Below are 144,179 nucleotides of genomic sequence, written 5' to 3'. Positions count from 1 at the left end.
TTTTACACTGCAACATTTTGAAACTTATGTCCATTTCCATGGAAACAACAGAAGCGATGAAAACAATTTAGTTGCATTCCAGGCCATAGGTTGGCGCTGTTGTTTGTTTTTGTTATGAAACCACACACACATGCAGCAAAGAACAATACACTATAAACATTATCAATGGGACAACACGGACATTCGTGTGGACAGACGACCAAGTTGGATTGTTATTACGGTGACTGTCAAACTAAAACTACCAAATCCCAGGAGAATGTGGACAGGGAGTCATGACACCACGGAGGAAACATTGTTCTGATTGTCCAGCTACTGGGCATGTGCACAACAACTAGTTACTACGACCGCGGTGCGAAGGATTCCGCCATGGAGCCCGAGCATTTCCGGAAAGACTTGACATAACATGCATTTCGGACGATCCATTCACTTGTGGCAGACTGGTTACACTTGTTCGTATCATCCATTTGGAGCTAACCACTTGAGTTCGGGTTGTGTTACCGTCTCTCTGTCACTTCCACTACATGGCCCGGCTGCATTACGAGTCATCCAGCTCGCGCTCTCAGGCTCCATGTCTCTGCAGACCCCCCCCTGGCCACGGACGTCCATGTTCCGTTCCAGAGTTTCTTTGGGAAAGTTTTAAAGACTGTATAACTCAGAAAGGCACATTCTCTTAAATGAAAACACGGCATGCGCTGAAGACATTTACGCCTTACGTATTTTCCTGCGACACCACCGTCCCGGAACACATTCACAGTGCTTGCTGCTCACACGACAAACCACTTCCTCGGGAAGTGGTTTGTCGTGAAAGAGCTTTGGTGCCTGTTCACACTTTTCTTTAGGGTTCGTCACTTGTGATCTGGTCACCTGAAACACATGTTCACGCAAAGTCTCAAAAAGTTGTGTTTCCAGTGGCTTTGAGCACCATTGCCGTGTAAAACGAACAGCCAAAACACAATAAAATGTTACATTTTCATGGTGCCAGATAGTGTGACTTGGTAGTTTTACTCTGTTGTACCGAGGCAGGGTTGTATATTTGTCAAAACAGTGTCTGAAGAGGAAAAGCTTGAATATGTTCATGTGGAGGGAGAAAAGATTATTAATGTATTTGTCCATTGGATTCAGGGTCAGTTCCAGGTTAGAGTTTAAGAACCAGTGTTTTAAGGGGAAAAAGTCACTTAGAGACTTTGAACTCGAATTTTTTTTGAAACATTTTTTTTTTCTTCAGGCTGAAGCAGCAAAGAGACACTGAGGCCACGTTTACACGTACCGGGCTTTTTACAAAAACGGATATTTCTCCATTTACCTTAAAAAAAAACCTTCATTTAAATGGACCCGCATATACACCAGGTTCAGAGCTGCTATGAGCATGCCAACCTGTAGGGGGCAGTGTAGCGAGAAGCATGAAGCGAGGATAGCCAATCAGAATCCGGGAAAAAAACAGCCTGCTTTCACGCAGCCTTCAGGTTTTCATTCCCACAGCTGACTTCACTAATTAGAAGCTCCCGCCTTGATTGAGGATAATTAGTGAAGTCAGCCGCTGCAGTGTTTGGTTTTGACACAGTTCTGCAAACAGTTTTCACGGCAGAGGACAGCAATGGCTGACACACAAACACATTTAGCTCAAATCAGAGGCTGGGCCACACTCCTCACTGCCAACAAAGCTCCACTTCACTGAATTTCTCTTTAATAGGCACATTTGAGGAAAATATCCTGTGGTTCGATGCAAATTTCCACCAATTCTTGGGAAGTACGTCAAACTAAGTTTGGCAAAATTCAAACAAGATGAAAATAAGTCAAGATTAAACCCAAACTAATGCAGTCATCAACAAATAATCCAGGCATCTGACGAAGCAATCGATATTTCATACTTGTGGTGCTTTGTTACCTGGTTCAGACTGATGCCACGTTTATGCCACATTTCAAGTGAAAACGCATTATTTTTGCACTTTCGTTTCAGAAAAATACCACATTTTGAAAACGATGTCTGTTTATAGGGAAACAAAACACTGAAAACCTTGTAGTTAGCATTTTGGCCCACGAGTTGGTGCTGTTGTTTGTTTTTGTAATGAAACCACACACACGCATGCAGCAGGGAACAATCTACTCTAAAGATTAACAACGGGAGAACACTGACATTCTAGTGGACAGATGACCAAGTTGGATTGTTATTACGGTGACTGTCAAAATAAAACTGCCAAGTCCAAGAGAATGAGGACTGGGAGTCATGACACCACGGAGGAAACATTGTTCTGATTGTCCAGCTACTGAGCGTGTGCACAACATCTTATTACTGTGGAGCCTGAGTGTCTTCAAAAAGTTTACCCTGGCGAAGCCCTTTTCAAAAAGATGTGTTTGCAGTCACTCGGAGCGTGGTGTAAACGGACACCCAAAACACAATTAAAGTTTTGCGTTTTCTGTTTAAATAAATGTGTAAACGGGTTCCAAAACTGAAAAAAAATTAGTTTCTGACGGAATCAATTTTTTTTCACTGACATTCAAGGACTTTGTCAAATCCAGGTAATCTTTAGAAGAACATCTGTAAACGTGTGTCACTTTCATAAATTCCAGTATGTTGAAATTGCATGGAAGCGACTGAGGACAATGAAACAGAAACTCTCCTGAATTCAATCCTCAGCTTCGACGTCAGGGAGCGGTTAAAAAAGCCCCGCGAAAAAAAAAAAAAAACACACCAACAAAAATCACCTTTTTGTTTCCCAGATAAAACAAGAGATAACACATCGTCTTTCATCCTGCTGTCTATTTTTACTTCTTTACACTGCGAGACGCGGCTTCCAGCATGTTGGCAAGCTGGCGTGTAAATGACTTACGGGCGTGGGTGTGTGTTTTCACTTCGTAATGTGAAGTGATGGCTCTGCAAACAATGGTGGTTTGACTTATTTCTGAATATACAGGAGCTAGTCTTTTCATACACGTTTCACCAGCTTTAGGGTTGGTTTGCTTACTCATCAAACCAGAACGTGAAACCCACACACTCAAATGAAAACATTTCGCCCATCCGCTCACGTTCCCATCATCCATTCATTCATTCCATTCCTCTGCTGCTCCGTCCTTCAAAGCCACTCTCTCGTTCATCTAGCTCTTTATGCAACCATTGTTCCCGCACCCATCCATTCAATGCCATCGCTCTATGCACAGACACAGGAGGAGACCTAATATAAATATATGGAAGGTAAAGCTGATGTGGTTCCTCTAGTAGTAGGAGAACTCAGGGTGGAGACCCCCAAACTAGAAGGGTGGATGCAGGAGAACGCAGGAACGGAACAACATCTGAAGCCTCAGTCCACAAGAACCCAGTCCGAGGAAGATCTAAGGTACAGAACCCTCAATCTCTCAGACCTCTGGTGAGAGGACCTCAAACTCCCGGCCCACTGGTAGAGGACCTGAACTGGAGGATTATACAGAAACCACCAAATATATTTTTACCAGTTCTTTAAAAATGTATCTTTTCCTTACTTCCGTATTTAATCACTATTAGTGAAGAAAAGAAAACGCTGATGCCTGGTTGACACCTCTGACTGTTTGCTCTTTGTGGTGATTGACACACGAACACACAGGATGAAGAAGCAAAGTGACAATAAGCAGCAATGGAAGAGCAGTTGAACCCAGAGAGGAGAAAGTTCTCATCCTGTGACGGAGGGCTAAGTAAAAGGATGACAACGACTGCTACAAACTACAGAGTGTCTATTTTTTTGATGGCGGCTCCAGCAGGACGTGTGACACATTGTTTTGTGTCTCTGTGGGCCGAGCATGAACCGAATCCCCTCCGGCTGCCTCGGCAGTGAAGATGTGACTCAGCCCGACAGCGGCGCGCTCGAGAGGAGGTCAGGTGGATCTTCTCAGCCTCGCCGCTTCACAAACACATCAAGTAGCGCGGGACAGGACAAGTACTGCAAAACTGTGTGTGGATATTCTGTCAGGAGAGGCACTTCAATGGGAGTAAATAGTTTGACTGAGCGCTGCTGCTGCACACGTCTCCACCCGTCACCAGTCGCTGCTCTTCCTCTGCTGATTCCTGCTCCTGTCCTGCCCTGCTTGTTTACAGCTGATATAAGACTGCACACGTGCAAAAGGCAACGTTTTGATCTTCTGAGTGTGTCTTTGCTTCTGAACCTCCTCTTCCTTTTCCTCCCGCCTCTCCCCACCGACTCAGACAGCTTTCTCCTCTGTTGCTTTCAAGCTCCCATAAAAGAATCGTGACACTCTTAACCATGTTTGGCAAGTTTCTTCTTTATCTGTAAACCCACAGTAATGAGCCAACAACAATCAATAAATACATGATTGTATAGATGGGAAGGACTGAAAGAATCATAAACTGACATCTCACACTGAGATCAGTTAATTGGAGGAAGATGCTCTATAATCTGGATGTTACTGGGGGAAGATGCTCTATAATCGGGAGGTTAGTGGAGGAAGATGCTCTATAATCTGGATGTTACTGGGGGGATGCTCTACAATCTGGATGTTACTGGGGGAACATGCTCTATACTCTGGATGTTACTGGGGGAACATGCTCTATAATGCTCTGTTACTATTTAGTTTGAGTTAACCTGCTCATTCAGTTGTAAACAAACATGGCGGCCGCGTAGTGGTACGACCCGCGGTCCATATTCTAGTTTTATCGTCCAGATCAATAGTTGAGACTCACCCCTGATAGCATCCGATGCGTCATCAGTCCATGTGGATGTCGGCTGCTCTCCATTTTCTTCACGTTTATAGCATATTGTTCTCGGCACACACGTCTGTGTAGTTTCATTACAAAATCAAGCAACAGCGCCCTCCCGTGGCCCGGCATACTCACTACATCATTGTCTCTGTGTCTGCTGCTGCAGTGTAAACACACTCCTTTTTTTTTGCGGATTAGGTGTTGTCACATGAAACGTTGTCGTGTAAACAAGGCTTCAGTCATTCTTTTTTTCTCTCTCTTTTGATTTCTTTGGTTCCTCTCCTTTCATCCTCCCACCTCCCCTCCGCTCCCACTTTACCTGTAAAAAGGTACACATGAATAATTCAGTGGCGAGCTGTGATGAAGCACCAAAGCCATGACTCTTGCATGTGTGTGTGTGTGTGTGTGTGTGTGTGTGTGTGTGTGTGTGTGTGTGTGTGTGTGTGTGTGTGTGTGTGTGTGTGTGTGTGTGTGTGTGTGTGTGTGTGTGTGTGTGTGTGTGTGTGTGTGTGTGTGTGTGTGTGTGTGTGTGCGACCTGCACCATTGTCTCATCTCCCATGATGCCACTTGCTGCAACATGCATGCATTCGTCACAAACACCACAGAGCCGCTGCTGGAAGCTGTGCAAACAAAGAAACAGGAAGAAAGAGACGATTCCCCTGACAGATGGAGAAACACTTAAAAATACAAAGCTTTGAAACATTAAACTTACCCAGTGAATGTGACTTGATGTTTTACATTTAACAGAGTCCTGTTCCACATGATTGACAAAAGCCAAGGAAAATTTCCCTGCAGACTAAAAGAAATAAAAAAGGATCGACTGATCTTCGCCAGAGAGAACCTGGACACACCACAGCCCTGCCGGTTTTGTGGACAGGTGAAGCAAAAATAAAGCTTTTTGACATTGCTCACCAACAGGTTGTTCCCAGACAATGAAGCCGGCAAGGAAAAGTAAACCCGAACAAGAGTTAAGCATGGTGGAGGAACCATCATGCCGTGGGGCTGCTTTGCTGGTTACTGGAGGTCTTGACCGCATCACAGGAATCATGAAATCAGAGAATTAGATAATATATCAGAGCGACCTGTCTTAACGTTGAAGATCGTTGATCCTCCAGCAAGACAGAGACCCAAAGCAGAATCACAGCGAATCATCCAGGAATGGCTGAAAAAGACAAATGTACGGTTTTAACGTGGACAATGAGTCCTGATCTCAGTCGGACTGGAAATCTTTGGTTTGAGCTGATATACGGGAAAAGAACCCTGCAAACATTCTAGAGCTTGAACAAACTGCCGAAGAAGAATTGCAGAAACGGCCAGCTGAGAAGAGCAGGAAGCTTATTTACCGCTGTCTGGAGAACAAAGGATGAACGACCAGATTTTAAAGAGGGCTGCCATTATTGTTGCACTTTGTTTTTTTCTGTTTCTTCTGTGAAATTACAACATGTAAAGTCGAAAATAAAACTATTTCCTTTTGAAATTACTTTGGACCTCCATTTGAAACACCGTGATCATATAAATTTTGGTATATTGTTTCCATTTCTTTCTGAAGATATCATCAGGGCAAAAAAACCTGCAGGGTTGACAGTAAAGGTGATCTATTATTTTACCTGTGCAGCTTCACGTTCCTCCTTCTTGATTTGCCTAAATGCCGTAATGATTAAATTGTTGAATATTCGATGAGGGCGCCGGTGGATCGGAGTGGGCTCTTTCTTCCTCTCTGCTGCATCGTATGGAGTGAGTAATCTGTACATGATGCCTTTAATAGTTCATGAAGTTGTAACGGTGAAACGGTGCCCGCGAGATTCCCACTCGATTGCATCGGTGTTCCGAAGCCGGAACTCTACTAATATAGCTTCACGTCCCAGAACAACACTAACACCAAACTAGCTGACGTTCGTCACGAAGCACAGAGGACGGAAATGTGGAGAGGAATACACAAAGAGAGATGAAAGAAGAGCAAGGAGAATGGAGGAGAAACCGCTGGGAGGGAAGCAAAGGTAGGGACGAGTGGAGAAGCACTGACAGAAGACAAACAGAAGAAGAAAAACTGGAAAACGGAACACGAGTCAGAGCTCGTCGCGGGATCGTAAAGACGTGAGCGTTGCCAGTTTTCCGACGGCAGCAGAACTTTAGAGTGAGGATTATCCGACACAACGGAATCTGAATGCGTAGAGTCTCGGTCTGACAGATTTTATTCAAACTGCAGGAAGATCATATACAATTTTCACTTCTCATTGTGATCAGACAAAGCGACGCAGACACGAGCTGCGAGAAGAAGGCTGCTCAACAGGTCGTGAAGGACAGACCTCTTCTTCTTCAAACAAACCCTCTCCGCCAAAGATTGGACGAACACAATCAGATTGAGTCCAGAGATTAGAAAATGGGAATGTTTGGTTCGTCAAAATCAGGATTCTCAACCCATCCACCCATCCCTCCATCCGCTCTCCAACACTAATCCAGGTCTGCGTCATAGCGTCGACTAAACGGAGCAAACACCCAACATACTTCTCACTAATAATCTCCTCCGGCGACTCTGCATTAATGATACTTATCCTGAGTAATAAAGTCCAACCGCTGTCTCCACAATCTGCACAGGAGGACATTTTGTCCAACTTCCAGGTTCCGTTTACTCGACAACGATTCACACGACAATCCATAATTTTTGCGTTTTCGTAGGAACGGGTCCGTGATGTATGAGGAAGCAACGTAGAGCGTCACACGCGTCAGTAAATTCTCTAAATCTACCAGGACACATTGTCAGTATGTTGGTTCCGACTTTAAAAAAACACCACAATTTATTCTGCAGAAACAAAGAGTCACATCAATACCAAAGTATTTAAAGTCAAACGTTTTGGCGTTTTCGTCTCAGAAAAGTTTCCCGTTTTCCTCCAGCACGGCCTCATGCAGCCAAACCTTTCATTTCTGGACTTACCACATTTTGCGAATTATGAATTGTAACATTGCAATGTTCAACATTCAATGCTTTCAAGATTTGTTTTTAAAAAAATTGCCTCAATGAGTAAAAATAGATTTTTGAAACAGAAGCAGTGGAGAAAAAAAACCGTTCATTCGTGACATTTAGTCACCAATTAACCTCAAACACATGATTTTACACTATGAGACGACAAAATAGCATGCAAACTCAAGACAGATGCTCAATACAGAACATCACCTCCACGAACTGGAACTGGATCCAGAAATCTCCTCTTCACGGTCTCAAATCGATGGAAAAACTGTTTTTGTTTGTGAGCAACAACAAGTGAAACATTAATCAGAGTTTCTTGCTGCAGCTGGATTGTTATGATGTTTATAGTTTGCCTCCACAGACAGAACAACATCGACCTTTTCCACTCGGTTCACCACTATTATTATTGATCTACAACAATGACCACATCGATCTGGACATTTGCATGGCCGTTGCTCAATAATTCCTGATGCAGTGGAGACAGATTCAATAAAGCACAATGAAAAGTCTCCAACAAGAATGCATTTATTACCCAGACGTGTTGAGGATGCCGCATAAAGGTCAGGATCTATGATTTTCTTTGTGAAGGATTTCTGCAGATGGGTGAGCAGAGCTCAGGTTGAAAACTCTTACAAACACAAACACTGCAAGCATCTACGGACGATAACTGCACACCAGGCCCCTTTGAGGTTGGGGTACTCGTCACTTTAAACAGACAGACTTATTTTTCGTTGCATTTACACACTCACATGCCAAAGCCATGAACATTGTGGAGCTCAATGCCATGAACACTTAAATAGCCTATGTGGATAACAGGAGATGAGGAAATAAAAGCAGCAATGTTCAGAGTGGAAGATGAGCTGCTCTACGAACTGAGAAACAACCAGCCAGACACCACGGCACAGCACCACTGTGAGAAACTCGCAGCTTCCAATGACAGACAAGCACATTGAGCCTCTTGCCCATGGGCCCACCTGTCAGCTGTGGGATTTGAACTTCTGCACCGGCCTGCTACTCTACCCTCCACGCCACCACTGGTCATCTCCTCTGCCTCGTGTCATGCCCGCCACGACTGTGAGATTTCAGTGATCTCATAACATCGAGCCACACTCTGTATGGTGAACGTGAGTCGACGTGATTGTGCTCGATTAAAACGTCATGAACGTGTGTCGTCTATTCACGAAGAAAAAACTAGAGACACATGAACGGAGCCCTCGCCCTTGTGGTATTTATGTGTTTGGAGAGGAAACCAACATACTTTTTTGATGCTTTTTGCAATTGTTGCCACAAAGCATCAATTTGGGTTCAGCTGCATTTCATACTGCATTCCTATTGGCGAGTCAGTTGATGTAGGTCACAGCAGCGTCACCATCAACCCAAATTTATGACTGTCAGAATTTTATTGCAGGTTGTCTTTGGTGATAAGACCAAGACCACTGATTTAGAGCCATAACCAAAGATATCAGCACGATTCGCTCACAATTGTTATCTTTCGTCTGGGACGGCCACAAATCACCAACCATTTTCTCCTCCAACACATCCATCTTGTCATTTGAGGCCCGCACGTTCTGACTAACAGCCTGACCTCGTCTGAGTTTATCGACCATTTCCGATTTCTCGAGGGATCGCTGTTGGTTCCTCACTGAGCAATCAGAGCGTCTCTCTCTCCGGTGTTCAGCGGCGCTGCAGGAGAAAGCTTCCTCCACGGTGACAACACCAAGATTATTAAACCTGAGGTTATTAATATTACACAACGCAATCAGGAGCCCCACTTCACCCGGCTCGGAGGGCGTCTGTGTGTGTCCTCCCTGCTCACCTCAATTTAGATACGTGTTTGAGTTACGCACAGTTTTATGTTAATGCATGCATTGTGGCGAACGTGCGTCTTATTTATCGCAGGAGCTCTCACAACTGCTGATAAACAGAATCATGGCAAGGTACTATTGTGTGTGTGTGTGTGTGTGTGTGTGTGTGTGTGTGTGTGTGTGTGTGTGTGTGTGTGTGTGTGTGTGTGTGTGTGTGTGTGTGTGTGTGTGTGTGTGTGTGTGTGTGTGTGTGTGTAATCACAGTAATGACTTTTACCGCTCCCCGTGTACAGAGGGGAGAAGCGTTTGCTTCATTCCATGGGTGTGCAGATGTTTGGTGTGTGTCCTTCCTACAACAGAGATGATTTTCATGGCCCATGCTGAGCACAATAAAATGTCAACTTATCCATAAATCCTGCTCGCGTTGCCCGTGTGTCTGCTGAGATAGAAGCACAGCTCACATGGGTAAGACGTGCAGTAAACAAAGTGGAGAGCTTACGTTTGGATTAGCGGGCTGTCGTAGTCCGCAGAGCGTTTTTCTAGTATATTTAGAAAGAATGGAGCAACAGAGAAGAGGGACTCTGTAGTTCAGGTCTTTCTAGGAGACATATTGTTGAGAAGTAAAGCGCTACAGTCCTGATTTATCTACACACACTGGAAGTAAGCTCAGTCGGTAGATCAAGTCGACTTCAAATCCTACGACTGGTGGTTCAATCCCCATTTCAGAAGTGTCCTTTAGCAAGGCACTGAACCCCGAGTTCGTTCTATGACCACTCCACTCCACAATGTGGAAAAGTGTTGAACGTGTACTTCATAATAATCGGCAGGCTGTAACTGATGTGTGATCTGTCAAACTGATGCTGGACTAAGGAGAAAAAGCCGACCAATTAGTCTTATTTAAAAAATACGATTTGTATTGAACATTAAAATAAATCCAACAGAGAAGGCGCGGGCTATAAGATTCTGGGAATGTTAGGAAGGATAAAGCATAGAAATAAAAACTAAAAGTTTGGCATTGGTAAAGAGTATTTGGAATAGTTTGCATGGGCTCTACTCATACGAGGACGAGCTTCTGCAGCTCATCCCACAAATGCAGGATGACTGTAATCATTGTATTTGCAATTTGAATAATCAAGCTTTGTGACTGTTATACACTCTTGTTACAACAGAAGTAAACATCTACCAAACAGAGATTCTTGCACTCTATCTGCAGAGACAAAGGAAAGGACAGTATTGAGCAGCGAGACGCTGAGGAGGACACTGGGTGGATATGGACAAATAAACTGTGGTCTGTATCACTGTAATTTATAGTTATTGACCCCCTTGATGACACAGTGGGGTGAATGAAGCTCCCTGGAGCTTCAGTACATGAGTCAGCACATTGGATTGAAAGCTTCAAAGCTTCATGATGACTGAACTCTTGCAGGACAGAAGGACCAGGAGTTTCCACCATCAGGCTGAACAGTCCAAAACAGCCAAAGGGACATTTAAAGCAGGCAAAGGCTGCGACACAAAGCAATTTCCGGCCGTCCCGGATAAAAGATAAGAATTGTGAGAGAATCGTGGCAAAGTCTTTTGTTTTGGCTCTGAATCTGTGGTCCACCATCGCACTGTGAGACCGGTTCAAGTACGGCTGTTGTCATGGTGACCAAAGACAACCTGCGATAAAACGCTGACAGAGCCAGAAAGTTGGTGTGACTGCTGCTGCAACCTGCGTCAACTAACTAACCAATAGAAATGCAGAATGAAATGAGGTACTGATCAACTAGAGCTAAATAAAATAGATGCTTTGTGGCTACAATGGCAAAACACATTAAAAAAAGTATGAGGGGATGTAAACGAAAACCTGTTGGTATTTCTCGCCAAAAAGTCACAAGGGCCAGGGCACCAGTCATGCTTCACTAGTTTCTTTTTCGTGAATGGATGGCGCACGCTCATGATGTTTTATTCTTGGACATTCACGTCAACTCTTGTGTTTTCATCATGCAATCAACACAGCCTTGTCCAATCTGCACGCAGCAAACTTCACGTCGTGCCCAAAAGTTATTAGATTGTCGTCATACAGTGTGTCTAGCTGAGAACATAAGATTGTTAAAATCCCAGTTTGTAGCCGGCCTAATGGAGCACAAGAATTACATAAGAAGTACTGAGACAATCCGTCACATCTCTACATCCCTGATTAAGTCATTACTGGTTGAGGATCAGTCGGAATTAAATACCAAATATGATTGGAGGTTTTTGAAAGCATAGGCTCCTTGAGATGTAACATCGTATTTGTAAGGTACAAATATACGTAACACATAATGTCATATAAGGTGTAACAGTCACACAAACCTACGAGATACAGGACGTATCAGAAACAGAACCGAATAAAACAGGAAACCTGAGAAGGCAAACAAGAAGTTTGACTGTTAGACACAATTGGTGTTTACCACATAATCAGCAGATCTCTCCTAAAAGAAGCTTGTTTAAGAGTTTCAGCGTTGACAATATTGTTTAAAAGCCGTCAGGTCTCCTTCAGTGTCTACGTGCGGTCCACGTATCTTACTTCTTCGTCCACAGTGTCTGAGTGTCACGTTTCCTCTTGTGTCCGTCGCCTGATCGTCTTGGCACGTTCCTGTTGAAACTATCCCTGTGTTTTCCTTCGTGTTTTGACTTGTCATGTTTTTGCATCATCGCCTGTTTCCTGGACTTCTTGTGGATCACCCTTTTCGACACGTCTGCCTCTGAGTTTTTGGACAGAAAGTCTTTGATTGATTCTTGTGTCGAGTTTGCTTCTGGATTCTCTACTATCTTTGACAAAAACTATCCAAACGTAAGTGATTCAGGTCAAGACACGGATTTACCTCAACAACTGGTTACATTTATGAATTGACAGAGACGTTACTGGCCTTGTCTTGAAATTGTGTGATCTTGTGAATTGCTGGTCCAGTCCACTTGAACTCTGTGTGACATTACAAGCCATTTGGTCCGAATGTAGCCGAAGTGAGTGCTGTGTCATTTTCCGGAAAGTAAGCACAATCTGAGCCGGCGCTGCTCCTCGCAGACCGTGGCCGGTCACTGACGTTGTTTATGCCTGTTTAATTTCATGGATCATGACTTCAGGTAACAGCTCGGGCGCTTTGATTCCTGCTGAGTGCATCACACTCTGATCTTCAGTTTCCAGTCAAGACGAGTCAGCACTTTGAAAGCCAAGAGCTGCAACAAACTGGTTGATGGTAATGTGTGAAAAAAAACAACAAACAAGCAAAAACCTGTTAATGTGGTTGTATTGGATTAGAATGGGGAGTCATTTCTTCTTTATATGTATATGACATACTATCGGTTAAGAATGTGGTTGAGAGAAAAGTTTGTGCGCCTCGAGCTTTAAAAGTAGGGATATAAAACTGCTGACTGTGAAGTATTTAGTCTGAAAACAAAGTTTTCGGAATTTTGTGCCTGTGTTTTATCTACTTGAAGGAGAAAGTAATTAGTTGTACGTCTGTATAGTCAGTAGCAGCTTTGTGAACTCACAAGTCCTGAAGGTTTGAGGTGGTTAAATAAGATAATTCTGACTATTGGTGTTATATCACATGTTCTTTCAGGTCTTCATACTATCCCAGCAGAACTCGTCGCTCTCAGAAAGCATCTTACTGGAGGTTCCTCGGTCTTCTGAAAGTTTTACCCACCAAACTTCCATTCGACCAAACTAAAACAAGAAGTGTCGATTCCCCTCTGCAAGTCACTGAAAGATACTCTGATTACTGCAGCTGGTATTTGGACCCCTGAACTCCAAACTCAAGGCCACTTAACCCAGAATCAGGGCTGGAAAACTTGCTGCTGTTCCAGATTACAAACACAAAGTAAATACACACCATGGCTGAACCAGCAGGTGGTTTATATTTGGAGGGGCTGAGTGTTGGAATAGCTTTGTAGAGTAGAGACGGAGACGAGTTTGGTTAGAAGTGAGCTAAAGGTAAAACACTCTGATGGGAAGATTGCCCTTCATCCAAACGTGATGTTTAATGGCAGGTCTGCCTCAGACTCCAATCACCTATGTGAAATTACAGAGCTCCAACAACTTGTGTCTCGTTACTCAAAGTGCCCACTCTGTCTGCAACTGAACATTGAAAGCAGGAATTAGCCGCAGTGCGGAGTGAATTCATTAAACGGAGGCTGCTCGTTTAAAGTCTTCATAAAGAAATGCCTCCTTCTCTGAGCATGCACCACGCACACACGAAGTCCCACAAACATCGCCACGTCGAGCTCACCGGCGTGGAAGCGCAGGATAAACATGCAAGGAAGCCCATCACACACGGATCGAGGCTCTTTGTGGAGGTTCTGGCAGATCTGACGGCTCTCACCGCTGAGTGAGTGAACACTTAAGCAACTAAAGAGCTGCCTCCTTTCAGCAGATGTCAAGCACTCGGTGGAGGATAAACATGATCCAGTCACTGCAGATGTGTGAAATATGGCTTTGAATAGAAATAAAGGGGGTGCTACGTTGCTCTATGACACACATGCAACCGTTTTTAAACCCTGAATGAAGCAAAACCTGCTGTTCTGTTGTTATTTTGTTTAAGTTGGCATGTAAGATAAGTGTGAGCGGAAGATCTCCCATTATATACGACTGTAGGCCGTGTTGGTGTCAGTGGGGGCAAAGCAGCTGTAGGCAGTAATGAATGAAGATGTATTCAACTCTATAGCTCAAATTAAATAAGGCCATGGCATACTGCAAGAGAAAAAGCGAAGCTTTGAGGCAGCGAAAATAGCAAATCCATCAGGAAAATAGATTTTTTTTTTTTAATAGCCTTTATGTCCACATTGGAAGGGTGTAGAGAAAGTGTTTTTGTTGTGGCTGACAGAAGCATTCGCCACATCAGTGTGAGAAAAGCATTCATTCACGCAGACTGAGTGGGAGCTGATGGGAACGGAGAGCTATTCTCAGTAATCATTTCAAATTGGCATGTGTGAATAATAGCAGCGCGGCTGAATTGTGCGTTCAGAGAGACTTCCCGACACGCAAGCGAGCAAGTGGCTGTGGACGGCCGAGGAAACTGTCTTAAGGTGAACTCCGGTTGCGTTTTGGGGGTCCGTTTCCATGGCAACACAACTTTTTGAAAACAGCTCCCAAGGCAGAACAGCCTCTGACTCCGTCTCCATGGAAACGGCGGAAAATGCCACTTTTCCCTGGTAGGACCATAATTTGTGAACTGAATATAAGTAAAAAAAAGTACATATATAGGCTGCGCTTGTGTATAAGTTGCAGGTGTCCACGTTGTAACAGGATTGCAAAGGGTGTGAAAAAAGTTGCAGTTTATAATCCGGAAATTACGGCAAATAGTGGTTCTGCACATGGGTGAGTAGATGGACAACAACTGCAACTCGAAATGCAACTTTATGAAAATGCTGCAACTCTGTCTCCAACTTTTTAAAAGCGACCAACTCAGTCTCACAATTTAGGTCTCATTGACAAGACAATATTTTCAAGTGAAAAAAGAAAACTTTTGTAGTTTTTTGGGTGTCGGTTTACAAAGGTGCTCGGAGCAACTGAAAACGCAACTTTTTGAAATGCTGCTACGGCGTATGTCATGACTCCCCGTCCATATTCTCCTGGAAATTGATAGTTTGATTTTGACAGTCATCCTAATAACAATCCAACTTGGTCGTCTGTCCATACAAATGTCCATTGTTAATGTTTATGTGTGTGTGGTTTTATACAAAAAACAACCAACAACTACATCGTTTCCTGTGGAAATGGTCGTCGACTTCAGAATATTACAGTGTAACAATAAAAATACATTTTTATAAAAAAAATAAAAAAAAAATTATAATAATAATGATAATAGTAATAGATAGAAATAAAATTATAAAATACATTAGATTTAATCTTGATAATGACACAAATGACAGAAGACTTTTAGAATAGTAATTAATCACTTTCTGTTTCCAAGCAAAATCTGAATTTTAATTACTCATCCTAACAGTCCAAATACTAACCATATCAACGTGTGTGTGTGTGTGTGTGTGTGTGTGTGTGTGTGTGTGTGTGTGTGTGTGTGTGTGTGTGTGTGTGTGTGTGTGTCCTACAACATACGTACATCAGGAAAAACAGATAACCTGTGTAAGTGGACGACCTGACCTGAAGCCACTGGGACCTCTGAAACCCAGAGGAGCACGTAGAGAACCGTGTCAGGTCACACGAGAAGAAACAACTGAGCCAACGCTCTGGAACATGGCCTCCACACATAAAAGGTCACCTCAAGTACTACATACATGGAAAGAGACACACGATCCCGATCCGTCCATCGGCTGCAGCTGCTGCATCACAGTCTACGACCCGAGGAGCTGGATCCAGTCCTGGAGGACATGAGACAGCAGGTTCAGAAACCAAACAGGAACACCAATAAACAGAGAGACTGAGGGCTGGAACACAGTGAGGAGGTTGGAGGAGAAACGCCGCTGGTATATCTAGAAAACATTGTCATTTCTGAGCATTATCGGATGTCTATAAGATCTCCATCTCACAGTAGCTACTGAGCTCCTGTCAGTTTGTGGTGAACGCTAACCTGATCTTAACCACAATGACTTCAGCTGAAGGGTTTTGTGAAGGATGGAGTCACTATACGTGAAGAATCTCATTTCATTTATGGCTAATTTCATTCCTCCAAACACCACATCAATGATGTACAAAGATCACCTGCTGATGCAGCGGACATATAGACCCCATTTATACGACAACGTTAAGTGAAAACGAATCGATTTCGCGTTTTCATTTCAGAAAATGTTTTGCGTTTACACTGTTTTGAAAACAATGTCCATTTCTATGGCAACGGCAGAAACACTGAAAATATTACTTATTCTCAACTGATACTTATTATTACAACAGTTCAGTGAAAAAATGTTTTTTTCTGAAAAAAGCTGTGCAGCTGCTGAATCTGTCCTCGTTCTGGTTCCACTACAGCGAGTTTAGACATTTTACAAGGGGGCAGGCCCTGAATGTTTCCAAGAAGTTGCGTCTTCAATGGGCTCGAGCAAGTTTTGAGTTTTCATTTGAAATCATTCATCTCAATGTTTACTGGACTTCCAGGGTTGAGACTGTTGAGTCATCGTATCCGTGTGGAACACAGCATCATGCAAACAAACTGTACGCTACTTATCCTCCATTAATGTTATATCTTTTATTCTTTATATCATCCCAATCCTGAACTAATGGCCTCTGTCAACAATAAAATATAGAAAATGTAATATTTAAAAATGACAGTGCTTTTAGGTTTCGGATTTTGGGACCCAAAATATAACTTTTGTAAATTTGGCTAATCCCACTACCTCGTCAGCCTGTACACACACAACAAAAAGGCAGAAGTAATCTCATTACACATGTGTGAAGTAGTTTCTTTGGTTATATTCTGTAAAGATGAGTTCATTTTCTCTGAGGATAAACTCTGCTGCTGCTGCAGCTTGCACAATTTTAAACCTCCATTCTCCAGTTTTCAGTTCTAATTTGGGCCATTGCTTCAGTGGAGAAATATTCCATATAACACTTGTGATGCACTATTTTTAATTTTGTTTTCTCTCTTTGGACGATTCATCTGTTTCTTGACGCGCCATCATCTTTCCTGAACTTTGAATAGGGTTTTTTTAAATATATGTTTTGACATAAATGGGCTTCCACATGAATCTTTGGCGCCCCCCCCAGTGGGAGCCCTGCTTGTAAATCACTGGTTTAGGCTAAATCAAACTGTCTAAGTAACAATCCTTTTGTTATGAGGGTAACATGATCAACAATACCAGTTCAATTGATGGATTTTTCAGTCAGATTTTTTTGAAATTGTCAAAAAATAACACTTAATATTCCCTAATTCTCTGCATTTGATACGGTTTGTAAGCCTTTATTTTTGCAGCAACATGGGAACTACAGTCAAAAAATACATTAATTTCATACGTGAAAAATGTGAATTATTTGATGTAATGTTGGTGATTCATAGAGGCGCATTTTAAATATTCTTGCTATTACAACCTCCTGTCCTCTTCTTGTCAATAGTGAAATGTGAGCACCTGAAAGTACAGGTTTGTGTTTCCATCGGGGACAAGAGGGGAGAAGCTTCCCACTCTTCAAGTCGATCTGGATGGGAGTCACATTAATTGACACTTTAATTTCAGACTGACAGTCTAAAATTAAAGGGGTTTGCCATCATTAAGCTGTGACAGCAGTGTAATTAGAAAGTTAGTGCACTTCTGTGTGTGTGTGTGTGTGTGTGTGTGTGTGTGTGTGTGTGTGTGTGTGTGTGTGTGTGTGTGTGTGTGTGTGTGTGTGCGCACTTCAGGCATTATGAATTCATAAATGCAAAATAAAAATTGAATAACAATAAAAAATGAATGCTGCAAGCAGCCTTGCTCAGGACCTCGCACTCTAGACTCTGAGGTCGGCCTAATCATAGCCTCTGGCCCATTTAAATATTGATCAAATATAAATTTTGAAGGTTTTGACAAAAAAGGACTTTTATTTTGAAAAATAAGGAGGGGGCATTAAAATTGATAGCCGACTAAGCTCTAATCAAGCTAATTTTTGGTGTCATTTTTAAGAAAGGAGTTTTATTTTGAAAAAAATTGGGTCTTTTACTTTGAAAGCCAGCTCACCCATAGCCTAGCTAAACTCTTAATATCCAGTTTGAAGGTTTACATTGTCATCGTAAAAAACCAGGACTTTTATTTTGAAGGAGTTTGGGGCTTTGACATGTTAGCATTTTAGCTAGTCCACAACCACGTGTTAGCTAGTACACCAACCGCACATTAGTATATTAGCTTGTTTATGTTGCGCACACAATAGCATGTTAGCTCGTCCAGAAACCACAAATTAGCATGTTAGCGAGTTTGTGTATCACACATTCGAATTTTAGCTAGTCCACAAACCACACATTAGCATGTTAGCTTGTTTATGTTAGCTGGTCCATTAACCACACTTTAACATGTTAGCTAGTTTGTGTCTCACGCATTAGAAGGTTAGCTCATCTGCAAACCACACCTTAGCATGTTAGCTTGTTTATGTAGCACGATAGCAGGTTCGCTAGTCCACAAACCCTATTTTAGCATGTTGAGATGAACAAATGTGTTTTGGTTTGATCTCTACGACATTCCTAAGGGAGGTGGTGGCCAGTTCAGTGTTTCTAGGTGGCGCAAGAGAGCACATTTTGGCACTCTGGGGGTTAGTTTTTACATTTTCTCAAATTTGTCGCCAGTCCTGATGTGCATGGCAAATTTGGTGAGTTTTTGAGCGTGTTTAGGGGGTCAAATGTGGGTATAGTGATGCGACGGAATAATAAACAATAATAAACATTACAAAATAGGCCAATAGGGTTCTGGCCTTTCGGGCTCGGTCCCTAACAATAAAGGCAAACTGGGGTTCAAAAGGCCAAAATCCAAATTAAACATATGAAGCATGAGGAGGAAGAGAAATCCATGCAGAATACCATAATGAAAACTTAAATGCAATATGACAAGATAAAACTCTAAATTGTTCTATAATGTCTTTGCAGCTCATCAATTAGGTTCAAATTTACTTCATCTAACACAACAATTACTCACCTCCTGAATCAGATTGAGTCAGACACGTGTTGCAAGCTCTGGGACTCTTACTAAACGGTTCATGTGAACAATCAACCATCCATCCATCTTCTAGGGCCTATTTTCAAGAGAAAATGCAAAACTCCTGTTGTGTTTTGGGTGCTTGGAGCCACTGACACCTTACTTTTTGAAAACACTTCGGATATGTTTGGGTCTCCTTTTCCTTGAAGACGATGAAAACGCTGCTTCTGCAGATGCGCACCAAGGCTGTATTAAACAGTTTTTCTGCACATGCTCAGTAGTTGAAAATGCTCTGACTATACAAAAGAGTGAAAATGCAACTTGTCTGAGTCGTTGCTACAGCGCATGTCCACCACGGCCAGTAGAGCCAATCAGACTAATGTTTCCTCCGTGGTGTCATGACTCCCAGTCTATATTCTCCTGGACTTGCTAGTTTTATTTTGACAGTCACCGTAATAACAATCCAACTTGGTGGTCTGTCCACTAGAATGTCCGTGTTCTCCCGTTGTCAATGTTCAGAGTCGATATTTCTCTGCTGAATGTGTGTGTGGTTTCATTACAAAAACAATCAACAAAACCAACTAGTGGCCAAACCTGCAAACTACATCGTTTTCAGCGCTTCTGCGGTTTCCTTGCAAGCATGGTGAGTTTTCACTTGTAACGTTGTCGTGTAAACACAGCCTGAGATAAAAACCTGCCCGTCACAGTTTATTATTATTATTTGATCTGACACTTTATACCTCAAACTGCATTCCCGAAGCCGCTTTTCTCAGACGTTATCGCCGTCGTCAGCCACTGTTGGTTCAAGGGAACCATCCCGGAGAAAGTCCTCCTGCAGAGGAGTGCATCGCAGCTGGAGTGTTTTGAGTAACTGCTACGTTGCGTTTGTGGCTCTTCCCCGGGCTGTCAGCCTGAATTCTGCTTCCTGTGTGCTCCACTGAGCCCTGCTGTAGTTTAAAGCCCCATCTCTGAGCTCCTAATGCAAAACGGATGTTATAAACAGTCTAAAAGCTCCTGCGAGGGTTCCCTCCACACTGAAATCATCCCCAGATGCCCCTGCATTGTCAGGCTCAATATCTCAACTGTGCATATGTTATCAGAGCTCTGTGTGTTCATATTTGTCCTCCTTTAACATCATGCGAGTCATGCGAGGATGACGTTTTGTGGAGTTTTCCCCTTTTTTTCCAATAATAATTTGAACTCGTGCTGTGATCCTTCACTCATAGAGAGTCTTCTTGGGTGATTCATTGACAAACCGCTCCGCTCGGTCTGTGGCAGGAGCTAAAGCATCAGCGTTATGATTCCCGTGACTTTGCTCCGTGACTTTGTTCCTGCAGTTTCCTCCAGTTTTTGTTCCTCCAATAACAAATCACATGACGCATGAATCAGCGGCTGACTTTTTGTTTGGTGTCACTTTCCATCACAGCTTAAAGAGCAAAATCAACTTTCGATCGCTGTTCTCGTGGGCGTCTGCACGTTCGCCAGGTGGACAGGAGAGATAACCGGAGTGTCCTCCGGCTTAGCGCTCGGGTTTTTTAATCTGTTCGGATGTTACTTTCCCCCCGGGCGGAGAGTCCTGACCCCCTGGTGAGAGGTGTTGGTTCAACAGTGGAAATTACGGGTTGAAAGATGATGGCGTGTCTCCTGAAGGACGAGTCTGATTCTCAGGTGTTCGTTCGGCTCCGTCTTTTATTTTCTGAGGTCAGGGCACGACAGCATTTCTGCATTTCTTCTAGTTTCTTCATCTGTGTGATCAATTCGGTGGTGTAGGCCGTCGTATACACGGGTATACACGGGAATACAGCGTATACCTGTTCATTTTTCAGTCAGCATTGTATACACCTACTTCCAAATCTCCCATGATACACCACTCAGCAGTATCTACCAGCCACATTGCCTACTGTTTGCTAAAAGAAAAATGGATAAAGCTTGGATCTGTACCAACTGTGAGTGACTTTTCTCCAAAAGCAGGAAATGTGAGTAATTTGATTTTATGTTGCTTTACACCCGCTTTACTGCGTAGGCCTACTTCGTGTGATAGACTTCAACATTTCCTGCATTTACAGGCTGTGAAGGTCTTACAATGGTTTATTTCATATTATTAAGTGCAATTTCTGTTACTATTTTTGCATCCCTACAGCGGTTGTAACTAAGAGTTTGAGAAGATTTTATTATAAAGCTTGTTTTCTCTTTACAGGCCAGATCTTGAACTGAGTGCAGTCGTTTACCTGCATGGAGGGATGTTCCATGTAAACTGACCCACTAGAGACACGTACTGTATCCACACCGCCGTCCTTTACGACTCTTCAGCCCCACTTAACAAGTGCTGGTATGGACTATCCACCTTAAGTACAATTAGTTACCAAGGTAGTAATCATTTACCTGTTTAATCCTGATTAAGTAATATTTCTGCTGTCTTTGTGTGATTTTTGTAGACTTTCTTTCGGAAAATCACATTTGGTTCCAGGTGTCCAGGCTCCTGTGTCCTGCTAGAATGTTGGTGTTGGGACAACCACTGCAGACCCTTTATGTTTATCAACGCCCGTGGAAAGACGCTCAAAAAGATGTGGTCTGGACATTGAAGATGAGCCGGAGCAGGACGATTCATTCCAGGGCGGCTCTTCAATGGCGGCGGTGTTGTTAGATGTTGCAAAACTGAGCCGTCGCCACCAGGCTTCATCTTTAGAGTCTTTCCATAGCGTCACCCTTCGTTTATCCCCAAAGACGGTTGTTTTTCCATTTATTGGAATGGTGTGCAAGTTAGTCAAACTGGAGTTATTTATTTGGGAGAATTGCATCCTAAACGTTTTATCTTTATGAATATTTGTGATGTTATCTTTCTTGTACTTCCAGACTCGACCATGTCTTATAGTGAAACACTGAGAGACCATAAGCCAGGACACGGGGCGGTGCACCTCTCTTCAGGATCCACTTTCCTAAGACCTTGAAGGGAGAAAGCAGATCTAAGCCATAAGACTGAGCCGGCATTCAGTAAGTGGTAAATTATTTTAATTTCTGACCAGAACATGGTTTGAACTTGGTCTACACTAGATATGATGATCAAAAACCTTTAAAAACCAAAACAGTAAAACTAAACCTTAAAATAAAAATATATAGATTAGTGATAAGTACCAAGATGTATTTGGGGTACTTTTACTATTTTTTGAAACTGGTATGTTGCTCACATACTGGACTACATAATTGATAAAGTCTTTGTGGGACCAACGCCGTAGAAAATTGTCCTGCTGGTTCAGTCGAGGGCCAGTTTAAATCCCACACCTTTTTTTTTGTGAATTGTTTCGGCCCTGTGTTTCAATTTTGGACATTTATGTAAATAAAGGTTTGAAAGTATCTGCAGAAATGACTCCTGTGATTTCATGAAATATATGCAAAACATTTGTTTTTGAAAACTATACAATATATAAAACAGCAAATGCAATATCATAAATTGTTTCATAGTTGGATTTGTCGTGTGTTAACAGTAGCAGAATTCTGCCTACATTATGGGCAGCAGAGTAGCCTAGAGGACAGCAGAAGGCAGCATTGTAGTTTAGACGACAGTAGTGTAGCTTAGAGGACAGCAGAGTAGTTTAGTGGACAGCAGTGTAGCATAGAGGACAGCAGTGTAGCCTAGAGGACAGCAGAAGGCAGCATTGTAGTTTAGACGACAGCAGTGTAGCTTAGAGGACAGCAGAGTAGTTTAGTGGACAGCAGTGTAGCATAGAGGACAGCAGTGTAGCTTAGAGGACAGCAGTGTAGCTTAGAAGACAGCAGAGTAGTTTAGTGGACAGCAGTGTAGCATAGAGGACAGCAGAGTAGTTTAGAGGACAGCAGTGTAGCTTAGAGGACAGCAGAGTAGTTTAGAGGACAGCAGTGTAGCTTAGAGGACAGCAGAGTAGCTTAGAGGACAGCAGAGTAGTTTAGAGGACAGCAGTGTAGCTTAGAGGACAGCAGAGTAGTTTAGAGGACTGCACACTGCCTCAAGTTTTAAACACTTTATGATTTGCTGAATAAATTCAGTACAACATGTAAAACTGTAACAGTTACCCTCACAGTTAGCAGGATCTCTCGCGTTAGCTACTTGGTAGTAACTGTAACAACACGTATCACCAAACTAAGTAGCATATTTGGACATAATATTTTTACGTTCTGAAACGTCCAGCTGCAGCCACAGAGTCTGAACTTTTTTGGGAGTGTCTCCTTTTGTGTCCGATTCTGCTTCAAACTGGTCTGGTTGGCATGAGCCATAGCATGAATCCAAACATTAGCACATGAGAACTGCAAGTTCAAGCTGCCTCCTCTCTCCAGAGGGACGTGGACTCGATGTGCCCATGTACAGCTCATTAGTATTTAAATGTCCAGGCAAGAAAGCTTCTCAACACAGCTCACCAGATAGACTTTAAAATAGTTCAAATTCAGGACCAAGAATGAATTTGGACAATAAACTTTGAATACAACATTTTGAGATTGTTGAAAAACTGAATATGGGACCTTCAACCTTTATGAAATTACTGTAAAAATTGAAAGTTGTGTTTTATTGAAAATACACAAACACTTGTCTCTTTCTATGCTTTTAAAAAAATTCCAACATTTGTTTTTTAGACATTTCAACACTGTATAGACCTACAATGTTTAGTCCTGACAAAGAAACCAATGACATTCATTCCTGTGAGTCTCACACCTAAATGGGTCAAACATCTCCAGCAGGAGAAACATTGAGTCTCCACAATCCTTTAAAGATGCAGCACTGGCATTGTCATGCACTTTGTGCACTTTATTTTGTTTTCTGTGAGACAAACTGATATTTTATGCCCTGTTTACACGACAACGTTCCACGTGACAACACCTAATCCGCAAAAAAAAAGTGGGGGCGTCTACACTGCAGCAGCGGACACAGAGACATAGATGTAGTTAGTATGCCGGGCCACTGGAGGGCGCTGTTGCTTGATTTTGTTATGAAACTACAAAGACGTGTGTGCAGAGAACAATACACTATAAACGTGAAGAAAATGGAGAGAACCCGACATCTGCATGGACTGATGACGCATCGGATGCTATCAGGGAGAGTCTCAACTATTAAACTACTGATCTGGACAATAAAACTAGAATATAGACGTCGGGTCGTACCACTACGCCGCCGCCATGTTTGTTTACAACTGAATGAGCAGGAGGGAGGGGGAGAGATGTGCATGCGCAGTAACAGGCTCTGTAGCCTCCATCAGTCTCTGCAGGAGGGATTTGCGCCGTGAAAGAATCTTTCCACCTTGGGAGCCGGATTAAAAACTTTGCGGATACAGTGCATCAGCAAACTGGTGCCGTGTAAACAGACCCCCCAAAAGTGAAGAAAGTTTTGCGGATACACTCGAATTCGTTGTCGTGTAAACGGGGCCTTAGTCTCTGCATCCCTGAACACTTCAACGTTCATCACAACTCGGCCGCAGGAAAGTGTGCAAAGCACAAAAATGTATATTTGAAATTAATATCTTATATATTAAATAACAATTGGTACTTATCACATTGTCACATTATATAAATTCTGAGTAATTATATTATTATACTGCAAAGCTCATAAACGCCACCAAAATGTCATGTAAAAGTTTACATTTTACTTCATGAGTTTCTACAATTAATGTAAAATAACCCCAATAATGCTAAGATTTCATATCATGGCAATTCTAGGTTCGTTGGCCTTTGGGGGTCTTGAGTGGCCCCCACACCGCCGGCCGGGTCATCAATTAACCTCAAGAGTGCTTTAGGTCTGTCGGGGAGAATGAGAGTACCCTGTGATAACCCGTGCAAACACAGAAAGGCTCCCAGCTGGACTTGAGCAGGGAGATATTCTCACTACCGACAGAAATCAGAGGATCGTAATACTTTGAACAAGTTCCAGAGACCTAACAAGGACTAGTCAAGTCATCAAAAACCAGAGTTCAGCAAAACTTTTATCTGGCCCTTCAGTCAGCTCGTCAGAAGGAACGGCTCGGACTGCAGGGGTCGTGAGGAGTGTACGCCACAGTCAGTGCTCCGGTCCAACTATCCAGCGAGCAAATCTTTTGAAGAAATCTCTTCACTGAACTCATTTCAGTTATTTGGGACAGTGCGAAGAGCTCCTTCACACATCGGTACCTCTCATGGCCACAAACTGCTGACACAGCGCATCTTTGCAACTTTCCCTCCGAGTAATCAAACTGTCGGACGTGTGGATATTAATGGAAGTGGACACAAGAGCCATCAGAGGCGTCACAGCATTGCGATCTCTGCCTCCTAATGGATTTATTACCAGACGAAAACTGGACAAACACTTTAGTCAGAGAGCAGAAGGAAAAAATAAAGGCCGAGGCGCTTTCCGGAAAGGTTGCTGCATGATCAGAGCTTTATGAAAATATTATTTTTCATCTTCTGTGGGGGGAAATAACCGGTCATGACGAGGCTGAAAGACGGAGGCAGAGCGGGAGGAGTGGAGGTTTGAATTACCAACACCAGCTCAAAGAGCTGTTTGATGTTCAGAGGCTGTGATACATTATTGATGTGGAGCCTGTTAAATAAGGCCAGTGCTCATTTGATTACAAATCTCATTAGGGCTTTACAAAATATGCTTTAATAACCAAATCCATCAACATAATCACTGTGTAAAGAGACCGAACGCTGTCATTACACAAAGCATACAGTTGTGGGTTTGTGACTGTGCACACACACTTTGACTTTCACTGGTTTCAATAAACATACGCTTTTCTTTTTTTTCTTTCTTTTTGTACACACGGAAGAAGAAACATAAATTGTTTGTGGAAAGAATTAAAGAGAATTACTTGAGCAGATGTTGGAGCTCCATGATGGAAGAGAGTGTTGCTTTCTATTTAGATATGTGAGTAAAGAAATGGTGCGCAAACACTTTCAGCTATTGAAATGCGATCAGAGTCAAGTCGGAAAGCAATATAACACAGCATGCCGTGTGAAAAATACCTAAACGCGTTAAACACAGAACCAATTAGACAACGTGTGGTAGACGTGACGGATCGCTCCTGATGAGTTGACAGTGATTTGTCTCCAGCTGTGAGGCAGAGCGCGGCGTTTTAACCATTTATCACTCACAGGCTCGACTTCACGGCACGTTTACGGTCGAGGCTCAACTGCAAACAAAGTCACTGCAGACAAAGAGGCGAGAGGACTCGCACAAATTCAACTCAACTTTATTTATAGAGCACGTTAAAACAACTGCAGCTGAAACCAAAGTGCTTTACAAAGAGACTAATAAACAAGAATAAGCAATAAAAAAAGTGTTAAACAACAAAATAATAAGACAATATATTAGGCAATAATAAAACAGGCCTAGAGTCTCAAAACGTGGTTAAAAGTGGGTCTTAAGATTGGTTTTAAAAGTGGACGGTGAAGGTTCTTGTCTGACGAGCAGCAGAAGCTCATTCCACAACAGAAAAACCTCTGTCCCCTCTGAGACTGGCTGAGTCCAACACGAAGTGCATTCCAGTAATCCAGCCAAGATGTAATAAAAGCATGGAGTACTGTCTCAAAGTGCTGACGTGCGAGAATGGTCCTCACCTTCCCAAGTCTTCTGACGTGGAAGAAGGTTGACTGAACCACTGCCCTTATCTGCGAGTCGAGTTTAAAGCCACTGTCCATTGTAAAAACGATGGTTGGCTTCACATGTGGAGTCAAGGGACCCAAGTCAACAGAGCTGTGAGCAAAAATGATCAGGCGGTGAGCACCGTGTTAAAATTCAAAGAAGCAGATGTTCAATTAAAAGTGAAATGTGTTTTATTATAAAAAGGTTCTAAAAATGGATGAAAGTTTAAAAAAAAAAAAAAAAAGAGTCCTTGGATGTTATTTAGAAGGGGAAAAAAAAGACTCTGCTCGCCGGACTGGTTTCACCCGTTGGCCCGGGAGGCGGCGGGCCACCGCAGGCACGTCTTCAGGGAGAGGGATCCACCCGTTGGTCCACCAGGAGACACAAACACAGCATCAGTGGAGGGAACGAGACAACACAACACTCGATCATTCCCGTTGTGCCAGGTGCTACTACAGTTAGTGTTCACTCTGCCGATACCACTCGAGGTGTCGTAGCACTCTGGACTTCCTTGGCTCGGTGGTCAGCTCCCCGCACTCCTCTGATGTCACCCAGGCCCGGTGTCCCTCTCCTCTTGAATTGACATCCTCAAAATATGACTTCTCACTTTTTCAGTATTTCATTGAGTGCCCGATAAACGGATAATTTAAAATAAGTCCGTGTAAAATTGAAGGATGTAATGTGTGACGTATTTTCTATTTTAAGCTTGTTCATTTGGTTCAGGTGGCATTCAGCAGCACTTTTGAGACCGGATCAAACCGCCTAGAAAATGTCACACAAGTACAACAGCTGCTGGTTTGGGGGCGCTGTTGCCCAAAACAAACACTGACCAGAGAGGAAGTAAAGAAGAAACATGGCTCACTGATTGGTCCGAACCGAAACCGGAAGTCCAGACCCTTCAGTCATAGTGGCTAGGCTAGTTAGCTCATGGCTAATGGGTAGCCACAAACAACCGCGATATAGAGTCTTCAGACCAGATATCAGTCTTCCTCACTACTTCTTCCTCACTACTTCACGTCTGAACATGAGATATTTTCCAATTATTTCTTTCTGCATCTGCTTCTTCTGATTCACGCTTTGTTTGTTTACTACCCAGAATGCATTGCACACTACGTCATGTCCTCTCACCCCACCCATTGGAAAGATCATTTGCAAGTGAGACCCAGGTTTTTAAGGGGACCAGACATCGCTTGTGAGCTCCGGTTCAGATTTCATGGGAGTGTTCACATCGCCCAAACAAAGCGGTTTTTCCCTGGAGAGACTCTGGTCCAGATCAAACAGGGAAATGTGAACATGCCCTCAAAGACCAAGAAGAATAAAGCAGAGAACTGCTGGAGCTTGATGAGATTCTCCGTTTACCCGACAACAGAAAACTTTTGTAGCATTTTGGGGTGTCGTTTCCACAACCACAGGGCTCGGAGTGACTATAAACTGAACTTTTTCAAAACGCTCTTGACAGAAAACAGTTTTTCTGAAACGCTGCTACTGCACATGTGCACCATGGTCATATTGTAACTAGTAATTATGCACATGCTCAGTAGCTAGACAATCAGAATGTGTCACTACTCCCAGTTCATATTCTCCTGGGACTTGGTGGTTTTATAGTTGACAGGTTTCAGCTTGACTTTAATTACTTTTGTATTTATGTGTTGCTTGGATTTCTGCAAAATAAATTGAACCGACATGTTTCTAATGTCCCCTTGTCGATTTTGAGAATTTTTCTGATGCTTGTGACGTTCCAGGATGTACCTTCACATCCTCTGGCAGCTTGTTTAAATATACTTACTGTAGCTCTGTGACAGACTGGCGACCTGTCCAGGGTGTACCCTGCCCCCGCCCACAGTAGGCTGGGATTGGCTCCAGCACCCCGCCACCCTGAACTGAATAAACGGTATAGAAGATGGATGGATGGAGGGACTGATTTTAGCTCTGTTCCCTAAAAACTCCACAATTGACCACCACAGCTCGACATGTTGTTTGGTTTGAGAAACTTTCCTCTCTCCTCTGAGAGTTACCTGCGATTCTTTCTGTTTAGTCAGCGTTCAGTCGTGCCACGAGCACGCCGGCGACGTGGTGGATGAAAGAGGAAGACGACAGGAAGACCTGTTGAAATATTTAAGAGTTAGATGCGGGTGCCACGAGTCTTTGAGACGTGTAAATGCAGCCTGACAGTCACGGGGGCGTTCGAGGATGACTGTGGCAAGCAGGAAGCCCTGCACTAGCTTTTAGACTCACGACAGACTGTTTCCAGCATCCCCTCTGCATTAAGGGCTCTGCGATTGGGCTTTAAACCACAGCAGGGTTCAGAGGAGCACACGGGAACCAGAATTCAGCCTGACAGGCCTGGCAACACGCTGCCTCAAACCCTCCAGCTGTGAAGCTCTTTACTGCATCGCAACTTAAGTTTCCCTTCATGAGAACTATTCAAACTTCAGGTGCAAGCCTCCAGAGTCTTCACATCATGCCCGTGTCTTCAGATAACCCGTATCAACAATAACGCAACTGTATCAAATGGGTTAATCAGTTTCAATGCGTCTCTCAATAGTGTGAACAGTGTGGCCACAGTTATCTTGAAAATGTAATGTGGAGAAGGAGGCGGGTCAGGAGAGTGTGGTGACTGCATGCGTGCACGGCGTGTGCCTGTGTGCGTTTGGAGGAGAACTGAGGAGCGGCTGGCTTCTGTTTAATAATAAAGCGGCTTTGCAGACAAGAAACTTGTCCTGCGGGACACTAGAATAGAAACGCACAGTGACTTGGAGAAGTAACTTTAATCGGATTACTGGTTTGGATTAGTAACGCGTTAGATTACTCGCTACTGAAAAAAGTGGTGATATGACAGTAACGCCCACATTTCCACTCATCAATGTGATGTGCTGCTGATGTTTTGTGTTCTCTGCCATCAATCGTTCAACTATCAAAATCATATTCTTCTTTTGTTGTTGCTTCTTTGTTGTAATTTATGTTCCTGCTTAAAAATCATTTTAATGTCTAGTTAGAGCTGCTCAGGCTCATTTAATCTGACAGCAGTTGGAAAGTGTTTGGATCAGTGTAATAACTGTAAATAGTAAATAGAATAGAATATTATTTATATAGCACCTTTCCCAGATGAGTCAGAAGGTATTTAACAGCACTTAAAACAGAAAAAATTGAATTAAATAAATAAAAATGTAAATTAAATAAAACATTGATGACATTGCACAGTCTTTAAAACTACATGGCGAGTAACAAGGACTTCGAAATGGATAGCTAAATCACTTTATTCAAATCAGGGTCTATCACACCCTCACTACAACCTCCAAAAGTACGGAGGGCCAAAAAAGGGAGATTCGGAGAGGGTCCAAACAATACCTTGTAAAGGGTAAAGGCCCCTTCATACTCGGCAGTGACGTCATTTTGTTCGGCAGGACCCCGCACTACCGAAATTTCGCCTTATTCTTATGGAGCATGAATTGGCCTTAAGTCACAGTATGAATTTAATATAATATCTACTGTTCAATTGTTCTGATTCTTAAAGTAAAAAAACTATATATATATATATACACACACAAGCACACACCCCAATGATATGCCCCAAAAACTGCACGAGTGTGTTGAAGACACACAAACTCACCACTGTACAGTAGAAACCATTTTCACAGCCAGACACTGAACTCAAGTGTCCCATTTTACCCCCTTCCTTTTAGCTTTTCCTTCCAAGTAATACAAAAACTATTAGTTGTAGTTTTCACTGCATGCCACTGGATTTTCTGGAGTTTAATTTAGTCATAAAGTAATCAAGTAATAAATATAGGTGCAGAGTTCTAAATGAATATTGTGCTGTACCACTGTATCAGATCAGCGGCCAAGGAAAAACCCCTCCTGGTAGTTATGGATCTAAAGCAGGTGTGTGAGGTGCTGAGAGATTGTCACGACAATGGGGGACATCCTGGGAGACGAAGAACGATGGAAAAAGTATTGGCGTCCTACCACTGGAGAGCTCAGCGTGAAGATGTAAACAAATGGGATGAGAGCTTCTAAAGGAAACGTGGAATTGTTCATTGTCAATAAAATAGAATTTTAAAAAAAATACTCATACATTACTCAAATAGTACAGAATACTCTTACAATGTATCGGAGAAATTAAATCAAGAAATGACGTTGTTATATCCTACATTCTATATAATACCGTTTTTTTAAAAAGGTTGATGAGTGTCCCCAGTGTCAGCGGCATGACACGCTCAAAACTGTAGCACCTGTGCTGCATCCCATTGTTGTTTGGGAGGCATGGCGTGTCCTGGGGAGTGATCTGATTGGTCCTCTTCCTACCACTGTGAAGGGAAAACGGTAAATATTTTGTGTAGAAGCTATTCTCTAAAACTAAATATGAAATGACATTCAAAGATGCTATTCATTTAAAACAAATTGCATGTTATGTTGTAGACATATACTGACGGCCACAAATCTCTTCACCAAATGGGTTGTGGCCAAGTCGATGTACGCCAAAACAGCGGCAGAGCTGGCCAGAAAAATCTCTAATATTCTGCTCGACTTTGGGTTGGCTGAGCGGATTATTACAGACCAAGTCCGCAAATTTGTTAATGAGGTGCTGTTATGTGTATAAAATGTAGTTTTGTGTGACACATATTTGTACTTCACAATATTTGTAATTGTAAAGATCATTTGTTTACGTGATCATGTCTGCAGGTCAACTGCCGTTGGCTGCTCTGGGAGTCAAGCGCTGCGTCACATCGGCTTACCATCCCCAGGCCAATGGACAAGATTGACGCACGGACAGAACAATGAAGACTGCACTCTCCGAATACTGTGGGGAGCAGCAGAACGACTGGGATGTTCATTTAAAGGGTGCTGTGTCCAGCATCAATACGGCAAAACAGGTAATACTGTATAACAACTGCAGATGTCATCAACATTGGACAAAGGGAGGAGGATGGCATTTCTGTTGTTGTGAATGAGGTCACAGAACAACAGATTGAGGCTCAGACTGCAGAAGTCAGTGATCTACTTCAAAAGGTGATAATATAAGGTAATAAGGTAAAATAGTTATATATATCTGTAGTTCACCTTGAAATATATGAACAAGGATGTTCTGGGAAATAAACAGAACGTAACTGGACTTGATAATATCTCTGTAAGGAAGTTTTGGCTCTTGTCCAAGGGGCTTCATCAGTTCCTGCTCGTCTGATCAGGCGAGGCTAGTCCGACTGGCTGGAGTAGAAACACTGGTTTTTAAACCTCAGGACGTGTTTCCAAAGGCCAATGGTGTCTAACAATTGTTCGAAAAATTGCTAGAAAAACCATGACCTGGACACATTAGAATATTTGCAGACATAAAAGGGATGGATGGTTCAATTTCTGAGCATTTCAATTCTTTTTTTTTTTTTCTCTCTCAGATCTACCAGAACATACAGATTGCCCAGGGCAGACAGAAGAAGGACCATGAGAGAAGGAATGGCATTCCACTTTAAAGTTGGTGAGGAGGTCCTGAAGGCCAACAAGAGAAAGGAAGGCCGAGAAGGAGGGCGACTGGAGAGCAACTGGTCTGGGCCTTACGTCATAAGCTCCATATCAGAAAAGGGAGTGGCGACGTTATCGAGCATGACGGGGGCTCAGCTGAAACAGAGCGTCAATGTTTCACAGCTAAAGCCTTTCATCAGACCTCATTTCAGAGGTAATATAAAGTCACGATGTATGTGGATTATGTATGTGGTAGTTGCCAATACACCCTATTTGTCATCAGAGAGCAAAGAGCCAGATGTCTTAAATGAGAATTTTTAAGAAATTATTATTAATCAATTTTTTTTTTTTTGTTCATTAACAGTTGAACAGGAGTCCTTGTTCAAGGAATCACTGGATGACCGTGTGTACTTGTTCTGGGGCAAGTTATTTATAGGAGAGGCGTCCAACTCAAGACATGCTGGTAAATATATAAATATGATGACATTTTTACACAAACCTGAATATGCACTATTTTGACTTTACAGTTTCATTTGCATGTTTTCTTTTGGTTTTAAGTATGTTTTGTTATATGTTCTTCATAGCTCCGCTACGTACTGGCCACCGAAAGACCTGGTGCAGAGATTATTGTCAAGGATGGGAACGTCTGCCTGACAAGGGAGGACTTCAGGAGTTTGGGCCTTCCTCAGTGTATGGAATGTAATGTATGTATTCCAGAGCTTTGATGTCAATTATATCTGGTTTCAAAAGAATGTACAAGTTACTTGCTTCTCATTCTTTGTTGCAGGTTGGGAATGCATACTTCAAACGTGTTCAAGAAGCTGCCCAAAGTCATTTAACTTTTTTTTATATAAAAGCATACATTATGCTATTTTTTCCATTCTTAAATTTTTCTAAATACTGCTTCTTAGCAGTGAAAGTTAGCAGGAGCAGACAGTTTGCAATTAAATATTTGTTTTTCTATTAATATAGGGAAAGGATTTTCACATTGTGGACATGTACATTGTTCCAACATGGAAGTCTAAGGAAGTAGACCCAACGGCTGCTTTTCCAGTGACCTTTTGCTTTGCGTGAGTCTATTCCTAATCCTCACAACAGAATTAAGTCAAACGTGACTCAATTTCTGCTCTATCTGTTGTTTAAGGATTCATGTAAATTTTGCTGTTTTGGAAATGGTTGACAGGTCCTGAAACCAGCAAAGAAAGAGCTTATTTTGCTGGACCCGCTCGAAACCAGATGGTTTTGGCGACAGTTGCTACCGTAACATCTTCAGGTTTTGTAACATGAAATCAATCAGCCCTGTTCTGTGGCTTGTTCAGTGTGAAGATTCTACACAATTCATAGCTTCCCAGTACCAAGTTATTGGCCAGGTTTGTCAACATAATCATATAAAATTCCTAAGACAAATCTTTTGCAACCAGAGGTCAGCAACTTGGATACTATGAGTTGTGATGTTCACCTCGTTACAAGAATGAAAGTTGAGCCTCGTTCAAAGGCTATTTTAAAGTTCAGCCCTGTTCAGTGGCTGTGTGGTTTTGTTTTGTTTTTCCAATAGTTTTGTTCTTATCTTGTTCATTGGTATTGGGGACTGCCTTCTGTCTCAGGCATGCCATTGTATTTTATATTGTTAAAGTATGTAAAGAATAAATAAAAGTAGAGTATGAGTTTAATCATCTGTGTTTGTCATGATTGATTTTGGCAGTGACGGAGCTCGGTGTGTTGCCCCAGGACCATGGAACATTAAATATGGGAAAAACATTGAGGTATATTTCGCTAATATCGCATTCAATTGTATACATATCCTTAGTTTCCTTTTGACCTCAACACAGTTTTATAACCTCAAGCTTCACCCAATTCTTACAGGGTTTCCCTCAGCAAACCAGTGGAAATTCTTGTGGTGTCTTCATACTGATGGTAAATTGCTCCCTAATCTCCATTTTAAAGTGTTTCTGTATTTTTTGACAACAATGTAACTTCACAAACCTTTGCCTTTCACGGTATGCATTGAGCCTGAGCCCAGATGCTCCGCTTTTGTTTGCTGAGGTCAGTGCTTTTCTTCTCAGATGGAACAAAGGGAAATTGGGGAAGAAAAACACCCACCATTAATCATCGCAGCCCATTTCTGAAATGGATTTACATTTTTTGAATTGTACTCTGCAGTAACTGTCTTGAAATATTTTTTTTTTCCTGAAAATGACCATGACCATTCAACTTCAGTATTCTAACATTTCTTTTAGTGTCATGGCACGCATCAGAAAATGGTGGTGCTTTACTCTAATGGAACGGTTCCAGACTGACGGGTAAGACACATTTGTAAATGAAACTTCCTGAACAACATTTTAGTTTACTATTTTATTTTTTTCAATACAATATGCTTTATAGACAGTGTTGAGCAAACATGTTGCCAAAGTAGAAATTCATATATGCATAAAGTAAGAGTGAAGTATGAATACCATAAATGATTCTGTCACTAACATCTTTCTCTAAAGCCACGGACAGATGTTTGCCTACTGGACCAGTGAGGCTAAAGCTTTGCTACAAGGGTCAATGCAGCCAGTATACGGCGTCTCTACATCAAGAAAGACACAGCATCCAGGAAGCATAAAGCTGATGGCAGGAGGACATCCATCACTTCATATGTTGTCTTCCTTTGTACCAAGCTCTAATTCCACGACACTGAACAATCACGTTTCTCTTTAAAGGTTCACGTTGTCTGACTGATGCTTCATACTGCAAGTAACCTTATTTTTATTTGTGATTTTACTACAGTGAACTACTAGTTATAATCACAGACTGATTTCTTTCACTCTTCGGGAGATTAAAAACATCTGCAGGAGGCTGTACACCACAGTGAGACAACCAGTAAATAGTATGACAAAGATTCAAAGATTAATTTTTCTGCAACTTTATGTCCAAAAGTCTTTTTGTCATCGTGCTGTCAATAGGGAAGTCAGTGTATTGTTTGAAAAACGTGCTTGATTTTGCCTCACATATATTTTACAGTTGCCAAGATGTGTGCTCACGGACGTCCTTGAAGGAGAGGTACTGCAGGAAGGTGATGTAGCTTTCCTAACATTGGCTCTGGTGTGTACCACCTTCAGAGACGCTGTATCTGCTGAAAGTTTCAGAAGGCGTGCTCATTTTCACTGGCTTGACAGTAAGCACTTCAGTAAATGGCACAATGATATGCAATATTACTTTGAGCTGGTGAAAATATCTATAGCCAGCACAGCATCAAAGGAAATGTGCTCTTTTGGCTCACATTTGGTTTTACACAGGTATTTGCACATGGAGTAGGTTCTCTGTGAACTCCAGGGAAATGTTCTACACCATGTACACGATCGAAACCTGCCTTGGATGTGGTTGGCCTTATAAAAACTGCACCCCAGGTACATGCATGTCATACTAGAAAATCTTGTATCTGTGTCAATGCACAGACTTAGTGATGGCAGCTGTCCAAAGACTTCATGCAGACTGCAGTAGTAGTATACTATTTTTTCTGTCACTGTTTTACAAGATGTGTCGACACAGGGAGAAGGGGGCAAGTGACGGCATTCTATTCTGAAGCCAGTCATCCAGGCTACTGCAGCCACTTCTGCACCAAATGCATCAGGTAAATACAAGTTAGACGCACACAATTCCTAAAGTAGACCAATCAACATGTCTGTTACAATGGTAATTTCTTCACAAAAATATCTATGCATGTTGCAGGATATCCTTGCCAAGAGGAGCGGACACTGGACTCATCAGTCTCCGCTCATCCGCCGACCTTCTCCACTTGTCCTCAGCTCCAGCTCTCCAGTCTCCGTTCATCTTCTTGATTGCACTGTTCCAAAACCTTCTCAACACAAAAGTGTGTTTGGTTTTTTTGGGCGGGGTGTTTCAACTGTAAATGTCTTATTGTATATTCATATTTCTTTGTAAATTTGTTTAAATTGCTTTGTTCCAAAAAAAGGTCCAGATGTGTCACTCTTTTGAGCATATATGCCAATAAATCTTTCTTTACAAATATCTTTCTGGTATTGTATGTATACAATATTAATTTTAGCTACAGTCGGCGTATCTAATGGGTGAAAAGCAGTCACTGTGCTGTTTGGGGACACGGTGTGTACCACACTAAACCTGGACCAGAGGAAGCGAAGGAGAGAGTTGTCTGAGATTAAAAATAAAAAATGATAGACAAGCATGATGAAGGTAAAGGCTATAAGACCATCTCCAAGGAGCTTGATGCTCCTGTGACTACAGTTTCACATATTATTCAGAAATTTAAGATCCACGGGACTGTAGCTACCCTCCCTGGACATGGCCACAGGAGGAAAATGAATAACAAATTGAAGAGACGGATAATACGAATGGTAACAAAAGAGCCCAGAACAACATCCAATAAAATCAGTGTCAGATTGCACCATCAGCCATTGTTTGAGCCACAGCGGACTTCATGGGAGACAACCAAGGAGGACACCACTGTTGAAAATCATTCAATTTTTATTCATTATTACTTTTGTCAGATTCAAGGTCTTTCTCTGTTAATGAGGTGTTGTACTTTAAATGGCGGCGCGGACACTCGTAGCGGCTCCTCTCTCTCCCTGCAAACCTGCGTTTTTATGTTTTTTATGTTGCATATCCTTGTGCATTTGTCAGTCCTCGTCGCGTCTATTAATACCTAGACGCACATTCACCCGTGAGCTCCTGCTCGACATCGGAAGTAATACGAGTACGGAGTTTAACCCAGCGGATGCGGAAGAGCTGCGTGTCTGCGATCTGCTCCGGAGGCCTGCACGACCACTGACCCCCACTCCTGCACCCAGCCCACGGTGGAAGCGCCACCATCGGAATAGGAGGAAGCAGAAGAGGGGAAGCGCGGAGGTATCCGGGCTAGGCTAGCGGCTAGCCCTCACCAGCCGGCTATCCCGACCATCACTCTGGCCAACGTACGCTCGCTGGACAACAAACTGGACTACATCCGCTTACTCCGCACAACTTCCAGGATTGTGAGTGAGTGTTGCGTCTTTGTTTTTGTGGAAACATGGCTCCATGACGGCGTCCCGGACAATGCTATTCAGCTAGCCGGGCTAACATGCTACCGGGCGGACAGAGAGCTCGTCGAGGGAGGGAAGACCCGCGGCGGGGGACTCTGTGCTTACATCAGTGATGCCTGGTGCCGTGACGTCGTTGTGGAGTGTAAGCGCTGCTCACCAGTTGTGGAGTTTATGGTCATTAAATGCCGGCCATTCTACCTGCCGAGAGAATTTAGTGCCATATTGCTGGTAGCAACATACATCCCCCCTGGCTCCACCACCAGCAGGAGTGACACATCAGTGAGCAGCTGACAGCCCACCCTGACGCCTTTCTCATCCTGGCTGGGGATTTCAACCATGCAAACCCCAAAAGCGTGCTGCCACAACTCCATGGACACATCAAATTTCCCACTAGAGGTAACAATATACTGGACAATGTTTACTCTGTCAACAAAAGAGCCTACAAAGCTCTCCCCCTCCCCCACCTCGGAGCCTCAGACCATGACACTGTGATGCTAATAATGCCTGCATACAGGCCACTGGTTAAAGTCACCAAACCAGCTACAAAGCGAGTACGGATATGGCCTGAGGGGTCCACTGAAGCACTCCAGGACTGCTTCTCCACCACTGACTGGAGTGTGTTCAAACAAGCAGCCACCACCAACAACACCACCGACCTCCAGGAGTACACAGAGACCGTCACGTCCTACATCGGAAAATGTATGGACGATGTCACTGCCATCAAGAACATCACCATTCGGGCCAATCAGAAGCCATGGCTGACAGGTGAAGTCCACAGGCTCCTGAGGGCCAGGAACGCTGCCTTCAGAGCCGGGGATGCGGCGGGCCTAAAGACTGCCAGGGCCAACCTGTCACGAGGCATCAGATTGGCCAAAAGGAATTACTCCAGGAGGATCGCAGACCGTTTCACCGACAGCAGAGACACCAGGAACCCGTGGCGGGGGATCCAGACCATCACGGACTACAAGCCCCCCCCGCAGACCTGAGACAGCTCCACCTCCCTGCTGAACAACCTCAACGACTTCTTCGCGCGGTTTGAGGCAGACAACAACTCCCCAGCACAGAAGCTGCCACCTTCTCCTGGCGACCAGGTGCTGACGTTTTCCCGGGACAGCGTGAGGCGATCCCTCAAGAGTACAAATGCAAGGAAAGCGGCAGGTCCTGACAACATCCCAGGTCGTGTCCTGAGAGACTGTGCTGAGGAGCTCACAGAAGTCTTCACCGACATCTTTAACACCTCACTGAGCCAAGCTGTTGTCCCCATATGCCTCAAAGCCGCCACCACCATCATCCCGGTCCCGAAGAAGTCACCTCCATCCTGCTACAATGACTACCGCCCAGTCGCACTCACCCCCAGCATCATGAAGTGCTTCGAGCGGCTGGTCATGCAACACATCAAGTCCGCCCTCCCCTCCACCCTGGACCCCTACCAGTTTGCTTATCGGCCCAACAGATCAATCGACGACGCCATCTCCACCGCCCTCCACTCAGCCCTCACCCACCTGGAGACCAAGGACTCCCACGTCAGAATGCTGTTCATCGACTTCAGCTCAGCATTCAACACCATCATCCCACAGCAGCTCATCCACAAACTGGACCACCTGGGCCTTAACACCGCCCTGTACAACTGGCTGCTGGACTTCCTGACGGGGAGACCACAGACAGTTCGGGTCGGCAGAAACACCTCCAGCACCATCATGATGAACACGGGGGCCCCCCAAGGATGTGTGCTGAGCTCCCTCCTTTTCACTCTGCTGACCCATGACTGCACCCCATCTTCCAGCTCCAACCTCTTCGTAAAGTTTGCTGACGACACGACTGTGATGGGTCTCATCAATAACAACGACGAGACAAGCTACAGGAGTGAGGTCAGCAGGCTGGTCTTGTGGTGTAAGGACAACAATCTCCATCTGAATGTGGAAAAGACAAAGGAGATTGTTGTGGACTTCAGGAGAACGCACACCCAGCATGCTCCGCTGATCATCCACGGTGCTGCAGTGAAGAGGGTGAGCAGCACCAAGTTCCTGGGTGTGCACATCTCTGAAGACCTGACCTGGACCCACAACACCACATCACTGCATAAGAAATCCAATCAGCGCCTCTACTTCCTCCGCAAACTGCGAAGAGCAAGAGCCCCGCCCTCCATCATGCTCCCCTTCTACAGAGGCACCATTGAGAGCATCCTGTCCAGCTTCATCACCGTGTGGTACGGCGCCTGCACCGTGTCCTGCCGTAAGACTCTGCAGCGCATCGTGAGAGCCGCGGAGAAGATCATTGGTGTCTCTCTTCCCCCCCTTCTGGACATCTACAACTCCCGTCTCACCCGCAAATCCACCAGGATTGCAGGTGACCCCACCCACCCGTCTCACAGCCTCTTCAGCCTGCTGCCATCCGGGAGGAGACTGCAGAGTCTCCGTGCTCGAACCAGCAGGCTCAAGGACAGTTTTTTCCCCCAAGCAGTCAGGAGACTCAACTCACTCCCTGCTCTCCCCCCCATTCCCCCCTCTACCCTCCTCCCCCCCTCTGCCCCCATTCCCCCCTCTACCCTCCTCCCCCCCTCTGCCCTCCTCTCCCCTCTGCCTCCTGCCACAGTCCGCCCTCACATCACATGACATTACCCCCCCCCCCCCCAACTGACTATCTGCCCCCCCCCCCCCCCTGAACTCACGCACTCACAATCACCTCCACTCACTTGAACCCTCTGCCAACTTGAATCAGTTTTCGCACGTCAATGCACTACCTCACCTTCATAACTTTATTATTTACAATTGCTTAGATTGTTGTATATATTGTATAGTATTTCTATTCCTATTGTTATTTTTTATTTTATTTATTCTTGTTTGTTGTTGTTTGCACTGCAGTTTGCACTGATGGGAGGATTGTAATTTCATCTGTGCTGCATGGCAACATGCAGCATATCTGACAAATAAACTTTGAAATTGAAATTGACCATTGTGGGTTTTCAATTTCAATTCAAAGGTGTACCAAGAATATTGTCCATGTATGTAAGTTAATAATGAAAACTACAGAAAAATCTGTCAAACAAAATATAACAGTTATATTGTGTCTATATTTCCATCTATCTATTTATTTATTCATTGATCCATCCCATAATGTAGTTTGTCCATATGGAGTTGCCGTAGATCATATTGTGTGTGACGTCATTGACAGGCGCAGGCACGAACTCAGCGCCGGACAGATCTGGTACCTACACGGCTTTGAAAGTTACATATGTAGAACAGGAAGTCATTGACACAGAAAATGATCAATCACATCTTTTCTTTTGGTTTTACGTGAGGTTTTGTTAATGAATTTTACATTCCCCTCTTTCTTTCTGTTCAGCTTTTGAAATGCTAAATTGCTCTGGCATGCAAAAGATTTGCTTTTCTCTTCGTGGTTTTTTATTATCTCTGTTGTTCTCCCTCTTTGTGTTTTACTTCTCTGCATGAAAATGTAAATGTCCTCTGAATGTCAAAATCCCTTTTCTTGTTTTTTCTCCTTTTTCTCTTTCGTATTGTTTTTGAAACGTTGAGTGGTATTTTAATGTCAGACTCTCTTCCTCTCTCGCTTTCCTCCTCAGGTATGCAAATGTTTCTTCAGTGTTTGCTGCTCTCTCTTCGAAATGATGTTTTAAAGCTTTCCTGTTCCCTCGTTCTTTTTTCAGGACTCCTTAGCTTTTCCGTCCTCTCTTCTTCAACACTTTAATTCTTTAGTTCAGTTCTTCACCCCTCAGCATTCTGTCTCTTCTTTTGATTCTGTGTTCTTCTTGGAAAAGAGGGGTGAAACCATTGAAATCAGATTATTTTATAGCCCTGTATTAATCCCCAGAAGGGACATTTCTTCACCAGATTGACCTATCGGTAGCAGCCACGCAGAGCAGCGCTTGGGGGAGCTGGGGAGGGGCAAAGGTCTTGCTCAGGGACCAGGGAATGTTTTACTGGGATTGTAGGAGGGAAACCCACATGTACATGGGCAGAACATACAAACTCCACACAGAGCCCCGGGCCATATTTGAACTCACGACCTTCTTGCTGTGAGCACGAACCACCGCACCACTGTGTGGCCATTGTGTGTGTTTGAAAACTACTCTATATATGAAACTTTAGAAGCTGCATCAACCTAATTTTAAAGGTTCAACGTGTTTCGTGGCTCCAGTGAAAATTGATTCGGTTCAAAGTGACAAAAGCTTTTGGTCATGAATGATGTTGCAAACTGCTGATCCATGTCTTCTTCATCTCCTTTTTTCATGTCTTTTTCTCCAAACTCCACATAGAAAGGCTCCACGTCCAGACTTGAAGGTGGAATATCTTGACAGTGAGGGTCTTTTCTCCATTTCTGAAAACTAATCATCTTCCTTTGCTGGCGGTTCAAACTGGAGCAGTACAGTGGAGCTCGCAAAAGGTTCAGCTAATTACCGTCCCATTGTAGCGTCTCTACGCCGCTAACAAGAGCAGAGAGATAGACACCCCACTGAGTGCGTGCGTATGAAAATTACATTTCCTCATTACTGTGCGTTAAACTTGTGTGACTGCACATTTATGGTCACGTGGAAGGAAAAACAAGTGAGTGTAGAAGCAATAATCTTCATTCATCAGAAAAACCCTTCATAAATGTGAAAGAAAAATGTTTGCAAACACACACAGATACACAGTTGTAAGGCAGAGCCTGTGAGCCTGCGCTCAGGGCAGCAAAATCCAGGCTTTGAATCCTATCACTGCAGAACTGTAACAACAGTCACTGTAAGCCTTGGATCATCGATATGGCCCCAGACTGGCCGGAGACTGGTTTGAACAGTGAGTAATAAAGAGATGACGGAGTCAGCTTTTTAGGTGGTCCACTCTTTTTTTTTTTTTCAAAAGTGCATAATGCCAAAAAGTGCAAAAAGTGCATTGGAGGATTCAGGAGTGTGGCTTCTCCAGCAGCAGAACCATGAATGATGTTAAAAGGTGCCTTAAATACAGTTTACTCAATTGGATGAAACCATTTTTAAAACTCCATAGGTGATAAAAGTTAACATCAGTTTCCTAAAATGATTAAAATCTATTAAAATCCTCCCAGCAAAAACCATAACTATAAGTTAATGAAAGAAAACCCATACTAACAAATAAATCTAAGAACCAAACACCTAAATAATATACAAAATCTTAAACCCTGCTAAAACTATGTGCCATCCCCCACTTGCTCCTCCTCATGGTTCAGCCCGGAACCGTCAAGTGTAAAAAAAAAAAAAAAAACAGCCAATTGTGAAAACAACTTAATTCAAATACTGAAATACAAACAGACAAGTCTCCATTCTGTAACCCCCATTATATGATGTCATTTGGTGTGTAAATGTAATTTGAAAATTGAGGATTTAATGTGAAAATGTACATAGTCATTTAAAATGTTTAAATAGGTACTTGAAATGTGTAAAAGGTTAAAAGTGTGTGGGATTCATTGATTAAAAAGCATAATTTCCCCTTTTTTGAATAAGAACTAAGACTCGCCAACAAAAAAAATATGACGCTTCTCCTTTAAGAGCCTTAATGCCTGTAGCAAGAAGCTTGGAGTGCACAGAGCCGATAGCCGAGGAAGAAGCAGGATTTGAAGACAAAGGATGTTAAAATTACCAAATATATTGATAAAAGGATGCCTATAGAACGTTTGATTCATGGTCACTTATATTTGTGAGCCTCAGCGGTTTTTGGTGGGTTTTGACCCTTTTATTGAAACTTTTCCTCATGGTGCACGTTGCCGTCATGGCCACGTTGCAGTAGATAAATGCTATAAATGCTAATTAGTGTTAAAACACTCCAAATCGCCTAGCCTTTTATTTTTACCTTTTTATGTAAAATCCTGTGTCGATATGCTTTTTGTTATGTGGAGATATTAGTTTGACGATGTGAAGAGCGACAGTGGTGTTACTGCTGTAGCACTGTGCTAAGCCTCTGTTAGAACGTAGCAGCCACGTTACACCGCCATGACAGGCCTGAATCAACAGTGTACCTGAAGTGATGTCCCATCTCACTGTGAATGTGAAGTTATATTTAATGAATGTACGTGAACTAAGTGACTAATTTTCGTCATGAGCTGTTAGGCAGGTCAGGTCCCCCCACCCCCCTCCGGTTGTGTGAACCATTGAAAACCGAACTTGGATTGAGGGTTTGTCCACGGGCTGTCGTGTGGGACCGCACATACTGACAGGAGAAAAGACCGAGAAGAGAATCACTCATTGAGGAACTCTGTTTCATCGTGCCTGTGAAACCACTGCTGCACATTGCAGGATGGATTTATGGTAAACTCGCTGCCAGAGCGGTAGGGGTATTAAACCCTTTTCATTCCATCTGTTTCAGACTGATTTGGAAACAAAACTGAAATTGAGGACAAGACTGAATTAAACTGAATGATCTTTTTTGAACTGTGGAAACATTCATTTTCTTCTGATCTTTGGTCTCTTTCTGTACTGTGCACCCACTCCATAAGAACCCAGATCTGGTCCAGCAGTAGTTCTATTTTGTATTAATCTATACAAGGGCTACATACATTTTGGTGAGCCAGCCAGGAGTGGCTTAAACCAGATACAGACCAGATACCAGTACTGCCAACATGGACACTATCCACACCACAGGTGTTAAAATTCCAAACTCACTCTTAATTAGTGGTTTGACCGATACAGAGACTGATGAAGAGCTTTATCATTTTTTTGAAACAATACAGTTCTATTCAGAGCAGAATCCCAGTAGATCTGCCTCATTCTGAGTCAGACTAACAAATGATTGTAGGGCTGTACCATAGCTATGTATATTCAATCATTGTCACCCTTATTGCCTTACAAACTTGCCAGCAAATCCCAGACAGATGTCACCTACCATATTGAAGCACTTAGCAAGTGTGTATACACTTGCAATCAGCCAATCTGCTACACAAACCTACCTCAAAGAGCTGAAGGAGATTGCCAAGCATAGTGGCATTCTCGCATAGGTGAAGCTACTGACCTGGAAGATCCACAAAATCAAACAGAAAATCCAGAAACGAGTGTGGACAATGTTCAAAAACAGTCTTCTGGGGCTGTAGCCCAGATGAGTCCTTATCCCAGTGTTTTTACCCCAGAACATGTTCACACCTCGAAACACGATCCTGTGTCATCTCAACCACCCCAGAAAGAAAAGGCACAACCTAAAGATCTTTATCCACCTGGGCCCGGTTGTTCAAAACTCGGTTATTTTAACCACTAGTTAGGCCCTAACCGCCGGTTAAATTATTAACCCGCAGTTAGCTAACAGACCACTAAATATGTGTTGTTGAAAACATTGGATAGAAAAAAAAAAAGAAAAGAAAACATTGGTTAGTCATGCCGTCCGCTAACGGCACTGTCAAAATTAACAGTGTGGTTAACGTCATTGGTTAGCACCAATATATCCCACAATTCCACAATTTGTTTAGATCCGGTGTTGCAAAAAATGGAGAACCAATTGATGTCTTCCACTCCGAGGAAAAAGAGAAGCAGAAATGTCTCTGCAGATGAAGAAAATGTAATTCAATCAATGGTAGAAGCAAACAGGGCCGCATTGTCAGAGAAGCGTTAAAATGAAGTCACGAAGAAGCACAAAAATGTTATCTGGTGTGACATTGGGAAAGAGGTTAATGCGAAGGGGGTAGCTCAAAGAACATTAGCTGAGGTGAAAGAAAAGTGGAGAAACATGACTAGAAAAGCACAGAAACGATACACAGATTACAGAATTCAGTCTGGGAAGAACGGAGGAGGACCACCACCGCCGGAGCTGAGTCAGGCAACATCTGGACAACATCTGTGCATTCCTGGAGAAGCTGCTGAGAGATACTCTGGATATTGCCGAAGGCACAGAGCTTAAGATAGAACGAGCACACCGGACCCGGGCGGCAGAACCGGGGGAATTCTCGGGTGAGACCCCTCTCGCAAAGATTGCGTTCCACAGAATAAAGGAAGAAGTGATCCACGGAGCCTGGCAGAAGAAAGTGGTATACTACAATAACACATGCTACTTTGTCAACCATGACTATCCAATTACGGTTCTTAAGAAACGTTTTGAATATGCAGAGGTGAAGAAGGTATTGAGGGAGTGGCAAATTACATTTCAAACTCCATACCTGGCAAACTCCAGGTCCATTACGATGATGGCATCCAGACGTACCAAAATGATGACTGACAGATTAAATTGTTTAAATATGTGTAATAATTTCTGTATGTCACAAAAATGTTTGAGAATATACTATGAATGGAAATCATTTTTTATAAAGAGAAATTATTAGCCAATTCAACTTAAAATTGTTGGAGACTTGACTGGACAACTCAAAATAAACAAGTCAGTGGGGCGGAAGTTACGAAGTGACGTCATTTCCTAACGGCTCTCACTCACACTGGCCGGGCACAGCCCCTCATCGGACCCAGCTGACCTCACTGACCGTCACGAAAGGCTATGGTCACGACAACGCTAATTAAGTACATTTAAAGATATATTTTTAGATACACCTCAGTTACAGAAGCAACATTTGAGCACGGAATATTGATCGGCGAACATTGCAATCACACCGAAGCTCTTAGCACCCGAGGCTAAATTTCCCCGTCAGCAAAGTTGGCTCGTTGACTTCGAGGCTGCAGAGGTCTAACGTACAACTACACTATTTTATGTTACACATAGCCATCTCGGGTGTAATGTTCATGAGGCCCTTCTTTTTTATAGTTACAACTCTTTATTGCACCGTTTTGGCTTTGAAAATTACATCGTTACTCTGTCACGTAAATGCGGTGACAATCTAACCCCCCCCACCCGGCCGCTGTTGCATGCTCTGACAGAAACGGCTCAGCATGTGCCCACCGGTCAACGTAAAAAAGGATAATAAACGTAAATAAAAAATAAAAAAAAACATTAAAAAGAACTATAAAACTCGAGTAAAAATTAGGTGGGTTTAATTGAGGGGGGTTTATTAGTTGATCAGTGGGGATAAATATATTTTTGGGGGGTTGAAATTCAATAGGGACTGTGACCATGGTTAAATAAAAGGAAGGGAATTGTATTTCATTTAACTAAATTTAAAAATACAAGGAGGGTTTAAATACTTTAAATATGTTCCTGATTTAAAAAACTAAACAAAATCAACAAGCGGTTTATTTATTTTTTCTTTGTTTGGGCCTGATTTCAGTCATTTGGGTTTTATTTAATATCAATTGGGATTTCATTGGTCTTAAATAACACACACCGTTCCTTATTGTTACCTAGATAACTTGAGAAGTTATGACTGGATTATGATGAATTTTCTTTGGCAAATGTTGATAATGTGACAAGAAACAGATGATTGTACAGTGAACAGTTATTTATCTCCTACACTATCCCTCAGGAGAAAGCTATGAACACCAAGAGCAACTGCGGCTCCAAATTCTGCCTGAACTGAAGAAGAGGGAGAGCATGATGATCAAGGAGTTGATGTCCAAGACCTTTGTCCATAGAAGACATGATGTCGTCAGTCTTCAGTTGAGCATCACAGAGTCAAAGGAGAGGTGGCCTGCCTTGTTTTTTGACGAGTCCCAGGTTAGTAAGTCATATTTCTCCAACACAAATTTTAACACAAAGACATCTGGGGCGAAAACTGGATGCTTGTAATGCTTAAATTTAAGTTTGAAAATTGAACTGAAGAACTGAAGAGAGACATCGTGCAGAAATGAACACTCTACTCCAGGTATTTCAGTTGACCCCTGTCTTTAGCTGCTGCTGTTCTCCACCAATTTTAGCCTAATATGTGTTCATATATCTCAAGGAGGGAATGTGCAGGAGAGTGAGAAGTGTATGGTGTCTGCTGTAAAAATGTTTCTTCTCCTTAAGGGTGGAACCCGCACCCAGACAACCATAGAAGTTGTCACCGATGTAATGTTCATCACCTCGGTGAAGTTGTGAGTGCCTTAATGAAGGAGTTTGAGGTGAGTGCAATTACAGGCTTTTAGGGTTCTCCTTAGAACAAATCTGTAAAGTTGAATTTGGTGTCGTTTGAAAATATGTGTAACAAAACCTAAATACAGTACACTTACACATCAGACCTAAAAGTTTAAGGCACTGGCTTCACGCTACTGCTGCTTGCTTCGGTTGCCACTTTGCTGTTGTTAGGTCGAGTGCGGCCTTCATCCATACAATGCAAATCACGCGCACAGTGCAGCCACTGGCCAGGAGGTCAAATATTGCAATGCATCGATGAATCGATCTTTATATCCGCCCCTAGTTATTGGGATTTTTGAGTGAAAAAGATTGATAGGAACAAGAATCTCTTCAGTCTGAGAAACGATATCAAATAGGAAAAGTGTGTCCATTAAAGGTTTTTGTTTTTGCCACTGACAGGTTCAGATTCTTACAAACATTGTGAGTCGAGTTCCTTCAGAGATGGATTTTTTTGCTGTTGTTCAAGAGTAAACTTTTGAAATTACTTCTGTCAATGGAGTTTGGTGGCTTTGGACAGTGATTTAAAAGCTATTTGTTTGCATTGCAGCAGCTGTTTAGTAGTTACTAGTCACTGTTCTTTCTCTGCAGTTGACCATTTTCGATGGTACAAGATGAAAAAGCACAATTAATGCGTTATTGCATGTTTGATAGGCAGTTCTTTAAGAAAGTTGGCCAAATTCTGAGGTATTTACAAAAAAAAAAACGCTATACAAAAACCACAGTACAATAGTATTCTCTCTGTTATTTAATATTTTATAAAAGAATGCAGATGCTTTCAATTGGATAATTTCATATATCTCATCTGATGCAGCAAAAAGAAATTGTTTTTCATGTAGGAAAAAACCTGACATATTCTCTTTTGGGGAATAAACTTTCATGTTTTGTGAGATATCAAGTAAAATACTCAAATAGCAATAAGTGAATAAAGTTAAAAAAGACAAGTCAGTACAATAGATTTTTTTAAAAGGTAATTTTAAAGTTTTCAGTTACTTTCTTCAAATGTTTTCAATTATATCCACTCAGTTTTTTCTATGCTTTCTACACACATTTTCTATACAATTTACCCAGTATTTCAGTTACATTGTGAGGCGGCATAGCTCGGTTCGTAGAGCGGTCTTCTCCCAATGGAAAGGTTGCAGGTTTGATTCCCATCTCTGCCTGCCTACATGCCGAAGTGTCCTTGGGCAAGACACTGAACCCCAAACTGCCTCCATTGGAGTGACGGTGCCTTGCACGGCTGCAGCCTCCAATGGTGTGTGAATGTGTGAACGTGATGAGCTATGTAAAGTGCTTTAGGGCTGCTGTCAGCGAAAAGGTGCTATATAAGTTAGTCCATTTATCATTTACTGTACTTTTTTTAGTAAAATCTACTGAATCTGTTCATTCAGACATTTTTAAAAATATTACTTACTTCTGCTCATTGTTGAAGGTTTGTTTTACTTAATTTCAAAGCTTTAAATTCTACTTAATATTTTTAAATGTAAAAATATTTCACTAATTAAATAAAGTAATGGACAGCAATACTTTTTGAGTAAATAAAAAAAAGCAAAAACAAAAAAAAAATCAATTTTTACTGTATTTACGTCATCCAATTCTTAATTTAACCATTTTATATTATCCCAGAATAAAAATCGAATTATTTACTGAGTTTACCACTACTTAGATTAGCACTAAACCGTTTAACTACTCAGTTTCCAAACTTTTAGCACAATTTTCACCGATTGATTTGATAGAGTATGCAGTTGTTGTTTTTATTTTATTTTATTTTATTTACTCACACAAAAGATTTCTCCCCAACATACCAAACCTTTTGTTCTCCGACGGGGGAAGGTCAGACAACAAATTTTCACAAGTTGCCTCATGGCATTGTCTCCAAGTTACAGCCACCATTTTGCAACCACAATCCTTCTTTTTACCAGTACAGCCATCTTTAAGAAACAATTCCTGTTTCTACAACACTGATTCTCTCTCATCTAGCTGCAGCCCTGCAAAAACATTGAACATATAAATATAAATTAACGGTTTAAATTGTACCTGACAATAACAAACAGAACAATGACAAAAATTACTACACGAAGATACGGTTTACCAAAAACCTGTATGACCTATAGTCAGCGTTTCTGTCAAAAGAAAAGCAGAATCTTGTTTCCAAAAAAAACAGAGTTCCTTAGATTCTTTTTCCAAAACAAAGTTCATGGATCAAAAAAGAGAATGGAAAAGAGTCATAATCCAACAAAAAATTGTATCCGGTGGATGCAACCAAAAAAAGGAATAAAGGGGGTCCTACCGTATCGGCTTGCCACCTCTCGCAGAGGAATACTGGGGCAGGAGGAGGAGGGGGGTGGGGGGGGGGGGGGGGGTACCTGATCATCAAATCTTGTGAACTGTCCTGATGAAGTTTCAAAGTTATGGTACTTTTCTGAAGGTTTGTTTGGATCTCGAGTCAGTACGTTGTCGCAGCGGAAGCATTGACTTGCCGACCGGAAGTGCCGGCTGTCGCCCATTTTTATGCTAGCGCCACTTGTGGCGGAGGTCTGGAGTGCATCAGCCGTCTGTAGCAGACATGGGTTACACTAACCAACACAAAACCTTCACACTTACACAACAAAGTGATTTTAATCACTTGGTCACAATAACTTTGCAACACGCGTCCACAGAAAATCAAACGTGCAACAAATCAACACCGTCCAATCTGACTCCAAAACCACACGTGCATCACTAGTTATTACCAGTATTATAATCCATCTGTGAGTCTCACAAACATTATGGCTCCACTGCCCAATGCACAAACGTTAAAACTGTAATACTCTAACCACATCTATATAATTCTTGGAATTACATCACAGATTCCCCAACCTGTGGGCCCAGTATCCTGGATGCCTGGGTTCTTACGGGCAATCAATTCACGATAAACGCGGGTGGTGAATTTAATTTATATATTTGACTGCTCTAGATTCTTCATGTTCCACAACTGTGGTTGGCTTATGGAAGCAACAGATCAGAGAGAGTTAAGAATTAACAGAATTATTTATCAAACAAAGGCTGTGCGCCCCCACCCCCACGGGTAAGCATCTTGTGCGTTACCTGACACAACTTCTAATCTAAACTACTGCACAAACGTACAACAAATAAACACCGTTAACCTACAATCTGACTTCAAAACCACACGTTATTTATCTATGAGTCCAAAACTTTATGACTCCACTGCCCAGGCACAAAAGTTAAATCCTTAAAACTCTAACCACGTTTATGTAATTCTTGGAATTACATCCCAGAGTCCCCAATCTGTGGGCTCAGTGTCCCATCAAATCCCGATACACCCAGGTAAGCATCCTGCGCAATACCTGACGTAACTACTAATCGAACCTGCGTCTACTATATTTATGTGAAATACGTCACAGTTGCCCCAAACTGAGGACCTGGTATCCATGATGCCCAGATTCTTACAAGCAATTATCAAACTCACGTGCACAATACCAACCACCATGAGAACGCACTGCAGGGCTGTGTCTTTAACAATTGCATGGATAAAGCACCCCGTGCGTTGTCTGACGCTACTACTACTTCAGTACTTTGACTATACAAACCTGTACAAACTGCCATGTGGTTACAAAAAAAAACTCCTATAAAATTCAATATTAATTTCACTTAGGAGTAAGGAACATTCCAGAAACTTTCCACAACAGGTCAGAATAAGTGTCCTGACTACCTGTTTTGGTGGCGTCAAGCATGCTGGAATTTTCACCCACCTCCATTGTCCCAACAGCCAGCTAAAACTCACAGTTCAGCGTCGGACGTTCACCAATTGTTAGATATAATTTTATCTAGATTCTTCATGTTCCACAACAGATCTGACATAATTATGTGTTAATTCGTCACATATTATGTTCGTAATGTGACCACTTCCTGTTTTACTCTCTGTGCCAATCACAATGGACTCTGTTCTCTGAGGCCGGCTCTTGTTTGCAGTCACTTCCCGGTTTACACATCAACAGGCTATTGTCTGAGTATCAATGCAACCAACATGGAGGAAAATGGAGGTAAAAACACATGGGTCTCTAACAGTGATGCTAAAATGGCAGACTGCATAGAAGAACTCAAGTTAAAATAATTCAACAGTTGGAAGGAGGTTAGTAGAACGTTTGAATTTCGGACACCTGCGGTGTCTCGGTCGGTTCGACCAATGAGTGGCTGGAAGCGTGCATCTGACGTGAAGCACTGCATTTACTGCTGAGTTTCCACTGGTTCTCAACCTGGGCCCCCCCCCCCCCCAATCACAGTTTTATGACCTGTTGCTTCTCTTCTTAGTTTCTGTCTTGGGGGAGAGGAACTGCATGAAGGGGTTCAATGGATTCTTGTGCCCAACAGCTCTACTGAGGTTTCACCAGCTTTGCAGTGTGTCTTTCACCAAAAACTGTCATTCCAGCGTGTAGCGGCTGAGTGAAGGTAGTCCTGACTCTGTGGAGGAGAGTCATGGTTTCAGCGACACTGTAGAAAGACAGAACACCTGCTCGGGGATCCAGGTACACTCCGACTCTGGAGGACGGAGGAACTGAGATGGGAGTTTCTTCGTTGTTGTGAAGAAATGTGAAACGCTTCAAGTCACAAGCTAAACACCAGGATTTGTCATTAAATCCGAATAAACCTGCGCTGCCGTTTCCTGATCTGGGGATGTTTTTGTATGTAACTGCTATATCAACTGTTCCTCTGCGTTCCACCTCCCAGTAACAACGTTCAGTCAGACTCTCTTTGCTCAGAACCTGAAAACGTCCAGTGAATCTGTCTGGATGATATGGATAATGCTGATCTCTCCTTGTATAAGTTACTTCTCTGTCCCTGTCATATAAGAACAACCGATTGTGTGCAGTGTTTTGATCCAGGTGGATCTGCTGTGAATATTGCAAGAAGTCGTTTCTGGTCTTTGGCTGTGGAGGTAAAAGCTCCTCCTCTTCAGTGTCTCTCAGTAAGAGGTCTGTCCCCGTCTCTCTCAGGATGTCCTGTAGAGTCTCCCTGTTCTCTGACACAGCTGCTGCCACATCCTCTAAGTATCTGAGAGCAGCAGTCTCTACAGTGAAGGAGGGTGTGTGCTCACTGAGAGCTGACACTGAGGGGGCGCTGTTGAGAAACTGGCTCTGCTCCTCTCTGTGAGTCAGCTGCTCCAGCTGGTCATCTTTCCTCTTCAGCTGCTCGATCTCCTGCTCCAGTTTCTCCTGAAGCTCTTTGACTCCTCTCAATGCGGTTTGCTGCCGGAACCTGAGCTGCTGCTTCACCTCACGGCTTCTTTTCTGGAGGAGACGGATCATCTTGGCGAAGCACACCTCGGTGTGGTCCACTGCTTCATCAATAGAGGCATCTATGGCCTGCATCTCATGCTGAAGCTGCTTCACATCTTTCTCTCGCTCCTGGATTCTCTGCTGGATGGTCTGTCTACTCACCCCCACCTCCCTCTGCTTCTCGTTTTTTTCTGCAGCAGCTGGGACCGTTTCATGGCCGCTGTGTTGGTCCATGTTGCAGGGGTAAGAGATACGCTGCTGATCAGTGTGACAGAAACTGTTCTTCGCCTTATTGTGATCAGAGCAGATCTCCTGGAACTTCTTGGAGGGCTTCACCAGCTTGTGTATCTTAAAAGCAGAAGATCCGTAGTGATGTTGGAGGTGTTCCTCACAGTAAGATTCCAAACAGACCAGACAGGACTTGACGGCTTTCTTCTTCCACCAAGTACAAACGTCACAAGGGACATCTTCAGGTCCAGCATAGCAGAGATTAGCTGCAGCATCCTGGAGATCAAGCTTCTTCAGATCCCTCTCTACCTCTGCCAACGTGTGTTTCACAATGTTAGAGCTTGGCCTGAATCTCTTCCTACACTGAGGGCAACTGTAGATTCCCTTGTCGTTCTCTTCTTCCCAGTGGCTTTTAATACAGTTGCCGCAGAAGCTGTGTCCACAGCGAACCGTCATCGGATCCTTCAGGACCTCCTGACAGAGCCAACATAAGAACTTTCCTGAAAGCAGCGGAGCTTTTCTCTTTGGCATTTTGTTCTCTAAACAACAGCGAGTGTTTGCAGACTTTGAAGTTTGAGAGATACAAGGAAATTAAAAGGTTTAAATAACGTTTGAAAAGTTGAATGTCTTCAAAGTTGAATTGTTGAAATTGGTAAAGGTACAAGCTGAATAATTTATCCAACATGTCCAGCTGAAGTGTGAATCTGAATAAGCCTGTTTTAACATCAAAGACCTCTTTTTACATCAAAGTTTAGTTATGACATCATGTCACCAGCCTTTCATCTTGGGATCTTTGATGTTATATGGACGTGACGGCACACACTGTGATGTCATATGCAAATTGGACCACACCCCTCAGTACAGAATTAAAAAAGAAACTACTCGCCTCCTTTTCAGTCTCTGTACAGACATTTACACAGAATTGTGTGAATGTTTGAAGACATCGCACAATTACTTTCCAGTATGTTTTTCACTCACTTCTTTTCCTAAAGTTTTCATCCAATTTTGACCATTCTAATATGAAAATGTGCAACAGAGTGCATTTCTGTATAATTTCAAGCTGTGAAAATAAGATGATCCACAGTCATGTTTTATTTTACATTTACAATTGTAACGTGTCAGCTGACTGAAAGATGTACACCTCGGAGGGTTCATTATTGTCCAGTTTAAATCCTCTGCTATTCTGAGATATTTTTGTGCATCTTGATGCGCTTCATATCCCTACCATTCTCAAGGACGATATCACAAAGTTTAGAGCCGCGATACGTGAAAAGAAAACCTTTTTTTCTTAATTTTCCTCTTACCAACTAGGTGGAGCTATGGCTATGAATGAACATTAGCATATTGATGTGTTCAGGGCAGCACTGTGATGACAGACGTGAAGTTCCAGGCAGATCACAGCATGTAGAACAGAGTTAGACATCACTTCCTGTTTCATGGCGAACCATCAGATATTCATAGGAGCGCCATGGCCACACCCTTTGAGTTTCGATTCGTTTTCATGAGCAAGGCCTGTTGTATATACTGGCGAAATACTCTATACCGGATTGTAGGCCTCTAGGACAATTATGAACTAAACTCAGTTGAAATTCAAGGGAGAGCAGACACAAAATGGGTTCTTGCTTGGAGGCCAGGACCCTCTTGATTTTGTAATGTTTATTATTATAACCCAGGTATAACCCCCAGAGTGCCAACATGTGCTCGCTAGCGCCACCTAGAAACACTACAACAGCCACCGAGAAACACTAAAGCAGCCACCACAGCCCGTAGGAATGTCGTCAATAGATCAAATCAAAACTCAAATGTTTGTGTACACATATACCCACACACACACACACACAAAACTTTCTAATAAATTAAAATGCAAAAATTATGCGTTTTCACCTAAAACGCTGTTGTGTTAACTGAGTCAGAGTCAGCAAGGTGAGAAGAAGTTTCCGCAAGACTAAACTTTATGTGCGCCGTCATTTACGAGCACGATGCGTACCGGGAGAGTCGTGTGTCAGACTCTGTTGGGTCTTTATGCGTGTCGGAGTCACTGGTGATTTCCACCGGGACGTGCGGGTCCGGCCAGACGTTGACACGCCACTCGATGTGACACTCGCGCGTTCACACTCATCCGAGGGCTGTCAAAGTGAAGTGTCAGGTGGTCGTTCATCACGCCGGACTCTCTGCTGGCCTGCCGCCATGTAATCAGTAAACCAGTCAGTCTGTCGGTCGGAGCATTCAAACGGGTTCTGTGCAGCTGCTCGGCTGATCTTCAGAGACTGACACTCCATTTACATTTCCAACACCAACATGTGGAGAAATCATCCATTTTAACCACGTTTCTGTCACAAGTGGCTGATTGGACCATCAGGGGAAGAGGTGGGCTTCTCTGGGCTGTGGAGAAGTGGTTAGTGCTCTCATCTCTCATCAGTAACGAGCATGGAGTCTACAGGTACGTCCGAATTGCCCCTCCTATCTCCTTATCTATCGACTTTTCCTTAACTCCAGAAGCGTTTTGTGTGGCGGCTATGATAAGGACTGTCCGAATTCTCAGTAAGCAAAGGAAAGGAGACTCATTGTTTCCTTTAGCTTAGGAACCACTTATGCATCCTTTATCAAATGAGGCAAGCTCAAGTTGACCCACAATTCCTTGCGGCGGCGGTTAAAAGGACCTGCTCATTTGAGCGTTCAGGGAAACTCACGATGTTGGAAAAAGGGAGCAGATCATGCAAGTTACCAAAGCAATAATCTGGCTTGAACAACTTTAAATCATCTAAACCCCAAATATGAATGTTAGAAAACCAACACAGTAAAGTAACTTTCTGTGCAGCCTATTCTCATTTTGCATTGGTTTTCTATTCCTCATAGCCTGGTAGCCTCTTTTCCTTTGAGTTACAGTCAAACCTTGAGATATTTGAGTTTATATCAGCAGTTAGAGGCACAGGGGAAAGTGGTAGAAATGCACTTTTTGTAGTCCATTTTTGGAAACTTGCAGTTCCTTCACCACAGCTGATGTCACTAACTTGCGCCACCGTCTGATTATTATGACATCACTGGTGCGGTCCGACTGCCACACCACCTAGATCGCCTTTCGCCAACTCCTTTAGGAAGCGTTCACCTTCACCTTTCCTTCACCCCGTGACATCATCCACGGGGTGAAGCTAAAGTCCATAGATAAGGAGACAGGAGGGACAATTCAGATGTACCCTGCATCTTCTCCCTGCATGTGTTTTCTTTTCCATCCAGACCACAATCTGGTCTACACTTTCAGGCCATTCACCAATGCTCTCCACCCAATCCCAGTGTAACAGGTGAACCTGTTTGTGGAGGGTTCGGACACAGAGTTGGCTTCACCGTTTGTTTTTTTTCACAAAGGCCTGCCTCGTTGCTCATCTGCAGTGTGTCATGTGTCATGTGTCGCATGATCTGCAGCCTGCCCCCTTCTCCGCCCGTCACCACCGGGTCTCACAGGTTCCTCCCTTTTATTGGGAGGGAGATGATCAGCTTCTGACAAGACTCAGGTGTGCCTTATCACCTCTTGCCCACAGAGTCCCACAGACACTCTCTGACCAATCACAGGCTCACAGAGACTCTCCAGTAGAGTTTCATGTAGCATTAAAGTTTTGTTTCAGTACTGCTCTGTGTGTGTGTGTGTGTGTGTGTGTGTGTGTGTGTGTGTGTGTGTGTGTGTGTGTGTGTGTGTGTGTGTGTGTGTGTGTGTGTGTGTGTGTGTGTGTGTGTGTGTGTGTGTGTGTGTGTATAAGATGTAGGAGCACAAGGAGCAGTGTGTTGTCCTCGAATTAATGAAATTAGTGAGATTAGTCATTAACAAGGACTTATCACATATGATGACTCTGTTACACACAAAGCATGGAAACTGTGTCTCATGCCACAATAAAGATCTGGCATTATATACTGTGTGTGTGTGTGTGTGTGTGTGTGTGTGTGTGTGTGTGTGTGTGTGTGTGTGTGTGTGTGTGTGTGTGTGTGTGTGTGTGTGTGTGTGTTTTCAGTTATGAAGAACTTGAACGAGCCGTTAATTATTCTACTGCAGGAAAGAAAGGGAGACTCCTCCCCATACTCTTTTTATTCCTGCTCTTCCTCATCCTCATAATCCCCTTACTCCTTCATCCTCTTCCTCCTCCTTCTCTTCTTCCTCCTTTTCTTCATTCTCTCCCTCCTCTTCCTTCTTCTCTTCATTCTCCCTCCTCATACTCTGCCTCCTCCTCTTCTTTCCCCCTCCTCCTGCTCTACATCCTCCTCCTTCTCCTTTTGTCTTCTTCAAACCATTTCTCTTTCGAGTTTAGCGTTCTTGGAGCGTTTCTTAAATCTACCTCTAATTTCTCCTCCTTGTACAGTTGTCACTTCACATCACCAGTTTTCTTCCTCAAACAAGCTCCTCTTTTTTTGTACATCCATGCCTTCTTCTCCTCTTCCTTTTACCACCTCCTCATCATCCTTTCTTCGCTCCTTTCTGCAAACAACCACAAGTTTCATTATGTTTGTCCCCACTTCCACAGCTGCGAGGCGGCTGCATACCAATGAGGAAGCTGCAGTAATCTGAGGCGTCAGCCTGCAGACGGGGAAATGTTTTCTCCCGGACTTCCACAGACTGCGGGAGACGATTCCTGCGGATCGGATAATAAGAGAATGTCAGCGCGGCCTCGTCGGTGGAAAATAATGGGCTGTTTGGGAGTCTTTTTGGGCTCGGTTTGCTTTATCCAGGCGGTCGTCCGTGTCACACGTGAAGTCAGACAGAGGAGGGAAAGTAACACTGTTGGGGTTTTTTTCCACCGACAAACCAAATAAGACAGAAGTTGATGAGTGGTTTGTGACTGGAGCTGGTGTTTCTCTGCACATTATCCTCACCACTGATGCAGTGTGAGCACAGAAATACTGCATTTTCTTTCCAGTTTTAACCCATTTGGACCGGACAAGTGGTCCTCTATGGGTGATAACTTTCACCATGTTCACACCAGGCTGGATTAAGCCTAATATATTGTTTTCTAAAATGCATTTTAATTAAAAAAAAATATGGTTTTACAAAAACATTTTCATTTAGTAAACTTTGGTATTCAGTTATCTAATTTTAAGCTACACCTATAATTCTTATTACTGATGCTCTATCTCTATTTGGACCTGAGCCGCGAGGATAAAACAAACATTTAGACCTTAGAAACTTTTCAAAAGAAAAAGCATAATTTTTGTGTTTTGTTTCAGAAAACTTTGGTGTTTACGTGCAACATTTTGAAAATGATTGAAAACGTTTCCACGGAAATGGCAGAGGCATTTAAAACGATGTCGCTCACATGCCAAGCCACAAGGTTCAAAAATTACAATTACATAAACAAACCGCTCCAGAGAACAATCCACGCTAAACATTAATAAAAGGGAGAACACAGGCTTTCTGGTGGACAGACTACCAAGTTGGATTGTTATTACAGTGACTGTCAAAATAAAACTACTAGTTACTATGACCGTGGTGAGCAGGACCAGGAGCAGCATTTCAAAAGAGTAGAGTTTTCAGTGGCTCCGAGCACCGTTGTTGTGTAAACCAACCAAAGTTTTTCTTTTTCACTACGTTGATGTGTAAGCGAGGCCCGAACCATGCAGTAACTTGTTACTTGAAATGTTGTTGTTTTTTTATATGTCATTAGAATGTGTTAAAAAATCATATTTTCAGTTAAATGAGCAGCTTAAAAATCTATGTTTATAGTTCTTCAAACTCTGTTTATAGTTCTACAACTCTATGTTTATAGTGGTAAAACTCACGCACGAGCCAGTGGAAAGGTTGTTGTGGGCAGTCAAGCTTATTTCAGCGTGCAGGTCAACCTCAGTTCTCTTTACGCTCATTGGATGGCTGCAGCGAGCAGCCAACCAGAATAATCGCACCAGTTAGAGGGGAGGGGCTTGTGCTCACCTCCGCGTGTAGCGCCTGAAGCTAAATCGGAAGCACAGCAGAAGCCATCCTCTCAACACCCGAGCAGGATCGGAGAAGTACTCTGCGTAGGATCACTCCTCACCTCAGGGGTCGACAACGAGTTGTCCTGAATGAGGTGTGGGAACCTTGAGATCTACCAGAGGAGAGGAGGACCAGGGAGTCTGGACCACCTGGAGAGAGACTGTGGCTGCTGAACCTCATACTGCACCTGCCCTTTGACTGAGACTTGCCGCTTCACCCTGTTTTTCTTCATCCTTCCCCCTCATTGCCCCGCCACTGGACTCATGAGTAAAAAACCTACACTTTGCATGTGCTTTTGTCTATGCTGGGTCACCAGTGAAGTGGCCATTTTGTTTCTGGTCGTCTCCACGCTCACAAGCAACGAACTGGGCCTGCAACAAGGTTTGTTTTGTTTGTTTACTTTTATTTGTTAATTTAAAGCCCAGTGTGGGCAAAGGTAATCCTGGTTTAAGTCCAGGTTAAAACAGCTTTTGTGCCGCTCAGTGTATTTTTTTGTAGAAATAAACAGTGTTTTCTTTATTGTTGCCAATAATTTGAAAGGATTCTCCAGCCGTTATTGGAGTCAACTTACTTTATCTTTATCGTGACCTCCATATTGACTAGTTTATTTTTCTGTTTCTATTTATCAGTTCTTTTTAATTTGTAATAAATAAAAATTTTGTTGATAAAAGGTGGAGTGACTTTACATTATTTTGTAGTTATACTGAGGCCATTCCTGATTGAATCCAGGCCCCGCCCCAGCGTGCTATTACACCCCGTCCATTAGTATTATATTTTCTAGCTACCTGGGGCTGGGGTTACATATGTCTCTGCTTTTCTTCGGGCCGTCTTGGTTATCCTGCTCACTTGCTGCTCCTGTTGATTGCAGCTTTGTCTTCCTTGATTGTTGACGCCTGTGTCTCGTTATCTCCTTAACCTCACAGCCTGTACCCGTTGATCTGTTGTAAATGTCAAGAATAGAACTTATTTAAAGTTAGGGCGACCAGGACTCAATGCTTTCAGTGTTTTCAGTGGATCCGAGCACCGTTATCATGTAGTTTACAAGAAACTCAATGAAAGTCTTGCGTTTCACTTTTAAATGGGGCCTTCAAAAAAAACAATTCTCACAGACTAAAGTTTTCCTTCATTGATCTGTACTTTCACCCACATTTTAAAGACTGCTGTCTTTATAATGTCTTCTTATTGCTTTTGTGTGTATAAGTACTCTTCGCTCGCCTAAATGGAGCTGATAGAACATTTGTTTTTCCACCTCGTGTTGGGAGGCAGGCGATGCTCTGCTGTGTACTCCGAGAGCTGCAAACATTTTGACAGGAAAGCAGAAGGAGAGAGGTGGCAAAGGTTGGAGAGGTGCTGTTGGATCTTCAGTCAAACACAACAAGGACGATTTGATCCTCAACAAACGAGATGCAGGAGCTGGAGACTCTCGTCGGAAGCTAGCGGGCGGACCGAGAGATGTGGACAGACGACTGCATCCCGAACAGAATCACACCAATCAACTTCTTCCTGACGGAACGAGCCGACAGGGACAAACAAAAAACCGGAGGAGGAGGAGGAGGAGTACTCACTGTGCTCAATAATAATAGATGGTGCAACCCCGGACATGCTATGGTTCAGGAACATTTGTTTTCTATCCTTCCATCCATCCATCCATCCATCAGGGGATAATAAGGAATAATGCTCTGTCTCTGGCTGGATGTACAGCTGGACATAAGACCGGGCCATGGGAAGACTTTAATAGGTTCCAGCCCTCGTCTCCGCAGTCTGAATCAAGCCAATATAGACGATGAATGGATGGATGAGTAACAACAAATCTGAAGAGCAGCCTGATCCTGATAGACAGACCTCCAAGAATGAAAGGTTCCGACCTCTGAGGACTGTACTGGAGCTGAAATCAACAGCAGAGCCCTCTGACCGTTTCCACTCGAAAAGTATCGGTCGTCTTTACGGTTTATGAACCAGCCAAAACAACCACAATGACTTTAATTCAAACCTTTTTCTTTTTTATAGTGTCAGTTTTATAAGCTCTATTACAGTACATCACCTCTGCATTGGGAAATATGTCGAGGCCGTGGTAAACTTATTATTTCAGACACATTTCATCTGTTCACGTTATTGTTTTCTGGATTGATTGCTGCGGGAGAATCATAACGTTTAAATCACAGTTTTATGAGCAACTCCAGAGACTCAGGAGAACTCCATTTGTCTCCACAAATGACTTGCAGAGGACTCTACCAGGACGCTGATTTTGAAGGGAAGTGTCTCCGAATAGCCTTACTTATTTGCACTTTATTTATTCATAACTACATATTTCAATAATTAATTTGGCATCTTTCAGTTCTGGTGTTTGGCGAAGATGCTGCAGCATGCAGTTTGTCCGACAGTCGGTGTCCTCCGCAGTAAACAGACGAGGTCTACTTACATCCAGTGAGAACATAGTGAACAGATATGAATTAACGCTGTTGCAACCATTGGCTGTTTGAGGTCATCATTTGGAATTTTCCCAGCATGTTTTCATTCTTAATTTATTTTTTATTTTTTTTTAACAATTCATAATTCATCATGAAGTGTACTCCCATCCCCGACAATCCCCCGTCATAAAATCGTAATACACTAGTTCAGTGATTCCCAACCTTTCTTTTTCTTATGGGACTCACATTTTTACCACCGTGAACTTATGTGACTTCACCTCCACCCTCACCACACCCTTTACAATTACAAAAACAAAGTAGGAGATGTGAGACACAGGTTTTTTTGTTCAGTTCTGTAACAATGAGTTCTTTTCCTCTTTGGGTTTACGCTCTGTCTCAGGACGTTTCTCAGACTGGTGCCACTTCAGCTTGAAGTTTCAAACTTTGATTTGCCAGTTTTTCACTGGAAAAGATCAATTCTGGAATTTTCTCAATTTGTTAAGACAAAAAGTAATTTAGGGCCAAAGTAAGGGAAGGTTGTATTGCAGTAAAAGGGGTCCAGCTATGGAACAATAAGGACTGAAAAGATTCTGAAACACATGATAGATTTGAAAAAAAGCGTTTAGAACCAGGTTATTATCGAAATACAAAGAGATGATGAAGGAGAATAACTGTTTTTTTGTTTTTTTCTGAAATAAAACTCTGATTACAGCAAGAGCGACGATGTCTCTCGGACTTTATATTCATTTTGTTTATTTGCTCTTAATGCACAATGGAACATGACTATTTGAGATTAAGGGGCAGAGTAAATAAGTTTAATCTTCTTCCTGTTACCTTTCATTCAGGAATTTGAGAACTTGTGCTCTGTATTGTATTAACTTATTTTGTTTTATTTTTAGAATGAATGAAATGAACAAAAAATTAAGCCATATTCGAAACAACTCATTCTTTTTCACAGATTCTCTTTAGCCTGACCGTCCGCCAGTTTTTCACCCACATTTGACTTCATCGGCTGACCTCTGTGAATTTTACACTTTCAATAAGAATGTTTTTGAATTAATGATATTGATATAATTAATGGCACTTCTGATGTAGCTGCTGGGGAATCACAGCGCTGCTTTAAATTGAATCTGCTCACCTAATTATTTATTCACCTGTTTAACCAGATAACTCAGGCTACAGTTGCCTGGTTAATGTGAACTAAGATGCGATGTGGTAACACAACGGTGCTGTTAAAAAAGTGTGACTCTGTCTTTGATTTTTGTAGATTTTTCCTCATCAAACTTCATGTTTGGGGGGGACTCATGGACACCTGTATGCATTTTTGTAATGCATTAAAAGTGTGATAATTCAATTGTGAAAGGTTTATTCAGACAGGATCCGTGCCGGATAATCCTCTCCATCAGGTCTACTGTTCTCATCATAAAATGACTCTTCCTGTCAATATAAACTGCTGTTATATTTATCTTCCATTAGTAACCATCGGTGTCCATCAGTCTGTTTGAGCTGAGAAAAATGGTTGGCTGTCCATTAGCGACGTTGTCCTCTCCGTCCGTCTCTTCCATTACTGGTTCTCCTCCACTCTGCAGTATGAAGATGAGTGCTCGTGTAGTGAAAATGTGTCAGTCAGTAACATTTGGTCCATTTAAGACTTCAGAAACCTGCTCCCTCTGTTCTCTTTGCTCTCCTTCTGCCCTGTTAGAGACATGATTTGTCATAAGACATCAGACATAAAGTCTTCGATGAGCTGTAAATTCCTGCTTCTGAACTCGGATAAAACTGAAATTATTATATTTGGCCCAAATCATCTGAGAGAGAAATGATCTAAAGATATAGTAACACTAGATGGTATTACTTTGATCTCCAGTATCACTGTGAGGAAGCTGGGAGTTCTTTTTGACCAGGATTTATCCTTTAACTCCCACATTATACAAATCTGCAGGACTGCCTTTTTTCACCAACGTAATATTTCCAAAATTAGAAACATGCTGACTCAGAGTGATGCCGAAGGGTGTCCAAATAACTGCTTAAGAAGTATTCAATTCATTTAAAATGTTGCAGCGAGAGTCTGAGAGGAAGCATCAAAGATCACATCACCCCAATACTAACCTCACTTCATTGGCTCCCTATTAAATCTAAAATAGAATTTAAAATCCTTCTTCTAACTTATGAAGCTCTTAACAACCAGGCTCCATCATACCTTAAAGAACTGGTAGTCCCGTATCTCCCCGGAAGAACACTCGGTTCTCAGAGTGCTAGCTTACAGGAGAGCATTCAGCTTTCAGGCTGCTCTTATGTGGAACCAGATCCCAGTTTCAGTTATGGAAGCTGACACAGTTGCTACTTTTAAATCAGGCCTTGTTTACACGACAACGTATCACGTGACAACACCTAATCCGCTAAAAAAAAGGAGTGCGTTTACACTGCAGCAGCGGACACAGAGACAACGATGTAGTGAGTATGCCGGGCCACTGGAGGGCGCTGTTGCTTGATTTTGTTATGAAACTACACAGACGTGTGTGCCGAGAACAATACACTATAAACGTGAAGAAAATGGAGAGCAGCCGACATCATCATGGACTGATGACGCATCGGATGCTATCAGGGGAGAGTCTCAACTATTAAACTACTAATCTGGATGATAAAACTAGAATATGGACCGCGGGTCGTACCACTACGCCGCCGCCATGTTTGTATACAATTGAATGAGCAGGAGGGAGGGGGAGAGATGAGCATGCGCAGTAACAGGCTCTGTAGCCTCCATCAGTCTCTGCAGGAGGGATTAGCGCCGTGAAAGAATCTTTCCACCTTGGGAGCCGGATTAAAAACTTTGCGGATACAGTGCATCTGCAAACTGGTGCCGTGTAAACGGACCCCCCAAAAGTGAACAAAGTTTTGCGGATACACTCTAATTCGTTGTCGTGTAAATGGGGCCTCAGACTCGAGACTATTTACTAAAGCTTACAGTTAGGACTGTTTCAAAACACTGCCATAAGTTGAGTCCCAATAAGCCGCTGGATCTCCCTCTTTGTGTCTCACTTCCTCCTTCGCCTCTCAAAGTACAAATCTGTCTCAGCAGGGAGCCTCTTAATAAGGTGAGTTCAGAAAACCCTGCGGCTCAAGAGGAAGGAACTGGAACAAAGTCAGCCACAAAACGATGACGACGAATGCAATATGCATTTGCTCAGCTCACCAACTACACAAGCAACCAATGTTGTGAAGTAATACTAGTGATTAAACAGATTGGGTTTCTCAATCTATAGTGGTATAAGAAGTAACAACCATCCATGGCAGGGTCATAGATACAGGAAGGGAGTGAAGTTCACATCAGGAAATTTATGTTTAAAAGAATCAAAAAACACCAACAGAACTTCATTTTTGTCTGTGCGTATTCTCATCTACTGATCTGAAGTATGTCATGCCAAATTAAATCAGGTCGACCTTCTCTTCATGCCTCCGACAGAATCAAGGACTTTGACAGATTGTTGAACTTCAGCACATTCTACAACTTTTCTTTTTTTCTTTAATTTCGTTTTTATTAACTACAACAAATTCTAACATGACAGACTCTGAAACTCACACAGATTGTGGAACTTCAACAGATTCTACAACTAAGACACTGAGGTAGAGGCTTCAGGAATTCTGGCCTCTTTTCTCCAAAATATTCTGGAACTGTCATAGACTCACCGGGGCTATTTTGGAGGAATAAAGAAGAAAACTGGCAGTCATCAAATATCGTCACTGAACCAATTAAGGATCCAAATGCTCAATAAATTATTTGTCATCTTGGTTGGTTGGTTGGTTGGTTGGTTGGTTGGTTGGTTGGTTGGTTGGTTGGTTGGTTGGTTGGTTGGAAGGAGGGAGGGAGGGAGGGAGGGAGGGAGGGAGGGAGGGAGGACAACTCAAAAAGTTGTGGCCAGATTTTGATTGTCCCAGATACTCTTACAAGGAAGAAGTGAGTGAATTTTTGGCAAGCTCCAGATTATACTCTGATCCACAAAAAAATATTGGTCACTAAAACTGCAGGGAAGTTATGAATTGATTTCAATGAAATGTAGTAGATTGATTAATTATGTGCATATGAAAAAAAGGGGGATTCCATTTGATAAAGCAACCTGGATAACATTCTGGATAACAGATGTGTTCCAGACATATATACTTTTGGAATATTTCCAATCTGAAGCGGTCATACCTCTACGTTGACTGATCCTGCAGTCAAGCATTCTTGTGCCAGGATGAAGCATAGTAAGAGGAAAAAACGCTTGTGATACCCCTCTATCCACACATTAGATCGAATGTTGAGTTAAATTTCAGATGAACTGCTTTTTAACTTCCCTTCAGTTATTCTCTCAGCAGTTACCACATGAGGTGAGTGGCTCGGCTCAGATCAATACAAAGAAGTGAGGCGCACTTTCGAGAATCCTAACGCAGGATCACGGACTCCATCCATCTTTATCTGATTTCAGGGAGTTCAGCCTCGACTGGGAGCATCTTGTGTGTAAAAGGCCTGATGTGCTTCAAAGGCCGGAGGGAAATATTCAAAGGTGGGTCTGATGAAAAGTTGTGTGGTTTGTGCCATGAATTGATTTTCTTAAAGTTATCATGTCAAAAATGTGGGGGGAAAAAACCCCAAACATTTAGAAGCCTTTTATGACTCAGACTTGTTGAGAATTTTTAGGGATGCACCAATACCGATACCAGTAACGCGACCAAAACTCCAACCAAGTGAGTACTAGGTGACATTGTGCGCCTGCAACATCAGCAGCAGGTAGACAAGAGAGAATAAGCAATGTCAGCGCTTTGGAGGTTCTTTACTAGTAGTGGGAATTACACAAATAAGACACTGTAACTTAATTTCTGCTGACAGATTAAGAGGACATGAACGAGTTCGTATGACACACGCAACTTCATCGCCAGAAACATTTGGACCAGCGGAGTTACGCCGAGGCTGTGCGGAGGCAGTTCGTGGCAAATCCACAGCCTTCACACATCGTTTCCATATAAATTAGACTGTATGGCATTTAGTAAGTACTTGTATCGATACTTAATATCAGCTAGTAGCTAAAGGTTAGTATTCATACTTCTACTCATTCTTTAAAAAAAAGTGGTGCAAAGATGTTTTCTGTGAAATCGTCAAAAGGTGTCTAATGAGTTAAAGTTTCTGCTTCAATTCTGACAGAACTTGTGTTTTTGTCCCAGGGGGTGTTAGAAACATGTGACACGCTGCTAAATGTCTGTTATTGATCATACTTAGAATCACTGTAATGATTTTGGTACACAGAAATAGACACAACGCTGAATTTCTCTGCTCGTTTTTGATTCTTCATGACAGGCCGAATACTATCAGAGGTGGCAAAACAGGCTCGTCCGCCGGAATGTGTCAGACTCACTCATCAGTCGAGAGAAAAATGTAAAAGGAAACATGAGAATTTATTCCTCTGACAGGTCAGATGAGACTAATTGTTGGTGGCTTTTCTCTGTTCGGCCCCTCCATGATGCTGACATCCAGGCAAACAGAAAACAGTGAAGAGCGACAAGCATAAATAACACAATGACAAAATCAATTTCTCATTACATGGCAGAAAGCTTAGTGAGACACACACACACACACACACACACACACACACACACACACACACACACACACACACACACACACACACACACACACACACACACACACACACGCACACACACACACACAGCTGAAGTGAGGCGACATTAAGCTTCCCCTTGAAAAAGCCCCCGACACGGCTGCATGCAGGCTGCAGGCTTTGCTCAAATCCCTGGTTAAACCTCTGGTCTTGCTGGGAATTAGAAATGAATATGGTTTATTACTGAGCTGGTAAATAGAATCGGGATTCTTTGCCGACATCATTAGGCTTAAGCGGCGTTTCAATAAAGCACCAATTCACCTGCAATCCAGTGTCCGATTGGACTCGAGTTGGGGGGGCTAAACCTCATCGTATGGATGGACTTATGGACGTGACGCTTACCAGTTAAACACTGTACTTCTTGGTCTCCTGAAGTCTTGAAATCAACCGCCATCTCCTTGGTCTTGCTGGTATTGTAGACCAGGTCGCTGTCTTCAGACCAACTGTACCGTGATGGGTTTCATTGTTATTAATGAAAGAAAATCTGATATTTCATTTGAAATCTAACTCTAAACTTCCAGTATTTCATCCTTCTTCCTGCAGAGGACTGGAGCCAATCCAGCTGACTGCAGGTGAAGGAGTATTACTCCCCGGGGAGGTTTCCAGTACTGTACATCGCTGGGCAAAACATCAGTGTTTCACGCTGTGTCATGTTTTACTTCAACTCATCTGCTACAATCTGGTGACTTTTGCTGTGACAAAAAGTTGACGGTTCGGGTCTGGACTGGATGGTGACGCTGAGCCACAGTTTTCTCAGAGTGAAGAGGTGGAACAGAAACTCTGGAGATTGGCAGAGCTCGATGTATGAGAGCTAATTCTCACGCAGACAAATAAAGATCCCGATACAGGCTGCCGACCAGAATATTTGTCTGTCGGTCTGTACGTCTGTTTGCAAGTTTACGTCAAAACTACGGCACAGATTTCGTCGAAATTTTCACCACAGATAGATATTACGCCCCAGGAAGTTCCATAAATGTTTTGAGGTGATCCAGAATATTTGTTGTTTTTCTGAATCCAGGTCAACCTTCGGCAGACCTCAGAAATCTCCGATTGCTCTTATTATTCAATTCTGTTGAACCATTAAATGCATCCAACTAAGGATGGGAATTTTTACGATTCCAATTCCATTTTCGATTCCACATAACGATCCGGTTCTTTATCGATTCTCCTACTGGTGCTTATTTGGAAAGAAGGAGAACAAGCAGGTCGATTAGCATCAACTTTGTAAGCTCCGCACCAGCCCCACTGGTATCGATCCAAAAATGGGCAAAATTCCACGGAATTCAAACACTGGGTTCTCAACAAGTACTATATTTTTGTTTGCTTGTTTGTTAGTTTTTTTGTGCTTTGACAATACAATACACAAAACAAAGGTAGAAAAATTAACTAATGAATAAATGAATGAAAATAAGTAAAAAAACATTCTAGTAAAAACATTTAAAAAAAAAGGCACTGTGGGTTAATTGGCGGGGAATTCCACAGTAAATCTAGAGGAGTCAAATGTCTGACTTGTTGGGTACAATATCCAGTGTATCTAGGATGGAGAGCAAACAGTTCCAGGTCTTATAAAATGTCCCCAAGGAGCCTCTGAATGAAAATGTCAGCCTTTCCAAGAGACAAGTACTGATTTTCGATTCCCATCCCTACATACAGTACAAGATAGTCTCATCGTTTACAGAGAAATCATCTTCTAAACCCACGTCACCTTAGTTTTTCTGAGCCCATTAACTCTGGACCTGCAGTCATCACAGACTCATCTCTCTCTGCCAGTATTTACTGTTATTAACAATGAGAGTAGATTTTAAACCATTCCAACAAAGTAGAGCTTGCCTGAATGCTTTCATGAGCTCTGAGCAAAGTTATACGTTAAACCACCTCACTGTAAAGGATTTCAACTCCCACTGCAGTTGCATTTGTTTTTTTAAGGGCATGTAAGTCTACAAGGACATAAGAACATCCACAAGTTACACTACATTATTATGAATATTTTGACACCCTGAAGGATATCCAGAGTTAAAGACGACAGTAAAACAGAAAGAAAAAAAGAAAAGGTTCCTTTCTTCCTTCAGATCTGTGATGAATTTCCTCCCCTGGTATTCTGTACGAGGAAGGAAACCAAGTTGTCAAAGCTGTTGAGTCGAGTTGAGCTGTGGTAAATAAGTTGTTTTAGGCAAAAGAAAAAAAAATCAAACACATAATATGTTAAAATATTTAGAGGATTTGCTTCAATATTCACGTTGATGAAGAAAGTAGTTCAGTTTGAGCCAGTAGCATTGGTTCAATTGCAAAGATAAAAAAAAAAAAAAGTGCTGCTGCAGGATCGGAGTGTGTATCTTGGGTGTCAAACCTGAGGCTCCAATCGGGCCAAACCAACAAGAACATGGTCAAAATTCCACAGAAAACATTGATTTGTTTTTTGAAAGCGTACGGAACACAAGATGACACTGAGCCCCAAGCTGAGATATTGTGATTCTGTCATGAAAGCTTTATGTTGAGATTGGAGTAATTTTCAGTAGTAATTGTTTCGGTTTTGTGATAAAATAGACATTTTCTTCATGTATACTCTGTGCCACGACAAAGACAAACTTTAAAAAGTATACATTTGAAGGATATGGAGGCAGGTCCGGCCCACTCAGGGTGAAACTGTAGCATCTGAACTAACATGTGTTCGACACACCTGGTGTGTGTACTGGAACATGTTACTACAAACTTTCTCACACAAGTGCAAGTGAGACCTTTCCATGACTAGAACAATGTTCTATAGTAGGAGGTTTTATTCATCGGGCTCCCCCGACAGGATCTGTACTGTCTGAACTGAAGGTTTTTCATTATATTTGCTCTTCGGGAGCTCACAGCTGGAGCGTGGGCATCCGAGAACACAAACACATTTAAATATCATGACAAAGAGGCAACAGTTCAATCTGCAAGATTTCCTCCTGAAACAGTGAGAGATGATAATGAGATTTCCTACTTTGACCGTTCACCGTGTTGTCTGGTTGTACATGGATGGATCTTATCTGTGGCAGGGAAAAAGAGCAGGTGGGTTATGATCAGCAATGTGAAGAAAATATTGGCTTCAGTATTAACATAATTAAAATTAAACCAGGTGTCCGCAACCTGCGGGGGCTGCTGCTGTAACAGCTTAAATGACAAAGCTTTATTTTAAAAAAAGAAGCAAGTTTAAAAATGGGAGGGGGGGCATCTCGAACTGCTTAAAAGGAGTCATATTACGCAGCTTTTCAATCCTTTCACATGATCTTATTGGTCCCAAAATGTTGTATTCAAAGTTTATTGCACCAAATCCAGCTTTTCCTTGATTTTCATCCATTTGAATATTGGATCATAGGAGCTGCATGACGAATCTGCTGTGTCTGTGTGAGCTGGACTGGCTCCGCCCACACATGCCCATCTTGGGAAGAGGAGGAAATACTTCCTCGCGTGGTGCCATGTGCCAGAGCAGAGCTGCCTAATTGTGGGAGGGTGAAAGAGAGGTCCTACCTTGATTGGGATTAGCTAAACCCCCGATGACATTATATAGGGTTTGATTTCTGATTGGCTCGTTGGAGCAACTCACTTTATAAAAACTGAAATAAGCCAGGGAGAGAGAGGACAGAATTTCTTCACTTCTAGGGCGTCATTCCAGGTATGGGGACGAATATTACTGTTGGAAAACCATTAGAAAGTCAATTTTGCATAATATGACCCCTTTAAAAAAGAGCAAAATTTGTTAAAACAGTTCATACATCAAAGTTCTCTTATAAATGCTAAAAAAAGAAAGAAAGAAAAAAAGGGAGAAGGTCGAAACTATTAAAATCGGGTACAAAACACATGTAAATGTAATGAAATGTTGAAAATCCTGAACTGTAATTGAAACATCATAAGTGTAACATAAGATACAGTTTTTGCACGTGTTTGAAAACTACTGTATATATAAAACTTAGAAGCTGTTTAAAACTCATTGTTCTACGGCTTCAGTTAAGTTTGATTCGGTGGAAGGTGCTAAAAAAGGCTCTTTTGGTCATCCAGGTTCCAGACCCGACTTCAGCCCTCCTGTTGTCTTCCAGTCAAAACCATGACCTTTGACCAGCTGTTTGATTTATGTATTTTCCAACTGATTGGATCATCTGGGAAATAATCAAAGATTAAAAGTTGTTGATGTACAATCAAGGACATTCAATCATGAAATAGATTTCTGGAGAAAGTATTTATCTGCCTGTTAAAGGATTAATATATGCTGTAATTTCTTGATTCCAGCTGTATATCATCAGTGCACCTCTCCGGTCAAACAGTGTGGGAGATCTGTTTGCACGTCTTTTTGTTTACATTTTCTGGTGGGACGGCGAACAGATGAGTCTCATGTTAGGCGAAGCACGACATCAAGAAACATTTAGTTGCATTTGAGATTAGGAAAAGTCTCCACTGTAATTTCATACTCAAGAAGATGAAAGGTGCCAGAAATGGCCAACAGTTAAAGGAAGGAACGAGGATATGCGCGGGTGTTTCTGCAGAGGACGGTGAGAGAACGCAGCGCGAGGCCACGGGGAGTGGGGGGAACTCGCAGCACACCGCAGGGACCGGGGGACTTAGGGACAGACCACACAAGGAGTGACTGATGACGGTCCTAACGTAGCGGAGGAATGCATAAAGCCGCTCTCTTTGTCGGAGGAGGTTAAGGTGCGACACATCGTGAGGTGAGTGATTACCGCTGTGCTCTGCGGGGGATGAGAGCGCCGAGCTGCACAGTGGGGAGATTAGCCTTTAGTGAGGAAGCCCACAGCTCTTTTGATAAGTTCCTTTCCTCCGGTTTTTACATTTTTCCAGCTCCCCTGGAGGAATCGAGCATATCTGGTCCTCCGCAGGCCGACTGCCTCTTCTCACAGGAAGTTCAGGATTCTAAGTGTCACTTTAAAACACTGGCCGTAAACCTGGAGGCAAAGTGATGCTGGTGTCAGATCAGATTCACAACCAATGGATGTATTTGCCACAACTTAGACCCCGTTTACACGACAACGTTTTCAAGTGAAAATGAAAAAATTTGTTTTCGCTGCTCGAAGCCACTGAAAATGCAACTTTTTGTAAACGGCTCCTAAGAAGGAATTTTTTGAAAATGCTCCATCTCCTTGGAAATGGGGGAAAATTATACTTTTAAAAATGTTTTGACTGTGTCTCCATGGAAACAGAAGGAAACAAGTTTTTGAAAATGCTTGGTCTCTGTATAGACAGTGGAAACTGTTCTATTGTCATGCACACCACGGCCATAGTGACGAGTAGTTGTGCACATGCTCAGTAGATGGACAATAATAATACTGCTTCCTCTGTGGTGTCATGACTCCCAGTCTATATTCTCCTGGGACTTGGTCGTTTTATTTTGACAGTCACAGTAATAACAATCCAACTTAGTGGTCAGTCCACTAGAATGTCCGTGTACTTGGAGTAAATATCTTACCTCCCAGGAGCTGTTCGATCCCAAAATCTAATGGATTGGTCCTTGGATGATGACAAATCATCCCCGAACCGTTCAAGCAATTCGGGTTAATATATTTTGTGAAAAGTTGGTAAAATACATGCTACATGCTAACTACATCACAACAATTTCTGTCGTTTATGCTGTTTCCGAGGAAATGGACGTTTTCCAGACATGAAAGTTTTCGGACACAAAAACGATGCATTTTTCACTTGTCACGCAAAAACAAGGCTTTGGAAGTAAGTGATGGCAGTTGGGTTGTTTCGCCCCCTGCTGGTGGTTCTGGTAAGCTGATGGTGAATAATGAGAAAGTCCTGGTGAACTTTCTGGTGAACTTCTTGCATTTTCACGTGTATAAACCAGCACAAGCCGCCATGGAAACTCTCCTGCGCTGTGTTTGTTTCATTAGCGGGTATGAACCTATCAGCTCTGTCTATCTTAATTATAAAGCTTTAAATTCATGTAAGGCTGTGAGACCTCGGGGCCTTTTCACCAACACAAGTCCCTGATGCTCCCGCCACAACACGAGCCTGTATGTTTGAAACTATTAGCACCAAATCTATTTAAGACCGCTGTGTGATCCTGCTTATAAAACATTTTGCTCCCCAGGTTCCTCTGAGGCTCGCTGCTTTTCCACTGGCTTAAAGCCGCACGTCTGATCTTGCTCATTCACATATTTTTACCAGCTGTTAAACTGATTTTCACATCAAACAGTCACAGTCGGGTGAACTAATTGGACGGAGAGTCTTGCTGATAATGCCTTAGAAGCGCTCACAGCTCAGGTTATTGTTTTTTCTTTTTCAGTTAGATCTCATCATAAGTGACACATTAACTCACCTCTTGTTAATTATTCATGACTGCTGCAACATGGGAAGTCCTGTCCATCGCTCAGGGCGCCGGGCCGATCCCGGCTGATTGCGGGTGAAGGCGGGGTCACACCTTGGACAGGTCGCACAACGCAGGGTCAGGAACTGCTTATTAATGGCTGGAGAGTCAAACCCATGGAACCTTTAGGACTGCTAAAGTATTAATGCCTGTTTGTAATGCGGAGCCACACAGTGGTGCAGAGGACAGCACTCATAATGAGAAGGTCCCCAGTATGAGCGCCTGTTCGACTTGGGCTCATTTCTATGTGGGGGTTGCATGTCCTTCCTGTACGTGCTTAGAAATGTTCTTTTCCTGGGAACTCTAAATTTTCTTCCACAGTTCAGAATCATGTCTTTGAAGTTTTATATATATATATATATATATATATATATATATATATATATATATACACACAGCATGTAGACACATATACTCACACTCCTGAACTGACAGTGACATCTTCATACCGCTTTAAAACAATCTCACTATATCTCATTTTAAACTTTTATATTTAAGTTGTAATCTTGTTCAACATTGAGGTTAATTGTAGTTTTGACCTTCCTCCTCACGTCATCTCATGGGCCGCATTGAATCTAGACTGCTGCCGCACGTGGTTCATGGAGACGCATGATTTCAGCTGCAGGTTTAACTCGAAGCACAGATTTTCTATCTGCCACATATGAAGTGTAACTCCACAGTGTAATGTGCGATTATGTTAAAAATGGCAGGTTTGACATCTTGAGAGGAGCGGTGATGCATTTATTGAACACATTGCAAAAGATCAGATGAATTATCGCAGGAGAAATGGGTAACATGTAGGAAGTGTCTTCGGTGTCACTCCAACTAGAAATGTGGTATTTTTCCAGTCACTCCAGTTGGTGGAAGGCTTGTCATTTCAGGCTGCAGTAAGCGAGCCAAATGGATTCTTCTGGAGCAACAAACTACACACAATCACTGAGGAAATGTGTGCTTGGTATTGCTCTGTTGTAGCCCTGACACTGGGCGGTACAACTATGTATCATTGGAATTCCTGAGGATTTCTCTTTTTAATGGAATCTAATTCATGAGGAATATGCATTCCCAGTAACAGAACATTTTCACTCATGGTCATAAAACCAGGGGTCCTCAGTTATTTCCCCCCCCCCAAGGGCCAAAATCAGACAAGCATGCCAAACCAGTGGGTTTTTTGCACTATGTCAGTTGTTTTAATTGCAGATGTTTTAGCTGATGTTACCATTATTACTATTATCATTGCTATTACCATCATTATTATTATAGTAATTGTAGTCAAGGTGGTTGTAGAAATAATTTAATCTTTTCAAAACTCATGTTGAAGTTCACATAAAAAAAGCACTCTTGAAATAAGTAAGTGTACAACCAGCTATCTAATTATTTACACACTGAGAGAGACAGAGACAGAAATACAGGGAGAGATTTACAGTTTGTTACTTTTTAAATTCCATAATTGTTGTTTCAATTCTGCTTTTGTTTCTGTTCTCTCATTTCATCCAGTTATTGTTCTTAATTGTGGTCTGTTGCATATGAAGTATAAAAACTACTATATAAATTAACTTATTAGAACTATTGTGTTGTCATTTTTATTATAATACACCAGTTAGATGCCAAATAAACAAAATCGAGTGAATTCACTCACCAATCAGTGAGAGAAGGGACAGCGATGGGATGAGGAAATCCCTCTGATGTATCCTGTCGTCTCAATCCTGAGGCCAAGACGAGCATCAGAATCAGAGTTCATTCCTGCCCCATTCCTGACATTCCTAATGTGACGTAATGCATCTGAAGATAGTTTTCAACTGGGCCTGACATTCCAGATATTCCTGGAACATTATTTGGCTCCAATAAATCTTCCAAGAAAATCAAGCTTGGGCAGGTAATGTAAAACTAAACTCTTCAGTCCAGTCAGAGTTCAACTGAAGCTTTTCCTTCTCATCTTTGAGCTTTTTCACGCTTTTGGGATGAGGTCCAAACAAGGCAGAGCAGCACATTTTTACACACAAATTCCACATTATTTCACGTAGATGTGCAGCTAATGAGCCGGCGCGGGCCAGAGAGTGTGCTCCCGCCTATCGAGTTAGTGAAAATGAGTGAATCTGTATTTGTCATGAACTGCTGCCAACAATCAAAGTAGAGTTTTTTTCGGGGGGAAAGAGCCCGTGTGATTCAAATCCCTAAAGAGATGAACCAAAGGCGTCGTCACCATCAAAGAACAACGTGGATCTTCCCTGTGGCTGCAATCTGAGGTAGTTTTCAATGTTGGAAGGAACGACATAACATGTCCTTTCACTCGGTCAGTGGGTTTAATGGCAAGCAAGGGGTGGCTCAGAGAAAGTGAGAATTAAAAAGAGGAAAGTTCTGCAAACAGATGCAACAAAATGTGCTGAGATTGGCAACTTTTTCATTAAAACCAGCCTCACGGTTAGAAACAACAAATGACGATGGAACGGGGAAGATGTTTAAGATTGCCTCCAAACCACGGTTCAATTTAATTATCAAGTCAATAAATTCTGTGGCTTTGTGGCGTATAACATGAAATTACATAATTTGAATAATAGTATGATGCAACACAGGATTCAATTTCATAGTACGCACAGACCCCCCACCCACTCAATCCACCCCTCAATAACTTTTTTATGGCTACAAAAGCCAAGTTATCTTGCAGAAATGCAGTATTAAAAGCCTTTGCATCACCGATAGATACTTGTGTATCCAGAATAAACACCTTTACGAATGAAAAAAAATCAGAGTTCATGTCTCACCTTCTGTTGCAGCTGCATTAAGAAGCGGCTGCTATTACTGAAACTTCTGGGGGTCGAGGAGGGAGACTAACGTCAGTTTTTCGGGTCTTAAAAATATAATGGCAAATAAAATAATCCTGAATCCTGCCATGGAAGTTGTAGTGAACGCAGGTAAATTACACCTGACCTCCGTGCGCTTGGAGTGCTGCGGTGCGTTCAGTGACCTCTTGAAAATGGTTTTGACAATAAATCTGCAACCAAACCTCTTTATCTTCTCCTTTAGCCATTGTCGGTTGACAAATCCTCTATTAAATCAACACAACTATATTTTGTTTGTGCAGCTCGCTACAGATGCAGTCAGCTAGCGCTGGAGAGCAACCTCTCTGACGATCCAATCAGAGGGCAGGAATACGCTGATGTCACCCTAGGCCTGCAAGAAGGCCCTGAGTCGTCAATATCAAAATCTGACTGGCTGAAGCAGCAGCAACACCGACACTTAATTTATACTGCAGACGCCTGCAGAATTAAATCTGAAGGCCTCGGGAAGATTTCTTTACCCCTGGCAACAGGTGATGGCTGAAATGTGATTGGTTAAAAGCTTTAATATGGAAGTACACGTCTCGAAGCAGCAGACGGGAGAAGCTATAAGAGGAAGCAGACTGACAGTTTAGAATTATTTAAGTGTTCATGGACAAAATATAATCAACATCGGTCTGTGATTCTGATATTTTTCTTAGGCCTGCAGAGACACCACTGCCTTTAACATTTTATTTTTTTTCACACCTTCGAAAAAAAAAATTGGACACACGATGCGTTCGGGATTCCGGCTGGCGGCGCCACTGATGCAACAACACATAACTGGAAACTCATCCCGTCACTATGGAAGGAACAGCTGAGCTGTTAACAGTGTGTGTACGATCAAGCAGTACTTCCAATATATGAGAAGATTCTCAACAGTACATTTGATTAAAAACAGACTCAGGAGCACTTTGACCCACAAGAAACTTGAGGCATTCATGCTCATGAGCACTGAGGAAGGAATCCTCATGTCTTTGATCAATGATATGATCATAAAGAAAGAGGAAGAGACCAGTGCACTGCTGAGGGTTTATCAATGTTTTAGGGTCGGTCATGTTTCTTTGGAAAACATATGATAGTGCTATAAGATAATACATTTTTTTAATTCTATATTTTGAATCAAATATTTTACGGGTTTTTTTCACCTCCAAAATAGGTTAAAAACTTGCTAAGAAGTAAACAAAATGTAGTTTGTTTCTTGAATAGAACTAATTGTACAACCTAAAGTTTTGGCAAATATACAAAGCTATGTATCCAAGTTTCTAAGCGTTGTTAACTTCATATTAAACGTTTAAAGGTGTTTTGTCACTCCGAATGAATTCTATAAAGTTGCTTTTTGGAGCCGTCATGACTCATGACTTATAAACTGGGAAGTAATTTAAGAAAACAGTCAGACTGATGGCAGACAAAATTATAAACTGGACTCACGGACAAATATGCAGTGTATACGGTGTTGATTTTTTAACTGTTTTTACATATTTATTTATCTATTACCTAACTTATTCATTGGTATGTATAGAAGACCATAATTACTTTATGTATTTGTGTATATGACAATGTGTTAATGGAGGCCTCTGTACTGAACTGCGTGTTTGTGTACATATGGCAAATAAAGTTCTTGACTTAACTTCCTGAAGTGAGATACAAGCGTCAGTAAATTCTCTACAAGGAGGCATTGTAAACATGTTGGATGCTGCTCCTGGTTTAAGACCTGGACGATTTTCTTCTGCAGGAATCCAAACAGAAAAAAAACAGGAGTTGAAAATCGGTTACATAAATACCAAAGTAATTAAAGTCAAACTGAACTTTCTCTAAACCTCCCGCTGCCCGAGGCTCCGTTTACTTGACAAAGTTTCACATGACGATGCATCAGGTTTTTGTGGTTTCGTTTACGAAAGGTTTTGCATTTACACGGAAACTATGCAGTTTTCACATCGGGCCACTAGTTTGTGTGTGTGGTTTCATCACATAAAACAAAGAGCAGCACCTTCAGCAGAGAACAATACACTCTAGACGTTAACAATAGGAGAACACAGACGTTCTAGTGGACAGGCCACAAAGTTGGATTGTTCTATGCTATATTCAAGACTAAATAGACATAATACAGGAAAACTACCCAATGGAATATAAGTGGAAGAAAGTGACTTTTTTCAGGGACCCGGATAGCAACATACAATTGAAAGATGCATCAACACAGAATGTAGGAGCCAAATGTGATATATTGGATTGTGTACAAATGTTTGACCTGTGTGGGTGTGTCACTGACGTCATGCGCATATAGACTGGGGCAATGAAGGAGGAGACAGGTGTTGACCCCGGAAGGGCACACAGGTTTTTGACCGCTCTGGCGGAGTTTATCGGAATATGCTTGTGTTTTGTGCTCTGGTGAATTGAACTTGGAGGTAATATAACTTGCACTGATATAAAGAGATTGTTTTGTATCATTACCGGATCGTTGGACTCAATTGATGGACACAAAGCAAAAAGGTAAACAATAGCCGCCTAGCGCGTCAGACCCACCTACCGAGGCAACAGCTCACCAGCCCAGTATTAGGCTGGCTGGTATACAGAAGATGAAAACTGAGGAAGAATGGACAAAAAAGAATGAAGCTCCCAACAGGATATTGCCCTTTTACCCCTTTTTTCTTTTATCTCCGATCTTTGTCTTCTTATGTTAACTTATATATGTTCTTGCTTGTTTTGAAAAAATTTGAAAAATCGATAAAAACTCAAATGAAAAAAAAAAGTCTAAAATTGTGAATAAAGCTTTGTTTAAAGCTCCGTTTACACGACAACGTTTCACGGGACAACACCTAATCCGTAAAAAAAAAGTGACGCGTTTACACTGCAGCAGCGGAAACACTGAAAACGATAAAGTTTGGCCCTGTTTGCATGACAGATAATACGAGTGCATCCGCAAAGCTTTCTTCACTTTTGGGGGGGGTCCGTTTACACGACACTGGTGTTTGGATCCACTGCATCCGTGAAGTTTTAATACCGGCTCCCAAGGTGGAATGATTCGCTCTCGGTCACTGTTCTCTCCCTTCAGACTGCCGGAGGCGATGGAGGGCTCTTACTGCACGTCTCTCCCCCTCCCTCCCCGTTGAAAATAGTTCCTTCTGCTCATGCGCCTGTGAACAAACATGGCGGCCCCCACAGTGGTTTGACTCGCGGTCCGTTTTCTAGTTTTATGGTCCATATCGGTAGTTTAGTAGTCAAGACTCTCCCCTGATAGGATCCGATTCGTCATCAGTCCATACCGATGTCAGGTTCTCTTAATTTTGCTAACATTTATGGCGTATTGTTCTCTGCACACGTCTGTATGGTTTCATTACAAAAACCAGCAACAGCGCCCCCCCGTGGCCTGACATAATAACTACATCATTGTGAGTGGGGTCCACCGCTGCAGTGTAATTGCACCCCCCCATTTTTTAACAGGTTAGGTGTTGTCAAGTAAAAAGTTGTCTTGTAAACAGGGCCTTGGTCTGCCAGGGCCCCGGGAGGGGGCCGTCGCTTGTTTTTGCTGGGGACAAAACCAATATGAAGACGGGTGGTGATGAAGGTTTCTCATTTCACCTTTACTTTCATTTCTTCTCATTGTTCTGATCGCACACTCGCGTGAATCCGGGAGTGCGTTCTTGTCTCTTTGGACTTTTAATTTTCACGGCGGCACACTGCCTTTGGCGTCGGTGTTTTCAGCGTCTTGTGTCTTCTGCATGAAATTGCATCAAATTCCAAATTATTCCACACCTCTCTTCATCTCTGCCTCCACATGTCCTCCCCTGGCAGCTGTTTGATGTCATGACCCAACATCCAATTATCAGTAAAGGTAGAGATGTCAGGGAACACACACACACACACACACACACACACACACACACACACACACACACACACACACACACACACACACACACACACACACACCAGGTGGGAGTTGTGACAGGATAATTGGGGAAGCTGTAAGAGAGGAAATACAGAAATGAAATAAAGACAGAATGAGGAGCGGAGCTCTGCAGGTCAGGATTGGAAGTGTGACAAGAATCTGAAAGACTGTCACGGGTATCAATCTGACGGCTCAAATTTATCTAATAGAGATGGAAAACTTCAGACGGACGTCGCATCGACCTGGGATGAGGCGGCTGTGATGACAGTCGACACCAAATACGGCAGAATGCTCAAGAAAATTAGTTATCGATTGTATTAAAATAACCAAGATACGCTCTTTTTTGATTAGTCTGGGTTTTGTTTTTTCGTATGAAAAAAATGTGTGGGGGAGGAATACAGAAAAGATAAATAAGAGAGATAAGAGGAGCGAGAATTCCCACAGAGAAGAGTCAACTTCAGCTGAATCAGATAAATTAACCTCAAACTCACAACAAGACAGGGACATGAACTAGATAGATAGATGGATGGATGGATGGATGGATGGATGGATAGATAACAGGCAGGTGAGTAACCAGATAGACATAAACACTAATGGTCAGTAAACAACACACTTTCTAATTGTATTAAAAGTTGATATATAGGAGCCGTTTTGTTCTTCCAGTTTAGCAGTGTTTTCGTCGCAGTGTGTATTCCTTCGTCAGACGGGGGGAATTCTGCTCTCCATCAGAGTGAAGAGTTCCCTCATTCAGACCGAAGTAAAAATAACCCTGTTCCTCCTCCTCCACATTAGGACCGGAGTTGGGGAGGTATCTGATCAGGATGCCTTCTGGTCCCCTCTTGTTAGAGGAGTGTTGGGTACAGCCAGCCTGGATGAGGCCCTGAGATAGACCTGGACCCTCTGGAGAGAAGATATTTATTAATTAGCCTGGGAACTCCTTGGCTTGGATTCCCCTGGGACGGGCCGGGTCCGGAGATTTCTGAGCTTCTCCGCCTCCTCGAGCCCACATGGATCATCCAGGACGGTTTTCAAACAGTCTTCTGACGCCGACATCCTAGAATCTCATGATGGTGTCATGATGAAGCTTTGCAGAAATCTTGACAATGAACAACTTCAAAAACACTGTCAGTATGTCGTTAATCCACATGTTCCCAGACCAGCCCTTCCCTCACCTTCAGCAGTAGGACTTTTATTTTTTCATACAACCTTATTAATGCCCTTTGGGCAGTTCTGACGGAATGACCCATCAGTAGCAGCCACACAGAACAGCGCTTAGAGGGGAGCTAATGGGGGACGAGGGTCTTGCTCAGGGACCCGAGGTGCATGTTTTTGTACCGTGGGAGTTCCCAGAAGAAACATGTCAACGACACACTGAAAGGCCCTGGCCAAGATTTGTCTGTTGAGAGTCGTGGTGATTGACGTCCTCCACCCGCAGCACTTTACTACACATAGAAGGTTCTCCTCACTGCTCGTTCTCGGCGTGTCGACTGGGCAGAAATATTTTCTCTCAGGGCACACGACAACTATTGTGTGACTGGTAAAAAATTCTGAACTTCTGGTGAAGTATGAAATGTCAAGGCCAGAACTAACTCTGTTGTCGCCATCTTGAAAAATAATTTCTCCGTTGGTGGAGAGTACTTATCATAGCTATTCCTAAAGTTTGCTTTTAAAAGTCTACATGTGACGTTGACATTCTGCATGGAAAGAAGAAGTGTATATTCGAGTTTTACTGTTTGGATTTCATCATCGACGTATTGTTTCTACTTTGTAATGGACTGATAGATCTACAAGCTTTATGACCAAAAGAGCCGATTTAACAATTTACCACCAAATGAAATGTTAATGTTAATTATCTGAAATAAAGAAAAGAACATCTAATAACAAAAATGCCATACAGACAAAAACTCAGAATGTATTCATGAAGTCTCTTAACTACAATTTTAATATACGTTATAAAAATGTTTAGCTTTGGCAGTATTTTTTTTTATATTTTCTTTTCATGTTTTTTCCTACTTTAGCCACTTTTGTGATTTTAGGTATTTTATGCATTTTAGTTACTTTAGTCATTTATCTGTTTATAACCATTTTAGCTATGATAGAAAAGTTTGCCCTTTTTCTTCTTTCTTTTCTTTCCTTTACTTTTACCATTTTTCCTGTATTAACTACTTTTAAGAGTAGGTTTAGCTTTAAATAAAATCACTTTTTAGCTGTTTTATCTGATTTACTTACTTAGCTTTTTTTCAGCGTGGAGAAATTACACATCATTCTTTATGAGACAAAACTAGATTCCTCTAACAGTGTCCATCGCCACGCTCCTGTGGGGGTGGACTGGCCACACACTACCACAGCCTTCTTTAATTTTCCCATCCGAGTACGTATGTAGTCGTACCACACATTCAGCTTCTGAGTGGCCACTCACATCAACTGTGCTTCCTGCTCCCACGACAACTTTTTCTTTTGCACATTTTTGTAGTCAGCCAGGTGTTTTTGAATAAATGCAGGGGTTGGCCTTCAGGAATTCTATTAACTCCTCTTTCTGCTCCTCGGTGAGGCTCGTTACAATACAGGGAGTGGGCTGCTTCTTCTGCTGCCGGGCTGGAGGAAGAACAACTGCAGGAGCATCCCGAGGAGCATCATCATCATCACCATCATCTTCAGCAGGCGTCTTTAGTGCAGGCTGTGGTCTGAGTCAGGACATGGTGCAACCCTGCAACTTGGACATATTGCTGGAATAAAAACTAGCGCGATGCAGCGGCATTCCTGACTTGTGGTCGTTAGGTGTAAATGCACCTTGAGATGTTGTCGACAGAAAACACTGATTAGGAGTGGCATGTGACGTCACGTAAAGCGCCCTGTCAGTCCCTGACAGCTGTCATCTGGACTCGTAATGATGCGTGTCAGTATGGGCTCCAACAACCATCAAGAACACATTGCTAATACCGTAATGCTCTAGTACGCAACACCACGCTCAGTTGCGGCTCGTCTTGTGATTCATGGAAGATTTTTTTTGCTGCCAAAAATATAGCCCACAAATATCAGGAATGTCACGTGCTGCTAAGAACCCTGTTCAGATGCGTTACTTCACAAAAAGAATGTCAGGAAAATTCCATTTGTAAGTCATCACGCCTATGTGTGAGCATACCTGAAGAGCCACATGTGGCTCCAGACACGCAGGTTGAACACCGTTGTAATAAGCACTTTTAGAAAAGAATTTACAGAAAAGATGCTAAAATGCATACTTTTAAATAAAAAAAACAATAATCCTCTACTATTGCCTACAAAACAATGAATAGAAATGAATCTAACAATACAGGGAAAGCTGGCTGACATGGTTTTAAAGTGTTGTTCCAGCTGATATTCAATGTTAGAGGAGGAATCGTTTCTTCTTTCTGATTGATGTTTTAAATTTGTGCCACTGAGTCTTTCTGTATCCAGTAAACAACACAATCAGATGGTGTCAGTCATTTTCTTCTGGCCGATGTTTTTTCTATTTGACCGAGAAGTCAATTTGAAAGTAATGAAACAGCTGATTGGCGGCATGTGGCCCTCAGCCCGCAGCAGAACATTATGTAGCCTGTCTTAGCTGCAGTGGACTTTCACACCTTCCTCTGTGTTGTCTCTGTGTGTCCTCTACTTCTTTGGTGCAGCGCTGCCGGGGGAGCGCCCACCTCTCACTTCAGACATTTCACATCTCAACACATCGCGCAGCATCTACACTCACCCATCACTTCAACTGCTGTTAATTCCAGACGTCTGCAACCTTCATGACCAGAAGAGACGTTTTCACAATTTTCCACTAGATGAAATTTCTTTAGAGCCACAAAACATGGGAATTATCTGATAAATAATAATTTCTTTACCAATAAACACTGATGTTGTATTCATAAAGTGTCATAGCAACAATTTGGATATATGGTATCAAAACGTTTTTGTATTTGTGGCAATTTTGTGGGGGATTTTTTCCATTTTAGACATATTTTTTTTTACGTCTTGGCTATATTATCTTCTTTTTGGCTATTTAGGTTATTTGTAGCTGCTGAGAGTTTCCCAACGGTTAGAGCAGTCTTAGCTGTAACAGATTTTTTTCTCATCTTTTTCCTTTTATTTTTCTTCTATTTCCATTTTTTCCTTCTCCTGAAAAAAAGGCTATACAACCAATTCCAATCAATTTAATTTGACCATCTCTCCTGTATTGTATTTTTGGGTCATTTCATCTATTTTATCCGTTTCTAGTGATTCCAGCTTCTACATTATTTAGCTCTTCAGTTTAGACCTGTTTTGAAAATCATTGTGGAAAGCAAATAAAATAAAATAAATATATATATTTTTTTCATTCTGTATCTAAAAGCTTCATGGAGCCACTGCTGAGGAGCTAAAGAGCCACATGTAGCATCAGAGCTGTAGGTTCAACACCCGTGGTTAATACTAATCACTTTCTATTGGATACCACAGAATGTTTGGGGAAAAAAGTAATTTTCTGTTTAAAAATCCAGACTTTCAAATTGAGCTTCATATAAAAGTGGATCCAAAAGATGACCTGTTCAGTGAGAAATATAAAACTTTGTTCTCAGCTCCGTTTGAATGGATGATATTTACTTCTGCTCTGTTACTGGGTCGACAGCAAGCAGATGGTTTGATGAATAACGCATCACAGCAGCCACAACCTTCAGAGTTTATCGTATCCGTGTTGAGCTCAAGCACAATTATCACGTGTGAGACTTGACAGTCCGACTCCTCGTCCCAGTGAGCCTTTTTCTCTTTTACTGTTTGTTTCTGTCTTTTCATTTTGCGGCATCAACATAACATTCAAATGCAATTATTTCTGCGTTTTAATCTAAATCGAGAGTTGAAGGACAATTGGCCTTTGATGAGCTTCCAGTACGAACGTCATGGGAAAAAAACATGTTTCGCTCAAAGCTAAAAGAAGACAAAAGCAGACTCATTATTTATTGACCAGGTTGGTTGAGGTTTATTTATAGCTTTATATAATGTCAAGGCTTCCATATGTTTAGGAAAATGTTTTGTTCCCAAACATGTTTTCACCTTTTTCTATCATTAACTTGACACAGATGTTGAAATAAACAAGAAGTCAAATCTGCATAAAATATTAGTCACATTATTGATTCAAGCATAAAATGACAGACCAAGATGATCGCGTTCCATAGAAATCCATTTAGAAAATACACAAACTTACAGGGATACATATAAACAGTGCCCTCCAATTCGCTCCACCCTCTATTAGAACGTTCATCTAAAGGTGGCATGAATGAGTTTTTTCATGTCATTTAATCAGACGCTGCAGATCTCGCGATGATTCATAAGGAAAGATTTGACATTTCAACCCCAGAGTGGAAAGACAGTCATATAGTACAGCTTCTGTAGCCACTTACGGTATATATAATAAATAAACACAATTGAAGTACAATTAAATGACCAGGATTCCCCGGACAAGCTCAAAAGTCAACAGTGCACACCAGACAACCAAAGATATTTCTCCACGCAAACAGTGAATAAGTATAGCTGAAGAATATAATTAGGTTGGATGTACGAAAAGGAGTGGGAAGAAGTACAACTTAATAAATCCTACCCCTTTTTCCAAAAATAACAAATAGTTTACTTTAGCTTCCACTTTCTTATTAATCAATTCATTTAAACATGTTAGAACTATTCTATTAAGACAAATTATCTGATGAAAAGGTATCAATAAATTACATGCATATATTTTTAGTTAATCAATGACATGTCGTAGAGAATAAAGATAGTAAAGCATAAACATGATTAAGGGAATACATTATACAAAATATGACAAGTAAATACGGATACATTTGTTCTGTCACAATAGCCAAATTAATAAATTGTTTGGTCTACATCAACAGATGATATTTGACCATATCCAAATATATTTAAGTAAATTAATTTAAATGCACACATATTCAATTGACATGCATAGAAATGTGTTCAGATTTCTACCCACATGTAGAAATATACATCATATTTATATGTATATATATTTAAAAAAACAAAAAAACAACAACCTTGAATTACTTGTGAAAATGGTACGTGAGGTATGGGGGAGGTGAGGTTATATAAAAATACAGGGGGGAGTATGGAGAGAGAGGAGGATGGATGTGGGAATTAATCTGGGAGGATCGGATGCAAATTAAAACTAACGGATGAAGGGTGATGAAAAAAGGAGGGAATGAAGGAGAGCAGACGGAGACGGCGTTACTGGAACTGAAATGTTAAGAGACGAGAGGGGAAGGTGATGCAAGAGGACGAGAGAAGAAGGAGGTCAGACTGAGGTGGATGGGTGAGAGAGGGAGAGGACAGAAAGAACAGAGGGAACATGAAGAGGGGAAAAAAGACAGTGGCAAACTCAGCAGAATATAAAAAAAATCTTTTTATTTTTGGTCGATTTCATTCAATCAACAGCTTTTTTCATCATCTCCAGGGATCAGTTGAAGCTCTGGAGTTTGATCTTTTTCATTTAGATTAGGTTGCACTAACATCAGGATCAGGATGTACTTTTAAAGAAAACAAATTATGCTTGTTGAAGTGTACAAATTGGTTTTGGTTTCAAAAGAGACGGCACCGAATCGGTATTAAACATGAACATGGGACAGTTTGTGTATAACTGTTCCACGGAGGATTCCTTTGGTGAAACAGGAAATAGAAAGTGGCGCCAATCCCAGGTTATTTCATGGTCTCCGGTTACTCTGAAGTTTTTCATTAAAGAAAGAGTACAAGTATGAGTACTACCCTTTAAGTATTTGTTGATAGGACTACTTATTAAATGCCATAAAGCCTAATTCATACTCCATACACAAATGATACATGAAGGCTATACGCTGTCACACACCACCTTCACACAGCCTCTTCGTCGACGCTACGTCACCTCCAACAGCCTCGAAGGCTCCAGGATACAGTACGTCTGCATCTGCAGTATTTATACCACAGTGTGCATACACTGCACTATTCGACCGGTATACTGCAGACCGAGGGACCGAGGGACCGAGCTCCACGTTAATGAGTGTATCAGTTAGACTTTAATCATGTTTAGCATGTAGCATGTAGCATATAACATGGCTAAAACTACTGCGAGACCTCAGACAAACTCTGCTGGTCCAAATGTCTCTGCACATCAAGTGGTTGGATTTGTACGAACTTTCTTTATGAGCTGCATGGTGGTGTAGGAGTTCGAAATATCGCCTCATAGAAAAACTACCCAGAGTCCAGATTTAAGTCCTTTCTGTTCTTCTTGTGCATGAGCAGGCAGTGTGTGTGTCCAGAGTGTAGTTTACCTTCACCCATTGTCATGTCGGTACATCTCAAATCCCCTTTGAAGTGGTGAAGAAGATCCGTGTGTATAAGTTTCTTCTTTCAATAGAACTGGAGTAGAATTTCTTCAATGTGTTTTCTTCTGTTTGCTGGCCTTTCCTTTTGCAGAGCTTACATTGCTCTCATTCTGCACATTGGTCAATACTGTGGGATGTGGAGACCTGAGGGTCCAGACCTTGTTGATTAAACCTTGACTTGTTGTGTTTGGCCTCACGGTGGAATCCAGCGTATATTTCAAAAACCTGCAGTGGCGTGGAGGAAGATGATTATATGGCAGTGAGGGAATACTTTTCTCTCTGAAGTGTGTGTACTCATTGAAAGTTTGTGAGGTCTTTGCACGGTGCACGGCCCGTGTGTGTGTGTGTGTCTGTGTGTGTGTGTGTGTGTGTGTGTCTGTGTGTGTGTCTGTGTAGATACTCAGCCTGGTGTGTTTCCTCTCAGAGCGTTTGTGTGTGTGTGTGTGTGTGTGTGTGTGTGTGTGTGTGTGTGTGTGTGTGTGTGTGTGTGTGTGTGTGTGTGTGTGTGTGTGTGTGTGTGTGTGTGTGTGTGTGTGGCATCAGTGCTCCTGGGGGGTGTAAGGCTTCCTAAGATAAGCTATCTTCAGCATCCAGACACTGTAACGCAGCACTGATAGACACTGGTTATCACTGCAATGGACCCTGGGGAGGACGAGAGGGAGGGAGAGGACGAGAGAGCTCGGACAGTGGGAAGGCTTCGGTTAGAGACAAAGAGACAGCGTGAAAACAAGTCTGCGCTGATACGACAACGTGAAAGTGAAAACACGTCGTTTTCACATTTTTCTTTCAGAAAAGTTTTGCGTATTGAAAATGATGTCCATTTCCATAGAAATGGCAGAAACTGAAAACGGATGTAGTTAAAATGCCAGGCCACAAGGTGGCGCCGTTGGCTGTTTGAGTAATATAACCACACACATGCAGCAGAGAACTATATTTTCGAAACATTAACAATAGGGGAACACGGTCAAGCTAGTGGACAGATGACCAAGTTGGATTGTTATTACTGTGACTGTCAAAATAAAAGTACCAAGTCCCAGGAGAATATGGACTGAAGAACTACTGACTACGGCCATCGTGCACATGTGCAGGAGCAGCGTTTACACCATCTATACAGAGACCGAGTGCGAGCGTTTCCTAAAAAGGGTTGTTTTGGCGTGTTTACATGACGATAGAGTCGGAGCGTTTTTTTAAAAAGTTCCACCTTGGATGTTCAATGTCCCCAGTCACTGCTGTCGTGTAAACAGACTCACAAATCGCAATGAACGTTTAGCGTTTTCACTTGAAATTGTTGAGCATACCGGTGGGATAGAAGACGGCTGTCTCTGAGGGCGGCTTCACACTCTTCCAATGATCTACAGGTTACCGTTATAACATCTGTTATTCAGCAGTTCAGACACACAAGTATAAGACTGTGACAAGTAAACAAGGTTGTAAACAACGCAGATGGAAACAAAGTGAAGCTGGCTGTTTGGTGTCACGGCGGTTTTCTCCTCAGAAACGCATCGCCTGTATTTTCGCCTTGAAAGGGAAAAACTGAAAAAGGGAACATTTGTAACGCCGCAGCAAGCTGCCTACAGAGACTGTTAACGGGACATTTCCTGGGACGTGTGCATCCTTCATTCTGCTCCTGAGAAATCTGTGAGCTTTGTGGGAATGAGTTCTGCACTTTGCTCAGCTTTTCAATGGACTCCAGGTCAGAACTGACGGCTCACTCTTTGTAACTCATAGTTACATTGGGTCGTGGGAGTAAGAAAGTCATCATGTTTGAACACTGTAATTAAAAATGTTTATTAAATATAGAAGCCATGTATCTAATATATCTTTGTATGACACATGCTCAGTCACAGTTGGCCTCGTAGTAGTGAACCTGACATTCTCTGGCTCTCACAATCATCAAAGTTCAGCTCCACCTTCTCAAACCAGACAGAAGGTGAGAAGGTGAACCAGTCCGGAGAGAATTACCCCCAAAACACCGACAAGAGTTTTGAAAACATTTGGAAGTATTAAGCTGAGGCCATTTAATGTAGTCTGAAAGTCTCTTTCACTTTACTGCAGTTTCTCTGAAGCATCCTGTGGTTTGGTCACCTTCATTGTCAATCTGAAAGCGGGATGTCAAACACTGGACCGTTTAATGCAAAGCGTGCAAATGAGGAAGAAGAGAATGCAGGAAGGTATTTCTAATTAGCTCATGCTGGATTGTGCCTCTTTTCTTTTGTTTGTTTAGAAGTTAGAAAACAGAACGTATCAATGACATTCAGAACTGAACAGCTGATTGAAGCAACAATGTCTGGGATTCTTCGACTCCTATATGGATGGAAGGTGAAGATGTTTATGGACCATAAACCTGCTGCCTCACTGTTCTCCTCATGTTCTCACCTATCAAACATTTTAAAGGAAATGGAACCTCTTTTTTTAACGGACCCTTCCTGAAACAGTGTTCTCGCGTGCAAACATTTGGAATTCAAGCTGCTTTTATGAAGAAGTTAAGTCAGACATACCCCTGCTCTCGTCCCAGAGAGTGCAAGCAGAAAGCATCTCTCTCTCTCTCCAAGTCTGGATCTGTTTGAGGCCTTCATCATGAACTGTCAGAGTTTCACGGGATGACTCGGCCTCAGCAGAAATGAAGATTCATCACAACAGCTGGGAAATTCATTTCGGCCCATTTCTGCCCAATATTCACATTTCTTGTCGCGCTTCCTGACAAATCATCATCATCGCCATCATCACCTTGTACTCTGGCCTGTCTGCTCTAAAGTGGAGCCTTTCGCTCTCATGCAGACAGAATAATTACATGAATTAGCAGGCGAACAGGTGTTGCTCTTAAAATATTCAGTCATTGTATGCAAAACAACTAGTGGAAGGATGGAGGGTGACGCACAGAGTTATGGAGGAGTGATCTAAAGGGACTGTAAATCCACTCCCAGTCATCTCCTTTATGGCCCTTCTGTTTCGGAAGGCCTGCAGATTCCCGCATGAATAAAGTCTATTTCAGTGATTTCTTTGTCAGGAAATCAAAGTCTTTGGTTTGACCCCTTTTGGAATGACACAGTTCATTATTCTGTTAATCAAGAGACACTCTCAGAACTTTAGGACAGTTTATTATTATTGAAATGTGTTGGAGGGGGTCACTGACACCCAGGAAGTCTTTACACTTTGAAGAATAATGTTGGAGATAAAGTTCTATTGAGGCAGATTAATATCTGTGAAGCTGTGAGATATTTCAGAAAAGAACAAAAAAAGAAATCACTTTTTGACCTCTTCAGAAACAAAAAAGGTTTCAAACAAACTTCAAACAGAAGTACTTTTACAGTCTTGGAGTATCCAGGTAAACTTAGGCAACTGCTCCAGTGATTTCTGTTGATAATTCTGGGCCCATTGTAGCATTTGGCCCAGAGGAGGACTCAGGACAAAAGACAGCATCGGTCAAAATCACTAAACATCCATCTGACTTAGAGTTGCAGTGCAGCCGATCCCACCTGACGGGTCATCAGTCCATCACTCACTCACATTGACACCTACAAGACACGTAGAGGCACCAACTAACCCCAAACACAGGTTTTGGACTGTGGGAGAAACCAGAGTGCCTGGTTCCTCCACTGAGACGTGGCAGTGACCAAGGCTGCCATGAAAACTGCTTCAACTCCACTGGGAATGAACAGGGTTCACTTTTGGTCCGGTGAGAGATTTGAACCAAACAAATGGATGGTGGATGAAATGTTGCGTTTAGCTCAGAGGAGGAATGAAGATGTCAGACACCACTGTAGGTGGAACAGGAGCTCGTCTGAACTCAACAACCAAAACACCTAATGACCCAAAATGGCAAAGTCCTCAAGAGCTCATTAGATAATTACTGAGACAGTGAAAAGCAGGACTGTGCAGAACATTCAACACAAGAAACACAAACCAACAACCAGAACACACAGAAAACACCCAATATAAACCACAGCCACCAGGTGAAGACAATCACACACTCAGGCTCGGGTGAAAGACATCAGGACAGCAATCAGAGGCGAGGAGGGAGAGTCAGGAGCCTGAGGCCACGTTTACACGTACCCGGGTATTTGTAAAAACTGTGATATTTCTCTGCATTTGGACCTCGCATTTACACATAAGCACAGCGATGACTCACCACAAATGATGATTCCTGAAAACTCCGGCCACAGTGGAGATCTGGATAAACTCCGTGTCTCCGGTTGCATCTAAAGATATTTATGTCACAATTCGTGACGTGTTGCTTTTTTCAAGGATTTGGATTGGCTATCATGGCTGCCCCCTACAGGTTTGGCATGCTCATAGCAGCTCTGAACCAGGTGTATATGCGGGTCCATGTAAATGAAGATTTTTCTTTTAAAGGTAGAGGGGGAAATATCAATTTTTATATAAAGCCCAGGTATGTGTAAATGTGGCCTGAAACTGGAGACTGAGTCAGAATCTCAACAAGAACACAAGACTGACACAATTACATGTTTCCAAAGAATCTATTAAAAGCATTTCCATCCTCCTCCATGTTATCTCTGGTCTTGTCTTGAAAAATAGACTCAATAGACAAACTGCCTTGTATCTTTACTCTTTACACTATTTGACACTTTGATTTATTTTTGTATTTTTGTAACCTTATAACCTATATGTAACCTTGCTTCAGTGTGGAACAGGAGCTAAACATTTCTCGCTACATTATACTGTGTATAATTGTTTGTTATAAAGGACTTGGCTATTTATTAATATTTGGTTTTTTTTATTAATTCATTTCAGACATGATATTCTAATTCTAACATGTGTCCAATCATATATACTCCATCTACACACACACATATATTTACAAATCCATAACCCTTTAACCATAATATAATTGAAGTAAAATTTTATGAAAATATATTTTGAAAAAATAGATAATCTATATTTGAGTATGCACACATATACATACATACCTCCTATATCCAATTAACATGCCTGAAAAACGTTGGGAAAAGGTCAAACTTACTTAATCCTACCCCTTCTCTAATATTCATATATTATAATTATCTTTATGTAGTAAAATTATATAGTTTTATATATGTAAATATATACAGTAACAATGTCATCTAATATCAGAGACATAACATATACACCATTAAGGCCCCATTCAGACAACAGTGACTCTAGTCAAAACACAGTTTTTGCATTTTCGTCGGAAAAGTTTCTCTTTTACACGACAACGTTCTGAAAACAATGTCCATTTCCACGGAAACGGCAGAAACCCTGAAACCGATGTGGTTAGCATGTTGGGCCACTGGTGGGCGCTGTTGTTTTTGTAATGTAATCCAAGTTGGATTGTTGTTACGGTTGTCATGTAAACGGCGACCCAAAATGTTACGAAGGTTTAGCATTTTCACTTGAAACAGTTCTTGCACAGTTGTGGCCTGAAACTCACTGAAACTTTCAATGTAAAGTGTGACTGAAGTACTTTTCTTAAAGACACTTTAAGCAGAGCTAAGACTTTAACTGTGTGGCAGGCCCACACAAGGAGAGAAGCTATACGAGTCACTATTCTCCTTTCTTCACCTTAACATTAGAAATCAGAGTCTCAAATGAATCTGTGACATTTAATAAATCACTTAGAGTGCCGTGTTCCTGGGTGTTGACCTCGTTCAGACTGAAAAGCAGCCGTCCAGACAGCCGCGGGCTTATCGGCTCTGCCTCGCAAACAGCTGACTGTCGCTCTTTTCTCCGCTCTTGTGTAGTTCTGGACTTGGAATAACTGTATAATGGCCACTCGTTTATCACACCATGGGCTTTTCTTAAGAACTGAAGGGCGAGAGAACATTTCCACCTCGTCGGGACACTGATAGTCGGCGTTACTGGGCTGCAGCTGATATGCACAATGTGTTGGAGGAATGAGCTCAATGACGCCGACGCCTGCCGTGTAATAGGAGACATTAAAGGCTTTTCAGGCGTAATTGGGTTTCCGAGGTTAGACTGAATGAGCCCACTGACAAAAAAAAGTGTGTTGCTCCTGAGTTGTCCCTCATAAATCACCGGATTCACAATGTCTTCCCTTTTTCTTTTGGTTGTCTCTCCCCCTCAATCAGGCTTTTCTTTGTCCTTCTTTCCCTGTCTGTGTCTCATCTTGATTTCAAACTGTGTCTCTCACAGCTATTTTATCAGGAACACCAAACTCAGACACACACTTCAGGAACTCCAACCTCCACGAAGGTCACAGTGATCGGTTCTACCGAGGTCTTGGAGGATCTGGAGGAGTATTGATTCAGTTTTATGGTCTGTGACTTCAGACACTGAGGGCTGTTTCTGTTATTTCGTGCCCGCGATTCATATCACTTAACGAGGACGACACCGCATTCACACACACACACACACACGCTCACATGCACACACACACGCACACGAATCACACAAACTGGCCTCATGCTGAGGTCACTGATGGTCATCTGAGCCTTGATAACATCAACATCTAACCTGTGTGTGTGTGTGTGTGTGTGTGTGTGTGTGTGTGTGTGTGTGTGTGTGTGTGTGTGTGTGTGTGTGTGTGTGTGTGTGTGTGTGTGTGTGTGTGTGTGTGTGTGTGTGTGTGTGTGTGTGTGTCTGTGTGTCTGTGTCTGTGTGTGTGTGTGTGTGTGTGTGTGTGTTGTTTTCTTCCATCACTGCCATTGTCCTTTGATGTCCTGATAATTTTGTTCATCCTGGTGAGCACAGTGGTGCAGTGGTTAGTGCCCCGGCCTCGCAGCCCGACGGTTCAAAGGTTCAAGTTTGGGTTGAGTTTTTGGGTTTGTCGTTGTGGAGACTACATGTTGTTCTTGCATGTGCATGGGTTGAACCCCAGCTGGTCCAGGCTGGTCTACACGAGTTGGCTTCTGTTTCTCAGGCACCGCCTCTTGACTTTCTCTCAACCAATTCCTGCAAAGCAGCAACTTCCAGTGAATCAATGATTTGGACAGGACAGATTGATTGACAGGAGGAATGAGCCCATTGTGGCCTTAACCAGACTCTCCTTCTGTTTATATAGACTCGATGGTGTTTTCATGATTTAGCCAGATACACCATGCTATGGTGGAGCCTTGGTTCAGGACTGTTTGTAACAGAGGAGACTCACTATTTCTGCATGTGGGATGAAATGAGCAATTCATATGAGCATCAGTGGCTGTATTATTTTATATATTTTTTTGTTTCTAATCGAGATCCATTGTTTGGGGGCTGGTGCTGGAATTGTGTCGACTGCTGAGCAGTTTCATTGTATTCCGTTCAGTTAATGCCAAGTTACGACCTCAGAGTTTGGTAGCGATTCATGTTTTGCTTTCCAAACGAGTTTTGTTTCCCTCCTGGTATTCCAGTGTCTTCTCACTGTCCAACAGCATCATTTTGATGTTAATTTGGGTTTATAATACTTAATGGATCCCTTTGAGGAAATTATTTTTTCTTATATTTAACCCATCCAATAATACAGCTTTGTTAACCTCGAGATATGCCTAAAATTCAAACTTAAATTGGATAATGGATGGATGGATGGATCATGGATGGACGGAAGGAAGATGGACAGGCAAACTAACAGAAGGATGATGGATGGATGGACAATTGAACAGACTGAAGGATTATGGATAGACAGACAGATGGACGGACAGACGGATGGACGGATGTACAGACAGCTGGTTATCCATCTGTCTGTATTTGCAGCATGAACTCCTCTCACTGTGTTTTTAAGCCTGAATGATCAATAGCACTACATTTGCTCCTATTTCATCTATGACAGCCTCAAACTGCACAGGTTGTATCTATAAGTGCTTTACCGGTGCTTTAAGAAGAGAATACACTGTACAACTCTGGACAGTTAAATCAGCATTATAGACGTCTATGTGTTCCCCTTTCCAAGTGAAAGGATGTTTAATTGAATAATGTTTTTTTAAGAGAACTTCCTGAAACTACAAAAAGAGAAACAAGCTAAATCCAAATGTAAAAGCTCTCAGTTGCCACATCCTGTTCGCAGCAGCTGCATATTTACAATCAGATTTCCATTTTCAGCCCCTTTCTCTCATTCCACCCTGTCTGTTTAGTTTTTTTTCTGAAATTTATTTAAACTTGAATGTGCCCCTTGTATAACTGGGTCCCTTCACGTCGAGAAAGTCTCAGAGGGATGCTCGAAAAGAGGCCAAAAGTTTTAAAACAAGACAAAAAAAAAAAGCTTGAGAAGGTTTTTTTGTTTTATCCTGAACTTTGAAGGAGAGAAAGGATGAATAAGTGAAGATTGAAAGTTTCACAAAGAGATGGTAAGAAGGGAACAAAATCCAGTAAAAAGAAAGTGAAGCAGACAGATAAAGAACAAAGAGCTGAGCAGATAAAAAAAAAAAAAACTCTGAAAGCAGTGCAATCTCTGTGAGAATTAAAAGATAGAGTACAACAGAGTGGAAACAGAAATCCAAAGCATCCTTTTCTGATACACACGGCGATGTGCCTGAAAGGAAATCACTTCCTCCTCACTTTGACAGATTCCAGGTTTTTAGCGGTTTGGAATAAAATGTTCCTTCGACCTCAGAGTGGAAAGAGTGAATATCCAGCATCGGCCACCAGTAGGGCTGCATCAGCTTCAGCACAACAACGTTTAGGTTGTTATCGATCTTCCAGCATCTTTAAGGGCCCGTGGAATAAAACCAGCAGGTTTGTAACTCCTGGTGATTTCTCTGTGGCTGCATGATGATATGTGTCTGTCTGTCTGTCTGTCTGTCTGTCTGTCTGTCTGTCCTGTGCCAGACTGGTGACCGGTCCAGGATGTAAACCTGAATTGGATGAAGTGCCATAAAAGATAAATCAATAAGAGATTTTCGCAGCTCAATTCATGGTAACTGCACATTGTGATGAATTTGCAGGATCTTCATATTCAGTCAAAGTGTGCCAACTAATCCCTATTCCTAAATGTTCATAGCTTACTGATTTTGGAAAAGCATTTGCGGGAAGAACCTGCAGCAAAACCTTTTAATTTCCCAAACATGAACCCTCCCATTTGAACAATGAAATCCAACGAAGCGCCATCAACAACCTCAGAAGACCAATTATGAGAGTTAACGCTGACACATACAACTGTGTCTACAGGACCCGTGGTTCAGTTTACAAATGTTTCAAAAATAAAATGCGTTGTTTATGTTTCAGAAAAGTTTCACTTTACGCGGCAACATTTTCACGGTAACAGCAGAAACGCTGAAAACAATGTAGTTTGGCCACACGTTGGCGCTATTGGCTGTTTTTAGAATGAAATCAGAGATCAATGGGCTCTAAACATTAAGACGGGGAGTACACAGACATTCTGGTGGACAGATGACCAAGTTGGATGTATTGCGCTGACTGTCTCTGCTGCTGCGCACTCGCACGAAGACCGTAGTCAATACTAGTTCTGCACATGCTTAGTAGCTGGACAGTCAGAACAATGTTTCATCTGTGGTGTCATGGCTCCCAGTCGTTATTCTCCTGGACTTGGTAGTTTTATTTTAACAGTCACCGTAATAACAACCCAACTTGGTCGTCTGTCCACTAGAATGTCCTCCCATTGTTAATTTGATATCGTTTTCAAAACGGTTCCATGTAACTGTTGTTTTAAACATTGTTGTTATTTCCCATCTACTGAGCATGTGCAGAACAACAGTTTAGTACGGCCGTGGTGCGCAGTAACAGTGTAGAAAAGCGGCCAGTTTCAAAGCATGTGGCTGCCCCTGGCCTCTCGAACAAAGTGGATGAATTCGACTTGTGCATCTTCTGTTTATTAAATCGGCACCGTGAAACTCACTCTGCTGACCAAGGGTGCTATTAAACTGTGCGGCAGCGTCAAGGAGTTTCGCGCTGTTCCAGGAATGAAGCTCAAAATGACAACACAGGAGCGCGTCACTTAAATACTTCCTGACACAGCACAACTTCCAGTCGGAAACAAATGTTCCGCAACAAAGAAACATCCCAAAAAATAAATAAATAATAATGGTAATTAACTGAAAGGGGAGCCAGTTACAAAGCAGACGGAGTCGAAGCATTTTCCAAAAGTTGCATTTTCAGTGGCTCCGAGCACAGTTGTCGTGGAAACGGACACTCGAAATGCTACGAAAGAAGGCAGAAACTCTTCACCTCTGAGCCTGGCTCTGTTTTTTCTTGCTTTCCGCCGTCTCCTGGTTTTCTCAGGAAGAGTGCCTCAAGACAACTGTGTTGTATTTGGAGATATAGAAATAAAATTGAATTGGATTGAGAATTCTCTTCAGCTGTAAGAGAACATAGAAAAACTTGAATCTGACTAAAATCACCATAAAAGAACAAAAACAACATGGCAGAAAATGGTCTCACTGGTCTGATTGGAACGTATCTATAGCTGATCACTCACATTGTGATGAGAATCCTAAATGAAACCGAGCTCAAGCTTTATTTCATAATTTTCAAAGGGTTTCATCCCTGCTCCCGTCTGGTTCGAGTCATACGGTAGGTAATCTCCTTGGAGCACTGTGATTATATGAGGTTAAAAAAAAAATCACATTATTTCCCAGGTGACTGGGAATTTCTGACAGTTCCTGCATTTTTCTCCAAAAAAAAAAAATTTTTACTATATTGTTTTGAGAAAATAGGCCCCAGAATCGATGCTTTTCGAGGGAAATGATCAGAGATGCTGGATCCTGGAGGGGCTTCACAAACTCCACAGGTTTCTGCTGATTACATTTATCTTTCAGTTTTTATTGCACCTTGGAAATTGGTGTCACACCAGTGTGTTTTTGTTCAGTTTCTACCTGGTAATTGTGAGCACAGCAGTACTGGCTGTGGCTCGGGTTTGGATTGATTCATGCTGGGGTGCAGTTTTAAATGCTTCGCTGAATACAGGAATGTAGAAACAACAGGATGACACTTTGGCTTTGTGAGGGGTGTTGTGGCCATGTGTTCTTACACACTATCTATTTATCCATCACCTGCATCATATGCCTCATTTCCACCACACAAAAAGTGCAGGGATGGAACGGAGCGGTACGGAGCAGTCATCATACCCAGAGCCAAATCTGGACCTGATGAATCCTCTGTTGTTGTTGCTGTTGTTGTTTACATACTCTGCTTTGCACTAGTTGTTTAGTTAACTTTTGTTTCTGCAGCTTCAACTTCCGGCCGGCGCACTGTAGCTCCATGTGTGCACACACCAGCATGTTCCAGAACTCCGACGTCGAAGAACCTGAGCCCTGGAACCGGCCAGTGTGTGTGGACACGTGGCGGCCCGCACAATGGCGCATCGGCCAGCGACGCGATGCAACGCGACGCGATGAGGGGACCCGGTCGTGCACCGGAGCTGCTTTGAGCTGGCCGACGGACGTCCACAGCTGCCTCTGAGCTCCGATCACAGTTTAGCTACCCCTGTAGCATCTGCGCCTGAGTCCCGGTCTCAGTCCCTACCTCGCTTCTGCTCTTTCAGGACCAACATGAAAGTTGCACCGCAAACCCCCCAAAAATACAACCAGTGTGCAAAGCTGAATATGTTAACAACAGAGGATTTGTACAGCCGACATATTAAAATATTCAGAGCGTGTAGTAAATCACTGACCAATCAGCAGACGGCTCCTCAAACTCAGACCCGTTCTGTTGTCCTGAGTACCCCAACGGAAGAGCAACGGAAAAGCGTTGACCTTTGGAGCGGTTATTTCCGTACCATCAACAATTCTTGCCGTGGAAACCCGAACCGGACCTGGAGCGCCGGCACCTGGAGCTAAGTCCCATTTTGGCCAACCCTTGGCCCAGCTGGCTCCTTAGGGCTGGCTGCAACTGGCTGGCTCGTTGGGCTGCTGCCTGGTGCTCCTGATTCGCTCCTCGGGTCGTTGGGTGCCTCTGGCTCTCTGGAGTTTGGGGGTTGTGGGCGCTGGTGGGTGTTGGGCGGCTGCCCCCCTTGCCTGGCTTCTCCTGGGTGGGCGTCATGGGCCTCCGGGGTGGCGGCCGCTGTGCCTCCAGCTCTCCAGGTTTGCGGCCGTTCTCTGCGGTCCTTCAGGTGTCTGGACGTCGTGTCCTCTGGATCTGTTGCCCGGGGTGGTGATGGTCTGGGGAGCTCCGCCATGCCTGGATCAGATCTCAGGACTCTTTTGGTAGCCCCACCTGCATGAGTGAAAAACACTCCGACTCTTGACCCACAGACGTGCAGAATCCCCCAGGACTCACTGGGTATAGTTAAAACACAGGTTATTGGAATCTGTCACCTTGGTGGAGATCTAGACCACTGGTGCCATTGTAGACCGAACACTTAGTAATCCACCCCCCAACACACACACACACGCACACACACACACACACACACACACACACACACACACACACACACACACACACACACACACACACACACACACACACAGAGGTGTGACACTACCCTCCATGGTCCAGGGTAAGTAATGATACAATGCGACCATTCACCTTCAGGTAGGGCTGGCAATAGTCAGGGAAATGCACAAAACAACAAAACTGAAAAAAACACCTGTGATGATCATTGGTTCTCCGAGGGCTTGGCGAGATGGAAATGTGAAACTGAGGTGTTTTCTAAAGAAGAGAGGAAAAAAAAGATATACAATACAACTAGAAAACTGCTGCTACATGGGTTAGAAACATTCAGAAGGCTTTACAGTGGTGTGTTTTGGAGCCACTTTGACCTTTCAGCGAATTGAAAGCTGTAAAGAGCAGAGCTTTTGAGGGCGTGGCTGAGTGAGGAGTAATCTGTGGTTGCATCACATGAAGCTTCGATCGTTATTCTCTCCTCTTCACCAGCAGGAAAAACATGGAGCCCAAATAAGGCAGAAGAAACGAGCTGCATTCACCTGATCAAAAAAGGCCATATCCATGTTAAATTATGTGGGACAGTACTGTACAACTCTCCACTGGTCAATTCTTCCTTAAAACGTCCTGAATGTGACCCTGAAAAGACATTCCAACCACGGAGCAGCTCAGCTGTGTCCACCTTTTGTTTTACTCTTCAACGACGGCTGCACCAAAGCAAGAAGGACCAGTGGAGTCGAGGTGATTGATGCATTAGTGAAGCAGCATCAGTTATTGTGCTCCGAAGTAATGGAAACACAGATGTGATTGCATCACTCAACATTTCTCTGCCTGCTGGCATCTGTTCTGCAGCTCCGCTCATAAAACTGAGACAATCCATTTCTCTGAATTATTTACATCCTATCAGATGGCTCCGTTTGCTCTGTTACCGGGCGGAGTTAGTGCAATGAACAGCAATTTATTCAGTTTTTATATCCAGGTACCACAACGTGCTTTCGGGCTATTTTTCCTTTATTGTCTTTGGAACATGATTCCTTTAAATCTGTATTAAAACAATATCATTGTCTTCTCCATAATGATGCATCTGGCGCTCTGTGTGTGTGTGTGTGTGTGTGTGTGTGTGTGTGTGTGTGTGTGTGTGTGTGTGTGTGTGTGTGTGTGTGTGTGTGTGTGTGTGTGTGTGTGTGTGTGTGTGTGTGTGTGTGTGTGTGTGTGTGTGTGTGTAGGGGAGTTAATATCTGCCTCTACACTTTGTGTGTGTTAAAGGTGTGCATGCATTTTACTGCATCACCTCTAAAAATACACATAACACATTCATCCAACTTTTCATAACTTTAAAATAACAACAAGGAACTCCCAGCAGAGTTTACCTCAGGAGGCCTCCCAACACCTGTCAATGTGTGATATCATGCAAGTCATAGAGAGATAACACGGTATAAAGGTTGGGGTCTTCATGGTTTGACTTGAGGGTTGAACAGATTTTAAAAGCTGATGAAACTCAATTGTTTCTGAGTTTGTTTACTGACCTCATATAAAGCTTGAGCTGCTCAGAGCAGATTGATTCATCACTTCACTGACGATGTAGTTAGTTTGCCAGGCCACTGGAGGGCGCAGTTTTCGTAATGAAACCACACAGACATGTGTACAGAGGACAATGCACTATAAACGTGAAGGAAATCAAGAGAACCCGACATTCGTATGGACTGATGACGAATCAGATGCTATCAGGGGAGAGTCTCAACTATTAAACTACTGGTATGGACGATAAAACTAGAATTCGGACAGCGAGTCATACCACTACGGGTCTGCCATGTTTGTTTACAAGCGGAAGGAAGGAACTATTTTCAACACAAGGGGAGGGGGGAGAGGTGCACATGCACAGTAAAAGTGCTCCACAGCCTTCAGCAGTCTCTGCAGGAGGGAATCACGACTGTGAAAGCATCTTTCCACCTTGGGAGCCGGTATAAAAACTTTACAGTACAGTACACATTTGTATTCGTTGCCGTATAAACGGGGCCTTAGATTCCGTTTATACGGCAACATTTCAAGTTGAAAACACATTGTTGTGTTTTCCTTTCAGAAATGTTTCACGTTTACAAGACGATGACTGTTTCCACAGAGACGGCAGAAATACTGAAAGTGAAATAGTTTCCAAGTTGGACCACTAGTTGGTGCTGTTGGTTGTTTTTGTAATGAAACCACACACATGCAGCAGAGAACAATGAGCTCTAAACATTAACAATGGGAGAACGCTTACATTCTCGTGGACAGACGACCAAGTTGGATTGTTATTACAGTGACTGTCAAAGTAAAACTACCAAGTCCAGGAGAATATGGACTGGGAGTTATGACACCACGGAGGAAACATAGTTCTTGTTGTCCAGCTACTGAGCATGTGCAGGACTACTGGTTACAATAGGCACGGCTCCTCTGCACTTGGTCGTTTTCGCGCGGTTCGACTGAAAAGTTGTGGATGGTACGGAAAGAACCTGCGACCGCCGGCTACGATTTTCCGCTACCCCTCCGTTGAGGTTCAGGGCACCGAGGAACGGGTCTGTGAGGAGGAGCTACAACGCAGCCGTCTGCTGATTGGTAGTGACGATCGTCACTCTCGACTTGGCCGCAATATTTAATTATTTCATCGACCGTAAACCCTCCTGTTGTTGTTTACATACGCCGCTTTGTGCTCACTGGTTGAATTGTTACCGGGTTTGTTGACACAACATGGCGTCTCTTAACGAGATCCAGACGCTCCTCTCAGGAACAGGAGGAGGAGATTCAGCAGGAGCTGGACGCTTCTGTTTACAATGAGAAAGTTTAACCTGAGTCACAGAGAACGACTCGGACGGCCGCCGGCTGCTTCCGTGTTCTTCGCTGGACGTGTCTCCGAGTCGTTCACAACCCCGCCTACATTTTTACCGTACGTTCTGTGGTGGGAACGGGCGGCAGAGTTGGTCCTGGGTGTGCTTTGCCGTATCTTAACCTCCCGCTCCGCCCCGCTCCGCAACGTACTGTGCGGTGGAACAGCGGCTTTATGACTGTGATGCGTAAGCACAGGAGAAGCATTTTTGAAAAGCAACATTTTACCTTGTTTTCACGGAGATGGAGACGGAATGTTTTCAAAAAGCAGCATTTTCAGTGGCTCCCAGTACCGTTGTTGTGTAAATAGACAACCAAACTGCTATGAAAGTTTTTCAATTCTACTAGAAAACATTGTCATGTAAACAGAGTCTTAGTGTCCCAACATGAAGACTTTGTTGTTTTAAGCATTTCTGCCATTTCTGGATATTGTTTTCAAAATGTTGCTGTGTAAGCTTGAAGCTTGTCTTGAAACCAAAACAAAAAAATCAACAATTTTCTCTTGAAACGTTGCCGTGTAAACAGAGCCGTAGAGGATTGAAAGTTTTGGACTGAGAGTGCTTAAAAGTACTTTTTGTGTTCAGTGTCTTGGTCTATGATGAGATGAGGGATCGAACATGCAAAATGTCCAAGGAATTACAACTCACTGTACAAACTTCACACAGGATACCCATCCACCCTCATCCTCTCCCAATCCCACACTCAACAGGGATTACATAAACCTGCGCTGCTTCAATTCAAATTAAACGCCTTTTTCATTGGATAGCGGTCACTTGAATGGAGCCACATAAATAATGACGTAAAAGTGTGAATTGGAGCATGTGTGACTGTGGCGGGGCACGACTCCGAGCCGTCAGGACCCCGGATTGGATAAAGCCACGTATAACATGGACAGATAAAGACACATTTCTCTTTTACTTTCTTTCTTTCTTCCACAGAAAGTTCAGGATTGAGAGTGAGACGGATTAGGGTTATGCAGAAATCCCAGTAGAAGCCGTTCTGTAAGGTATTTCACCGAATACGGCTGGAGGGTGACAACCACCGACTAGAAGAAAAAATATTGCAGCTGTCGTTTGAGGATTCGGTGCAGACGGTCCGGGGGGACGGATGTCTCTGCCTCAGAGCCCATTCTGTCACTGGACCACCACGACGTGATGAGTCCGTCCACCTGGAGACGGAGCTTCCACTCGTCCTACCTGGTCGATTATTTCTACAGCCTAATAAGGAAATGGTGCAGTTGGTTAGAAAATAGCCCGTGGGCTGTTTTCATGTGTCCACAGCTTGTGATTGGTCACAGTAATAAGTGTGTCTGCTCCTCCGTCTCCCTGCAGGAGGAAACTGGAGCAGAAACTGAACTACTGGTTGTTAGTGAGCCTAGTTCAAGCAAAATAAAATATCTCAGACAAAATGGAGCTTTAAAGGCCAAATGACCCTTCAACCTGGTTTATACAATGTTTCACGTTTTTTGCATTTTCGTTTCAGAAAAGTTTTGCGTTTACGCAGCATCGTTCTGAAAATGATTTTCCGTTTACCTGGAAATGGCGAGAACATAGAAAACAATGTAGTTAGCATGCCAGGCCACTAGTTGGCGCTTTTGTTTTGTTTTTGTAATGAAACCACACACACGTGCAGCAGAGAACAACCAGCTCTAAAAATTAACAGGACATTCTAGTGGACAGACGACCAAGTTGGATTGTTATTACGGTGACTGTCAAAATAAAACTACCACATCCAGGAGAATATGGACTGGGAGTCATGACACCACGGAGGAAACATTGTTCTATTGTCCAGCTACTGAGCATGTGCACAACCACTATTTATTATGGCCGTGGTGCACATGTGCAGCAGCGGTATTTCCTCCATGGACAAGGAGACGCAGCCCGAGCATTTACAGTTTTCCCCCATTACTACAATAATTACAGAATATTAGGAAGTTTAATATCAGAATCCCCAAATATGTTAAAATTGTAATAATAATAATACATGGGTTTTATATAGCGCTTTTTTCTAGGGGACTCACAGCGCTTTACATTGCATTATTCATTCACTCCACACTGGATGGTGGTAAACTATGTATGTAGCCACAGCTGCCCTGGGGCAGACTGACGGAAGTGAGGCTGCCAATCCACGCCATCAGCCCCGCCGACCACCACAAACCACTTACTCTCACATTGCGTCCACACAGGCAGTGTGGGCTTAAGTGTCTTGCCCAATGACACTTCGGCGCTTCACGATGATAGGAAGAGCCGAACTGGAAGGATCAAAACGTGACGTCGCTATGAATGCTTGGCTACCCATGTTCTGACACTTCCTGCTTAAAACCCAAACAATCGGGAAGATTCCGTTTGCTCCTCCCAGACTTGGTTGTACATATTTTAATATTTAATTTTTGTACTTTACCTCTGATGCATTATATTTTCTACCACTGCTGTCACTGAGGTTGCTATCACAACATTTCACTGCTGCTAACACTGTGTTTTAACATGGCTACAGAAGAGAGTGACAATAAAGGATTATTCTATTCTATTCTATTCTTCTATTCTAAGATCAGTGCCCAGGACTTGGAGGACAAGTTCAGCAGGATGACCTCCGACCTGTCAATCATCGGTACCATCGTCACAATGGAGACAGGCATGAAGGTCCAGATCAAGAACCATCAAATTAGGTTTTGAAAAGTTCCACTTAAGGAGCCGTTTTGTGTTGTGTAAATGGACCCCCGGGACTGAAACTAATAGAAATCCACTGAGGTTGTCCCTGAGGTGAAGTGGAATCCACCACTATGTCGCAACAGACACGGTGGAATGGAAACCAGATTCAGAAAGCAGTGAGGACCACGTCCACATCTCTTCGATAGTATGAAGACATGAATCTGCTGAGCGAGGCTGCGCTGCTGTAATCACACTTAGAGTGGCTCTCCTGGAGAAAGTGGCGACGAGCAGCTTTCTGTCCGGATGTCTGGAATCACAGTCGACATATCGTGATGCTCCAGGGCTCAAGGGTGTGTTTACAGAGCTGAAACACCAAAAAACTATATCGAAATACAGCAAACTGTGTGTGTGTGTGTGTGTGTGTGTGTGTGTGTGTGTGTGTGTGTGTGTGTGTGTGTGTGTGTGTGTGTGTGTGTGTGTGTGTGTGTGTGTGTGTGTGTGTGTGTGAGTGCTTTGCAGTGACAAGGCAACTCTTTGTTTTAACACACAGACACACACACACACACACACACACACACACACACACACACACACACACACACACACACACACACACACACACACACACACACCATTGAGCACAAGGTGCCATTGCAGCCACTTAAACTCCACTGATATCTATCCAATTTGGAGAGAGGAAAATCACTTGAGTAGTTCGAGTAGGTTTATTATGCCTTTAAGTTTTCCATTTTCTTCTGGCCAGGCAAGTCGACTGTTTTCAACACACCTTTTTTGTCACGTTTCCACGGGGTTCTCCCGCACACATCAAATTGCGGCAGTTACTCATCCACCCAAAGGACAAATTACAACAAATACAAATCCAACACAAAATACGAAAAAAACGCATTTGCCCTGTGTCAAGACTGGGCCCGTTTCCACTTTCGTCAACATGCGTTTCGGGTGATCAGATGACATGTGTCAAGCCACAAAGGTGAACGGGCGCCACTTTCCCAGGTGGTCAGACACGCGTCTGAACACAGAGGCTTTGTAGTGTGAACAGCATGTGTCCTGAATGCACACTTGCTCCTGACTGAGGCAACGGCTGCAACACGATCAACACTCCAAAGAGTACTAGTGTGCAGCAGACAGCACAAAGAGGGAAGAATCAGTCTCTCAAGCATGAACGATGGAAAACATCTTAGGGGCGCCAAAGCTTCATGGGGGGTCGAGAAGCCCTCTGGATTTTAAAGGGTATAACAGGGTTTTATGTTTACAAGTAGGTAAGTCAACATTTAACTCATTTACATCACAAAACCACTAAGGTAAAGCATTTAACCAGATCGTCTCCCAATCGGAAGGTTCCCGGTTTGATTCCCTCTCTGTCCATATAAGGTGTCTTTAAGCAAGACACTGAACCTCAAACTGCTCCGAATAGACGGACTGAGCGCCTTGCATGGCAGCCGCCTCCATTGGTGTGTGAATGTATGTGAATGGGTGAATGTGAGTAACAAGGTAGAGCGCTGAGGTTTACAATAGTAAAAATATGGATTCCTCAAGAAAAAGGTTGGGAATCACTAAGACCCCGTTTACACGACGTTTCAAGTGACAACGCATCGTTTTTGTGTTTTTCTTTCAGAAAAGTTTCACGTTAACACAGAAAACTCTGTCCTTCTTCACGGCAATGGCAGAAACGCTGCAAATAGTGTGGTTAAAATGTTGGTCCACAAAATGTTGTTGTTTGTTTTGGTAATGAAAGCACACACACATGCAGCAGAGAACAATCCGCTCTAAACATTAACAAAGGGACAACACGGACATTCTAGTGGACAAACAACCACGTTGGATTGTTATAACGGTGACTGTCAAAATAAAACAACCAAGTCCCAGAATATGATGGACTGGGAGTCTTGACACTGGAGGAAACATTGTACTGATTCTCCATCTACTGAGCATGTGCAGGACTACTAGTTACTACGACTTGATACGCATGTGCAGGAGCAGCGTTTCTGCCAACAACAAGGAGACGAAGCATTTTCAAAAGTTACGTGTTCCCCCATCTCCATGGAGACAGAGCACAAGCGTTTTCAAAATGTAGCATTTTCAGTTACTCTGAGCATCGTTGATGTGTAAACGGACTGCAAAATGCAAGAAAACGTTTGTGTTTTCACTTGAAACCCTTGTTGGGTAAAATGTGTTTTACATTTAATATTTCCTTTAGATCCCGTTTCAAAGTGTCTCTTATAAAATAATCTCAACCTTGAGGAGGTAACTTGACTATCTCGAGAAGATAAAGGGATTCAATGAGCTGTTTACATATGTTATAATAACTCTGTGAGTAATTTGCTTTACAAGAAAATGAATTTGACTGCTTGGATTTCAGTGATTAATCAGCTTGTTTCAGGCTGTGAGGAAAGGAGGAAGAAGAAGAACCAGCCAGTAAATGTTACATTTAAGTGTAAATTACAGTAAAAGAAAGAGCATGTGAATTATTGCAATGTGTTTGCTTTACAGTGAGGATAAAGAAGGAGAACCTTGACTATACCTGTTTCAGACCTTTGCACTGTGGAGGTTGTTGTTTTGCTATTTGACCCCCCCTAACCTCCAGTCCACATGTTGGGTCTTCATCATGTGGGTCGTGGCCTCCGTCACGTTGGCGAGCGGTCGAGTTCTTCCAGGCTGGATTTCCACGGCTTCATTAAATGTCGGCTGTGACGGTCGATACCTTGTCACCCACACATGTCCTGTTTTTTAATAATCTTGTCAGGGAAGGGTTTGTGACCTTCTGTATTTGCGCCCTCACAGCGGATGGGATTGTAATTACCCCGGCGTCACGCGTTTAACTCTGAAAACAAGTTTCTCACACCTCTGTGTTGTTGTTGTCAATGTCCATCACTGGCAGGGAGAAATTATATCACCTCGAGTTGCGTTTGTGTAAAAGACTTCACCTAAACTACAGTGAATGACGTTTCCGAGCCTCCACCAGAAGCCATCGTCAAAGGTTGTCCCCGACTGGAACGAAACATGTATTTAAAAAACAAATCGCACCACAGGTTCAGGAAAGAACCTGAACTATAAACACATATAAAGAGCATATATTTGTCAGAATCCATGTAAATTACGTTCTACTGCAAACCTCTCAATGGTTTTAATGGGGACATATCATGCAAAATTCACTTTCTAATGGTTTTTCTACAGTAATATGCGCGTCCCCATACCTGGGAATGACACTCCAGAAGTGAAGAAAGTCTGTCGTCTCTTTCTCTGGCTTGTTTCATTTTTTCTAAAGCGTGTGCTCCAATGAGCGAATCGGAAAGCAAACCCTGTGTAGCGTCACCAGGGGTTTTTAGAAAACCCCAATCCAGGTAGACTATTCTTGCAATAAGAGACACTGTCACGGTACAACGATTGTCCAGGAGTTTTGAGAAAGACCCACCTGCTTCCTGCATTGAAAGACACCAAAAGTAGCACACAGGTTCCTAACGTGCTGAAACGGGTCATCCTTGAACTCAGAGTGCAAATTACACATCATTCTTTATGAGACCAAACTAGATTTCCTGAACACTCTGCAGCACCGTTGTCATGTAACTCTGATCTAATTGCTCTTTGTTAAAAATAATAACATATCTCCTTTATTTTGAAGCAGAAGTAAGAACCTCTGTACCCGACATATGGTCCTTTGAGTTGATGTGCTGATCCACATTTCAGACAAACATCCGTCAGGGTCGTCAAAGTCGTCACACTGTTCACCACTGTAAGATGCGAATGTAAGTAATCAGACTGTACGAGCTGAATTTGTGATAACTCGACGGGATTACGCAATAGTGTCGACATGACACAACATGAGGCAACGTGAGGCAACGTAATACTGCAAGAATAAAATGTCATAAGCATGTGCCATCCATTCAGTAAAAATAAAAGTGCTAAACATGGACAGAACTCTGGCCCCTATGGTATTCTTATGTTTGGAGAAAATTCCCCAAAAAAGGAGGCAGAGAACATGGATGCAGTCGTGGTTCGAATAGAGAGGCGCACTGGAGATGCCAATTATGCAAAGAGAGATGGAACGAAGTACTTGTAAGCATGTACTAGCTTGTTACGTTAGCATTCCGGTGTTGCACGGATAACTACATCGTGTCATACTGCGTTTCTATTGGTTTGTTTGAGCTGACCTGACATTGCAGCTGCCGCCATGACTCCCCAAATATCAGACACAGTGCGACAGCGGTCGTGGGCTTACGTCCTAAAACTGTGAACAAAGATTTGACCAATGATTTTTCCACGATCCTATCTTTGGCCTCAGACGGCGGATATCAACATTTGACCGATTCGGCCCGAAAACAAAGTCAGACTTTCTCAAAGAAAGAGTCTTAAAGCCATGAGATTAGTCTCAGATATTGTGAAACTGATCGGTAATCATTTTTCCAGTGTAAATCAACAACCTGCGGGATCCAGTGTACAAACAGGATCTCGCTTCGGGATAGCTCGGGATTTTCAGTGAGCTCCATGATGTCAACAAACCAGAGGACGTCCCACGAAATTTAAATGCTGAAAATACACGTCTGTGTGAGTGAAATGGAGAGTTTCCTTCAGAAAGACATTGACAACATATTAGAGATGAACATCAAAAGCTAAAACTGGCTCCTAAAAATGTTCATTTTCCCCCATGTGGATTCTGGTAGAAGAACTTCAAGTATGAGCAAAAAGTGCCGTGTGATTATGGTAATGAGAGTAACTGTAACTGGATACTTCCACTCTTGACATTGTGGCGTCGAGGGAAAGTCGACTGCAGCAGGAACAAAGGGGCGGATGTGTGTGGAAGGCCACAGTTTATCAGTCCGTGTGACGACTGGCCAAGTCTCACATGTATAAAACATAAAAAGCCCGTGTCTCTGTTTCCATCTCATTTTCTGGGGATGATGTTCAGTCTCTCTCACCTGCACACTTTGTTCTGCTGCCACGTCTGCGCCCCGAGTTCCCCCGTTTGAAGCTCCGGTGGACACAACGGGACAAATTGCATTCCGGCCGTGACAAAACGTGAAGCAGCTCAGCCTGGCGTTTGATGTCTGAAGCCTCTGTCGCACAAACGCGGCAGTTTACTGATCCGGGGCCAGCGGCAGCGCGAGCTCGGAGGGAAGCACATGGGTGTCCGGGTGGATCGCAAATAAATACAAGCTGGCATTTGAGGAGCGGGAACTCAAACTGGGTCTCACTTCTGTACCGACAGGAAAGCCCGTCTGTGATGTTTGATTCAGTCACATAAAGAGCCGACGCGGCGGTTTCAAGCTTAATTCATTGAAATCTTCCGAAAGTTTAGTGTAATGATTTCAACGCTGAGCTCTGTGTTTTGATCACTTTCATTAAGCTGATATACGTTCATACATGTGTCCAGGCCGCACAGTGGAGTGGTGGTTAACTCTCTCACCTCACAGTGAGCAGGTCCAGTATTTGTGTCCATATCATCACCAACCTTCATAAAACAGTTATTCTTTCTGTTCCATTATTCCGACCAGTCACGGTTTAAATGTGTTTAACGCTCTCGTCTCATATGAGAATGTCCCCGGTTCGAGTAACACTGGGCCTTTCTGTGTGCAGTCTGTAGCCTCTTCCTGTGCGCGTTGGTTCTTCTCCAGGTCTAAAAAACATACACGTGAGATCAATTTGTGAACGTAAATGTCCTGTAGGTGTGTGACTGTGTCTGTCCCTGTTTGTTGGGGTGACGGAGCCGGTATCAGATCCAGAAACACGAGTTTAATTTAAATTTCATTTCTGTAGCGCCGAATTCAACAGTCATCTGAAGACGCCTTTACAGAGAAAAGCCAACGATTCCACATGAACAAGTAAAAGAGAGTGGAAAGGAAAAATTCTCTTTTAATAACAGGAAGAAACCTGTAGAACCCTGAGGTGGAGACTTTCTGCTGTTCTCGTAGGGGTTTGGGGATAAAAGGAGAGAAAGGACAAGACAGATTGTTTTTAGACATTGAAAGCCTGGTTTGGGTGATTCACACCCTGAGAAAATCTATTTGAGTTCCATGCAGCAGAAGAGATCCTGGATGGAAGGACAGCCGCTTTGAGTCCAGGCGTGAATCAGGTGTTTGGACGCCAGTGGGACGTCTGACCTCTTCGCTGGACTGTGTGTGCAGCTATCACGTACACCACCGTACCATATAACCTTCAATTATCTGTCATCATGCTTCCCCTCCATCCTCTCGATGGCTGACTTTAACCTACAACTGTATTCTCACAATATTCTCGCTTCTTCTGTGTTTGCCCATGAGTAGACCGCTCGGTCATCACGGCCTGTGCTCTCTGGCGGTCCCTCCATTCAGAACCGGAAGCCGGAGAAAAGCTGTTAAATTTCTTCCCCCGCTGCTTTTAACTGAAGGCGTAAAGACCTGAAACTATTAGACCTGATAACCTCCGGGACTTTTAAAAAATATTCGTTGGTAAAATCTTGTTGTTTTTCCTCGGCTAGTGTGTGATGAGTTCATGGACGGATAAACAGGTCCGGGGGGAGCCGGCAGGGCTAAACAGGGTCTTGCTGATGAAGAGGATTTCTCCCACTGAAGCCTGCGGGCAGCGCTCTTGGGCTGAAGCTTCACACGCCAGGACTCAGAGCTTAGGGGGAAGTGGGGAAGCTGCAAGGACGAAGGCAGAGAGGCAGCCGACAGGGGAGCTCCAAAACGCCGGCATGAAAGTGGCGGCGCTGCAGGCGATGCTGTCAGTCAGTCCACGGCTGAGCGAGTGATTACCTCCGTCTGAATATTCCATTGAATGGAATCTGTTGATGGCTCATCGCGGTATTGACTGCACTCCTTTCAATTCATAATGCACCACATCTATTGAGTATTTGCCTCAGGGTTGGCTTTAAAGTAAAACAGGATGTGATTGAGATTCAGCGGCGAGGTAAAAGATGCAGCAGGCGCTTCACATCAAAGCTGTGCGCGCTAATCGACGCAGCGTGTCGGCTCATTTATTCATGGGCGAGAACAAATCTCCTACCTCTACGACTAAAAGAACTTTAGAGACGCCTGTGAAGGCCACAAATAGAACGGATTGTTTCCAAAGCCAGGCAACACTGTGCTTATTAAGCTTTAGTTTCTGGTCCAAAAGCAGTGTCCTGCGACCTTTATGACCATGAGAGACGTTTTGTCGCTTTGCACCAAATGAAATTTAACTGGAACCACGAAACACATTGGACCTTAATAAATCAGGCTTAAAAAGTTTCACATATACAAGTTGTTTTGAAACATGTACAAAAACTCTTTATGATGTTTCAATTACAGTTTAGGATTTTAAACTGCCTTATTTTTCACCATTTTTTTGTGACATTTTAACAGCTTTGTGGGTTTTTCCAACATTTCTAATCTTTTATCTTAAAATAAATCCTAGGAATTGTTCCCCATTTCTTGGGGTTTTAGCTATTTTTACCCATTTTGATTGAGGCTCTTTTAAAAGCCCTTTTGAAAATGACTTTATATGTATAAATACAATGAACACACTGAAGAAGGTTTATTTAGGTATACTTTTGTGAGTTCATTTGCGCCACTACAGAAGGACTCCTGTCCTAAAGCTTTGTGAACCCACCTTGCTCAGCATGTCAGGTTTGTTCATTCTTAATTTGAACACACAAATCAACAATGAGCAACCAGAGATTTCTGTCGTCGAAGGTTACGTCTGTCAGTGATGAAAATCAGTCATGTAGTTTTGACACAATCCTTAAAGCCTATAAATGGTCAGGATCCGGATCTCCCGCGGCTTAATATCTACCTGTGCTGAATATTTTGACAAAATCTGTGCAGAAGTTTTGACATAATGTTGCTATCAGACATACAGACGGACAAACAAATACGCGCCGATGATGTTATTGCCTTCTTGGTGGACCTAATAACACCTGCAGGTCTGTGAGTGTTCACGTTTGTGCAGTATATGACCTGATACTGGTATCAGTATCAGTATTGGGGCATCCCGAGTTGGAGTTCTAAGCAGAGTACACGTACTCGTAAAAGATCCCCGATACAACCCGGCAAGTATTACATGACGTCATGCATCAGCAACGTCGTCCGCAGGCACCCAACAGAGGACGAGTGATGGCTGCAGTTTGTAGATTCTTTGATATTAATGAGAATGACGAAAATAAGAGCGACTGTGGGTTATGTTCTGCTAAAATATCAGAGAAGGAGAACGATAGTTGGTGCAACACCAGCAACTTAATCAGCAGAGACATTTGGACAGCAGATTTAATAATACCAATAAGAATTGTAATAATGACAATATTAATCCATTTAATTCATCAGCGCCTTTCAGGGCACCAAAGGTCAGTGCACAATGTTAAAATACATTTAAAAACAAATTAATATATAACCTTCAGGGATTTGCAGCAAAGCGACATTGTTTAAAATGAATATGCTAGTTTTAAAAAGATGGGATTGACAGGATTTACAGGATTGACAGGATTGACAGGATTGACAGGATTGACAGGGGTCCAGACTTTGGGTGTTTTGGATGTTTTAGTTCGTCCAATGTCACTCATGAGTTTAACTGTTCAGCATGTAACTCCACATAAAGATGATTAAAGTCTGACTGATACTCTCATTGACAGTAGCACAGCGCAGTGCGTCGCCTCAATCTACACACAGCCTCATGCGTAGTGTACACCGTAAGGCTGGTGGAGATGTGCGTAGCATCGACGCAGGAGCTGTGGCGAGGTTGTTCGCAGCGACGTATAGCGTTTGCACATCATTTGAATTAGGCTCGATGGCATTTAACAAGAACTCAATATCGGCAAGTAGCCAAAGGTTAATACTCGTATTTTATAAAAGTGGCATCAGTGTCTCTCTAATTAAAAACACATTGTTTCCTCGTACTTCCGGCACCCGTCAAGGGTTTCTGCTGAGTCTGCACAGCCAACGCACACCTTCGCTCTCACACGGCACAGGAAGTAGCAACAGCAGGAGCCAATATGCTATTGAAGGGCAGTTGTTCTCATATCTATAAAGCGGGGAGACTCAACGCTGCTGCTCACGCCACACACACACACACACACACACACACACACACACACACACACACACGACGAGACAAAGATTAATTAGTCCTGCAAGAGGAAGATAAAAAGCTGGACAGAAACAGACAGATGATGGTCATCAGTGAGTGTGTGTGTGTGTGTGTGTGTGTGTGTGTGTGTGTGTGTGTGTGTGTGTGTGTGTGTGTGTGTGTGTGTGTGTGATGTGTGTGTGTGTGTGTGTGTGTGTGTGTGTGTGTGTGTGTGTGTGTGTGTGTGTGTGTGTGTGTGTGTGTGTGTGTGTGTGTGTGTGTGTGTGTGTGTGTGTGTGTGTGTGTGTGTGTTGAACCCATCATCTCTCTCGTTCTCTGAATCCGTCACTGGAGTTGAAACAAGGAATTACCAAAACATGGACTCGGAGATTTTCCGCCTCGACTGTCGTTTTTAAAAACATTTGCGTTTTCACTCATGTAAACGGGGCTTAAAACTTCCCGGTAGTTTCTTCACTTTACAGGAATCGAACATGAAGATGTTGCAGCTTGCAGAGACTTTCTGTCCCAGCCAGGATTCAAACCAGGGTCCCTCACAGGGGGATTGTCCTTGATAAAGTCAATGGAATGATTTAACGTACACCGTAACGACTCCTGCTTGAAGATCAGCCATCAATAACATGATTTCTGTCAATACAGCAGGAAATCAATTCAACAATAAGACTCGATGTGTAAACATTTTGCTTTAATTACATTTTGAAAGCTTTAAATATTAGGAGAAGAGATCAATTTTACTCTAACTGCTGTGCTAATATTGTAGCAGGAGGGGGATCCTGGTACCAGAGAGAAGTTTGACCTTTACTTTGCTAAGAGCAAAGAAATCTGAGAGGAAGGAGCAGAGGCTTCCACTCATTAAGCTCTGTGAAACAGTTTAATAAAGAGTTTTTATGGCCTGAAAACCGTGACTCACAAGGTCTCCAGATGAGACGGTAGATTGCTTAATAGCATCTGAGTCCGTTTCATTTTAAAAGACAATGATAAAACTAAGAACAAACCAGAGTCTCTCTTCGTTTGTTAACTTGCTGATTATAAATCTACCAAGTCCCAGGAGAATATGAACTGGGAGTCATGAATCTCCAGCGTTGTTCTCATTGTATCTACTGAGCATGTGCAGAACGACTACGGTCAACTAAGGAGCTTGGAAATGATCTGTTTAAAACAGGTTAATGACCCCCGAGCTCAGGAGAGGAGCAAAAGGTCCAAAATATCAGAAACACAAGGAGGATAGAGAGACGCGAAGTACCAAGACAATCTGGCACCGACACGCTGGGAGAGGGGGTTAACATACATGAGGAGATGAGACTCAGGTGAAACACATTGAGGCGATGCCGTGAGGACAAGAGTCAATTGGAAATATGGGACGCACACGAACGTGAGACACACACAAGAGGAGGCGAGACCGGGAGTGCTGACAATCAGAACTGAAATCATTTTGATCAGGTTAAAAACATAAACGCCGGCCCAAGACCTTCCTTTTGTTGGATTTTGGAGATTTTATTTTTTCCCTTTTTTATCTTTACTAAAAATAGCAGACGTGTTGCTCAAAGCATCTAAAGTATATGTATAACGGCCATCACTACTTGTCACCGTTTAATTTTGCTTAAATTCCTATTTTTTCGCCAAAATATAGCGAATTATCGGCTCGAGTAAACAACTAACTCACAACTGACTTCCGGTTTGTAGTACGCCCAATAACGAGCACCGTGATTGGTCAATTGATACCATGTGGTCTATACGTTTTGAAAGACGGCCTTCAAATGTAGGAGAAGAAGGAAGACATTTGGATGAATTTTCTTTCCAAAATGCTGAAGAATTATATCTGCAGAATCCACACAGGTGGGACAAATTCTATGAACCTATGATTGATCAAATTTTTCATTTCCAAAATGTTGGCACGTGTTTGGATAACTGCACAACGTTCATGCTTTTCATTGAAGAATAAAATATTATTTTCTGTGATGCTTGCTCCATCACCATTATAACATTCTAACGTCTTGGGACTGAGTTATAAGAGGCCTGTAGAGAACAAATAAGCATCTAATATTCAATTAAAAACTAATAAGAGGATAATAGAAACTATTTCAGAGTTCAGAGTCTACAGGTGCTCAGTTTAGGGGTTCAGATAGAAGCCATATGTCAACTACAGGGGGTTTAAACAAGTACCTGTAGTGAAGTTTGGAGTGAGGTGAGTCAGGTACAAGTACAGGTACAGGTACAGGTACAGGTACAGGTACAGGTACAAGTACAGGTATAGATACAGATACAGGTACAGGTACAGGTACAGGTACAAGTACGGGTATGGGTACAGGTATAGGTACAGGTACAGGTACAAGTACGGGTACAGGTACAGGTACAGGTACAGGTACAGGTACAGGTACAAGTGAAAACCAGCAGCAATGAAAAGAATCTATGACCTTAAAAGAAAAAAGACAACTTTTTAACAAAGCAAGAACGTATATTAGATGCATCAGCAACAATGTCAAAGAGAAAAGGAAATATATTACTGTTAAGAAGCAAAATCTACACGTCACAATGTAGTATTTAGTAGTCCAGAATGCACCATTTACAGTTTATCTCCATCTATTTTTTCTTGTTAAATATTTAAATAGTGACACATCCCAAATATGAAGAGAAAGGGCAAATTGTAATAAAAGACACAACCTGTATCAATATTGCGAGATCAAGCAGCTGAATGATGAAATTAAGTTGGTCTCCTGTGTGAATGTGAGCAGTTCATCACTAAAACACACCTCGTGTCCTCAGCAGAGCAGCGCTGATTAAATCACCTTGTGAAGGGCTCCAACATCAAGTCGGCGTGTCAAAAGTCAAATTCTTATTCTGAGCAAAGAGAAACGGCTTTTTTTTTTTTCAATTCATTTTTCAGCTGGCGTCACATCTCGTCTAGACTTGAAGGTTTGAGCAGAGTTCCAACGCACGTGGAAACTGAATCAGTGGAATTCAAATCACGTACAGGCCGAGTAAAAGTGAGCGCTCCATCAGAAGATCAATACATCAAACTTAGTTCACAGAGGAATAGACAGAAGAAAGAAGAAAAAAAAAAAAAACTTTATCAAGATACAGACTCTCTAAATCGAGATTCAGATCAGACGACCTGTCAAAGGAAGTCTGCCATTTCTCAGGAGGGTGAAACAAGGACAAACACTTGCAGAACAAACTTATAAATAAATGTTTGGGTTCATTATTTCAGCCAATAATAAGCATAACTGAACTTTCCTTCACAGCCGCCTGGAGTCAAACTCACCAAACAGCCACCATCATCTGATGTAAAGTCACAGAGCAGCTGAACCCACCCAACACACAAACACAAACACACACACACACACACACACACACACACACACACACACACACACACACACACACACACACACACACACACGCACACACACACTCACACACACACACACACAGCCCAACTTAACAAAGTCAGGGTTGTACTTGCGGACATACTTGAAATCACTTTCATCCAATTTTTTTTCATTTTGAAAACTTCTCCCTCACTCCAGTCAACAGTTTACATCTGGCTTCTTCTGCTGCTGCTTGAGGCGTGTTCAACAACTGAATGACGCGTCACTGCCCCAAGTGGTGGGAGACCGATGGGACGCGGCCCCAACGGCTGAGAAGCACCGATTTAGAAAACCAATAAAAAATAGAAGTTATTTTTACATCCTGGTGTTGGTATTTTACTTTCTTTGTCACAGTTTAACAAAAAAGTCGTTCAACAATGTTACTTTGATATTTGAATTTTTAAAAAAAGCTGTGATTTTTAGATTCAATGCAGTCCTGTGTTTTCTCCGCCTCTCTTCATCAGACCTTTTCTGAGGACATTCTCTTGACAGGCTATAAGTCCGTAAATCTGCTGGGAATCATCAAGGCTATTTCCTGTTGATGCAATGAAAAGCGTTTAAGTTTTTATTAGTGCTGTCAAAGATAACACGTTAATTTCATTAATTTATTTGAAACATTTAAGAAGTTAAAAAAATGTTTTGCTTACTTTTTTTTACTCCCTTCCCGGACCAGCAGCATGTGCAGCGCGTCTGGACGAGTTTCCATTTAAAAGGTTTCCTGACGCCTGATGGAGATAGTCAAAGTCAATAGCTTTACTTTGTAAATTTAACGACCACAGAAGTAATGCTGCAGCAAAACAGCAGGTTGCCATGTTGGCTGACCAGTATCCACCAAACAGCTAAAACTGGAGGAAATACTTTCTCAAAGTGGTGGACCTGTACTCTAACAAAACCCAGACTTATGTTAGATGATTATTGATTAATTAATTAATGTTTTTATTATTTTGCTAATCTTGGAGAGAAACAGTTTCATGCAAAGCTGAAAGCACATTATAAAAATATTCTTTGAATTTAAAAGTAGTCTTTGTGTTGAGTCGACATTCATTCTGTGGTTTTCCCTCAATAAATATCCATGCAATAATTGCATTAGCTATAACAGGAGCTCATCTGAACTCAATAATTACTGAGGCAGTGAAAAGCAGGACAGAGAGACTGAGGCCATGTTTACACCCGGGTCTTTACAAAAAAAATTATATTTCCCCCTCTACGTTTACAAAAGTATCTTCATTGACATGGACCAGCATATTCACCTGGTTCAGAGCTGCTATGAGCAGCCAAACCTGTAGGGGGCCGTGTAACAAGAGGCATGAAGCCATGATAGCCAATCACAATCCTTGAAAAAAACATAAAGTCATGAATTGTGACGTAAACATCTGCCTACCCCCCTTTAGATACAAACGAAGACACAGAGTTTATCCAGATCTCTACTGTGGCCGGAGTTTTCAGGAGTCATCGTTTGTGGTAACTTTGCGGTCCAAACGCAGAAAAATATTGCAGTCTTTAAAATACATTATCACTGTGACCCTCCCCCTGACCTTTGACCCCCAACCACTAACCAGGGTAATGACCTCACTGCATCATGTGGCATGTGGCATGAGAATAGGGAATTAAAGCTTATTTATTCAGAAACGTTTAGCCGCTAACTTCACAAAATCTAATCGATCGGTCCTTGGATAAGAACAAATCATCCCTGAAGATTTCATGCAATTCGGATGAATAGTTTTTGCGAAAAGTTGGTAAAATACATACAAACATACAAACCAATAGATAAATAAATAAACACACACAGGCAAAAACATAACCTTCACCCCAACGCTCGTTGGCAAAGGTAGTTGGTAGGAAGGTAGTTGGTAGGATGGTAGTTAGTAGGATGGTAGTTGGTAGGATGGTAGTTGGTAGGAAGGTAGTTGGTAGGATGGAAGTTGGTAGGATGGTAGTTGGTAGGAAGGTAGTTGGTAGGAAGGTAGTTGGTAGGATGAAAGTTGGTAGGATGGTAGTTGGTCGGAAGGTAGTTGGTAGGATGGTAGTTGGTAGGAAGGTAGTTGGTAGGATGGTAGTTGGTAGGAAGATAGTTGGTAGGATGGTAGTTGGTAGGAAGTAGTTGGTAGGAAGGTAGTTGGTAGGATGGAAGTTGGTAGGAAGGTAGTTGGTAGGATGGTAGTTGGTAGGAAATAGTTGGTAGGATGGTAGTTGGTAGGATGGTAGTTGGTAGGAAGGTAGTTGGTAGGATGGTAGTTGGTAGGATGGTAGTTGGTAGGAAGTAGTTGGTAGGAAGGTAGTTGGTAGGATGGTAGTTGTTAGGAAGGTAGTTGGTAGGAAGGTAGTTGGTAGGATGGTAGTTGGTAGGAAGGTAGTTGGTAGGAAGGTAGTTGGTAGGATGGTAGTTGTTAGGACGGTAGTTGGTAGAATGGTAGTTGGCAGGAAGGTAGTTGGTAGGAAGGTAGTTGGTAGGATGGTAGTTGGTAGGATGGTAGTTGGCAGGAAGGTAGTTGGCAGGAAGGTAGTTGGCAGGAAGGTAGCTGGTAGGATGTTAGTTGGTAGGACGGTAGTTGGTAGGATGGTAGTTGGCAGGAAGGTAGTTGGTAGGATGGTAGTTGGTAGGAAGGTAGTTGGTAGGATGGAAGTTGGTAGGAAGGTAGTTGGTAGGATGGTAGTTGGTAGGAAGGTAGTTGGTAGGATGGTAGTTGGTAGGATGGTAGTTGGTAGGAAGGTAGTTGGTAGGATGGTAGTTGGTAGGAAGTAGTTGGTAGGAAGGTAGTTGGTAGGATGGTAGTTGGTAGGAAGGTAGTTGGTAGGAAGGTAGTTGGTAGGATGGTAGTTGGTAGGAAGGTAGTTGGTAGGATGGTAGTTGTTAGGACGGTAGTTGGTAGGATGGTAGTTGGCAGGAAGGTAGTTGGCAGGGAGGTAGTTGGTAGGAAGGTAGTTGGTAGGATGGTAGTTGGTAGGATGGTAGTTGGCAGGAAGGTAGTTGGCAGGAAGGTAGTTGGCAGGAAGGTAGCTGGTAGGATGTTAGTTGGTAGGACGGTAGTTGGTAGGATGGTAGTTGGCAGGAAGGTAGTTGGTAGGATGGTAGTTGGCAGGAAGGTAGTTGGCAGGAAGGTAGTTGGTAGGAAGGTAGTTGGTAGGATGGTAGTTGGTAGGATGGTAGTTGGCAGGAAGGTAGTTGGCAGGAAGGTAGCTGGTAGGATGTTAGTTGGTAGGACGGTAGTTGGTAGGATGGTAGTTGGCAGGAAGGTAGTTGGTAGGATGGTAGTTGGTAGGAAGTAGTTGGTAGGAAGGTAGTTGGTAGGAAGGTAGCTGGTAGGAAGGTAGTTGCTCCCACGGATTGCAGTTACTGTTTAGATTCCTCTTTCCAACTCTTACCATCCTTTTTTCTCAACAGTCGGATAACAAAACCTGGTCCGAAACTTTTCCATCAGCTTTACTGTTGTTGCTGTTAATCTTAGAATAATCTCACAGCTGATAAGCGGCTTCGCTCGGAGGTCGATGTTAGCGGATTGCTGAGTCCCCCCCCCCCCCCCCCCCCCCAACCCCGGCTGAGACTAAATTCTTGGTACTGATATCGGTAGAACCACAAGGAAAATACAATCTATGATATGAAAATACAAGTGAATTATTTGTGGCCCTCCAGTGATGCATAACATCCAACATGAGAGGTGATGAAAGGAGCTTTGCTGCTCTGACGGATGATGTGTATCTCTCACAGCGCAGGATTAGTTTCAGGTGCCTTCAGGTGATATTCGATAATGAATCAGATTTACGTTCTAAACAAAAGGGTGTTGTTTGTTATTTTTCCATGTTGTGTTTCTTCTCTCCGGAAATTCTCCCTCATTTGCACCTCTGAGAAGTCCAAAAAGCTTATTCCATCTTTTCAGATCATCAACCGTCTCTTTACAACAAACTTTGAAGGTACAACTGAGCTGCTTTGCCACACCGCTTCTGTCCCGACTCGTTTACATCCAGAGGACGAGCCTCAAAGCTCGACTCTCTCAGCTTCACACACTCATTTGGGCTTTTTAAAAAGAGAGTTTGGGAAAAAAATAAATTACTTTCTAAATGAAGACAGAAACTTGAGTGAGTCTTTTTTCTTAAAGAGTATCATGTGAGATCCATTGAGTCGTTCTTGGGTTGTACATCAGGTGGCAGCGTTGAGCCATTTCAGGCCCCGTTCACACGACGTTTCAAGTGAAAACACATTGCTTTTGTAATAAAACCACACACACAAGCAGCAGCATACGCCTTAGACATTAACAACGGGAGAACAGACATTCGAGTGGACAGACGACCAAGTTGGATTGTTATTACGGTTTTCATGCATGCACAGTAGCAGAGTTTGTGTTATTTTCCCCAGTTTCCACAAACATGAACCGGAGCATTTTTAAAAAGTGCCACCTTGGGAGCTGTTCTGGGAGAACGTTGTGTTTTTCAGTCACTCCGAGCACCGTTGCCGTAAAAACGAACACCCAATCCCCAAACCCCAAAACGTCAACATAAAATCAGATTTTTCCTTTTGTCTCATTCTGCTGATTTTTCTATGTTAAATTAATTCAACATGAAAAAATATGGACATTTAGAAACACACACTGCCACAATAACAATTGATCATAAACTCTAGAAACCAAAGTGATATTGAAAAACCCTGCTGGAGCCTCTAACAGTCTGTGCTTTACCTCCTCTGCCCACTCCCTCTCTCGGGGGTCTGTTTATTCTCCCTCCTGTTACAGAAGTACCCGCTGTCCTGTCGATCCACGATACCAGGCCTGCCTGAACCCCATTAACCCTTTTGATATCTTCCCTATGCTCCGGTCCGCGGTGAGGCAGCTTTGGGTGAATAGAGACGATGAGCAGTGAGACCTTTTTGTTCCACAATGAGAGAGCTGCTTAAGAGAAAAGAAAGCACTTACAGTATTTGTTCTAGCCTTTACATCGATTCAACTTGTCCTCTTTTGTGTCGTTCTTTCACCTCAATGAAACAAACCAAATACCACATTTAAATGCTTTGCCCCGGAGCACTCTGGGTGATATTCAGAGTGTTTATCTAAGCTGTTTAGGGTGAACGTTACCTCGCTGTGCATAAACAGAGCGGTTTTCAAACCTTTTGTAGCGTTTTGGATTTACATTCACACGACAACGGTGCTCAGAAAAACTGAACATGCAACTCTTTGAAAACGGTTCCCGAGGTGGAACTTTCTGAAAGCACCCCGTCTCCATGGAAACAGCCGGAAACGCTGCTACTGCTATCAGGCGGTTCGGGAGGCCTTTCTATTTCATAGAGCTGGTTCAGGCCTCGCTGGACCATTTTCTATTGAAGCTGCTATAGGTTGAGGTTGAGTGAAAAGGCAAAACTTTCATTGTGTTTTGGGATTCCGTTGACACAACAACGGTGCCACTCAAAAACACAACTTTTCAAAAATGCTCCAACTCCATCTCCATGTATCCAGCAGAAGTGCTCGTTATTCTGCACATGCTCAGTAGATGGTGGTAGTGTCACGACTCCCAGTCCATGTTCTCCTGGGACTTGGTACCTTTATTTTGACGATCACTGAAATAACAATCCAACTTAGTCCACTAGAATGTCCGTGTTCTTCCTTTTGTTGATATTTAGAGCCAATTGTTCCCTGTTGCATGTGTGCGTGGTTTTATTACAAAAACCAACAGCACCAACTTGTGGCCTGGCTTGTTACCAACATCGTTTTCAGCATTTCTGTCATTTCCATATTAACAGAAGTCGTTTATAAATTGTTACCATGTAAACGCAAAACTTTTCTGAAATGAAAATGTAAAAACAAAGACTTTTCTGTTGAAATGTCGCCAAGTAAACAGGGCCTCAGATGAAAGAAACACAAATGAGGTAAAAGGCTACTTTTTTTTCTAGCAGCGCTTGTCTCGTTCCCGAGTGTCCGTCTGTCTGTTCCCTGTCAAACCGAATAACCTGCAGTTGTGAGAAATTCGCAAAAACACAAGTGACAAGTGACGACTTAAAACAAAAAGTTGCCCACACATGGGGATGAATCTCACGCAAATACAAATTACTTTCGTCTGTCAGTGCTACGATGCCCACGAGAGTTGTGTTTGACAACACTCAGAAACTAAAGACAAAGGTAACGGAAACGAAACAATGGCAGAGTCAGAATTGAATTTCATTACAGCACCCAGAGAAAATGCTTAACAGTTCAGAAACGAGGTGTGAGAAAGTTGTCATCGCATCATGAGTCCTGTGTAGAAGGTGTGTTTGACTTTGCATTCACACGATAGATTTAGTTTATTTCAAGCGTGTTTCCTGTCCGTCTGGCTGCTGTGGTGCGATTCTGCTACACAAAGGTTAGAGATTCCATCCAGACTGTGGAAAAACTTTTCTGTCATGTGTAAATCTACAAAAAAAGAAAACACAACAAGAAACTGACAATCACAATGCATTGTATTTAGGGATGCACCAATACCACTATTTTTCCAAAATGAGTAGTGAATGAGTACTTGGATTTCAGTACTCATTATACAGATACAGAGTACTTAGGCCAATACACACATTTATTTATTTCCACAGATGTTATTTGAAACAACATTTCTACATTGTGATGTACTGACATTAAAAATGAGTTATTTTATGGCACTGCCACCTATACTGTAAGAAAACATTTCAATGAAACCTTTGTCTCCCCTGCGTCTTCCGACCATGGTCTGGAGACCGGAGCAGGAAGGGTTAACACTTTCACTAAAACTTTGTCAGAAACCGCAGGGTTTCCTCTACCTTCATTTAGGAGTAGCGAGCAAAAACAACATACGAATTACATTATTTTTTGCATTCCTGCCATCGTCATGTAAACATAAAACTTTTCCGAAATATACCCGATATTTTTCCAGTCAGCGTACACCCTTCTCCAAATCACCCATGATGCACTGCTCAGTAGGCTCTATGAACTGAGCCGATGAATCCATGACCCGCCTTATTCTGCCTCTGATTGGCTAATACTCGTTGTAGTCACTGATTTGATTGGTTAGTGTCGATGTCTAGCATGAGGACTGACAAGCCAATCAGAGGCAGAGCAATTGATTTATTGTTAATCAATAAAAGGATTTTAATTATATAGCACCTTTGCACCGCGTAAGCAGTCACCAACAAAGTCACTTTACACTGTTGATCACATTCCCCCATTCACACACACATTCCCACACCTATGGAGGCAGCTGCCATGCAAGGCACTCACTCCATCCACTGGGAGCAGTTTGGTGTTCAGTGTCTTGCTCAAGGACACTTTGGACACGTGGACAGATGGAGATGGGAATCCAACCGGCAACTTTCCGATTGGAAGATGACCGCTCGGCCAAACGAGCCACAGCCGCCACTAAATTATACAGAAATGATGTCACAATGAGCAAAGACCATGGACTGATTTTTACTAAATAGTTCAAAGTTATCTTAGAAGACACCAAAACACCACTGAGCCAGACCTTCACTGAGCCAGACCTTTGACCTTTGACCTTTGACCTCCCATTAGCTCCCTGACGTGTTGTAATGTGGCTGAACTGTCATAGAAATACGATGGATAAATGCAGAAGAAGGGATTTTCTCCATCAGGATTAATAAAGTATTCTGTCTGTGTACTTTTACCCTTTGTAGCACCTTTTTTGGGGAATAAATCTTAACAAACACAAAAAACTGAGATGTATTCCATCACTGGACCACGACTATCTATAATAGAAATGTTATTACTTTACGTTTATCTCATTAAAATCTGTTGCTTAAGTCGACTCTGATCTTTGGAGAGAGAATTCTCAAAAGAGAAATCAAATTTAGGTCTTCACTTTTAAATGGTATTTTTTGATATTTAAAAAATAAGTAAAAATCAGAGTTTGCAGTAAAGAGTCAGAGGTCAGGGTTAAAATGTGTATAAATAAAGTCCCTGTGATAGAAACTTGACAGCTTTCAAAATAAATCTCTGCAGAAATGGACTGAATGGAGGAGGAATGTTTGTGATTCACCCAAGAAACCATCAGGATTTATCTCAAGGTTGTTGTGTGACTCTGACATGTATTGCAATATTCATCTGAATAGTTTTACAGCAGGCAACGGATCCCAAATTGATCCTGAAAGAAAAACCAAGGTGCCGTGTTCCTTTCATCCCAAACTGAAATGCATTCTTCTGAGTGTCAGAGCAAAACAAGGAAACGTAAACGCTGACTCCTTCAGCCGCGCCACGTAAATCCATTTTATTTAGACAAGGTAAAACAGGGCCGCGGCTCCTCTCAGATGGATTTTTCCAGCTTTAAGCTCTGACAGCGCTGCATGTTTCTGCTGTCCTGCATTGACACATTGAGAAATAAATGTCTGTTCTAGTTCTGCATGAATAAAAGAGCCAGTTTTGTTTGGAGTGAAGCTTTTGCACGACGTGCTGGAAACTATGCAGAGAGAAATAAAAACTGTCTTGAGCATTAAGATAACATGGATAGACTGAAGACATTGATGGGAAAGTTTTAGATATGGAAGCACCGACAAGTATCGTACTCGGAAAAAGGTCTGCGTTACAAAGTGTGGTGTGACGTCTTGCAGGTTCGCATGAGAGGACATGAGAGGTCAGCTGTTTGGAGATTCTTTAAAGTTAATGAGAATGATAAACATGAGACAGACAGTAAATTATGTTCTGATCAAATATCAAAGAGGAGGAGGAAGATTATTTGTTCAGCTGCAGCAGCTGAATCAGCAGAGACATTCGGACCAGCAGAGTTAGCCTGATGTCGCTCAGTCGCTCAACTGCTCAGCATGTAACTACGATCCATTACATGCTACATGCTGAAGCGTTTCGGGACGGACACACATCAGCAAAGCTACATGCTAGATGCTACATGCTAAACATGACTGATACAAGTGTGACTGCTCGGTCCCACGGCCTACAGTAGCATAGCACAATGTGTAGATAGACGGGGCGGCATGGGTCAGTTTGGTAGAGCGGTCATCTCCCAACACACTGACGTGTCCTTGGGCAAGATACTGAACCCCAAACTGCCTGGGTGTATGCAGGGTGAGAGTGAGTGGTTGGTGGTGGTCGGAGGGGCCGATGGCTCAGTTTGGAAGCCTCGCTTCCGTCAGTCTCCCCCAGGTCAGCTGTGGATACATACGTAGTTTACATACGTAGTTTACATACGTAGTTTACCACCATCCAGTGTGGAGTGAATGAATAATGCAATGTAAAGCGTCTTTGAGTCTCCTAGAAAAAATCACTGTATAAAACCCATGCATTATTATTATTATTATTATTATTATTATTATTATTATTATTATTATTATTATTATTATTATTATTATTATTATTATTATTATTATCAGTCTTCAAGACAGGCCAGGTGAGTGTAGCATCGATGCAGAGGCGTGTGTAGGTGGTTTGCAACAACACATAGCCGTCGCATATTTGTCTGTGCATGTGTTATGAATTAGGCTTTATGGCATTTATCGGTACTCAGTATGGCAAGTCGCTAAAGGTTCATGGTCATCCTTTCCAAAAGTGGTATCGATTCATCTCCAGTTTTAGTATAAGCTAAAAATATAAGTTAAAAACTGCAGGGAAATGTTGCCTTTTGCATGTTCTTCCCCATTCCCAAAGCTTGCCAGGTTTATTCTTCAAGAGTTGCCACACACTTCCTTCACTGCTCCTCCAAATGTTTCCACTACATCCAACCATCCATCCTCTCTGAGGTCTTCCTCTTCTCCATCTGCAACATCCTTTGTTCACATTATCCAATATAGCATGTGCACCACGGCCATGGTAAGAAGTAGCAATAAGAACAGCGTTTCCTCTGTCGTGTCATGATAAGTCCATATTCTCCTGGACTTGGTAGTTTTATTTTGACAGGCGCCGTAATAACAAACCAACTTGGTCGTCTGTCCTCTAGATTGTCCCATTGTTAATGCTTAGAGCGGATTGTTCTCTGAGGAAATGGGTGTTTAATTTCATTACAAAAACAAACAACAGAGTCAATTCGTGGCCCAACATGCTAATTACATAGTTTTCAATGTTTCTGCCATTACCATGTAAACGCAAAACTTTTCCGAAAAGAAAACACAAAAAATATGTGTTTTCACCTGAAGCCTTGCTATGTGAACGGAGCCTCAGTTTCAGCCTGCTTCATCCCCTGCAGCAGTAAACCTTTTGAAGTACTGAAACCTGAATGAGAAGGGCTGAGATACTTAAGAAAAGAAAAGATGGGGGTTCGAAAGAAGAAGTGAAGAACAGTAAGAACAGGCGGGGCAGAACTGTGCTGATAGTGATGGTTAATAAAGGATTAAAGAGGGTGGCGTGGTTATTTAGTGAGAAGCAAACAGAAGGAGGCATGAATGGAGCGACGGAGGAATGCTGGAGGGGAAAACTCCTGTGGGATCAAGCAGAAGACGTGTTAATTAGAAAATTATTTTCTCCTCCCGTCTTCATTAGCACCCTCCACTCCCCCTCCTCCGCCCTCTTCTCCGCCCTTTTCACCCGCCCTGTCCGTGCTGCCCCTCTGTTCCTGCTTCATTTAATTAACTTCTCCTCTCCCCCTTTCCAACAAGGTAAACCTCCCCATCCCCACCGCCAGCTCCCATTTAGCAGCTCGAGGTGTCTGAGAATGAAAATAGAGAAGCACAGAGTCTTATTATATCTGCTGATGTGTCAGATCTGAGCTCGTCGCTGCCGCTTCCTCTCAAAGACACCTGTTGAGCTCCAAAGCTCATTATAGTCAGCTCATTAACCCCCGAGTTCCTGTTCTGTCACATCACCAAGCCGAGCCGCCAAGACGTTAGAATATCGAGAAGATTGAAAAACCAGCAGGAAGACGAGAAATGGAGCTGAGCAACAGTACAAGTCATTATGATAACCTGCAAAACCTGTGGCGAACAACCGGCCAATCACAGACAACATTCAGGATCGGATTTCTTTCTTTTTTGCACTATAACACAGTATTTGTACTAGGACTAGTTGTTAAAATGCCTTGATGAATTAGATCACCACTGTTGATTGCAATGTCCTCCTGGTTGGGGTTCGATTTGAAGATGACCACCTGGGGCCTTCGATAAGACGCCTTATCAGTTGTGCACCCCGACTTCATCAAGCGTTTCGGCCTTTTATCACAATACGCCCTCCCCCGAGGCGAGCCCACTAGGCGAGCCCACTGCAGGCTGATCAGGCCTTGGCGTGTGTCGCACCAAAGGCTCCATGAGGTCACTTAGCAGTCCTTGACATGTCCTTCCACTTCAGCCACATCCAATGACTGCTTTTTTCAGCTGAAGCTGTCTTCCATTGTGCTTGTCCTCTGATCCCTCCCTCCCTTAGTAGCCTTGTGGTGGAACTAGCTATGAAGCCCCTGCAACCCACTTCCACTGGATGCACATATACCTTCCATCCACAGTCCTCTGCTTCAGTGGCCAAGTTTGTATATCGCAAACTTTTTCTTTCGATGGCTTCCTTCCTCCCAGGGGACTGTCAGCTCAACGATGAAAACACATAGATAAGATTTGGACCAAAGTACCAAGTCTGGGCGCAAGTTGGCCGCTGCAATTTCAGGTAGGAAGGTGAGCCTCTGATTTAGATCTACTCGTATTTTCCAATCCCAGGCCGCATTCAGTGGACCAGAGTCTGGAGGCAATCGGTCCCCTTTCCGTATGAATGATGTTGGTTGCCAGATGGTAGTCTGGGCTCCCAGGGCCATGGCACTGGTGGTTAAACCTCTTGCTCTCCATTGCAGCAGCCAGGCAATAGGTTGTGGCGCCAGGTGTATCTGCCTTGGTTAAGGCTGGTCTCACAACCCACCAGTATGGGTTTCAGGGTTGCTGAGGCAAGACACTGGAGACGAGCCGAATCCTCTCCAAACCAGAGATATAGATTGTTTAGCGAGGGCAGGACATCATATGTGGCTCTGATGGTAAAGCTCAGAATATTAGTCTCCACGTTCCACAGCTCGCTCTAAGTGATCTTCCTCCTCTCCACACCCTCCCACCTCATCCAGCAGCCTTGCTTGGCTTGGGACACAGCTCTGGCACACCTGCTTGCTTCCTCCTGGTGGTGCACCTCCTCAATCACCATTCGCCAGCGTTCAGCTGGATTCACCTTCTTCCATCTGGTTGTTTATGCCCCCAAGTCAAGTCCCCCTCTGCCATATACACGATTAAAAGTTTGAACATAATCCTTAAAAGCCTATAAAATGAAATCCTGATCCTGATCCTGATCCTGATCTCCCATGGCCTAATATCTTTCTGTGGTGAAAAATTCTACAAAACTTATGCAGTAGTTTTTACGTCATTTTGCTAACAGTCATACAAACATAAAAATGTAAGCAGATGATTTTATTACGTCTCCGGCAGACGTAAATATAAATAATTTGAAATCTCCAAAGAAACTTCTTTAACGGTTGCATTGTGGGTGTTTTTACAAACTCGCCCTGACAGCATGGTTTTGACGCCAGTGCAGGTTTGCTGGCTTTCATGGCAGCATCACTGATACCTCAGCAAAATCCGTTTTGACCATTTCCTTGGTGGTTTGGCAGGACGGTTTGGAGCCTCCAGGGCGCTGGTTTTGGCCTACAGGCATTTTGTTTGACACCATTTGTCTCGAAGCTTTAACCTTTTTCAGGACTTCGACGCTGGGATTTATTTTCGTTGGATGTCTATAGAACTGTTAAAAGTGTACAATGACAACAAGTGTTTTTCACTTTACTGACGAGCTCCTGTTGTAAATGTGCGACAGGTTGTCCGTGTTTGGGCGTTGGTACTGCAGGAGTCCCGGCGGTTTGTCTTATTTATGAACACAACAGCTCAATTTCTTTGGTAGTTGTTGAATTTTCAAAGCTTAAGTCGTCGAGGAGTCATAATCCGGAGAGGGATACATGCTGCGGGATCATTATGCACCACTCCTATGTAAACACACCACTCATTCTGCTGTGTGTTGAAGACAGGTTCTCTTCATCAGGCCGCACGTTAATGTCGGAGGCTGAGTCGAGCGGCGCGCTGGTGTAAACCCATTCCCACGATGACGCCGTGAACGGACTCCTTTCAAGCTGTGAATCAAACACATGAGTGTGCTGTCAGACAAAAACACTTCAGATCCCCGAGCGATGCGTTTCCACAGAATGAAAGCTGTTAATCCTCTCAGTGATACCCACAGGTTTAAATTATGCATCGGCGAGCTTTATTATTAAAGATGAAAATCATTATTCTCCCTCAGCGCCTCAGTAATAATCTTAACTTTTCAACCAAAGGTGTCAGTTTTTTGGGGGGAAGACGTGTGAAAACTGTTAGAGACGCTTTACATTTACTTTCTTTCCAGGCAGGAATTGGAAGATGAAATTTACACTGTACACTGAGTCTACTCCAGGGAAGTTACCTCTCGGCTCCACGTTGTTTCATTTACGTAAGATAAGATAAGATAAGATATCCCTTTATTTATCTCACATGTGGAGAAATGTGCAGTGGTACAACAGGATAGTAAGGAGAAAGAAGCACACATAGCAGAAACTACAAAAGCAGATAAAAATACAATATAATAAAAATATGCACACGGTGCCTATAAGTGTGGACATGTACAGAATATGGGGGTGGATTTATTGCACATAGTAAATAGTAAATACGTTTGTATAGATAATTGCCCAGTTGGAGTGGGGTGATATTGTCCGGTGGTGGTGTGCAGTGGTCTACTGGGAGCAGGCTTGGTTGAAGAGTCTGACTGCAGCAGGGAGGAAGGACCGGCGGTATCTCTCCTTCAGACACCGCGGGTGGAGAAGCCTGTCACTGAAGGAGCTGCCCAGTGATGTGACGGTACCATGTAGGGGGTGGGAGACGGTCTCCATCAGGGATGAAAGCTTCTTCAGCATCCTCCTGTCTCCCACCACCTCCACAGGGTCCAGGGGGCAGCCCAGGACAGAGCTGGCCTTCCTCACCAGTTTGTTCAGTTTGTTCCTGTCTGCAGCCGTAGTGCTGCTGCTCCAGCAGACCACGCCATAGAAAATGGCTGATGCCACCCCTGAGTCATAAAAGGTCCTCAGGAGGGTCCTGCACTCCTTGTAGAGAGCTTGGGTATTGTTAGACCAGTCCAGTTTATTGTTCAGGTGAACACCCAGGTACTTAGAAGAGTCCACTATCTCAATGTCCTTTCATTCATATCTATATTAAATAAATCAAAATGTTGGTTTCCACTCACTCTTTAAGTAAAGACACTGGGGGGTGTTCCAGAAAAGAGGCTTAACAAACTCTGAGTCGGCTGACTCTGAGATGGGGAACTCTGAGTTTCCGGTTCCAGAACAGCTGATCTGAATTAGTTCAATCAACTCTCAGTATGTGAAAAGCCATCATTAATGTTATATTTATTTAATTAATTTGGGCACATTCAGTCCTCCATACTTTTGTAGATATATTGATATTATCTTAATGCAGTACTTCGCAGTCTTTTGCTTTGTACTGGTATGTGCAAGTTGGACGCGTGAACTCCCTGACTTTTGGTTTCAAGAGGCCTGCTGTCTTCTGGGGCTTTGTTTATATTGACATGAACCTGCAGTCAAGAGTTGAATTTGTTGCGGATGAACATGATCCACACCCCAGAGAGATTAAAAATAATTGCTTTGGATCCTTCATGTGTATGGAACAGTTATTTATTTCTAAAAAAAATTCTTAACCCTTGCCCTGTTCGGCAGCTTGGGAAAACAATATTATGTGAATGAGAGCCTTCCGGAGTCAGAACCGTTTTTGCTCTTGCAACAGGAAGAGACCTGGAGTCTCCTCCTGTTGCTGCCTTTATTAGAAGGTGGCATGGCTGCCGTACACGACCGGGGGGGGAACGCTCAAAGAGAGAGAGAAGAGAGAAGATTGAGGGGGAGAGAAATGGAGGGGGATGGGGATGGGTGGGGGACAACATACAATACCCTTGTTACTGCTACATATATTATTTACACTTATCGCACTGATTTCCAACTATTATTCGATTAAACCAGCCTGAGCAGCTCTATCTAGACAGTAACATGATTTTCTAGATTAAACCAGCCTGAGCAGCTCTATCTAGACAGTAACATGATTTTCTAGATTAAACCAGCCTGAGCAGCTCTATCTAGATAGTAACATGATTTTCTAGATTAAACCAGCCTGCGCAGCTCTGTCTAGTCGGTAACATGATTTTCAAGCAGTAACATGAATTAGCAAAGAAGCAACAACAAAAGTGGAACATGATTTTGAGAGTTGAACGAATGATAGCAGAAAACAAATGACACCAGTAAAATATCTCATTGTTGAGGAGTGGAAATGTGTGTGTGTGTGTGTGTGTGTGTGTGTGTGTGTGTGTGTGTGTGTGTGTGTGTGTGTGTGTGTGTGTGTGTGTGTGTGTGTGTGTGTGAGCCCCCCCCCCCCAACCCGGCAGGGCAGAGAAGGCCCCAGCTCCCACCCCCAGACCAGGAAGAGCGAAGACTCGGCCAGGCCTGGTCGGAGGACAGTCAACTCTCCACCCCCAGGAGCCTCATATTCCACCACCCACACTCATGCCCCAAGATCCTCCACCCCTGATCTTGATAGACACACCCACCCACCCACCCAACACACACACACACACACGGATGGAACAGTTCTCATCCATTTTCAGTTTGTGTTCTGTGTTCCTGACTGGACTTAACCTCCTGTCAAACATCTGCTTACAGCTGTCTATTGAATAACTGCAAAGGCTTCTCAAAGTGATGATTTCTATCTTGGATGATCACTGATCCATCTCAACAATAAGTTTACTTCTAAGTAGAACAGCATTGTTCCCCAGGGACTCACATAAAACCCTCCATCGTCGCAGGTCTGCCATCTACAAACTGCTTTGTGCTTCTAAAAACAGAGTAAACAGGGTTTGTCAGGAACACCGAAGCCTTCTTTTTTAAATCTGTTGTTTTGTTGAATCTTAATTAACACAACAAAGAGCTTTAGTGTCCTCTGACGCTGTTACCCAGAGGATAAGTAAGTTGGAGCTCCTCTGAAATCAAACTGGCAGGGATTTATTCCTGTTTGTTGTGGCTGCGCTGAGAATAAAAACATCTTGAATTTAATTTCTTGCTGTTTTGACCCTTCTGACATGAGGATGCGTAAACCTGTAAGCTTTCTCCCGAGAAGCTTAAATTGTGAGAGTCATTAGTGCCTCTGTTTATACAGCCTAGAATTGAACATGGGTATTGTTGCTGTGAGGGAAGTGTGTCAACCACTACACCAGGCAGTGTGTGCAGGATCTGATTGGAGTTCTGGAACTGTCCGCTCATCATTTCATACTGGCAGCAAATCCACAAACATATCAACATATTTGGAGTCATTATCCTATTTAACATATATTTAGGTGATATTTCCTCTGATGGGTGGAGCAACAATGGTTAATTAAAAAAACCTGATTAAACATTCTGCTGATGGCAAACAAATATGTTATTACCAGGAGGAGACTGTCGTTCTCTCTCAAAGTCCAAACGTTTATCTTATTTTATTTTATTTTATTTTATTTTATTTTATTTTATTTCATTTCATTTCAGTTTAGTTTAGTTTAGTTTATTTAATTTCTTCTGCTCCCTTTCATTCTTAACATTGGAAATTTTCCGTTTTGTTTTGTATTGAATTGGGGTTTTTTTCCGGGATTTTGTTTGTGTCAATTAATCAAAAGATAAGAAAAGGCAGATTATTTTAGTCTAAATGAAAGGAGATGTTTAAATATTGAATGCTTGCTAAATCTACTTATTTTTGTAATATTAATTAATGAATTTATTAAGAAATGTATGAATTTATTAAGAAATGTATGAATTTATTTATATTCCAGTGAGCTTCCCTCGCCCTTCGTACATAGTCGACATTAATGTCTTTGAGTATGAACAAAAAAAGGGCGGCAGGATTCATGGAAGTTTTAACTGAAGAACAACAGATGTTTTGTAATATGTGACTCCCTGAAAAATTTTACTTTGAAACTGCTTTCCCTAAACAAATTTGACAGATTTTAAGACGACGCCTCGGCTTTGATGTGTGGATGGACAAAACGCACATTTGCTGAAAATGATGATCTCACCTCTCAACCCGATAACCCTGCGGAACTTCACCGAGATGTCGCTTAACGACAACAACAACAACAACAACAACATGGCGGGCTGCCTGCTCCAGGTGGAGCTGCAGAAGCTGCTGATGAAAACCAGTTGTTGGATTTCTCAAATCCACAGAGCAGCAGAAACAGAGGTTTTTTTTGTGTATTTCTGTGTCAGAGTTACAGCGCCACCTATAGACCTGGCATATATACTACATATCGCTTTCAGCTGTTTTCTTGGTGTCACATGGACGTAGATATTTCCTGTACCGACGCCGGTGGACAGGAAACTTTTTAAGAACGTCTGGGAGAACAAACCTTGTTTTGACTGGTGTTGACGGGGCCTCAGTAAACAGACTTTGTTTGTGTTCAGACATGAAATGTCAGTGTGGCTCTTCCTGCTGCTCGGAGGCTTCGGCTCCACTGCAGGTGATTCAGAGGAGGGACGGATTATTGCCCTCGTTGTCTGAGAGAAAGTGGAGCCTCATGATGGGAAAACAGGCGAGGGGAGATCCCGAAGCAGCAAAGGCTGTTTGCACAACACCAGCAGCAGCAGAGGGGAGTGAGGAGCAACTCGAAAATAAATCAACTGCTGAGGTGAAAGGAGCTGGAACACAAGACGGAAGGGAGGAAGAGCCCAGATAGGATCGGCCTGCTGCCGCTTCCAATCTGCAGGAAGGATGTTAAACACAGAATACAGAGCAAGCCTGTAAATTTACAAACACACACAGAAAAGTAAAGCACCAGCTCTACTTTCTTTAATCTGTTCAGCTGAATGATAAACAGCTGCTCGACGTAATAAGACTTCCAATGAGAGGACGACCCCCTCCAAAGGGAAAAATAATTAAAACTGTAATTGGGTTGAACAATCCTGTCACTGTTGTGTGTGTGTGTGTTTGTCTGCTTGTGTGTGTAAGATGTCACCACGAATCTTCACCGGCAGGCAATGAGCAGATCCTGGATGGAAATGCATCCTGTCACAACATTCCTCCTCCTTATACATTTCATAGATTGAAAGAAATTTAATAACGCAGACACAAATAAACACACACTCCCAACCAGTATGCATGAGTATATTCATTAGATAAAAACATTAGACTGCGGATACTCTTTACGTCGCTCTTTTAAAAAATGAATGCGAAGTACGCTGGTAGGTATTTACATAAATGCAATGTTTACTGTCGGCAGTTCTTCATGTCATAAACATGCATGGCTGCACACACACACACACACACACACACACACACACACACACACACACACACACACACACACACACAGACGTGTGTGTGCACAGATGGCACAGCTCCATCGTGGAGGTTTATGTCCCAGATGTAAAAGACAAAAGCATCGGTCCCTTCAACAAATGATTCACATCAGAGTGTAAAAACACAAACACATTAAGCCACATTACAGTGGGAGGAAAAGCAGGCCCTCCTAATGCATTCATGCACGCTCATATCCATATGTACTGCATGCACTTGTCATTCTGCAAAAAAGCTCGATTTGTCCTGAAAGCTAACAGTCTAATTTGTTACGACAGTAATAGCACATTTACATTTACTTCTGTCAACGCCTGTATGGATGTCTAAAATTAACTCCCCTCCCCAATAACAGCCGTGACAGTTTGACGACGTTTTGAGTGAATACACCCTGATGAGGCCACTTGATTCTTGTCAAATTGGACAGATGAATACACTTTTCAAAAAACAAAAAGGTTGATCATGGCAACGACTTTTGGAGACACGTTGCGGTGCCATGTCGTGTAATGTGATTTTCATCCTGGTAATGAAGCGCTTCCCGCTGCCAGTTCATGTCTGTTAGCGCTGCTCCTGCAGCTCATTATCGGCACACCAATGCAGCCTCAATATGTCAAATTACAAAAAGAGACACATTCAACACAAACTGCCAGTTGAACAGCCTGCAATAAAATGCACAACACAGGTGTATTTTCTTAGAACACTCCAAATTGTGTACCAGCAGACTATCTGCAGACAAAGGTGAATTTGACACAAGGTTGTTCAAGATCTTTATATCATTCAGAGAAGAGTTTTTTAGTTGAAACATCAAATAACTAAACCAAGGCAAGTTTCTTTACGAATGAAATATTGCAGATTTGGGGCCTGATTTACTAAAATCCTGCATTAAAAAGGGATCATTTGCACGTTCATGCAACTGATTGTGCTTATTGTGAGTTTTGCAGGTGATTTCCTAAGAATGTCACCATGAGTGACATCATGTGGACGCAACAACAGGAAAAAACATTTTTTTGTGTGTGTGAAGAACAATCCGTGTTGGTTTGCCTTCCAATCTTTGTGGTGTGATTGGCTGGAACACTGAAAACCCACAAGCACAACAGATGTTGATGAAAGAAGTTGGAGTCTTTGTGACGATCTGACTTTGGGTTTGTGCCTGTGCAGAGCAGCAGTGGTCACAATGCTTCCCCTTTGGTTGATGCCACACCCGATGTTAAATTGGGCGATTGGGCTTTGAGTTGGCGTCCAGCGTCGTCTTCCACAATCCCATTGAGTTCTTCATGAAGGACCTAATTCCAATTTTCCACTCGCAAGTGACCCATTTCTGTGCGACTGTGGGAAAGTTGCAATTCTGATTTTTGCACACCAGACCGGGGCCTGGATCATTAATGATACCAAACCCGATGCAATGTCTTTCAATGCGTCCATCACCTGAACGGTCAAGTTGAACGTACATGACTTTTCCCGTCACTGACGTGAGAGGGACGTCAAGAATCAGCAAAATGGGAAAAATGAAAGAAACGGACACTGGAGACACAGCTGACAGGATTCATCTTTGGAAAATCTGGACAGCGTTCACACCGCAGACTGATGGAGCTACCGTAGACGCAGTCGTATTCTGGAGCCGCCAAGGCTGTTGGAGGTGACGTAGCGTCGACACAGAGGCTGTTGGAGGTGTTTCACAGCAACCCATTGCCTTTGCGCATCGTATTCTTCCAGCGTATGAATGAGGCTTCATTGCATTTAATAAGTAGATAACTTATACTTGTACTCGTACTTTAAAAAGGTGCTATCGGTGCTTCCCTTCTTGCCTCTAAAACAAAACCTGACAGTGGGTATAAACACAGACTCCAGTGCATGTGTCAGGGAAGGAAGTGGCTGAAGCTGCTGTCTTTTTATGAAGCAGTAAAACTCAGTAACTACATTTCAATCCAACACAGCAGATGCAGTTTGGAGGGGCTCCTCTTCCCGATGTGAAGGTAATTGCTAATTCTTCCAGCAAAGATTGACATTTGATGAAGATCCACAACAACGGGACCGACGTCCCAGCTGACCGAGCTCCGCCATAAATTAGACATGTAACATATGGCACAGCAACATCAATAACTGCCACAGACTGACTGCAGCGCCACAGAACGGTGAGCTCCACACGCCTTCAGGAGGCTCCATTCACCAGAACTCAGAGCCCCTGTTGGATTCTGTATCTTTCGCGTCTCGGGAGGGCAGGAAACCTGCGTCACGATCAAAAAACGAACATAGAAACAAACCGTCAGCCTGTAAGAAAGACAAACTGATGAGTGAATAACGATACGAGCTGTAAATCCAAAAAGCAACAGTGGAATTAAAAAGCTCATCTTTGGCCAACCAGCCGCGGGGCGACCGTGCTTTAACCAAACCATCTGCCACTGGGAAACCACGCCGCTAACTGGCTAGCTGTTTGAAGCCATATGTCCCACTGGCGCTCTCCTGCTCGTCGTTATTGACCCGACATATGTGCTGTAAACGGCTTCATTAACTCAGAGTCACAAGTTGTTAGTCTCTGCTGAACGAAACTTTTGATTTTTGTCATTTTGAAGGAGTTTTTTTCTGAATCGACAAGATCAAAGTGAGTTAAAGTGGAACCTGAGGCAGGATTTTTTTATTTTTTTAGTCCACTTAGAGTGTCGAGGATGGCTGCTTGGGGAGGCACTCATCAGGCTAGATACTGTGGGTTAATTTCCAGGAGCATAAAGCTTTATTAGAAGCATTTATGAAAGGAGAAGTGGAACAAGCAACAAACATCAAGCCATCCAGAAAAGAAAAAACCCCCAAAGCCCAAAAAGCAGAAATTACAAGAACACAACCAAAGCTGAAACACAAACGAAGCAGTCAACAAGGCGCACAAGAAATGGCCCGATATAAACCAAAGCCACCAGGTGCAGACAATCACACACTCGGGCAGAGGTGAAACACATCAGGACAGCAATCAGACACAAGGAGGAGAAGTCGTGGAGCCTGAAACTAAAGACAGAGTTACAAATCTCAAGATAACTCAAGAAACTAAACTGAGTGAACCAAGACAGTTGTCATTTTTTAGCTTGAATAAAAGAAATACTTTTTATGAGGCGCTTGTTCTGCTGTTGCACACTTGGGTTTTTCTAGGTACTTTATTTTCCTCTCATAGTGAAAAGACGTGCAGATATTTGGTGGTTTTAAGTGTCTGGTTGTTGTGAATGTTTCTGTTGGTCTCTGCTTGTCCTGTGATGGATTGCTCACCTGTCCAGGTGGAACTTGAGTTCACCAACAGTCATCTGGGATCAGATCTAACGCTCAGTTAAATGGTACTCCTCTCCACAAATACAACAGTCTACTTGAACAAACAATTCAACAACGAGCAAGTAGAGGTGATAGGAAGGAGAAATTTTAAACAGGAACAAACCTGCAGAACCAGACTCAGAGGTTGAGTCTGGCAGATGTACTACATCTTTCGAGTCATTTTCATTGTGTCATCTGGACACAAATATTATCCTGCACAAATGCCGTGTGGATAGGAAATTTTTTAAGAATAACAGACAAAAAAAACACTGTTTTGGCTCGTGTGGACAGGGCCTAAATATTACATATAGATCAGGGGGGTCAAACATTTTATTTCAGGGCAATTTCCTCTTGAGCAGGCTAGACTGATGAAATAGTGCCGAAAAAACCTTAAAATTGTAACTGTAAAGTTCTTGATGAAAATGCTGATATCTTGGCAAAAACAATTACTACAGGAAAAGACTACAGCCTCCATAAAAAGTATGTTTTAATGAAATCTTTTGGGGCAAAAAAAAAATCACCAAACAAAACGTCTCCCATATCTCTTTCCTTATCAATGTTTTTATAAACCCCCCCTGGCAGCATGACTTTGAGGCCAGTTCGATAGTGACGAGGCAGCGCGCTTTTCAAGGCAGCATCACTGATGTTTCTGCTACTATTAAGAAATTTGTTAAAACTATCAATTTTTTCTTTCAAATCTTTACAATTTGCTTGACGGTTTGGTCGACCGGATTGGAGCATCTTGTGGGTCGGTCAAGAGACGATTGTTGGTTGAAGAGTCAGATGGATGGATGGATGGATGGATGGATGGCTGGATGGATGGATGGCTGGATGGATGGATGGATGGATGGATGGATGGATGGATGGATGGATGGATGGATGGATGGATGGATGGATGGATGGATGGATGGATGGAAACAACTGCCTGCCCATCCACAAAACCCAGATTTGAGAGCAAGTCACCGTGTCATGTGTGTGCTCAGTAATTACCCACGATGCCCTGAATTAGACGCCTTGAGTCATTTAAGAGCCAAAACACAAACCCACTGGAACCAAGTCAAGTCCAAATGCTCAGCTGTGCCGTAATTGAATTGGATTTTGAGCGAAATGAGCCTCATTTATCTGAGTAACAAATAAGAGATGATGGAAGTGAGGAGGCGCCGCGCTGCTCAACCTTCTGCAAGCTTCCAGATAAGAAGACGGGGACTGTCTTATTGGTTTAGTCCCAAACAAGAAATCCCGCTGCAGCCTGAAACTGTGATGCAGCCGAGAATCTGCAGACCTGCAGCTGTGGAAAGCATCGCCACGTTAAAGTCACACGTGATTTATTCATTTTGGTGGTTGATTCATAACTTACAGCGTGTGCAAGTGTGACGTTGTACGTGTGTGAGTGTGATTCTGTTGCTTTGGCTTCGCAAACACGTCTGCTGTTATTGCTTGAATCTGGGCTACATGTTTTTTATCGGAGCTGCAGTAACAGAAGTGAAACAAGCGAGACGCCAACAGTAACAAACTTGTGCACAAACAATGACTGTCTGGCACCGCGCTCTGCAACCTTTATGACCAAAAAGAGCCATTTTGGAGATTTTCCATCAAATAGAATTGAAACATGCAAATTATCTCAAATAGAGAAAATCTTCTTTTTTTTTTAGAAATAGTTATGCATACAAAAGCACACAGCATTAATTCATCAAGTATCATAGGTGCAATTTGAATACATCTTATCACGTTAGCAGCCTTTGAAGCCATTTTTTAATTGATTTTTGTAGTTTGTTTTCATACTATAGCCAATTAATGCATCTTGGTTATTTTAGCCACATTAACTATTAATAACTAGACCTGCATTTTTTATTTTTTTTCTCCTAACTTCTTCAGTTGTTTTTGTCCTGGAAATTAGACGATTATTTTTTTGAAATCAGTGCAGAAGGCACATTAAAATTTGAAAACAACATGTTTATGTACACTGAGTTTTCCAAAAGCTTCGTGGAGCCGCTTCAGAGCGGCTGAAGAGCCACGTGTTGCGGGTTGCAGGCCTCTGGTCTGGCATAATGTAAAACCTCTACATGTAATGGAAATCATACATGCAGCGTTAATTGTTTTCATCTCTTCTTGTATTTCCTAGAATAAGACATTAGTTCATGTTTGTGTGTGTTTATATTGAATTTCTGCTTTTACAGTAATTTTCCTGATTGCCTTTTGCTGCTAAAAATAAGACTGTTTACATCTTATGCCTGCACTGGACTCTACTATTAGAATGAGTATTCATGGGATTCTGCACCATGAATGCACTTTTATATTTTTGTTCCTACAACATACTATGTGGTGTTGTGATGCTCTAACACAGGGGTGTCAAACTCAGATCCTCGTGGGCCGCAGCCCTGCACGTTTTCAATGTCTCCCTCCCCTGAATGTCCTGATGGTTCATCATCACATTCAGCACAAAGCCAGATAACGAGCTGCTCATTGCAATCAGCTGTGTTGAAGCTGGGAGACATGCAAAAGGTGCAGGGCTGCGGCCCTCAAGGCCTGGAGTTTGACACATGTGCTCTAACAGAATTCCGTTGTATTTAAGACAACATTAGTAAAGTGTTTTAAATCTTTGAATCTACTGAAGAGGCATTGTCCAGCTACTTTATGGCATGACTCCATCCATTGTCTATTACGGATTTTGGGAGTCTGATGGTTGTGGGATTCAAACTTTAGTCCTTGAAGTTACCACTGCTCCGTTTGTAATTCAATTCGATTCAATTCAACTTTATTTATATAGCACCAAATACAACACAGTCATTTCTAAGTGCTTTTAACAGAGAAAAGAGAAAAACCCAACAAATCCACATGAGCAAGCAGATTTATTTGTGACTGTGGAAAGGAAAAACTCCCTCTAACAGGAAGAAACCTTTGTAGAAACCAGACTCAGAGGTGGCAGCTTTCTGCTGACTGGTTGGGGTGAGGGGATAGAGGAGAGGAAAGGGTAGAATAGATAGAGAGGTAGATTGAGGGGGAGATACAAACCTTGGAAACCAGGTAGGGGAGGTATTGAGAGAGAGAGAGAGAGAGAGGTAGAGAGAGTGAAGCTTACTATAAGCTTTAGTAAATAGAAAAGTCTTGATGTAATGTAATGTAATGTGATGTAATGTAATGCCAGGGCTACTCTGCCGTTATTATGTGGAAATGTGATTCAAGAGAAATGGATTTACAACAGTGAGACCACATGTAAATCTTTATCACACACACACACACACAGACACGCACACACACAGACACACACAGACACACACACACACACACACACACACACACACACACACACACACACACACACACACACACACTCACGTTGGCCCGCTGCCCACTGAGACCTCCTGTTATGTCGCCGTCCTGCGTGCAGATAAAGATGACGTCGGAGCGGCGGCAGAGCAGAATGGAGGCCATCAGGCCGCGGGGACGGCTCTTTGTTAGGTCAGCTCGTTACTGCACCTCGTTAGGACACGTCCCGCTTCATTAATCTGGGCAGCGGCCAGGCACAGATAAATGAAACAAGTTAGTTCGCTGAGAGGGGGGGGGGTCTCTGCAGAGCTACTGTAGATCAGTGTGTGTGTGTGTGTGTGTGTGTGTGTGTGTGTGTGTGTGTGTGTGTGTGTGTGTGTGTGTGTGTGTGTGTGTGTGTGTGTGTGTGTGTGTGTGTGTGTGTGAGGCCTCATTAGGAGTGAGGTGGCAGTTAGAGGAGTAGGAGGAGGAGAAACGATCAGACGATTCATCAATGTGACATCTGTACGTTTTTTTCCTTTCACCAAACTTCCGCGTAAAGTAACAGATGAAAACAGACACGTGATCAATCATTTATTGAACTGAATTGATTGAGCTGCATTGATTGGTCCTTCCAGACTCTCCCTATTACACTAAAAGTTGGGACATTGTGAACCTCCAAGACCCGACCTCTTAAATGGCATGCAATTTTAATTTCTCTTTGCTATTTGGTCGAATTGGGACCTGATGAGCGTAAAAACAGAGAATTATGTTATTACATGATGGAGTTTCTTTTCCCATCTCTGGCAGGAGTCTTCTGGCTCTCTAGCATGAACAGCAGACATCGTCAATACTGGTTTATTGTCAAACTACTTCACCACGCAAATCTTTCTTCATCCTCAGTGGTAACATGGGCTGAGGTACCTCTTTTGTCTGCTTTCATTTTTTTTGTCAGTGGGTAGCGTCTGCACTGCTGCAGAGACCCGATTCTTCATAACTGTACCAGTTAAATAGACCTGTTTCTTCATTATGTGTTCCACACCTTGAATGAATGTGGAAAAACCGATCACAGTACACTTTTGTATTAGGACGCAGAGTTTGAGACAGACAATCCATCACCAAGCTGTCCAAACCCAGACCCTCTGGTTCTTCAACCTGCTCATGGAGTGCATGTTCCCCCTGTGTAAATGTCAAAGTCCGCAACAATACCATATGTTGTTGTGTTTTTAATGCCAACTGGGTTTGGCTTCTTTGGCAGATACTGTCGCCACGGACAAGCTCCTGTGAATGGAATCATCTGCTCATCAGTGGAAACGTTCTTGATGGTATGATCCTGGTGTTGACTCTTCTGGGACATTGCTTGAGACATCATCCTCATCTTGCTGTGCCCGAGAGCGATGCGTGGGAGTGTGTGCTCTGTCATTGTCACGATATCCTTGATATTCTCTGACTTGTCTCCGCCAATTAACCCCAGCAACTCCAGTACTTGTGAGGCAGAATAATACTCTGGGGGAAAAAAACCATCATGAGAAAAATATTATAAAAATACTATGTAGATTTATTTATAAAACATGCCATCTCTGCTTGTACTGTATTACACTATTTTATTTTCTACCACAATCGTCCCAGAATACAATTTCAAAACAAACTCCCTTTGTCCATATTTGTAGACATGTTCAACAAAAATATCAGAACTAAGTCCTTCTGTTCACATACCTGTACCTCATGTATAACAACATGGTAAGTCGTCACAGTTACTGACTTTTGTCAAATTTGACTTCAATAACGAATACTGAATGCTTGTATATATATATATATATATATATATATATACAGTATATATATATGAAGAAGAATCAGCCATGAAATTTGATTAAATATTTTACCTGGTCGACGTTTGGCTCGGGAGCGACCGACTGAACCTCTGGGTGTGCTGTCAGCCATCTTGAATCAAACCTGAATTGTGTTATACTCTTCTTCCACCACTAAGTGGCAGTATAATGTCCTCATAAGTGGATACCAGGCCCTTGAAGATCAAAATGTAGTGTTGTGGTCTCGACAACTGAAAATGGGGAGTCCACATATGTGGACGGGAGGTCCAAGGAGGTATGTAAATAAAGATAGAAATCAATCATTTGTAAATCACATGAAATTGTATTTTATTCAAAAACAACATCATATTTGTGCCTGCAGGCTTGTATTAAACTTTGAATGAAGAAGA

General features: G+C 42.7%; 1 protein-coding gene across 1 annotated transcript; it reads right to left on the bottom strand.

The window, feature by feature from the left end:
- Positions 1-51,405: 51,405 nt before the first annotated feature.
- LOC308107444 (tripartite motif-containing protein 16-like) lies at positions 51,406-98,994 on the bottom strand (the record flags this gene model as incomplete). Its single annotated transcript, XM_080459762.1, has 2 exons — positions 51,406-53,010; positions 98,674-98,994. The coding sequence occupies 2 exons, from the start codon at positions 98,992-98,994 to the stop codon at positions 51,406-51,408; spliced, it is 1,926 nt and encodes a 641-aa protein (XP_080315888.1).
- Positions 98,995-144,179: the final 45,185 nt, after the last annotated feature.

This window comes from Lipophrys pholis, assembly GCF_963383615.2.
Source record: "Lipophrys pholis genome assembly, chromosome: 3".
Lineage (NCBI taxonomy): Eukaryota > Metazoa > Chordata > Actinopteri > Blenniiformes > Blenniidae > Lipophrys > Lipophrys pholis.
Note: the sequence above shows the minus strand (reverse complement) of the source record. Positions and strands in the feature narration are given on the sequence as shown.